Source organism: Somniosus microcephalus, chromosome 19 (genome assembly GCF_052327205.1).
Source record: "Somniosus microcephalus isolate GS21.2 chromosome 19, FLI_Smic_1.0, whole genome shotgun sequence".
NCBI classification, from domain to species: Eukaryota; Metazoa; Chordata; class Chondrichthyes; order Squaliformes; family Somniosidae; genus Somniosus; species Somniosus microcephalus.
Window position 1 is genome coordinate 61,314,138 of NC_141005.1, and position 144,179 is coordinate 61,458,316.

Below are 144,179 nucleotides of genomic sequence, written 5' to 3' on the forward strand. Positions count from 1 at the left end.
ATAATAAACAGGGAGGAGTACTCAAAATTGTGGAACCGTGCAAAAGTTCCAGAGTTAAAGTCTTGCTCTATGCAGCTTAAAACATATACCGGTGAGCGAGTGGCGACATTGGGTACAGCTACTGTAACTGTGCAACACAGGGACACCGTGGAACAGCTACCTGTAGTTGTAGTATTGGGTTCTGGACCAAACTTGTTAGGTCGGGGCTGGATACAAGAACTTAAATTAGATTGGGGAGCAATAAATCAAATAGAGGGAGGCAAACAGTTTTCTTTGCAAGAAGTGTTGATTGAACATGAGAACGTGTTCAAGGAAGAACTTGGCACATTTAATGGCCCCCCAGCTAAGATTTATGTAGACAAGGAGGCACTGCCAAGGTTTTTTAAACAACGACCTGTGCCGTATGCCATGAAACCGAAGGTAGAGGCTGAGCTTGACCGTCTTTTGAGAGAGAACGTTCTGGAACCCGTGAAATGTTCAGAATGGGCAGCTCCCATTGTACCTGTTTTAAAACCGGACAATTCGGTAAGACTCTGTGGAGATTATAAATTGACTGTAAATAGGGTGTCTAAACTAGAACAGTATCCTATTCCTAAAACAGAGGATCTCTTTGCGAACCTGGCTGGAGGGAAGAAATTCACGAAGCTGGATATGAGTCATGCATATTTGCAGATTACACTAGATGAGGAATCCAAGAAGTATGTAACCATAAATACACACAAGGGTTTGTTTACCTATAACCGCTTGCCATTCGGTGTCTCATCTAGTCCTGCTATTTTCCAGAGGACTATCGAGGGTGTACTGCAAGGGATCCCACATGTTTCAATCTATCTGGATGACATTCTGGTGACGGGAAGAACCGACCAGGAGCATCTGAGCACTCTGAGAGAGGTACTACAAAGATTGGATAAGGCTGGGTTACGGCTCAAGAGGAGTAAGTGCACTTTCCTGGGGAATGAGGCCGTGTTCCTGGATGCCACCGGGCTCCATCCAATCAAGGAGAAGGTACAAGCACTGCAGGAGGCCCCAGCTCCTACCAATGTGACTGAGTTAAAAGCTTACCTGGGACTGCTAAACTATTGTAACAGATTTTTACCAAACTTGGCAACAGTGTTAGCACCTCTTCACAAACTTCTGCGTAAGGAGACACAGTGGCAGTGGGAAGAGGAACAGAGGGTTTCATTTGAACAGTCCAAGAAACTGATGCTGTCCTCGGATGTGCTGGTTCACTACAATGCAGAGAAAGACATCATTCTCTCTTGTGATGCTTACGGGGTGGGGGTGGTTCTTTCACACAGCTTGGAAAATGGCACAGAAAGACTAATAGGGTTTATGTCTCGAACTCTGACGCCAGCGGAAAAAAACTATTCCCAGTTAGGTAAAGAGGGGTTAGCAGTAATGTTTGGGTTACAGAGGTTTCACAAGTACATATATGGCAGGAAATTCACCATATGCACCGATCATAAACCTCTTCTATCTCTTTTTAATGAGATGAAAGCAGTACCACAGATGGCGTCACCCCGGATCCAGAGGTGGGCAGTGACGTTGAGGGCATATGAGTATGTCATCGTTTACAAGGCGGGCAAGTACCATGGGAACGCAGATGCCTTGAGCCGTCTTCCACTGTCAGGTACACCTACCCGTGCAGCTCCAGAGGACAGAGTTTTGATGTTGGAGGACACGGACACGGCAATTGTGACCGCGGAACAAGAGTACTGTCTAGAGTCCGAGAATATGTGATGAGAGGTTGGCCACAGCATCCGGAAGGGACTGATTTCACACCTTACAGTGTCAGGAAGACAGAGCTGAGTGTGCAGGATGGTTGCGTGTTGTGGGGAGCACGAGTGATTATTCCACAGCCAGCACAACAGTCTATCCTAGGGCAACTACATCAGTGTCATCCTGGAGTTTCGCGCATGAAAGCCTTGGCAAGGAGTTACTTGTGGTGGCCAAAGCTAGATGAGGAGATAGAAACTCTAGTCAAGACATGCAGCACTTGTCAAGTATACAGGAAGGCACCAGCAGCGGCTCCTCTCCACCCCTGGGAGTGGCCAGATAAACCATGGAGAAGATTACATGTAGATTATGCGGGTCCATTCATGGGAAAGATGTTCCTCATAATCATTGATGCACATTACAAATGGATGGATGTGTATCCTGTAAAGTCTGCTTCATCTACTGTTACTGTAGACTGCCTGCGTAGGAGTTTTAGTAATCAAGGGCTACCGGAGATCGTAGTAAGTGACAATGCCACATGTTTTGTGAGTACAGAAACAAAAGAGTTCATGAGAAACAATGGCATAGTGCACGTGACCTCAGCTCCATATCATCCGTCTTCAAATGGACATGCGGAGAGAGCCGTACAAACATTTAAGGAGATGATGAAAAAAAGTGCGGAAGGGAGTTTGGCAACCAAGGTGTCACGAGTTCTGTTCAGCTACAGAATAACACCTCAATCTACCACAGGACTCTCTCCTGCTGAGCTGTTGTTAGGACGTCAACTACGCTTCACTCTTGACCTGGTTCACTCAGATCTAAAGAGGAAGGTGGAAAACCGACAAATCAAACAAAAGGAGAACCATGACAGAAGGACAAAGAGCCGCAGTTTTGGAGAAGGAGATGCGGTCCTTACCAGAAATTTCAGTTATGGTCCAAAATGGATTCCTGGTGTCATAGACTCAATGACCGGTCCAGTATCATATACGGTCATGGTGGGAACTGGTCAGGTGGTATGCAGACATGTAGATCAGATACTGACCAGACAAGGGGGAATCGAACTGGAGGTTCCAGAGGAGATGTCGGAGGACAAGTTGGCCCCCAGTTATCCAAATGCATCGGTGGTACCACCACCACGAACAGAGACAGTTCCACCTGGACCCCTTTGTCAAGAGGAAACCATCATAGCAGAGTCAGATACTCTGAGTACTGCTCAGGAGCAGCAGGTGGCTCTACCACAACCAAGCAGGGACTTGACTGTAAGGCGTTCACCAAGGACTCGCAAGCCACCAGAGAGATTGATAACCACCTGCTAGATTCATTCAGGATGGACTATCGTTAAAGGAGTTTCCTTATGGGACTTTTTAAGAATGTTGTTAAGAAATTAATGTTCAACTTAAGAGGGGGGGGATATAGTAATCTGGGCTGTAATGTTTAAGTTATCCACCAGATGGAGCCAAAGATTAAGGGATCATATTCACCAGTGTTTAAGGTAATGTCCTGGTACACCAGTTAGTATGGTAATGTGGCATTGCATTATGGGTATGACTCAGGGGTGAATCCTCCATCTTGGCTCGTGCAGTTAGAAATACTGTGTTTTGCTTGCAGCCTGTAAGAGATGTTTCTCTGCTACACCGTGTAATAAACAGTTGGGTTTTGTTCCTTAAGCTCTCGCTTATCTCAGTTTCGGACCTTACCACTCTGATATCACACCCACCCTTTTTCTTTGTGGGAACATATTTGCTCTGAACCCTATCTCCTCCTTGAATGCCTCCCACTGCTCTGACACAGATTTACCTTCAAGTAGCTGTTTCCAGTCCACCTTTGCTAAATCACATCTCAGCTTAGTAAAATTGGCCTTTCCCCAATCAAGAACTTTTATTCCTGATCGATCTTTGTCCTTTTCCATAACTACGCCAAATTTAACTGAATTATGACCACTACCACCAATATGCTCTTCCACTGATACCCCTTCCACCTGCCTAGCTTCAATCCCTAAAACTAAGTCCAGAACCGCCCCCTCTCATGTGGCCTTGCTACGTACTGGCTAAAAATGTTCACCTGAATGCATTTTAAGAATTTTGCGCCCTCTATACCTTTTACACTGATTCTATCCCAGTTAATATTAGGGTAGTTGAAATTCCCTACTATTACTGCCCTATTGTTTTTGCCTACATATTTGCTCTTCTATCTCCCTCTGACTATTTTGGGGTCTATAGTACACTCCCAGCAGTGTAATTGCCCTTTTTTGTTCTTCAGCTCAACCCATATGGCCTCATTTGATAATCCTTCTAACATATCATCCCTCCTCACAGCTGTAATTGTTTCTTTAGCCAATATTACGCCCCCCCCCATCTCGTCTGAAAACCCTGTAACCAGGAATGTTGATCTGCCAGTCCTGCCCTTCTTTCAGCCATGTTTCAGTAATAGCTATGATATCATACTTCCACGTGCCTATTTGTGCCCTCAGCTCATCTGCCTTATTCACTAGACTCCTTGCATTGAAGTATATATACCATAAAGCACTGCCGAACCCCTTTGTTGTCTATTTTCTAGCCTTTGTTTCCTATGCCTTCCAAACTCACTTACTAATTTACTGCTTTCCATTTCTACCTTTGCTTCTCTCCCTCCTGAATCTACGCTCAGGTTCCCATTCCCCTGGCAAGCTAGTTTAAATCCTCGCAAGGATATTGGTTCCGGTCCAGTTGAGGTGCAACCCGTCCAGCTTGTACAGGTCCCACCTCCCCCAGAACCGGTCCCAATGCCTCAGGAATCTGAAGCCCTCCCTCCTGCACCATCTCTCCAGCCACGCACTCACCTGCTCTATCCTCCTATTTCTGTACTCACTAGCGCATGGCACTGTGTGTAATCTGGAGATTACTACCTTTGAGGTCCTGCTTATTTATCCCTTTCCTAGCTCCCTAAAATCTGCCTGCAGGACCTCATCCCTCTTTCTACCTATGTGATTGGTACCGATATGCACCACGACCTCTGGCTGTTCAACCTCCCTCCTCAGAATGTCCTGCAGCCACTCAGTGACATCCTTGACCCTGGCACCAGGGAGGCAACATACCATGTTTCCCATTCAAGTATTTATCCAATTCCCTTTTGAAAGTTATTGTTAAATCTGCTTCCAACACCCTTTCAGGCAGTGCATTCCAGATCAAAACAACTTGTTGCGTAATTTTTTTCCCCTCATGTCACCTCTGGTTCTTTCCTCAATTACCTTAAATCCGTGTCCTCTGGTTACTGACCATTCTGCTAAATAATCCATCTATATGAATACAGTCTAGTACCTTCATTATTTAAAACGCCTCACTCAAATCCCCCTTTTTTCTAAAGTAACTAGACCCAGCTTTTAAAGCCTATCGAGGCAACAAAGGTGTTTTAAACTGGACATCCTTCTTATGGCCTTCTTCTGAACCTGCTCCATAGCCTCTATAACAACCACCACATGAGGGGATCAAAACTGGATACAATATAGAAACATAGTAACATAGAAGATAGGAGCAGGAGTAGGCTATTCGGCCCCTCGAGCCTGCTCCGCCATTTAATGAGGTCATGGCTGATCATCCAAATTCAGTACCCTGTCCCTGCTTTCTCCCCATATCCCTTGATTCCTTTAGCCTTAAGAAATATATCTAACTCCTTCTTGAATATATTTAATGAATTGGCCTCAACTGTGTCTTGTGGTAGAGAATTCCACAGGTTCACCACTCTCTGGGTGAAGAAATTCCTCCTCATCTCAGTCCTAAATGGCTTACCCCTTATCCTTAGACTGTGACCCCTGGTTCTGGACTCCCCCGCCATCGGGAACATCCTTCCTGCATCTAGCCTGTCTAGTCCTGTTAGAATTTTATAAGTTTCAATGCGATCCCCTCTCATTCTTCTAAACTCTAGCAAATATAAGCCTAATCGACCCAATCTCTCTTCATACGTCATTCCTGCCATCCCAGGTATCAGTCTGGTGAATCTTCGCTGCACTCTCTCCATGGCAAGAACATCCTTCCTCAGATAAGGCGACCAAAACTGCACACAATACTCAAGGTGTGGTCTCACCAAGGCCCTGTACAACTGCAGCAAGACATCCTTGCTGCTGTACTCGAATCCTCTCGCTATGAAGGCCAACATACCATTTGCCTTCTTAACCGCCTGCTGCACCTGCATGCTTACCTTCAGCGACTGGTGCACAAGGACACCCAGGTCTCATTGCACTTCCCCTTTTCCCAATCTATTGCTGTTCAGATAATAATCTGCCTTCCTGTTTTTGCCACCAAAGTGGATAACCTCGCATTTATCCACATTATACTGCATCTGCCATGCATCTGCCCAATCACCCAACCTGTCCAAATCATACTGGAGTTTCTCTGCATCCTCCTCACAGCACGCACGCCCACCCAGCTTTGTGTCGTCTGCAAACTTGGGGATATTACATCTAGTTCCCTCGTCTAGATCATTAATATACATTGTGAATAGCTGGGGTCCTAGCACTGATCCCTGCGGTACCCCACTAGTCACTGCGTGACACTCGGAAAAAGACCCGTTTATTCCAACTCTTTGCTTCCTGTCTGCCAACCAGTTCTCTATCCAAGTCAGTACCTTACCCCCAATCCCATGTGCCTTAACTTTGCACGCTAATCTCTTATGCGGGACTTTATCGAAAGCCTTCTGAAAGTCCAAATACACCACATCCACTGGTTCTCCCTTATCTATTCTACCAGTTACATCCTCAAAAAATTCCAATAGATTATTTTAAGTAAAGTCTAATTGAGATCTTGTACAATATGGTGTTTTTGTTTTACAGTATTTTGAATCATCCTAACAATACAACATAAGACTTTATTTGCTTTGGCTATCATGGCACGGTACTGGCCATGAACTTTTTGAGAATTATGTGGCAACAACATGGTATTTTTCTTTTCCAACAAACTTTAGTTCAATACCCAGCAGAGTATAAGCATAATACGATAGCAAAATACTGCAGATGTTGGAAATCCGAAATAACAACAGAAAATGCTGGAAAAACTCAGCAAGTCAGGCAACATCCGTGGAGAGAAATTTGAGTTGACGTTTCGGGTTTGACCCTTCTTCAAAAGAGAGTATAAGCATACGTGGCTATAGTCCTGCCCAAGTGTATAACGCTACAGTTATCTATCTTAAATGGCACTTACTATCGGACTATTGTTTTTGGGGCTTTGAAAAGCAAAATTATTGTTCTGAGTAACAATAAAAAAATTGATTAAAAAAAAAATCTGCAATAAAAATGCAATACAAAAACAATACACAGTAACCAAAAAAATCCAATCCAAAGCCTGTTCTACTTTAGTCTGCATCTGAGGAGGTGGCAGCAGAAAATGAAGAGCGCGGGAGGCCGAGGCAGTGGACCTGGAAGGAGTCGGCAGCAGAGGGGGCAGACACAAATCCACCAAATTCCAAAAGAACAGCAAAATCAAGAAGTGACGTCACAGGACTGCAGGTAGGTGATTGGTGGGTGAGTATTAGCATTTTATTCTCTCTAACTTAACTAGATAAACTAATTCATATAACTATAAATAATCGTGTGAATAAAGCCTTTAATTAAGAGAGCGAGCGAAGTGGCCGGAGATAAAGGTGGGCCCAACTTAAGACTCTTAGAGGTGGAATTGAGTATCGCCCCATTTGGGGTGCTAACTTTTGAAATGTTTGATTCTGAACTTCTACTAAATTGGGTGTTAGCGCCCCAGGAAGGAAGTGGGGCGCTAAATCAAGCGCTAATGACCTCAGTGGGGCGTTACACGGGCACTACCAGCAGAGCGCTAATGAATTTCAGTTGCAATGCATTCAGCAATGATCCTTCACACTGGCCCCTTCCAGCTCTTAAAGGGGAGGTTGCATCATTCTGCAGATGCTCATTTTTATCATTGCTGGCTTTGAGGTGACCTGCGAGCAAGTGAATCCCCTGATGGCTATGGCTGTTCCCACTCCCAGGGAGAGAGCTCGTCAGTTCACAGACGTGGCATTGGAGGGATTGGTGGCTGGAGTGGAGGGAAGGAGGGCAATGCTGTTCCTGGCCACTGGAAGGAGGCCATCGCCTCAGGTGTTCAGGGCATTGTGGAGGGAAGTGGCCCAGGAGGTCTCGGCCAGCAGTGTGGTGGGACGCAGCCTGACACAGTGCTGCAAGAAATTCAACGACCTCAGTTGGGTGGTCAAGGTGAGTACAAGCTTCAACAGCTCCTACATACCAGCATCTGAACCTCAGTCTGTGCACACTGCGCAAACAACCACACCTCCATCACTCACCCACCAAACATCTTCACCTACTCAAACTCACATCCACATCTCACGCCTTGCCTACATTCACAGCTATTCAATGACGGCAGGCATATCTCCCAAACACATAGCTGGACTCTGACTCAAACAAGATGGCCCACAATAGGAGGGAGCAGCAGAGAACAGGCGGGGGTGATGCGCCGCTCCAGCAGCTCTCAGACTTTGAGGAGCGAGTGCTGCGACTCATTGGGCAGCAGGTGGTAGGCACCATGGCCATCGGTGACGTCGACAGCATTGGGGGCAAAAACTGTATCTTCAGCCCCTCTCCGTCTCTCATCCCACTTCCCCCTCACACCACAAACCTTTCTCACTTTCCACCTCCTGAGAATGTCTGCATTCCTTGCTCCATTCCTGCCCCCCCCTGCCCTCACCTTAACGCGAGTCTTGTGCCTTTATGCTTTCAGATAATCAGCAACCAGATGACCAGCCTGTCCCTGAGCCCCCCACTGATAGTGAGGAAAGAGAAGAGGGGGAGGAGCAAAGCATCACTGCATCTCTTACCCGCAGGCACCACCTCAGATACTGGCACTACACGATCTTTAGAGGCAAGTTTAGTAAAGGGGTCTGCACTGAGTGATACACCAGGGATGAGCGGGCTGCAGCAAGGCCAGGGGGAAAGGGTAGCTCGGGGGCCAGCTCCCCGGAGGGCAAATTCACGCGCGAGTTCTGCTGCACAGGACTCAGGTGAAGGCCTCGATGGGAAGGCATTCACAAGAAGGGTGATGACCATGCACGCCGAGATGATAGGTGCAATGGCAAGGGTGCCCGAGAGCCTCTCAGCAATGGTGAGGAGCGTGGAGGAGTCCACCTCCAACATTGCACAGAGCTCTGCGCACACCATGGAGCCCATCATTTCCACTGTGCAGAGGATAGTGGACTCCCAGAGAGATCGTGCGAATCCAGACCTCATGACGCATGTCATGGGCAATGTGGCAGCTTCCATTGCAGCACAGGCGGAAGCCACACAACATCTTAATGCTGTAATGCAGTCAATGGTTGCTGCCATCGGGTCTCGGACAGCTCTCACGCAGTCTCAGCTTGATGCCACGAAAGCTCTGACTGCTGCTGTCGTCGCTGGGTCCACCACAGTCCACCGGGGATCTCAGGGTGTCGCAGCAGCCCAGCAATCTCTGCTCCAGCAGATTGCTAGGGATGCTGAGGTGCTGCCCTGGGGGAGTGGCAGTGGGTCAGTGGAGCAGGAACCTGCTGTCCTCTCTCAGGATGACAGCATTCCTGATCCCACCACTGCCACACCGCCATTGCACTTGTCGCTGCCTGTCATCCAAACAGCCCAGACTGCCACCGCCCAGCCTGAGGTGGTGCAGTGTACAACCGGGCCTTCCAGGCCATCTGTAGTCTCTGGCACCGACACTCAGCAGCCTTTCACCAGCCCTGCTGCAGTCACTGGGGAGACACTACGTAGGAGCACTAGATTAGGAAAGAGGACGGTAAAGAGGGGAGGCAAGGGTTTGCACGAGGGGGATTAGTCAATATTGTTGTTGTGGTTAATGGATTTTGTTAAATTTATTACTGGAATGTTGCAGATTTGGTGCTGTGTCTCATTTCAGTTTTGGGGTGTGGTGTGGAATCACAAAGTGATGGAATGACGGCGATGTGCTCAGCAACCGGAACGAGGACGCGAAGCCACTGGAAACGAAGTCTGATGAGGTGATCACGGACCGACCTTGCAGAACGCCGATTGAGTGGCTGCCTCCTCCGTCGCTGCTGTTCGTCCTCCTGCTCCTCTTCCTCGTCCTCCGCCTCCTCCTGAGGTAGTGTGGCTATGCCTGGTGGCAATGGCTGCGCCCTCATAATGGCCAAGTTGTGCAGCATGCAGCAGACAATGACGAAAAGTGACACCTGCTCAACCGAGTACTGGAGGGCTCCTCCCGAGCGGTCAAGGCAGCGGAATCGTTGTTTGAGCAGTATGATGGTCTGCTTGATGATGTTCCTGGTGGCAGCATGGCTCTTATATGAGTGCTGGGCAGCAGTGTTGGGGTTGCGGAGGGGAGTCCTGAGCCAGGTGATGAGCGGATAGCTCTTGTCTCTCAGCAGTCAGTCACAAGCTTCATGTGGTGGCTGGAACAGAACTAGCACACCGGTCTGGCGCAGGATGAAGGCATCGTGGCTGCTGCCAGGATAGCGGGCATTGACGGTGAGGCTTCGCCGTGTGTGGTCGCACACCAACTGCACATTAAGTGAGTGGTAGCCTTTGCAGTTACGGAATACCTCAGGATTGTTATGAGGTGCTCGCAAAGCGATGTGGGTGCAGTCATTGGCGCCCTTCACCATGGGGAAGCCCGCTATCCTGGCAAAGCCACATGCATGCTCGTGCTGCTTCTCTCTGGTCATGGGGAAGGAAATGTAGTCCCTTCTCCTTCTGTGCAGAGCATCTTTGACCCGGCGGATGGAGCGATGAACGGCAACTGGGAGATGTTGGAGATCACAGAATCACAGAATCACAGAAACCCCACAGTGCAGATAGAGGCCATTTCGGCCCATCGAGCCTGCACCGACACATATCCCACCCGATCCCCGTAACCCCTACACCAACACATATCCCACCCTATCCTGTAACCCCACGTATTTAATCCCCCTAACACTAAGGGTCAATTTATCATAGCCAATCAACCTAACCTGCACATCTTTGGACTGTGGGAGGAAACCGGAGCACCCGGAGGAAACCCACGCAAACACGGGGAGAATGTGCAAACTCCACACAGACAGTCGCCCGAGGCCGGATTCGAACCCGGGTCCCTGGCGCTGTGAGGCAACAGTGCTAACCACTATGCCACCGTGCTGCCCGATGTCGCCTGTCGCACACTGGAATGATCACTGGTGTAGAAATTGAAGGTGACGGTGACCTTGACTGACACTGAGAGAGCCGTGGTGGTCCTGATCTGAGGCTTGAGGTCTGGCTGCAGGAGGTGGCAGAGCTCTGTGAACACGTCCTTGCTGAAGCAGAAACTTCTAACACACTGGTCCTCAGTGAAATTCATGTAGGAGAACTGCTGCCGGAATACCCTGGGTGGGTAAGGCCTCCTGTTGAGAGCCCTGTTGGCCCTCTTACCTCTGGCCACATTTTGCACTCTTTCTCTGTGCCTCAGTTGCCTCTGACGTTGATGCTGGAGGACGAGGTCCAGTGCCAGTACAGCCCCCATGAAAGGATCCAAATATTGCACTTTCAAATCTCTCCTCAATGAAACTGAAGAATCTTTATGTGCCAGAACGCTCATTAAATTGCAAAACGCTCAAATCGGTCAAAAGGCCTCTCTGTCTATGTGAAACTAATAACACAGCCGACGAAAACTAAACCGGGTGTGGACGCCTTTAAATAGCGCTCCTCCAGCAGATTTCCGAATGAAAGCCGCCTCCTCTACCTGTCATTGTTAACAGCAGGCGCACAAGCAGGGGGGGCGAGAGGGAATGTTTCAACCGGGGCGCTGCGCATGGCAATGACCTCACGATCTTCGGGCGCAAGAGATCGGGGCGCAATGTCTTCCCGCCGCCGCAAAACTCCCGGCAAATTTAGCGGGAGGCATTGATATCGCTGCGCCTGGTCGCAAACCTATTTGTACCCAGTCAGTGCCCCCGGAGGTGCTAACGGGAAGTACAATGGAGCCCAATTTCTAGCCCTTAGTCTTAAGTTTATTTCTGTACGTTAGTTAATAGTCAAATAAATAGAGGCATGGCAGGGCACCCCAGTCCCGTGGAATGTGCATCTTGTGCCATGTGGGAAAGCCAGGACTCTTCCCGTGTTCTGGACAACCACATGTGCAGGAAGTGTCGTCAGCTGGAGGAGCTCGAGCTCCGGGTTTCAGAGCTTGAGCAGCAGCTGGCGTCACTGCGGTGCGTCCGTGAGGCTGAGAGCTTCGTGGATAGCACGTTTCAGGAGGTGGCCACCCCGCCGCGTAAGAGTTTGCAGGCAGAAAGGGAATAGGTGACAGTCAGACACACAAGGAGGACCAGGCAGGTAGTGTAGGAGTCCCCTGAGTGCATCTCACTTTTCACCTGACTGGTGAGGGCGATGGTTCCTCTGGGAGTACAGCCAGAGCCAAGTTCATGGCACCACGGATGGATCAGCTGTACAGGGAGGGAGGAGGAAGATTGGAAAGGCAATAGTCATAGGGGATTCAATAGTTAGGGGAACAGACAGGCGTTTCTGCGGCCGCAGACGTGATTCCAGGATGGTATGTTGCCTCCCTGGTGTCAGGGTTGAGGATGTCACTGAGCGGCTGCCGAACATTCTGAGGGGGGAGGGTGAACAGCCAGAGGTCATGGTCCATGGTCATGGACATAGGTAGAAAGAGGGATGAGGTCCTGCAGGCAGATTTTAAGGAGCTAGGAAAGAGATTAAAAAGCAGGACCTGAAAGATAGTAATCTCCGGATTACTCCCTATGCCTCGAGTGAGTGAGTATAGACATAGGAGGATAGAGCAGTTGAATGTGTGGCTGGAGAGATGGTGCAGGAGGGAGGGCTTCAGATTCCTGGGGCATTGGGGGCGGTTCTGGGGAAGGTGGGACCTGTACAGGCCAGACGGGTTGCACCTCAACAGAGCCGGAACCAATATCCTTGCAGGGTGTGGGGGGTTTGCTAGTGCTGTTGGGGAGGGTTTAAACTAATTTGGCAGGGGGATGGACACCAGGATGTAGCATTAGAAAGGAGAAACAAAGTGCACAAAAGATGGCGAGGGACAGATAGCACTAGAGTAAGAAATAGTACGGTATTAGGTGGGGTCAGACTAAGAGAGAATACAAGAAGGTCTAAGACAGTTTACAGTGCATGTGTGTAAACGCACAAAGTGTGATAAATGAGGTTGGTGAGCTGCAGGCGCAAATAGCCACATGGGAATATGAGGTCGTGGCGATAACGGAGACCTGGTTCAAAAAAGGGCAGGATTGGGTTTTAAATATTCCTGGATAGAAGGTGTTCAGGAAAGAAAGGAGGTGCGTGGCAGTATTGGTTAAGGAGAATGTTACAGTGCTGGAGAGAGGGGATGGCCTGGAGAGGTCAATCTATTTGGTTAGAGTTAAGAAGCAATAGAGGTGCCATTACACTACTAGGTGTATTCTATAGGCCACCAACTAGTGGGAAAGATATAGAGGAACAAATTTGCAGGGAAATTACAGAGAGGTGTAAGAACTATAGAGTAGTAATAATGGGGAACTTCAATTATCCTAATATAGGCTGGGATAGTAATAGTGTAAAGGGTAGAGATGGGGAAGAATTTCTGGAGTGTGTTCAGGAGAACTTTCTTGATCAGTACGTTGCCAGCCCAACGAGGGAGGAGGCATTGCTGGATCTAGTTCTGGGGAATGAGGTGGGCCAAGTGGAGCAAGTGTCAGTAGGGGAACATTTAGGGAGCAGTGATCATAGTATTACAAGGTTTAGATTAGCTATGGAAAAGAACAGGGAGCAATCTAGAGTAAAAATACTTAATTGGAGGAAGGCCAATTTCAGTGGGTTTAGAACAGATTTGGCCCAGGTAAATTGGAATCAAAGATTGGCAGGCAAAACTGTAACTGAACAATGGCTGCCTTTAAAGAGGAGATGGTTCGAGTACAGTCGAGGTACATTCCCACGAGGGGAAAGGTAAGGCAATTAAAGCCAGAGCTCCCTGGATAACGAAAGAGAAAGAGAGAAAGATGAAGCAGAAAAAGAACGTGTATGACAGATGTCAGGTTGAGAATACAAGTGAGAATTCGGCTGAATATAGAAAGTTCAGAGGGGAAGTGAAAAAGAAAATAAGAGGGGCAAAGAGAGAGTATGAGAATAGGTTGGCAGCTAACATAAAATGGAATCCAAAAGTCTTCTATAGGCATATAAATAATAAATGGGTAGTGAGAGGAGGGGTGGGGCTGATTAGGAACCAAAAAGGCGACCTACGCATGGAGGCAGAGGGCATGGCTGAGGTACTAAATGAGTATTTTGCGTCTGTCTTCACCAAGGAAGAAGATGCTGCCAAAGTCATAGTGAAAGAGGAGATAGTGGAGATACTGGATGAGATAAGAATTGATAAAGAGGAGGTACTAGAAAGTCAGTCTGAACTTAAAGTAGATAAGTCACCAGGACCGGATGGGATGCATCCTAGGATGTTGAGGGAGATTAAGGTGGAAATTGCAGAGGTGCTCACCATAATCTTCCAATCCTCCTTAGGTTTTGCCAGAGGACTGGAGAATTGTAAATGTTATACCCTTGTTCAAAAAAGGGTATAAGGATAAATCCAGCAACTACAGGCCAGTCAGTTTAACCTCGGTAGTGGGGAAGCTTTTGGAAACAATAATCAGGGACAAAGTTAACAGTTACTTGGACAAGTGTGGATTAATTAAGGAAAGCCAGCATGAATTTATTAAAGGCAAATCATGTTTAACTAACTTGATTGAGTTTTTTGATGAGGTAACAGAGAGGGTTAATGAGGGCAATGCGGTTGACATGGTGTATATGGACTTCCAAAATGCGTTTGATAAAGTGCCACATAATAGGCTTGCCAGCAAAGTTGAAGCCTATGAAATAAAAGGAACAGTGGAAGCATGGATATGAAATTGGCTAAGTGACAGGAAACAGAGAGTAGTGGTGAACGGTTGTTTTTTGGACTGGAGGAGGATATACAATGGTATTCCCCAGGGGTTGGTACTAGGACCACTGCTTTTCTTGATGTATATTAATGACTTGGACTTGGGAGTACAAGGCACAATTTCAAAATTTGCAGATGACACAAAATTTGGAAGTATAGTGAACAGTGAGGAGGATAGTGATAGACTTCAAGAAGACATAGACAGGCTGGTGAAATGGGCGAACACGTGGCAGATGAAATTTAACGCAGAAAAGTGTGAAGTGATACAGTTTGGTAGGAAGAACGGGGAGAGGCACTATAAACTAAAGGGTATAATCCTAAAGGGGTTGCAGGAATAGAGAGATCTGGGGATATATGTGCACAAATCATTGAAAGTGGCAGGGCAGGTTGAAAAAGCAGTTAAAAAAGCATATGGGATCCTGGGTTTCATAAATAGAGGCATGGGGTCAATTTTCTGGCCGCCGTTGGGCGGCTTTTCATGTGGCCGGGGGCCGAAAATCGGCGAAAAAGTGGGTCGGGACCCCCCCACCCCCCGCCTGATTCCCCGCCCCGTCCGACTTTCGGACCGCCGTTTCCCCACGATCCGCTTCAGTCCTGGCCGCTGCTGATGGGACTGGCCGTCGGAGCACTAATTACCAATTATCAGCTTGTTGAGGTAGTTATTCCGGGGCTGTTGCAACTTTGGGGCTTTCCCCACATCAAACCCGCCTGCGGGGAACCCCGCTGCTGAGACCTGGCGTGAAGCTTGCCGGCTTGCTTGCTGTCAGCTGCAGGTCAATCGGAGAAGCTGCGATTTAAAGGGACAGCACTTGTATGTTGAAGGACCTTGTTGTTGCAGGCTTGGGGCTACTTCTTCAAGGCTTAGGCACAGCTGTGGAAGGTTGGAGCCTCACACACTTCTCCAATGCGATCTCCTGGGAAGCCCCTCTCGCCACCCTCACTCAGCGCTTCCTCAGCGGAGGCATCTACGAGAAGCATGGGACGCCTTTTTTTCCTTCCCTTCTTGCCATTAGAGGATCCCCAGCAGCAGAGGCGGCAGCAGCAGAACCAGGAACAGCAGGATCAGCAACAGGAGCACCAGGCTGCTGCTCACTCACCTGAAGCTGCACAGGCCAGAAGGGGCCAGCACTTGGAAGTGGCTTGAGAGCACCTTGCTGCGCTTTAGGGGGCCATGGGGACCCGTTTCTGCAATGGCAGTCCTACTCAGAAGGACTTCCATGAAGATCTGGTTTCTCTGTTCAACAGATGGCCAACGCTCCTCAAGAGATGTCATTCTCTTATGAGCACTCACCATGTTTTCCGTACCCTGGCGAGTTATCTCTTCCATGGAGGTTGCCAACCTTTCCATGGTGATGCGTTCATGCGCCAATGAGTCCACAAAGGCTCTGCTCATGGTCGCTATGAACTCCTCCATTCGCTCCACACTTGCAGCGACCCTGGAGACAAAACCTGCCAGAGACTCCTGCATCTGTGCATGGAGATCCATCACCTCTTCTCTTGCGGATGGACCCAGAGGCAGAGGGTCGACATGCAGCGCAGCTGAGCTGAGCTGGCAGAGACCTGCGCCCTCCGACGAGGACTCTCCACCGCTGTCCCTGTCTGCAGAATCTGCTGAGGCTCACTTGTGAGCTGTGAAACACCAGGTGACAACACTACTCTATGTCCCGAAGGTCCCCCCGAGGTGTGAGTGTCTGCGCTGGTGCTGGGTGTGCTTACTTCTGCTGACGCTGCGCCCTCAGAGGCTGGAGCTTCCTCTGAGGAGTCTGGCTGCACAGCCTCTTCCTCCTCCACAGTGAGGACGAGGGCTCTGGATGGAACTGTAGGGGAGTTAAGGAAGGAATTAGAGATGTAATGCCAAGGTTCTTCTGGTGACTCCCAGCGAGTTGGCATCTGCTGACACTTGCATCCATGCAGCATTGGTCTCAGTGGGAGGCCTCTTCCTCCCTGACCTAGGGAAGAGGACCTCACTGTGGGCCCTAACCCCATCCAATAATGCCTGCAGTGCAGCCTCGTCGAATTTGAAGGCAGCTCGGCCTCTGCCGCTGGCAGCAGCTGGTGCAGGCTCCTCTGCCATTGTGCAAGAGTGGCTGAGAAGCTTGCAGAGGTGGAGAAGCTTGCTGGACACTTTGAAAGTACCACGAATGATGACATCATACTGTGGGGATTTCTGACTCGAATTGGACAATTAGCAAGGCTTCCCACATGCTGGGAATTAATTGGCCACTTGAGGGAAAATTGCGTGGAGCTGGCTGACACTTTTTATGTGTGTCAGAAACCCCACATTCGGGGAAACCCGACCATTTCCCACACAAGCCGAAAATCGGGGCCATAGAGTACAAAAGCAAGGAAGTTATGATAAACCTTTATAAAACACTGGTTCAGCCTCAACTGGAGTATTGTGTCCAATTCTGGGCACCGCACTTTTGGAAGGATGTGAAGACCTTAGAGAGGGTGCAGAAAAGATTTACTAGAATGATTCCAGGGATGAGGGACTTCAGTTACGTGAATAGACTGGAGAAGCTGAGGTTGTTCTCCTTAAAGCAGAGAAGGTTGAGAGGAGATTTGATAGAGGTATTCAAAATCATGAGGGGTCTAGTCAAAGTAGATAGAGAGAAACTGTTCCCATTGGCGGAAGGGTCGAGAACCAGAGGACACAGATTTAAGGTGATTGGCAAAAGAACGAAAGGCGACATGAGGGAAAACCTTTTTACGCAACGAGTGGTTATGATCTGGAATGCATTGCCTGAAAGGGTGGTGGAGGCAGACACAATCGTGGTTTTCAAAAGGGAATTGGATAAGTACCTGAAGGAAAAAAATTTGCAGGGCCACGGGGAAAGAGCGGGGAGTGGGACTAACTGAAGTGCTTTTGCAGAGAGCCGGCACGGGCTCGACTGGCCGAATGGCCTCCTTCTGTGCTGTAACCATTCTATGATTTTAGGAGCTCCATTGCACAAGGAGCCCGATTAACCCCTCGGAACTTCCTGTCAAAATTGGTTCTGAAGGCAAAAAGCGCAATCCCAGCACATACGCATGGGAAATTGCATTCGCTTCCCATTTAAATGTTACTGCACGCATTCTGGCACACTCAGTAATGCCGACTCTCGCGAATCTATCGCAAGAGACGTGAATTCTGAGGGAAATGAGGCCTCAAGATTTTGCGATTCAACTCCGAAATCTCGCGTTTTTTTGTAAACTTGCAGTAACACATTTCTCATTGGTTCCAGCGGCCAGCAGCAGACCGACCCAATTGCCCATCACAGCAGCATGACGCTGGGTGTGAGTAGAACAACATGGCAGTACTCTGATTGGTCAGTGTGTGGCAGCTGTCTGTCAGTGTCCGCGGGACACTTTAATTCTCCGCTCCATTCCCACTCAGACCTCACCGTCCTCGGCCTCTTGCACTGTTCCAATGAAGCTCAACGTAAGCTCGAGGAACAGCACCTCATCTTTCGATTAGGCACTTTACGGCCTTCTGGACTCAACATAGAGTTCAACAATTTCAGACCATAACCTCTGCCCCTATCTTTTCTTTTTCATTTATTTTATTTATTTATTTAAAAAAAAAATTTCTCTCTCCCACATGGCAGCTGTCTTTCATTCTGCCATCGCCATTTACACTTCATCTAGAGCCATCTTTTGTTTCTTAACTTGTCCCATTACCATCTCCTTTTGCCTTGCACCATCATCCCTTTTGTCTCTTAATCTCACCTGCCTTCCATCCTATCACAGACCTTCCCTTTTGTTCTTTCCTCCCCTCCCCCCGCCTCTGCACTTGCTTTAAAACCTGTTCCATCTCCAGCTTTTTGCAGTTCTGATGAAGGGTCATCGACCTGAAACGTTAACTCTGTTTCTCTCTCCACAGATGCTACCTGACCTGCTGAGTATTTCCAGCATTTTCTGTTTTTATTTCAGTGTCCGTGGGATGCGGGAGCTGAGCGGATCAAAGGCGCGGTATGACTGGTCGGAGCTTTTAGTGTCGGCCTCATTGGTCCATCACCTTCCAGGTGGGCGGATCCCAAACGGCAGCGCTGCAATTGGTTGGGGCAGCTGTCGCTCACATAGTGGGAAGCTCCAATTGGTTAGGGCAGCTGTGCGTCACAGACCGGCCGCTCCGATTGGCCGCAATGCCTCCTCAGAGGGCGACACGCTGAAGGGCGAGCCGATCCTCTGGGTCGGCGAGCCCTGCTACCTGTGGGTCATCATGGAGATCTTGAACGGCAGCGACTTGAACCAGTATGTTCTCTCCAGGAGGCCGGACTCGGCCGTCAACACTCGGTCAAATCTATAAAACTCTCATTTTGATGAACGGCAATATACAGGAAACTCTTTTTTATCCGGCACCAACGGGACCGGCGTGGTGCCGGTTTATCAAAAAGTCTGGATTACAGAGAAGTATAGTAAAAGGTACGAGAGCCCCGTACACGGCCACAGATCCAGGCATCCCTGTTGCATGGCAACAAGTGCAGGAACCCCGGCCACAGATCCAGGCGTCCCTGTTGCATAGCAACAGGTGCAGGAACCGTGGTTACACAGCCACAGATCCAGGAACAGCCACTAATATGAAGTAAAACTTACCTGAACCTACTCCTGAAATTTGCCGGTTAACAGAGATTTCCGGTTATTTAGGTGTCGGTAAATCGAGAGTTTCCTGTAATGTAAATGTCAATCATTTCAGGAAAATCAAAAGTTTTTCACTCCAACAGTGTCACATGAAGAACTGTTAAATGAATGGAGTATTTGGCAATTACAAAACAAAGTGTTCAGTTGCTCATACATTATCAATTATTGGAAATAGAAGCGGGAAATGCAAAAGAAAAATGCAGAGTTATTCTGTATTAAAAAATAAATTGTCGGCATTCTACAAAAATGGTGCAGTGGTTATTTAATATACAGGTAGTTATTTGTATAGTTTATTATTCAGTCACTTCTTTTCCATTATATGATTTGAAAACCATGACCCGCGCCAATGCTTTTTTGCACAAGAACCACATCATCCACCGGGGACCTGAACCCGACAACATCTTGATTTCGAAGTGGCTGATTTCAGCCTTAGTAAAGTTCTAGAACTAGGGGTCACAGTCTCAGGATAAGGGGTCGGCCATTTACAACTGAGATGAGGAGAAATTTCTTCACTCAGAGGGTGGTGAATCTTTGGAATTCTGTACCCCAGAGGGCTGTGGAGGCTCAGTCATTGAGTATATTCAAGACAGAGATCGATAGATTTTTGGAATCGAGGGATATGGGGATCGGGCAGGGAAGTGGAGTTGAGGTCGAAGATTAGCCATGAAGCTGGGTGGGAATGTAAGTTGTGAGGAGGATGCAAGGAAGCTTCAAGGGAATATAGACAGGCTAAGTGAGTGGGCAAGAACATGGCAAATGGAATATAATGTGGAGAAATGTGAAGTTATCCACTTTGGTAGGAAAAATAGAAAAGCAGAATATTTTTTAAATGGTGAGAGATTGGGAAATGTTGGTGATCAGAGGGACCCGGGTGTCCTTGTACACGAATCACTGAAAGTTAACATGCAGGTACAGCAAGCAATTAGGAAAGCAACTGGTATGTTGGCCTTTTTTACAAGAAGATTTGAGTATAAGAGTAAAGACATCTTACTGCAATTATATAGGGCCCTGGTGAGACCACACCTGGAGTATTGTGTACAGTTTTGGTCTCCTTACCTAAGGAAGGATATACTTGCCATAGAGGGAGTGCAACGAAGGTTCACCAGACTGGTTCCTGGAGTGGGGGGATTGTCCTATGAGGAGAGATTGAGTAGACTAGGCCTATATTCCCTAGAGTTTAGAAGAATGAGAGGTGATCGCATTGAAACATACAAAATTCTCACAGGGCTTGACAGGGTAGATGCAGGGAGGATGTTTCCCCTGGCTGGGGAGCCTAGAACCAGGGGTCACAGTCTCAGAATAAGGGGTCAGCCATTTAGGACTGAGATGAGGAGAAATCTACCCAGAGGGCTGTGAAGGCTCAGTCGTTGAGTATATTCAAGACAGCGATCGATAGATTTTTGAATATTAAGGAAATCAAGGGATATGGGGATAGTGCAGGAAAGTGGAGATGAGGTAAAAGATCAGCCATGATCTTATTGAATGGCGGAACAGGCTGGAAGGGTCAAATAGCCGACTCCTGCTCCTATTTCTTATGTTCTTATGTCAGCAGTGTCAGCTCGCCTCTGAGTCAGAAGGTTGTCTCACTCATGGGACTTGAGCATATGAAGCTAGGCTGACACTCCAGTGCAGTACTGAGGGAGTGCTGCACTGTCGGCGGTGCCGTCTTTTGGATGAGACGTTAAACTGAGGCCCCGTCTGCTCTCTCAGGTGGATGTAAAAGATCCCATGGCACTATTTCGAAGAAGAGCAGGGGAGTTGTCCCCGGTGCCCTGGCTAATATTTATTCCTCAACCAACATAACGAAAACAAACAGATTATCTGGTCATTATCACATTGCTGTTTGTGGGAGCTTGCTGAGCACAAATTGGCTGCCCCGTTTCCCACATTACAACAGTGACTACACTTCAAAAGTACTTTATTGGCTGTAAAGCGCTTTTGAGACGTCCGGTGGTCGTGAAAGGCGCTATATAAATGCAAGTCTTTTTCTTATTGAATGGCAGAGCAGGCTCGAGGGGCCATATGGCCTATTGCTGCTCCTAATTCTAATGCTCTTGTGTCAGTAATTGGTTAGTGATGACCAAATGCGCTTCCTGTCTGAGAGCAAAGGTCGGTGAAGGGTCGGGGGGGAAAAATAGCAACTTCAATGGGATGAGAGGGGATCTAGCCAGGGTAAAATGGAACCAATGATTGACAGGAAAAACTGTAATGGAACATTGGGTGATCTTTAAGGAGATGTTTCAGGTACAGGCTACGTGCATTCCAACAAGAGGGAAAGGTAGGGGAACCAAAGCCAGGGCTCCTTGGATGACGTGGGAGATAGAGAATATGAATCAAAAAAGAGGGTGTATGATGCATGTCAGATGAATTCTTCAAGTGAGAACCAGGCCAAATACAATAAGTTGAGAGGGGAAGTGAAGAGGAAAATATGGCTGGCAAAGAGAGAATATGAGAATAGAATGGTAGTTAACATAAAAGGGAACCCAAAAATATTCTACCAGCTTGTAAATAGTTAGCGGATAGTAAGAGGCAGGGTGGGGCCTATTAGAGACAAAGAAGGTGATATATGCATAGAGGCGCAGGGCAAGGCTAGAATACTTAATGAGTACTTTGTATTGGTGTTTACCAAGGAAGAGGATGCTGACAAAATATCGGTAGAAGCGGAGATGGTAGAGGTAATGGATGGGGTGAAAATTGATAGGCAGAGTGTACTGGAAAGGCTGGATATGCTTAGCGTGGATAAGTCACCTGGTCCGGATGGCTTGCATCCCAGGTTGCTAAGGGAAGTGGGGGTGGAGATAGCGGAAGGGCTTACCATAATCTTCCAATCTTCCCTAGATATGGGGAAAGAGAGCAAAGGATGGCAATGGATTGTCAAGGATGGCAAGGGAGCTGCCAGCACAGGAGCCATCTTGTATCTTGTATAAGCCATCTTCAAGAAAGGTGACAAGTCTGATTGCGGTAATTACAGAGGAGTTTCCCTGCTATCTGCCACAGGGAAAGTCAACGCAAGAATCCTCCTCAATCGCCTTCTCCCAGTGGCCGAAGAGCTCCTCCCAGAGTCGCAATGCGGATTCCGCCCACTAAGAGGCACAATGGACAAGATCTTCACCGCACGTCAATTACAAGAGAAATGCAGGGAATAGCACCAACCACTGTACATGGCCTTCTTTGATCTCACGAAGGCCTTCGACACTGTCAACCATGAGGGATTATGGAGTGTCCTCCTCAAATTCGGCTGCCCTCAAAAGTTTGTCACTATCCTCCGCCTGCTTCATGACAACATGCAAGCCGTGATCCTGACCAACGGTTCCACCACAGGCCCAATTCATGTACGAACCGGGGTCAAGCAAGGCTGTGTCATCGCACCAACGCTCTTCTCAATCTTCCTTGCTGCAATGCTCCATCTCACCCTCAGTAAGCTCCCCATTGGAGTGGAGCTAATTTACAGAACAAACGGGAAACTGTTCAACCTCCGTCGCCTCCAGTCCAGATCCAAGGTCGTCCCATCCTCTGTCGTCGAATTACAGTATGCAGACGATGCTTGCGTCTGCGCTCACTCGGAGGTCGAACTCCAAACCATCGTAAACACCTTCACCGAAGCATACGAGAGCATAGGCCTTACACTAAACATCCGTAAGACAAATGTCCTCTACCAGCCTGCCCCCGCCACACAGTGCTGCCCCCCGATTATCAAAATCCACGACAAGGCCTTGGACAACGTGGACCACTTTCCATGCCTTGGGAGCCTACTGTCAACAAGTCAGACGTCGACGACGAAGTCCAACACCGCCTTCAGTGTGCCAGTGCAGCCTTCGGTCGCCTGAGCAAGAGAGTGTTTGAAGACCGGGACCTCAAATCCGGCACTAAGCTCATGGTCTACAGGACAGCAGTGATACCTGCCCTGCTGTATGCCTCAGAGACATGGACCATGTACAGCAGGCACCTCAAAGCACTGGAGAGGTGCCACCAACGCTGCCTCCGCAAGATCCTGCAAATCCATTGGCAGGATAGGTGCGCCAACGTCAGTGTTCTTGCTCAGGCCAACATCCCCAGCATCGAAGCTCTGACCACGCTCAATCAGCTCCGATGGACGGGTCACATTGTCCGCATGCCCGATACGAGACTCCCAAAAACAAGCACTCTACTCGGAGCTCCGGCACGGCAAGAGAGCCCCAGGTGGGCAGAGGAAACGCTTCAAGGACACCCTCAAAGCCTCCTTGAAAAAGTGCAACATCCCCACCGACACCTGGGAATCCCTGGCCCAAGACCGCACAAAGTGGAGGAGAAGCATCCGGGAAGGCGCCGAACACCTCGAGTTTCTTTGCCGGGAGCAAGCGGAAGTCCAGCGCAAGGAGCGCACGGCAATCCAAGCACCCCACCCACCCGCCCCTTCAACCACAGCCTGCCCCACCTGTGACAGAGACTGTAGGTCCCGCATTGGACTCATCAGTCACCTGCGAGCTCATTTTTAATGTGGAAGCAAGTCATCCTCAGTTCCGAGGGACTGCCTAAGAAGAAGAAGAGAAGATATGGGGGAGGTGCCAGAGGATTGGAAAGTGACAAATGTGACACCATTGTTCAAGAAAGGGTGTAAGGACAATCCTAGTAACTACAGTTTAACATCAGTGGTGGGTAAGGTTTTAGAAACAATAATCAGGGAAAAAATTAACAGGCACTTGGAGAGGTTTACATTAATTAAGGAGAGCCAGCATGGATTTGTAAAAGGCAGATCATGTTTGACTAATCTAATTGAATTTTTTGATGAAGTAACAGAGAAGGTTGATGAAGGGAATGCAGTGGATGTTGTCTACATGGATTTTAAGAAAGTGTTTGACAAAGTACCACATAAAAGGCTGGTTAACAAAATTGAGGCTCATGGAATAGGAGGGTCAGTGTCAGCTTGGATAAGAAATTGGCTTAAGGGCAGAAAACAGCGAGCCGTAGTAAATGGTTGTTTTTCAGACTGGAGGATGGTAGACAGTGGTGTTCCCCAAGGGTTAGTACTAGGACCACTGCTTTTTTTGATATATATAAATGATTTGGATATTGGAATACAGAGTAAAATTTCAAAATTTGCTGATGATACCAAACTTGGAGGTGTGGCAAACAGTGAGGAGGATACCAATCGACTGCAACAGGACATAGAAAGGCTAGCAGAATGGGCAAACAAGTGGCAGATGGAATTTAATACAGAGAACTGTGAGGTGATGTATTTTGGCAGAAGGGATAGGGAGAGGCAATATAGACTTAATGGCACAGTTCTAAAGAGTGTGCAGGGACAGAGGGACCTGGGGGTTCATGTGCATAGATCTTTGAAGGTGGCAGGACATATTGAGAGAGTAGTTAGCAAAACATATAGGATCTTGGGCTTCATAAATAGATGTATTGAGTACAAAAGCAGGGAAGTTGTGCTGATCCTTTATAAAGCTCTGGTTAGGCCACAACTAGAGTATTGTGTCCAGTTCTGGTCACCACACTTTAGGAAGGATCTGAAGGTCCTCGAGAGGGTGCAGAGGAGATTTACCAGAATGGTTCCAGGGATGAGGGATTTTAGCTACAAGGACAGGTTGGAGAAGCTGGGGTTGTTCTCCTTGGAGCAAAGGAGGTTAGGGGGAGATTTGATAGAGGTGTACAAGATTATGATGGGTTTGGATAAGGTAGTCAGAGAAAGGCTGTTCCCATTAGCTGATGGTACAAGGACTAGGGAACATAGATTTAAGGTTTTGGGCAAGAGATACAGGAGGGATGTAAGGAAGAACTATTTTACACAGCGAGTGGTAATGACCTGGAACTCGCTGCCGACGAGGGTGGTGGAAACGGAGACACTCAGGCCTAGAAATTCAGTATAGCCACGTTCGGGGCGCTACAGTCGGGCGGCCGCTAAAGTTTGCACCCGGCGCAAGTTCGCGCCACCTTCGCCGATATTCAGTCGCATCGCCCCAAGAGGTTGCTGCTGCGCTAAAACAGGCGATGCACGACTATCTTTAGGCGCTAAACCGGTGGTGCTGAGCGATACCCCCGAGGCCGGGCGCAGCGCAGGTGCGGCGAGTTGCTGATTGACGGCAGACACTCTGACGCCGGTCAGCTCTTAAAGGGGGAGGGTGGATTTGTTTGCCTGCCACGCCCTGCACACTGCAGCCCTCAAGCTAGGCCTGACCACTTCTGCTTCATCTGCACAACGCCCAGGGCTATGGAGAAGGCCAGGGAGAGAGCGCAGCACTTCAGCGACGGTGACCTGAGGGTGCTGGTTGGCGGAGCGGAGCGCAGGCGCCATGTTCTGTTCCCAGAAGGTGGCCGGAGGCCGCTGCCCAGCGCCTACCGGAAAGCCTGGAGGGAGGTCTCAAACAGGGTGACTTCCAGCAGCGTGTTTGCCAGGACTCCTGTGCAATGCCGGAAAAAGTTCAACGACCTCACTCGAGTTGTCAGGGTGAGTACCCTTTCCAGTGTCCTCCTCATCCCTGCATGTGCACCTCAGTTTATGGGCAAAGGGACCTGAAAGCCCTAATGGCCAGCCCTCATCCAGCAGCTATGGGACTGTCATGAAAATCACTTGCATATTCAGCACTTTACACACTGTACAAGATATTCGACCATGGGAGGCAGTGCAGACAAGATCAGGGCTTCACACTGTCAGGGCCAGTCCACCATGGGAGGCAGTGCAGACAAGATCAGGGCTTCACACTGTCAGGGCCAGTCCACCATGGGAGGCAGTGCAGACAAGATCAGGGCTTCACACTGTCAGGGCCAGTCCACCATGGGAGGCAGTGCAGACAAGATCAGGGCTTCACACTGTCAGGGCCAGTCCACCATGGGAGGCAGTGCAGACAAGATCAGGGCTTCACACTGTACTTAGAGGCCGTCCTTTCTCTTGCAGGCCAAGGTGGCGCACAACCGGAGGAAGCTACGTGAGACCGGGGGAGGCCATCCTGACGTCAAAGAGCTCTCCGACCTCGACCAGCGTGTGGAGCGCATTATGGCAGGGCGTCTGATTGGCCCCGTCGCCAGTGGAGATGCCGACCCTGTTCTGGGCACCAATGGTAAGGGCATCACCTTTTTGACCTCTCTCTTTCCACTTGCGCCTCAGATCAGCATCCTTTGCCACTGTCCGACCAATGCAGTGCATGGCAGCACTCATGCCTCCCTCGCTGCCGCCCTGTCCTCACTCTAAAGCTACTCTTGTGCCTCCCTGCTTTCAGATGGTGAATCGCCAGGTGAGGAGGCGGGCCCTCAAGCTGCCACTGTCAGCGATTCCGAATTCGAAGAGGAGGAAGAGGAAGCCGGCCCATCAGTGCCACCCTCAGCCGCGCCAGCCCATGGCGATGAAGGGACACGTCTTCCCTGGAGGGGAGCCGGGGGGAAGGGTTGGAGGAGAGTGAAGCTCCGGGGCCCAGCGGCCTGCAGCAACGCGGGAGGGGTGGTGAAGCTCGGCGGACTTCTCCCCAGAGGGTGAGTGCGGCCTCCAGTCCTGCGACGGTGAGCGCAGAGGAGGTGCGGCTCCTGGAGGAAATGGCCGTCCAGGCTGAGCGCAGGCACACTGAGCTCATGGCTGCAGTGGCAAGGATGCCTGACTCCATTGAGTCTCTGTCAAGGAGTGTGCAGGAATTCGGGGCAGCACAGGCCAGGAGTCTGCAACAATTCAGTGCAGCACAGGCCAGGAGTCCGCAACAATTCAGTGCAGCACAGGCCAGGAGTCTGCAGGACTTTGCGGCAGCACAGGCGGCTTCGAGCCAAGTGCTCAGTCGTGCCGTTCATTCACTGGCTGGTGTCATGCGGACACAGACCAGGGCCACACGGGCACTAACTGCTGCCACCCTCGCTGGATCGGCCAGGCATCGCCAGGGCACTCGCCGTGCAGCAGCAGCCCAGCAGTCTGTTCTTCAGCTGTTTGCTGCGCATGCTGCAGTGCTGGCCCGTGCGAGTGCCAATGTATCAGGCGACCAGGGAGTACCTGCGATCTGTCAGGTTGGCACCATTCCTGCAGCCGACACTGCCACTCCGCCATTGCAGCTGCCACGAGCCGCTGGACAGACTGCTGCCGCCCAAGCAGAGTTGGAGCAGTCAGCAGCCGGACCCTCCAGGGCCAGAGCTGGTGCAGGCCGACCCCCAAGGGCATCTGCCGTCTCGCCATCTGACCCTCAGCAGCCTTCCCCCAGCCTTGCTGCAGCCACTGGGGTCCCATTGAGGAGGAGCTGCAGGGCGGGCAGGGGCCAGTCACGGATGCGAAAGGCATCGCCCTCGCAGGGCAAAAAGTAGAAGGTCTGCACAAATGCTTTGTGTTTTTGTAAGGCCGAGACTGGTGTCTTTCTTTGTTTTTGTAAGGCCGAGACTGGTGTCTTTCTTTGTTTTTGTAAGGCCGAGACTGGTGTCTTTCTTTGTTTTGTAAGGCCGAGACTGTTAGTTTTGTGTTTCTGGAGGGGGCTTCTCTCCATGAGGTTGTAATGTGGGAAGGGCAGAGGTTTGCAATAAATTAATGTTCTTAAATCGCACTGTGCATGCTTTTTTTTTGCAAGTCCTGGTTGCCCTGCTCGGCTGAGGGCTTGTGGAGCGGCTACATTCATCTGGTGACATTGGCACAAGCCATTCCCTGAGAGGGGGCCTAGAACCGACGTTCAATAAGCCGGCGACGGGCGGCCCTTGCACTTTCTGCCTCCCTCCTGTGCTGGTCCTCCTCCTCCTCCTCCTCCTCCTCCTCCTCCTCCTCAGGTGGTCCTCCAATCTCTGGTGGCAGTGGCTGAGTCCTGCGGATAGCCAGGTTGTGCAGCATGCAGCACACGACCACGAAATGGGAGACTCGCTCCGGGGAATATTGTAGGGCTCCACCGGAACGATTCAGACAGCGGAACCGTTGCTTCAGGACGCCGATTGTTTGCTCAATGGTGTTCCTGGTCGCTTGATGGCTGTCGTTGTATCCCTCTTCAGCAGGGGTGCTGGGCGCACGGAGCGGGGTCATCAGCCAGGTACACAAAGGATAGCCTTTGTCCCCGAGAAGCCATCCTCAAGGGTGAGGCTGGGCCTGGAACATGTCTGCCACAGAAGTCTGGCGCAGGATGAAGGCATCGTGGCTGCTGCCTGGAAAGCGGGCATTGACAGCTAGGATGAGCTGCCTGTGGTCACACACCAGTTGGACGTTGAGCGAATGGTAGCCCTTCCGGTTGCGGTAATCCTCGGCATTCTCCAGAGGTGCCCGCAAAGCCACATGCGTGCAGTCAATGGTGCCCTGCACCATGGGGAAGCCCGCGAATGCTGCAAAGCCCATTGCACGCTGTTGCTGTTTGACAAGGGCCATGGAGAAGGAGATGAACTGACGTCTCCTTTTGAAAAGGGCATTGGTCACCTGGCGGATGCAGCAATGCACGGCGAACTGGGAGATGTTGGAAATGTCCCCAGTAGCGGATTGGAAGGAGCCGGTGGCATAGAAGTTGAGAGCCACCGTCACCTTCACTGCCACCGACAGAGACATCCTGCTCCTCAGATGTGGCTGCAGATCACCGCCAAGCAGGTGGCAGATCTCAGTGACCACCTCCCTTCGGAATCGCAGCCTCCGAACACACTGCTCGTCAGACATGTTCAGATAGGAGAACTGCTGGCGGTATACCCTGGGTGGGTAAGGCCTCCTTTCCCGACGCCTGTTGCCCCCTCTCCGTCTAGCCAGGACTGCCACTCTCTCACGGCGTCTGTGAGCCCTTTGGATGCAATGGAGAAAGCCAGCGTTTGCACCCATTGCAGCCCCCATTATATGTTGGCAAACAATGCTATGTCACTGAAGGCAAAGACAAGTGGAAAGCTGTGGCCTGAAGCCACAAGTACCTGTCCGAGTGTTGAGCCAAAGCAGAAAGCTCTCTACCTTGGTCTCTCTGCAAAGATCCGTCTCTCAAAAAGAAGGAGTGCTGCCAAATGGCAGCCTTTTCTACTGCAGGAGGTGTGCCCTTTAATTTGCGCCCCCCCGCGCCCCGCTTCGACTGAGAACCGTTCTCCTCTACCAGTCGCTAGGGGCGCCAGGCGCACAATAGGGCGTCACGACTGAATTTCCGGTTTGGGGCGCACAAAGGGCGTTGCACGAGAAAATGACGTCAGGATCTGCGCGCGCAGCTGAGCGCGTGCAAAGACTTTGCGCCGCCGCTAAATCGTGAGTGAAGTTGGGGAGAGGCGCAGATCGCGCTGCGCCCGGCCGCTAGCCGCCTAGCGCCCAACATCTCCTCCTCCTAAGGCGCTACCAGCTGGCGCAAGCAACTGAATTTCTAGGCCTCAATGTTTTCAAGGGGAGTTTGGATAGGCACTTGAGGGAAATAAACTTGCAGGGCTACGGGGATAGAGCGGGGGACTGAACTGACTGGATTGCTCTACAGAGAGCTGGCGTGGACTCAATGGGCTGAATGGCCTCCTGTGCTGTAAGGACTCTATGGGCTGGATTTTGTCATTGGGGGTGGGCTGGGGACGTGTCAGGTGGTCGTCGTGTCAGGACCCCGCCTCCGATGTGAGGCGGGACAAAAGTGCGACTTTGCCCTAATTGGGCAATTGATTTCCAGCGTGTGGGAACCCCTGGCCGAATGAGTCTTTTGATACTGAAACTCGCCTCCGATGATGTCATCAATGCAGCTGGATTTAAGGCCTGCAAGCAGCCTTGGTTCTTGTTCAGCCTTACAACTTTATGACCATATACTTCTGAGGGATTCCTACTGCTACTATGTCCAGCACCAGACCAAAGTGTGCACCCCGATTTGATGAAGCTCTGGTGGAGGGAGCAAGAGCAAGCAAGGAAGTGTGCCTCCGGGTCCATCTAGAAGGAGAGCGGTTCTGGAACTCCAGAAACAGGTTCAGGAGTCTCTGGCAGGTTTTGTCTCCAGGGTCGCTGCGAGTGTGGAACGAATGGATGAGTCCATCACTAACATGAGCAGAACCTTTGTGGAGGCGTTGGCGCATGAATGCATCATCACAGAAAGGATGGCAACCTCCGTGGAAAGGATGGCTACCTCTGTGCTGAGGCTGGCTACCATAGAGGAGAGGATGGCTGCAGCCATGGAGGAGCTTAGTCGCCAGGGTCTTGAAAACATGGTCATTGTTCAGAATAGACTGACACCTCTTGAGGAGCGATGGTCAGCTATTGAGCAGAGAAACCGGACCTTCATGGAAGTCCTCTGGAGTAGGACTTCCAGTGCAGAAATGGGTCCTCATGGCCACCCTGAAGTGCAGCAAGGTGCTGTCAAGCCACTTGCTAGCTCTGAAGTGGGGCTGACCCATGAGAGGGATGTTGGTGGCAGAGAACAAGGAAGTGGGGGCTCCTCTCCAAGCAGTCACATGACCATGCCACTGCAGAGCCCTCAGTCAGAGCCCCACCAGAGTCCCCACCCAACTGAGATCGGCATCTCAGCCCCTGCACAGCCACAGGAGCAGCAGACTGTTGCCAAGCCCTCACAGGCTCGCAACCCTAGAGGATGCCCACCAAAGGTGTCGAGGCAGGAGCAGCAAGAAAGTGAGCAAGGGGCCTCCACATCTGCTGAAGCCACAGGGGAAGTACCACGTAGGAGCATGCGAAAGAGGAAGATAAAGCACAAGTAGTCACAAGGATAGTCACTTGGGTTTTATGTTGTGTTTATTTTTGAAATGCCATCAATTGCTTGTCGTGATAAAAAATTCTGATGGCAAACTGTTGAAGTTGTGGCGTGTGTCATTTCACAAATGGGACTTCCACATTGAGGGCTTAGGGTGACTTGCAATTGTCAGTATGGTGGTCAGAGTGATAGGAATCCGCAGGTTCTTGGCCATTGTCGATGCTCTGTAAGAAGGTGCGAGGCAAAAGTGTTTGATTGGCTAGGCTAAGCAAACCTGGCCAAGATGAGTGCGTCCCTTGCATCCCGGGCAGCAATGTGCTTGCGTGCTGCTGCTGCTGGTTAATGCGCTTCCGCAAGCTGTTCGCTGTCACTCTCTTCCTCCTCCTCCTCCTCATCTGAAGAGGCTATGCGATGAGCCACATGTTCCTCAGGCATCTGCAAGCCACGATGCTGTGCCATGTTGTGAAGTGCACAGCAGACCACGACGATTCTGGAGACCCTGGCTGCTGAGTACTGCAGGGCTCCACCTGATCTATCAAGGCATCTGAAGTGCATCTTCAGCAAGCCGATGGTTTGCTCAATTATGGATCTGGTGGAAATGTGGCTGGAGTTGTAACGCTCCTCAGCTTCATTGGATGGGCTTCTCAGCGGCGTCATTAGCCACATCTTCAGGGGATAGCTCTAGTCTCCAAGTAGCCATCCGAAAATTTGGTCTGGCGGACTGAAGTGTGGAGGCACACTAGACTGGTGCAGGATGAAGGAGTCATGGCAACTTCCAGGATACTTGGCGCAAACATGCAAAATTTCCTTCTTGTGGTCACACACCAGCTGAACGTTGAGGGAGTGGAAGCCCTTGCGGTTGACAAAAATACCTGGATTGTGATGGGGTGCCTTAAGGGCCATATGTGTGCAGTCAATGACGTCCTGCACCCTTGGAAAGCCTGCCAGATTAGCTAATCCAACAGCACGCGCCGTGACACTTGCTCGATCCTTGGAGAAGTTGATGTAATTATGCGCGATGGCAAAGAGGGGATCGGTTACCTGCATGATGCAAGTGTGTGCGGCCGCCTGGGAGATGCCGCTGATGTTTGCTGCTGATCCCTGGAATGAGCCTGAAGCAAAAAAGTTGAGTGCGGTGGTGACTTTGATGGCCACTGGTAAGAGGTGTCCACCTGCTCCTCTGGCCTGCAGGTCTTGTTGCAGCATTGCGCAGATGTCACCCACTACCTCTCCCCAAAGTCTGAGCCTCCTTTGGCACTGCTGCTCAGTCATGTTGAGGGAGCGCATCCTCTGTCTGTAAACCCTGTTTTGGGGGTATCTCCTGCGGCGACGTGCTTCCATGCGCCCAAAGATGTGCGGGTTAGGTTGATTGGCTATGATAAATTGACCCTTAGTGTTAGGGGGATTAAATACGTGGGGTTACGGGGATAGGGTGGGATATGTGTTGGTGTAGGGGTTACGGGGATCGGGTGGGATATGTGTCGGTGCAGGCTTGATGGGCCGAAATGGCCTCTATCTGCACTGTCGGGTTTCTGTGGTTTCTGTGGTCTGTGGCACTGTCTTGCCTGTGCAGCTTCAGGTGGGTGAGCCGCAGCTTGGAGCTCCTATTGTTGCTGCTGCTGTTGGTGCTGCTGTTGTTCATGGTTCTGCTGCTGCCGCAGCTGGTCTTCGTCCGAATCTGATGTCCAGGAGGAAAGGAAATAAATAGTTCCCATTCTGCTGGTATATGCCTCAGTTGAGGAAGCGCTCAGTCAAGGTGGGGAGAGGGGTTTCCCAGGAGGTCACACTGGAGATGGGTGTCAGGCTCCAAACTTCCACAACAATGAGTAGGCCGCTAAAAGTTCCCCCAGACCCGAGACAACAAAGTTCTGCCACCTGCAAATGATGATTGCTGAAAACTCCTTTTCAATGGTGGAGCTGCAGCTGTTAGTAAGCAATCCACTTGTGAGGCCGCCAGGATTAACTGGCATGTTCCAGAGGAGACGTGCAGCATGGGGGAAATGTGTTAAATTCAGAAAGGCCTCTCAAAATGGGATTATAGAGGCACTTAACTGGTTGTTAAGGGTCTTAAGGGCCTATCCCACCTCTTGGAGGCGGGATGGAAATGGGGTCTGAAACCCTGATTCTGGGAAAATTGCTCGGAGGTGGGCTGGAGGTGGGATCGGATTTTAACACCTCATATGCCTCCAATCCCGCCTCCTCGGGCCTGGCAAAATCGAGCCCTATGACTCTATGGGCTGGATTTTGCCAGCCCTGGGGAAGTGGGTTTGGAGGCGGGACTGCCGGGAAAATGGCAGAATTTGGGGGCGGGTGCCCAACCTGCCTCCATGCCATCTTGCCAGGAGGCGGGTAGCCGACCCGCGCCGGGTCCCGCCTCCTCGAGGCAGGAAGGGGATTAATGCCAATTAACTGGTAGTTAACAGGCAGTTTTTTGGCTAATCCCTATTTTGAGCCCTGAAGTGTGGGCTTCCCGACGGCTCCGAACCTCGCCAGGGTCAGCGTGGCGGGCCGTCGGTCTGCGGGGCCGAGTGTGCAGGTGAGTAATGGGTGCAGAGGTAAGTGTGTGAGGTGTGTGTAAAGTGTTTTAATAAGTTTTACTTACCTTTACTTCTTCCTGCAGGCTTCCTCCCTTCAGGTCTCGGGAGTCCCTCAGCTCATCGGCACAGAAAGCAGAATGGCCACTGAACTGTCAAAAGCTGCAGCATTCTGCTTTCTGGCCAGGAAGGCTTTCTAATTGAGTCTTGAGTAAAGACACAACTTAGAAGACAGATTGTCAGGCCTAGAAATTCGGTGGGCTGCGCCACCAGTTAGCGCCTAAAGAGGGCACTCAGTGGCTTTAGCGCCACTGGCCGCGCCTCCCGCGATATTTAGCTGGGGTGCTAATGGCGGCATTAGCCTGTTGCGCTGCGCCGCCACCGATGATGTCATCGGTCTGCGCAGCGCCCCGCTACCGCCCTGATCGCGATATTTGGTTGCGCCCGCCTCTGTAGCGCCGTTCGCAAATCACGCCCGGTTCATGGGGCCTACCTGTGGCGGGAGTGGCGCAAATTAAGGTGGAGGTGCGGGGCGGCCGTTTTTTTCGGCGGCCGCCTGCCAGCACCTCCGTCCCTGGCCTCCTGATCTCCCCCCGTGGCAGTGCCGGCTGTTTTCCGAGAGCCCGGCACTTCTCCTCGGTGCCGGGCTCTTTTGTCGGCACTCGCGATCTCTGATCGCGCTGGTGCAGGCCCCTCCCCCTTAAGAATGGGAGGAAGGCCTGCAGTACCGCAGCGCGCCACGCTGCGGCACGTTGCACTGCAATATTCAGTTTCAATGCCCTAAGAGGGTCACGGAGCGCCTCGAGCCTCGCCCCATGTCCCTCTTGGGGCGCACAAGCTGAATTTCCGGCGGTCGCAACTGCTCCGATCGCAGCGGTAATTCCGGCGCCCAGGCGAGCTGGGCGCCCCGTTTGTGGCTCCACCGAATTTCTCCCCCTCAGTGTTTGACACCTTCACAGAGCTGTCAAATGATGACATTTCATCTGTCAAAAGCTCTTGACAGATGAAACGGCACTCGCTGACATCACCTGTAACTGGCTTTCCCTTAATTGGCCTGCTAAGCCCGCTGGGCGGGCTTAACGAGGTCAATCAAGGGAAAATAGCTTGGGTTGTCCACAAGTCGATGGAGGCGGAACTAAAACCCAACAAGTGGGAGTCCCGCCTCCAAAAGCTCCCCATTGACAAAATCCAGCCCTATGACTCATGATTTTTATACCAATTATCTTGATTTTTAAGAGTTTGTCTCTTGATTTATCAGACAGTGGGGTTGGCATTACTGTGTGCTTAATGGAGATATTCATGAAAGGTGTGCGTACACTTTAGCACTCAATGTAGTCGACTGGAAAAGAGACGAGGGAAGATTTGGGAGCAAAATGTGCCTAAGGCTTGCGAGCGTTGAACTGGCATCACTGAATGCAGAATCAGCCGCAGAGTCCAAGGCTCTTCCAGCTTATTTTGACAACTTTTTAAAAGGACGATCACTGGTGGGTGGCCCCAGGATTCTTTTGTGAATGAACAGGCTTCTTCACCACGATCATGGATAACAGTTTTATGGAGTTGGTTTGTTGTATAAAGAAACTAAAATTTGACCTTAATTACAACTTGCCTCAAGGGCCATTTTGTGGAAATAAGTGTGGATTCCAATAGAAGTATATTTTTGTTTAACTTGCTGCTCAGTGAAGCTGGCTAAACTTGAATGAGAATCGGATTATTTTAATCTCCCTTGATTATGTTCTATGATTTATGCACTAATAATACAACAAATCTCATTGGAATTTTAGCCTCTGCAGAATTTAAATTAAACATTTCTGGCAGGCTCGTGGGTTGGGAGCCTTTAAAAGTACTCAGAATCTGCGGCACTGATGCCAATAAAAAGGTGACAGAGGGATTTGGAGAGAGATAATTAAATTTGAAATCCTCTTGGAAATTATGGAAAAGCTTGTCAGCCTCATTCTGACTGAGGAAATTCTGGACACTTTACCAGGTACGTGTTGAGAAAAATTATCTGCTTTAATTTTTGTCTTGCAGCTTCCATCTGTTGCCCTCCTCCTGGCAGTATTTTCCGCAGGGATCGGAGGAACATTTCAGTACGGATACAATGTTTCTATCATTAATGCTCCCACCATGGTGAGTCCCAGCTTTCATATATTTTGCCTTGTACATGTACAGATGTTAAATCTGGTCTCCGTGTGGAGCTGCTCCTGCTCGGACTGTCGCTGGCACTTGATCAACATAGCAGGAGCTGGCACAAGGTGGATCAAGTGTTCAGTAACAGCTACTTGCCAATTTTACAGGCAGTGTCGAGTGTGACCAGCACCAGGTTTAGCACACCTATGAAAGCTGGTTTGAATTCAGATTTTGAAATGCTGACAATCTGAAAGGAGCAGGCAGATTATCAGTGGTGAATTAGTGATACTCTGTAGCTTGGTGCTGTCTGAGGATAGCTCGCTCTGCTTTCCCCTCTGTCCCATTTGCTTTGAAAGCTGTTGTAACTGGCAAACTCACCATGTGGGGAAATTGCTTCATCCCATCACATGCAATGCCAACATTCTCTGTCTGTCCTCACTCTACTGGGGAGTTGTTGTGCTGCTGCTGGTTGCTCTCTAGTACCTCGTCAAGTGGCCTTTCCTCCTCTGAGTCTAAACAATGAGTGTTGGTAAGCTATTCGACCACCATAGGTGTGTCTCACAGCTGACCCTGATCCTGTCCTTGTATAATGTCTGGGCAAGCTTTTCAGCAGAAGTTATTGAATGATAGTCAGGAGCAGGAACCCTGGCTGAACATTTGCTCTCTCCCTGCCCAAGGACATTGATATAGTGTCTTTGCTGATTGTCCTAGCTGAGATCAGCTATCTCAGTGCAGGTCAGGGATCGAAACTGGGGCCATCTTGGTGTCTCTCAGTATTACACTGGGGTAGTGCAGTTACCCACTGATCCTTCGGGAACCAGCAGGGCCATTTTTGAACAGGTCAGTGTCCTGAGCTCAAGAGCACTGTTGACAGAAGGCTGGGAACATCTGACCTGCTCGGACCCATCAGTCGGAGAATAGTCCAGCAGAGGACGGCTGGAAAAGAAAATGAAACACATTAAAATGAGAACAATAAAAGAGCAATTGTGCCATTTTAGAACTGAATTACCTTCTTCACACTGCTTTGACTTGAGTCAGAAGGTTGTTGGTTCAAGTCCCACTTCGGTGATTTGAGCACAAGATCTAGACTGATGCTCCAATGCAGTACTGCAGGAGCACTGCACTGTCAGAGGTGCCGTTTTACAGATGAAACGTTAAGCTGAGGCCCCGTCTTCCTTCTCAGGTGGATATAAAAGAGGAATTTCCCAAATTCCCCCCCCCCCCCCCCCCCCCCGCAAATCAGCTTGGGTTTTTTTTTCTTTGCCCCTCCCAGAAGATCACATGGTGTTGGGTGGAGTGCAGAGTGTATGTTGTGATACACACGGTATCACAATGTGTGGGACAGGCTGAATGGACCAGAGGGTCTTTTCCTGTTCAGCATTATTCGTAATGCATTATTTTGATGAAGAGCAGGATCATGGAGTAGTTCCTGTTAGACTAAAGCTATTTATCAGTTTACAAGAAGGGCCTTTTGTATTGCTATTGCAGTGTAATAGTGCAAAAGACTTCCGATTTATTAAGTTTTTGACAGAACTAAGTTCTTTTAATGGCAGACTGAGGACAAAGTATATAAAGAGCTAAAAGTTAGCAGTAATGTTGGGCCAAATCATTTTATAGGCTTTTTCCTCTGCATTGTAGTTATTGACCTCTGGTGATGATCTTGTTCTCAATGGCTGTATTGTGTCAAATCTCCAGCATGTACAGAAATTCATTAATGAGACGTGGGACATTCGTTACAGCAGTAATCTGGACAGAAGTCTGCTGAGACTTCTATGGTCTATAATCGTTTCAACTTTCACCCTGGGTGGGTTTCTGGGGGCATGGCTAGGAGGACCCCTGGCCATCAGATTTGGTCGGTAAGTCTCTGCATGTTTGTTGTGACTCTTGGCGCTGTAGCGTGCATTATGTGGGGAGTTCCTGGTCTTAACTTGCAGATTACTTCAGAATAACATGTGGTAATGGTTATTTCTATTGTGTGGATCACCACGTACCAAGTACACTCTGTGCACTGGGAGGTGGCAGCAACACTGCCAGGCGCTGGCAGCACAGACACAGAACCAAAACAGATTAAACCTCGCCTTAAAATTAAAACAGCTTACCCAGCGATCATGAAAGTTGGTGTTTACTTCGAGGTAGAATTTCCATGGAGGTTCATTGTAACTTTGATGGGGGGTGGGGGGAGGAGGAGATTGATGGAAACCCTTGAGATAGAAGTAAACATCTGCTTATGCCATTTTTCTGACATTTGCTGCGATGATCCGCCAAAGCTATGGCTGACAATTGGGAACCTGCCCCCGCACCTCCCCCCCCCCCCCCCCGCCCCACAAAAACTAGTGCCGTGTTTCATAATTTCCACCCCTATTTCAAGATCTTGAGTTCTGTATTGGCTCCTCTGTATTCCAGTGCTGCCGCCTGTTTATTCATTAGTGTCAGCTATGGCTCAGTGGGTAGCACCCTCGCCTCTGAGTCATGAAGGTTCAAGTCCCACTCCAGGGACTGGAGCACAAACAGCTAGGCTGACACTCCAATGCAGTGCTTAGGGAGTGCTGCACTGTCAGAGGTGCCGCCTTTCAGATGGGACGTTAAACCGAGGTCCCATCTGCTCTCTCAAGTGGATGTAAAAGATCCCATGGCACTATTTTGAAGAACAGATTATCTGGTCATTATCACATTACTGTTTGTGGGAGCTTGCTGTGCGCATATTGGCTATCGCGCTTCTTACATTACAACAGTGACTCCACTTCAAAAGCACTTCATTGGCTGTAAAGCGCTTTAGGACGTCTAGTGGTCATGAAAGGCGCTATATAAATGCAAGTCTTTCTTTTCTTTCTTTCATGTCCTAAAGCTTGGAAATTCAGTTTGTAATCCTAATCTGCCCATTTGAAATGCATTCATCAGTTCGAAATGTTTGCACAAATAATGTTGCCTCTGCACAGTGACATGTGAGGAAAAGCTCACACAGCACAAACGTGTACACAAAACTCTACTCAAACCTGTTGGAAAATATACTGGAGAGATTGACTGAACTTTTGACTGTTTAGCCCAATCAAAGACACCATATACCAGGCCATTGACCAATCCTTGCCTTCAGCAATAGAGTTCTCCTGCACTTGGTGGTAGGGATTTTTCAAAGAAACATTTAAAAAAAACATGGTTCAACCACAGAACATGTGATCAAACTGGAATGGTGACTTGTGCTTGCAACGCTTAGGGGTGTTGAAGAATGCGCTTTCTTCATTGTCCGCCGCAGGCCTCCTTTCCATTCTTCCATCCAGCTGCTCCACCTGCAGTGATGTAGTCCTCATTTTCTTGGTCATACACTTTAGAATGTCCTCCTTAAATCCTACTAACTTGCTACCTTTCTTACCCTAATTCAAAAGTCCCCTGAATGCCCACCTCACTGATCTTGCCTCTGGTCACCTCCTTTTAACTCTTCTCCCAGTGTCTGTTTTTTCCTCTGTGAAGGGCTTCGGGACACTTTGATATGTTAAATACAAGTGTTATTGTCCTGTCTGCACTCAAGTACAGTATAGCCAATCCATTACTATTTAATTAACGTTCATGTAGCACAATTTATCCCTGGGACCTGTAGCTACAGATTGGAGCCAAGTTATGTCTAGATTTGATGGAGTCAGTAGTGTATTGGACCCCAGCACCATGCTCACACTTACACTACATCATCCCCAACTTGCAACACCACAGGCGGTTTTATTTCCTTTTTCTTTTAATAGTCCAGCCTCTCTCTTACACAGCATCTTCAAGGACTCTGATTTATTGTTTTCCAATAAAAAAAAGGAACCGCTCAAGGAAAAGACCCGCCACCATCTTCTCGGGGCAACTAGGGATGGGGAACAAGTGTGGCCCTACCAGCATCGCCCACATCCTGTGAACAAAATTTTTAAAAATTAAGAATTACAGAATTCGGTCCCCAAAGCATCAATAAAAATCGTGGAATCCCATGTAGTGAATACAGAATCTGACTTATTTAGTCACCATCAATCAGCAGCCCTGAATAAGATCCACATGTATACATTCTCTGTAGTGTTCTGGGGCCTAATGTGGTGTGGAGCAAGTGGGCTCGTAGTTGAGTGAAGGCCAGTAGCTATATACAGAGCACTGTCTCTTCGCACTGTGTAGGGATTGAATGTCGTCCAGTGACCTGTATTCTGTCCAATGCAGTTTGCTTCTGTGTTTCAGGAAAGGGACACTTTTACTCGTCAACATCTTTGTTTTGGCTGGATCTGCTTTGATGGGAGCGAGTCATCCTGCTGGCATGTTGGAACTTTTAATAGTTGGCAGGTTTCTTGTGGGACTACACTCAGGTATGGGGACGTCGCGGCAATCCTTCCATAGATACAGGAGAATTCAGCTGCACGTGGCAGTAGCAGACTGCAGGGCTGTGAGTGAGAGGCCAGCACTGTCCCTTTGCAAAGCACAAAGTCATCCGCTGTTGGCAAATTCATGCATTTCACATGCTTACAGGTTTTAAGCTTTTCTACTTGTTGGTTAATGCTGCTAATGGACTAAAGTAGAAGGACTTGTTGAAAACAAACTGCTGCTTTGTTCTTGAGCTCTAACTATTTGGTATTGTGTAAGAAATCCTTGTTTTGACTGGACTTGAGCAAGATATTCTGGGAACTTTCTTTTTAAGAATTAAGTCCCAATATAAAACCCCAGCAGTAACAACAGAAACCGTTAGAAATACAGGTGGCCAGTCAGCATTAGTAATGAGAAAAGGCAGAGATAGCCGTTCTAGGTGTGCACTCTTCTTCACCATTTAGTCTTCTTCAGGGGGTCCACAGCAGAAATATTAACGTGCCTTTTCTCTTGGTTCTGATGGATGGGCTGTGTATTTCTTGCAGTTTCTGCATCAATTTCACATTTCCTGCATTTTCAGTTTTCCTTTTTATGAAAACCTCAGCAATCTGGTTTTTAAAATTGGTCCAAACTATGCTGAGGGCCCACATTTCACCAAATGTTTCCTTCTGGCTTTACCTTCCCGTTTGGAACTGCACGTTAATGAGAAGAAATGATTTTCATGTCAGAAGAACAAGGAGGGCTACAATAAGGGTTTTGTGGGCTAATGTACAGTACAATGTAGCACTGAGTTATACAGACCGAGACGGTACCTGTATTCAATCGCTGGACTGTGACATATTAGCTGATCATAGCCAGGGTGGGATTGCAACAGTTAACCTTGGTTCCCTGGGTTAGGTTCCCTGATTTTTGTTATATATTCTAGTTTACTCCCATTTAAAAAAAATTAAAAATTTACCACGTTTACATCAACCCCCAATCTCCTCCAATACATTTGAGAGGGTGGGCAAATGCCCTGCTCTTGACATAGTCTGCACTGGAAACAATGTGTGAATGGCCTATGTGAATTCATCATCTGATTCTTGCTCCATTCCTCTACTACATGACTGACCTCTGCTCCTGACAATCTGACTGAGATTAGAAATTTGGCAAGTGAAACATTCTTCCACAATCGTAAATTCTACCTATCAACATTACCAGATCAAGTCACTGTGCCACTGGGCTGTGGTAGTCTGCAGTTTAATGTAAACTCTGCCCTGGACACCAGTGCCAGACGTGAACCCTGGCAGGTTTGTTCAGCAGAGTACTGTTTGAAGAGCGGACAGTGTAAAATGAGAGACACTCATTGGACAAATTCTAATCGTTTCTTTTTCATTCAACTCTTTTCTTTGCAGGAGTCAGCCTGTGTGTGCAACCCATGTACCTGGGAGAAATTGCACCCAAGGCTCTAAGAGGGGCAATGTCTATGGGCACCTCAGTGTTCATAACTGCAGGAATTCTAATCGGACAGGTGATGGGACAGAGGTAAGGCAGAGTGAACATCTGGAGTTTGTCACCATTCATTTTAATGGGTAGAAAATTTGGGTTAGTACACCCATGACTATATCCCAACATATGTAGCTGGCAGGCGAGGCTGCCGCCGGTAGCACACATTCATAGAACCCTGAATGGTTTGTTCACAATGATCAGTTTACCCTATTACTGCAGTATCCCATATAATGCATACTGTGCCTATTATACAACATATACCACAATCCATAATAATATACTGTGAAGGAGAAATCACTGAGCCTGACAGCCCGAGGGAGGAGGGGCTGAGCCCAGCTGAGACTTCAGCCGAGATTTTGCTCACCTCGGTGGGCCTGGTGCGGCCGGTGTTGGTGGTGGGTCGCAGCTCCGCTGCTGGTTCCATCCCGCTGCCTAAAATGAACTTTCCTCAATGGGGCTTGTTAATCCCGCCCAGCGCGTTTCCCGGCCCAATTAGCTGGAGCGGGTCTGGTGACGTCATTCATGACGTATCTTGAGCCGGTTACCTTACTTTTGACGTTTGTGCTGTCCATGTTCTACAGCATTGCAGTGCTGAAAACACTGACAATCAGAGGTGCAGGGCTGCACCCAGGTCCTCCCATGACTCCCTTCATACGCTTATAGAGGGAGTCAGAGCATGAAGGGAGGTCCTCTTCCCTTCCCATGGGCGGAAGAGATCTCCCCAGGAGACCAAGACAGCCTGGTTGTACATTGCAGAGGAGGCCACAAACGGGGATGTGGTCAGGAAGACCTGGGTGCAGTGGTGCAAACCTTTCAATGATCTCAGTAGATCAGGAAACGTGACTACAAAGCCACACTCACCTTCAGCCTGCTGTGCCTCTCATCACATCCCCATCACTCTGCCTTCCCTACCCTACTCCTGCACATCCTTACTCACACCAACTTACCTTGCACCCCCCACCCATCCCTCTCACTCTCTCTACATCATCACATCCCCATCTCACTAGCCACCCCTCACACTAGCCCTCATCCTAGTGCAATCATACCAACTAACAACACAAAAGGGTAGCCGCTTGGGTGTTTTACCCAATGTTCATGTAAAGTTTCTGTTAATGTTGTGTCAAACACTGAAATCTTTATTTTCAACACTTTGTGTTCTTGGACAGATTTGTGTGTAGCTATGGAAGTGGCTTAGTGAGTTGTAGTGAATGGTGAGACATAACGTTACCCCCCGCAATGATAATGAGTGTGAAAGGAATGGCTTGGACATTGTCGGGATGAATTATAGTGTTGGTGTGGGGTGGTGCCAACCTGGCGCATCATGTGGCAGCCAGGGTGTACAGCATCAAGGGAAGTAAATCTGGCCAGGGTGAGGCCATCCCTGGCCTCCCAGGCAGCAATGTGCTTGGGCGCTGATGCCCTCTCTCTTGTGCATCAGCGCCCAAGAGAAGGTTGGTGTTGTTGTTGGTGCTGCTGGTGTGCCTGGTGCTGCTGGTGTTGGGGCTGATTGTGGTCAAATTCTGAGGACCAAGGTGGAACAGTATAAATGGTACCCATGCTGATGGAATAGATGGCAGGTGAAGTTGAGATGACAGAAGTAATCTGTCAGAGGTGAGAGAGGTTGTTCCAATGAGGTGACACTGGATGGAGAGTTTGCTCCAAACACTTGCAGCCTGCTCGGTGTTCCAAATAGTGTAAGCAACAGCTTCTGCGCTTGGAAAGTGAACAGCTGTGAGGTGGGAGCTTGTATAGTACATTTCAAGCTGTCAACGAATCAGCTGATTCAATGGCCATTCAACTCCTGCCTCAGTTTAACAGACGTGGTCCACGAGCAGCAGGTGGCTTAAACTTAAAATTAGAGCAGGCCATTCAGGGTTGATGTCAGGAAGCACTTCTTCACACAAATCGTAGTGCAAATCTGAAACTCTGTCCTCCCAAAAAGCTGTTGAGGCTAGGTCAGTTGAAAATTTCAAAACTGAGATTGATAGATTTTTGTTAGGCAAGGGTATTATGGGTTACGGAATTAAGGCGGGTAGATGGAATTAAGATACAGATCAACCATGTTCTAATTGAATGGCGGAACACCCGATGGGCTGAATGGCCTACTCCTGTTCCTATGTGTGTCGCAAAGTTTATTTTAAAAACGAAGGCATTAACACTCCAGGCAATTGCCTTGCATGCCTGCTGCATCCTCCAGTTATTTTTTTGGAGCGCCCTTCACACCCATGGAGGGCATCTGATGTTCCCTCACACCATCCCCAGTAACCATGATGTTTTATTTCTGATATACAGGTGATTCAGGTGCACTTTTAGAATTGGCTACTAATTTCCTGTACAATTTCATGTTCGTATTATCATAGAATCACAGAATAGTACAGCACAGGAGGAGGCCATTCGGCTCATCGAGTCTGTGCCGGCTCTTTAGAAGACAATCCAGTTGGTCCACCCCCAATCTCCTGCTCTTTCCCCACTGCAATTTTTTCCCCTTCAAGTATTTCTCCAATTCCCTTTTGAAAGCTACTATTGAATCTGTTTCCATTGCCCTATCGGGCAGTGCATTCCAAATCCTGAACCCTCATTGCGTAACGTTTTTCCTCTTGTCGCCTCTGAATCTTTTGCCAATCACCTTAAATCTGTGCCCTCTGGTTATCGACCCATCAGCCATTGGAAACAGTTTCTCTTTATTTACTCTATCTAAACCCTTCATTATTTTAAACACCTCTATCGAATCTACTTAACCTGTACAAATCACAGCATGTAAAGAGGGCCATTACTATACATGCACTAAAACAAAGAGCTAAACTTAGCTCCCAAATAATATTCAGATCACAAAGAATATTGGCTATGACAAAAATGAGGCATGTTTATGATTAGTTTACCAATTACAGTACACAAAGGGTTCATACTGGTTCCTGTGTGATGTTTCTACAAAGTATCGAAATATGCATTTCAGCCTGGCAGGCTGAAGTCCATTATCATACATTTGGGTTTTGGCCTGTCAAACAATGTTAATTATTTAAATGGGCCAAGCTATTCATTTCAAATCTACTGACCCATAACCACCCCATACCCAAGCCAGCCCGAGTAGTAGTTTTAATTGACGGCTGTGTCTCAGAGCTGTGAGAAGGGGCAGGGTTAATGATTGGTTGTAAACCTATGATGGTCAGCTCTATGACCAGAAGTTTCTAGTGTGGCTTTAATTAGGGCCGTGAGCACCCAAATCACCAATCATAGAATTGCATAGAATTACATGGAATAAACAGCAAAGAAACAGGCCATTTGGCCCAACCAGTCCATGCTGGCGTTTATGCTCCACTCGAGCCTCCCCCCGTCTTTCTTCATCTAACTCTGACAGCATAACCCTCTATTCTCTTCTCCCTCATATGCTTATCTAGCTTTCCCTTGAATGCATCTATAATATTCACTTCAACCACTCCCTGTGGTAGCGAGTTCCACATTCTCACCACTCTCTGGGTAAAGAAGTTTCTTCTGAATTTCCTATGTGATTTCTTGAGCGGTTATTGTTGTGTAGGTACCTTTAAGAGAAGAACTGATTTTATACTGCAGTACCGGCAGTGATCACACCTGTATAAAAAGCCCTAGCAGGCTTCTGTACCTCAGTCTGACATTACCCTCTGTTCAGTAAATACCTGTTATTATTGTTCTCCTGCAGTCCGTGTATTATTGATACTCGGACACTACACTGGCGACGGGCAGGTTCGAACTCACCTGCAGTACTGCATCACCTCACGGGGATCTTTCCCTGAGAAGAAGCTTCTTGGAGGTCGAAGTCAGAGCAACGGGCCTCGATCGCGGGCAACCGCCCAAGGATCCATCGGTGTTCGGAGAATTGCGGGAGAGGCTGTGGAGAGCTGGGCTTGGCTCCCCAGTCAAGGTGTTCCAGCAAATCGTGCTGGTAGCAGGTAGTGCGCTGACCCTTCCGGACTGCGGCGGGCTCGAGCTCGATCGAGCGGCTCTGCAAAGGGGCCACGCAGTGTCGTCGGGAGGAAAGAGAGAGAGAGAGAGAGAGAGAGAGGGTGGAGCGCACAGGGCGCGGTCGGTGCTCAAGAACCGGGCAGCGTAGAGAAAATAAACGAGGGGAAGGAAAAGTGAGATGTGCCGAAGCTGCGGGTCGCCGCCATTACCCTGTAGAACGCTAGGAGCAGCGTGGCAGCAAGGGGAAGAAGGAAAAGCGCGGGAGGCGCCATTTTATTCCATTGGGGAAGAACAAAAAGCGCGGGAGGCGCCATTTTAAATCACCCAAGATGCCGAAGAGTGGCAGTATCACTGCTTTCGACAACGAGGTAGAAGACTGGACCACGTATGTGGAAAGAATTGAAGTGTACTGCAATGCCAATGAGGTGGCCAATGGAAAGAAGGCGTTGGTATTATTAAATTTGATGGGCGCGAGAATGTACGGCCTATTGCGGAATTTGATTACCCCAGCTAAACCAATGGAGAAAAGTTTTGAAGAGATTGTTAATATCTTACAGGAACACCTAAACCCTACACCGCTGCTGAAAGCAGAAAGATTCAAGTTCCATAAAAGAAACCAGCACAAAGATGAGAACAATGCTGACTATCTTACGGAACTACGCAAGTTATCGAAGCACTGCCAGTTCGGAGCAGGACTGGCAGACACCTTGCGGGATAAGTTTGTTTGCGGGCTCCAGAGTGAAGGAACCCAGAAACGACTACTTTCGGAAAAGGACCTGACGCTAGAACAGGCTTTCAGCGTGGCAGTATCCTACGAAGCAGCAGCACGGGGAGCTGCGGAAATACAACAGAAACCACAAGAATACAGCGCTAACGAAATGGCGTATGGAGCAGAAAAGTGCTATCGCTGCGGCAGAACAACCCATGATCAGAAGGACTGCTGGTTTAAGGACAAAGTATGCAGGCAATGCGGGAAAATGGGACATATAGCAAGAGTCTGCAGGTCGGGAAAGAAAACCAACACTACAAGAACTACTAAGGAAAAGTACAAGAAAGAAAAAAAAATGACAGACAGTAGTTCGGAAGATCAGGAGAGTGATAATGACTCCGGGAGCAGGAGACTGTGTTGTCTAAAGTTACACAACGTGACTGCAAAGGAGGATCACCGAACCATTTGGGTCACCCTCATGATAGCAGGGTCCCAAGTAAAGATGGAATTGGATACAGGATCAGCCCTAACTGTCATGAATCGACGAGACTATGAGCGGCTATTCTCACACATACCCTTAAAGGACATGTCCATTGTATTGAAGACATACACGGGGCAAAAAGTCTACCCCAGAGGAAAAATAAGGGTGCCAGTTAAATACAACGGCAAGGAAACACAGAAACTGTATCTATATACACTACAAGATGGGGGACCACCATTATTGGGACGTGAATGGATCCGAAAAATACAATTGGATTGGCATTCCATTCAGGCGCCAACTGTGACTGACAAAAAGGATGATGACGTCACACCTGGACGACTGTCAAAAATTCTAACTGACGCGAAAGAGGTGTTCCAACAAGGACTTGGGACTCTAAAAGGAGTAAAGGCAACGATAAAAATCGAAGATAACGCAAACCCAAAATTTTTTAAGGCCAGACTGATACCGTACGCGATCCACTCAGCCATTGAAGCAGAACTGGAGAGTCTGGAGCATTTGGGTGTGCTGTCCAAGGTGGACTGGAGTGAGTGGGCCACACCCATCGTTCCTGTAATGAAGAAATCATTGAGCAGCATGCCTGGGGAGCTGAAGAAGGTTCGCATCTGTGGGGACTTCAAGGTAACTGTGAACCCAGTCCTGCACACAGTACAATATCCACTTCCACGGATAGAAGATACTTTCGCCTCACTATCTGGAGGGAAACGCTTTACGAAGATTGATCTGGCCCAAGCGTATCTACAAATGGAGGTGGAAAAAGCATCTAGGAAATACCTCACGATAAACACTCACAAAGGCCTTTACCAGTACAATTGACTGGTATTCGGGGTAGCATCAGCCCCGGCTATTTGGCAGAGGGCGATGGAACAAGTCCTGCAAGGGATCCCGGGGACCCAGTGTTATTTGGACGACATCCTAGTTACGGGCGAAAATGACAGTGAACACCTTGCCAACCTGGAGCAGGTGCTCACTAGATTGCAGGAATATGGGCTACGAGCCAACCGCCCCAAATGTGAGTTCTTCAGGAGACAAATCTCGTATTGTGGCCACATGATTGATGAGGAAGGGTTGCATAAGTTGCCAGACAAGATTGAGGCTGTAGTCAAGGCTCCAGCACCGGAAAATGTGTCGCAACTGAGGTCGTTTCTCGGGTTGGTGAACTACTACCATAAGTTCTTGCCGAATTTATCTACAATTCTGCACCCACTGAACGCCTTGCTGCAAACTGGAGTAACATGGAAATGGAGTGATGAGTGTAAGCGTGCCTTTCAGAAATGTAAATGCCTAATCACTTCAAAAGAAGTATTGGCCCACTACAACCCAACACTACCGATTCGGTTGGCATGTGATGCATCTCCCTACGGCATTGGAGCGGTGCTGTCACACAAATTCCTTGATGGTTCAGAGAGGCCAATAGCCTTTGCGTCGTGCTCGTTAACCTCAGCCGAGCGTAACTACGCCCAGATTGACAGGGAGGCCCTCAGCCTGGTGTGGGGGGTGATAAAGTTCAATCACTATCTGCACGGGCAGAAATTCACCCTACTGACTGATCATCAGCCCCTGGTCTCCATTTTTAACCCAAAGAAGGGCGTTCCAGTGATGACGGCGCAACGGCTGCAAAGATGGTCACTTTTTCTAGGGGCACATCAGTACGACATAGAGTACAAGGGTTCGAAACAGCATGGAAACGCTGATGGGCTGTCGCACCTACCGTTGCCTACGGTAGAGGAAGCACCTGCAGTGGACCCTGTTGAGATATTCCATGCGACCATAGTCGAATGTCTGCCTGTTACAAACTCGAGTATAGAGAAGGAAACCCGAAATGACCTGACACACTCTCGGGTCTATGATTTGACGGTGAAGGGATGGCCAGCACATGGCGACTCACTGTTGCCAGCATTCTCGCCAAGGAGAGAACAGCTGTCAGTGTGCCGGGGGACCTTGATGTGTGGATCCCGAGTGGCAATTCCACCCAAGTTGAGAGACAGAGTGCTCAATGAGCTGCATGAGGGTCATCTGGGAGGGGTAAAAATGAAAAGCCTAGCCAGGGCTTATGTGTGGTGGCCGGGAATCGATAAACAAATCGAGGACCTGACCAAGAGCTGCTCAGGATGCCAGAAAGTCCAAAATGCACCACCACAGGCCCCTCTACACCCATGGGAGTGGCCCTCATCTCCATGGCAATGGGTATACATTGATTTTGCTGGTCCATTTATGGACTCAATGTTTCTAATCGCCGTGGATGCCCATTCGAAATGGCCAGAGGTCATCAAAATGTCCTCCACCACCACGGAGAAAACTATTGCAGTCCTACGGACCATCTTCGCCAGGAATGGCTTGCCAGAACAGATTTGCTCCGACAATGGGCCACAGTTTGTGTCCGAGGATTTCCGGAGGTTTCTGAGGAATAATGGGGTGAAACATTACACATCTGCCCCATATCATCCAGCCACAAATGGATTGGCTGAGAGGTTTGTTCAGACCTTTAAAAAGGCAATAAAGGCGATGTATAATGACGACATACCACTACAACACAAGGTAGATAATTTCTTGTTTGCTTACCGGAATGCGACACATGCAGTCACCAACCAAGCTCCAGCCATAATGTTCTTCAACCGAAGGCTAAGATGTCGCCTGGATTTGCTCAAACCAAACATAAGACGAGATGTTCAGGATAAGCAGTTCCAGCACATCAATGAGAAGCCAACCCGGAGCTTCAAGATAGGGCAACCAGTCTTGGCCCGCGACTACCGAACAGAAAAATGGCAGCCAGGAACGATATGCACACAGCAGGGACCACTAATTGTAGTGTCCGTGTGTAGATAAAGACACTGAAGACAGGAGTTGGTTCATAGGTATTTACTAAGCAAGTCTGGGGGGTGTTCTAAAGGATATACACAATACACAGGCTTATATAGCCCAAGTGGCAATTACCGGCATTACGCACACCTGGGGCTCTTAAAGGCACATACACCACAATTCCTCCCCTTCTAGCTAACTAGTACATCATATTTTAAGTAATTATTAATTACATGTTATATGCAAAATAATATACATTGCTGTATTAATTAATTATAAGTTAGTCTCTCAGGAGGCTTCCTGACTCGGTCCGGATAACGCCTCGGGGGTGTAGTAGTTTCTGGTGGTGTAGTAGGTTCTTCTGGCAAGGCTGATTCGGCTTGAAGGCCAGAGTCGGGTTCATCGGGTTCCAGTATCACCGGATCGGAGGTAGATATGGGTATCTCTACTTCATCGTTAGATGTATAGCGTGGTGGTGTAGGTTGTCCCTTTTCGGAAGACTTGATGATTTGGTCAGCATGGCGCCTTATTATGCTTTCTCCGATGTCCACGGTATACATCAGTGGTCCTAGTCGTGTGCAGATAGTTCCAGGCTGCCATTTCTCGGTACGGTAGTCCCGGGCCAAAACCGGTTGGCCTATCTGGAAGGCCCTAGTTGGCCTTTCATTCATGCCCTGAAACTGCCGGTTCTCCACGTCCCTTCGGATGTTGGGCTTGACCAAATCCAGCCGGCATCTTAGGTTTCTATTGTAGAACATCATGGCGGGAGTTTGGTTTGTAACCATATGTGTTGCATTCCTATATGCAAATAAGAAGTTATCCACCTTGTGCTGAAGTTTTATGTCTTCATTACCCATGGCCTTTATGGCCTTCTTAAAGGTCTGGACAAACCTTTCAGCCAATCCATTGGTGGCGGGATGGTATGGGGCGGACGTGTAATGCTTTACCCCATTGTTCTTTAAGAACTTTCTGAATTCTTCGGACACAAATTGCGGTCCATTATCAGAACATATCTGTTCCGGCAGCCCATTCCTGGCAAATATGGTCCTTAATACTATGATGGTTTGTTCCGTGGTGGTGGAGGACATCTTTATTACCTCCGGCCACTTGGAGTGTGCATCAACTGTGATTAAGAACATTGAGTCCATAAATGGACCAGCAAAGTCGATGTGCACCCTTTGCCAGGGAGATGAGGGCCACTCCCATGGATGTAGAGGGGCCTGTGGCGGAGCATTTTGGACCTTCTGGCATCCTAGGCAGCTCTTGGTCATGTCTTCGATGTCTCCATCGATACCTGGCCACCATACAAACGCCCTAGCTAGGTTCTTCATTTTCACTCCACCCAGATGCCCCTCGTGAAGCTCCTTTAGCACTTTATCCTGGAGTTTGGGTGGAATCACCACTCTGGATCCACACATCAAGGTTCCTCGGCACACTGACAGCTGTTCTCTTCTTTGCGAGAATGCTGGCAACAGTGGTTCGCCATGTGCTGGCCATCCCTTCATTGTTAAATCGTAGACCCGTGAGAGAGTAGGGTCATTTCTGGTCTCCCTTTCAATGGCAGAATTTGTCACCGGTAGACATTCCACTATGGTAGAGTGGAATATCTCTACTGGGTCTACTGTAGGTGCCTCTTCTATCGTTGGCAACGGCAGGCGCGATAAACCGTCAGCATTCCCATGCTGTTTTGACCCTTTGTATTCAATGTTGTATTGGTGTGCCCCTAGAAAAAGGGACCACCTCTGTAGTCTTTGTGCCGTCATAATGGGGACACCTTTCTTAGGGTTGAATATGGAGATGAGGGGTTGATGGTCAGTCAGCAAGGTAAATTTTTGTCCGTGTAGGTAATGGTTGAATTTCTTCACTCCCCATACCAGGCTGAGTGCTTCCCTGTCTATCTGGGAATAGTTACGCTCAGCTGAGTTCAATGAGCGTGACGCAAAAGCTATCGGCCGTTCCGAGCCATCAGGGAATCTATGGGACAATACCGCTCCTATGCCGTAAGGGGATGCATCGCACGCCAGTCTGATTGGTAGTGATGGGTTGTAATGAGCCAAAACTTTCTCGGATGTGATTAAGTCTTTACATTTATGGAAGGCACGTTTACAGTCTTCGTTCCATTTCCAAATCACTCCTGTGTGTAGAAGATCATTAAGAGGGTGTAGAATAGTTGATAAGTTCGGTAAAAATTTATGATAGTAATTTATTAATCCCAGGAATGACCTCAATTGTGAAACATTTTCAGGTGCTGGGGCTTTTATAACTGCTTCAATTTTTTCAGGTGACTTATGCAACCCTTCCTTATTAATTATGTGGCCACAATATGATATCTGATTTTGGAAAAATTCGCACTTGGGGCGATTTGCTCGTAGGCCCCGTTCTTTCAGCCTAGTGAGCACCTGCTCCAAATTGGCAAGGTGCTCGTTGTCGTTTTCTCCTGTTATAAGGATGTCGTCTAGGTAACACTGAGTCCCCGGAATCCCTTGCAGGACTTGCTCCATAGCTCTTTGCCAGATAGCTGGAGCTGATGCTACTCCAAAAACCAGTCGATTGTACTGGTACAGGCCTTTGTGTGTGTTTATTGTGAGATACTTTTTAGAGGTCTCCTCAACCTCCATCTGTAGATATGCCTGTGCCAAGTCAATTTTTGTGAAACGTTTTCCTCCGGATAGTGAGGCGAAAATATCTTCTATCCTCGGAAGAGGATACTGTACCGTGTGAAGGACCGGGTTTACAGTCACCTTAAAGTCCCCACAGATGCGAATTTTTCTCTGTTCCTCAGAGTTATTTTTCAATGCTTTTTTCATGACTGGAACGATGGGTGTTGCCCATTCGCTCCAATCTATTTTGGATAATACGCCTGCCTTTTCCAAATTCTCCAGCTCTGCCTCGACTGCCGGACGTATTGCATATGGCACCGGTCTTGCCTTAAAAAATTTTGGAATTGCTGCATCTTCCACTTTTATTGAGGTGGTGATGCCTTTCAAGGTTCCTAGTTTCTCTTGAAACACTTCTTTGGCGTTGGCCAAGATGTCTTTTAATCGTTCAGGTATGATGTCATCATTGTTTTTTTCCTTACTGGTCACCGTCAGTGCCTGAATGGAGTGCCAGTCTAAACGTATCTTCCTTATCCATTCACGTCCCAATAACGGTGGACCACCATCTTGTAGAATGTATAAATACAACTTTTGTATTTCTTTGCCGTTGTATACCACAGGCACCTTTATTTTTCCTTTGGGGTATACTTTCTGCCCCGTATATGTTTTTAAGATAATGGATGTGTCTTTTAGAGGTATATGCGAAAATAGCCTCTCGTAATCTCGTCGATTTATTACGGTTAGAGCTGATCCTGTATCTAGCTCCATTTTAACTGGGGACCCTGCTATTATGAGGGTAACCCAAATGGTCTGGTAATCTTCATTGGCAATTACATTATGTAATTTGAGAGAGCTTAGTCTCTTGTTCCCGGAGTCGCTATTGCTCTTCTGGTCTTTGGAGCTACTGTCCGTCATCATTTGTACCTTTCTGTGCTTTTCCTTATTGATTCTTTTCCCGTTAGTGGATTTTTTATTTTCAGATCGGCATACACGTGGAATGTGTCCCATCTTTCCGCATCGCCTGCATGCTTTTTCTTTGAACCAGCAATCCCTCTGGTCATGGTTGGATCTGCCGCAGCGATAACATCTCTCGAAACCTCGTGTCATTTCATGGGTGCCGAAGTCCTGTGGCCTTTGCTGTATCTTTGCCGCTCCTATTGCACTGAAAGCCTTGTCCAGTGTTAAATCTTTTCCAGAAGATACCTTTTTTTGTGTTTCTACACTTAGGGGAATCGCAGATGAATTTGTCTTGCAGAGAATCTGCCAGTCCTGCCTCGAATTGGCAGTGTAGGGTATCAACAATCTCCTCAAAATTCTTGTCCATCGGTTCGGCTGGAGTGATTAAGTTGCGTAACAGCTTGTATGTTTCTGCGCCCATTAGATGCAGAAGCACTGAAGCTTTTTTTTCATCTTCTATTCCATTTGCGGTGCAAAACACCTCCACTCTTTCTACATATGTGGTCCAATCCTCTATCTTGTTATCAAAAACATCAATATTGCCAAAGTTAGGCTCTGTTTCGTTATCAAAAGCATCAATATTGCCAGACTTAGGCATTTCAAAAAAGATATGGCGCTTCCCGCGCTTTTTTAATTTTTTAATTTTTTTCTCTCTGTAGCAACGATATGCGCTTTCCCGCCACTGCTACCGATAACAACGCTGTTTTACTGTGGTTTCCGTTTATTCACTGTTGGAGACTCGTTCCCGACGGAGGTCTAAACGCTGACCTGCTTGCCGCGCCGGCCGTCTCCCGAGTGCACCCTCCCAGTCCGTTATTGCTTGCCTCCGATTTCGCTGCCTGTCTCGGCTGTAGAGCCCGACGCTGGAGCCCCAGCCTGACGCCCAGGAAGGATTAGCGCAGTACCTGCCACCAGCTTGGCCAGCTGGTGAAACCACAGTTTCTATTACTTCCTTGAGTCTTCTGGACGCTGGAGGAATCGATGTCCTTGAGGTGCTGCCGAATTGCAGGTAAGTCCGTTTCCACTTCGTCGCCACTGTAGTGTCCGTGTGTAGATAAAGACACTGAAGACAGGAGTTGGTTCATAGGTATTTACTAAGCAAGTCTGGGGGGGGGTTCTAAAGGATATACACAATACACAGGCTTATATAGCCCAAGTGGCAATTACCGGCATTACGCACACCTGGGGCTCTTAAAGGCACATACACCACACTAATGTACACAGTGGACGTTGGAGAAAGCATCGTGAGACGCCATGCTGACCAGATTCTAGAGTCACAGGAACAAGCCAAACCCATACCACGAGCATGTGCACCTGGTAATGAACCTGAAGTACAGATTGCATCTACCTCAGAAGCAGTGGTATTGGAAGCTGACGAACCAACCAATGACAATGAGCCAGAATCGACTCCGCCGCAAGAACAGAATACTCGAGAAAGGCGCTATCCAGTCAGGATCAGGAAGCCTCCTCAAAGACTGAACTTATAAATAATTATTTCAGTTGATGTATATAGTACAAAGAAAATTGTAATTGTAATGAGTTATTATTTAGTTGTTAAATGAATGTTATGTACTGTTTATCTAAAAGGGGAGGAATTGTTGTGTATGTACCTTTAAGAGAAGAACTGATTTTATACTGCAGTACCGGCAGTGACCACACCTGTATAAAAAGCCCTAGCAGGCTTCTGTACTTCAGTCTGACGTTACCCTCTGTTCAGTAAATACCTGTTTCATCGTTCTCCTGCAGTCCGTGTATTATTGATACTCGGACACTACAGCTATCTTATATTGATGGCCTCTAGTTTTGCTCTTCCCCACGAGTGGAAACATTCTCTCTCTCTCTGTCTACTCTATCAAAACCTTTCATAATTTTAAGTCCTCTATTAGGTCACCCCTCCGACTTCTCTTGTCAACTTATTTTAACTTATTTAGGAGAATACAGGAAACTCTTTTTTATCCGGCACCGACGGGACTGGCGTGGTGCCGGTTGATCAAAAAGTCCGGATTACAGAGAGGTATATTTACCAAGGTACAAGAGCCCCGTACATGGCCACAGGTGCAGGAGCCCCGGTTACACGGCCAGAGATCCAGGAACCCCAGTTACACGGTGAAATAAAGAATAGATTTGCCTTTCTAATCTAGGCTTTATTAACTTAAAAATCCTGTAGCACATCTTTCAACACCCAGTCCCAACTAAAGGCTGGAAAGAACTGAATTTAAGATGGCCACCACAAATCACATGACATCAACTACCAATGAGATTACAGCATATATCCCAAGGCAGGAAACAAACAACCAATCACAATACTTCTTACTAAACATAAAGAATAATCACCACATTCACCCCTCCTTTTAAAATATACTCCAACCTAAATAACCTTTACAATTTATAATTAATTATTTACAACTAAAACTATGCACAGACAAAATAAAACTATTCAACATGACACAATACTAAGTGAGCAACAACAAATAGTAACATTGCACATAAGTATTAAGTATCTCTCAACTAAAACAATATAATATAATATTTCAACAATTTTAAAACATTACTATCAATTTAAAAGTCCATTTTCAATCGGTCGACCGGATATCTTGTTCGTGTCGACCTTCTTAACCTTGGTGAAATTCCTTGCCCTCCCACACCAGGAGACACAGAAGTATCTTCTACAGGAAGGCTATCCATATCCCGATTTTCAACGGTTTCCGGATTAGAAATCCCATCAGGAGGTAAACTGGGACGGTCATGAACATCCATCGAGGGCTGACTAATAGAAGTATAATTATCTGCAGTCGGATTGGAAATATTCGTAGTATCTGTAACAGCATCCACATTATCTGAATCATGACTATTGTTAATATCCTCAGAAGAGGGCTGGCCACCACAAGGAGCCAAGTCTTTAATTGAAACGGTACTTTCTTTCCCATCTTGGAATCGAATATGAGCATATTGGGAATTTGCCTCCAACAGCTCCACCTCCTCCACTAAAGGATCATATTTTGACAATCTAACATGGCGTCGAAGCAGCACAGGTCCCTGCATAGTAAGCCATGAAGGTACCGAATATCCCGTAGTAGATCTCCGCGGATAGTTAAAGAGCCTTTCATGGGGGGTCACATTAGTAGCCGTTGAAAGCAATGATCTAATGGAATGCAGGGCATCAGGCAGTACCATTTCCCACTGTGTATCCTTAAGGTTCCGGGATGTCAAAGCCAACATAACTGCCTTCCAGATCACCCCATTGTATCGTTCGCACTGTCCATTACCCTGGGGATTATACGGGGTAGTTCTGCTAGTAGAAATTCCCCGACTCTGAAGGTATTCCTTCAACTGGGAAGACATAAAAGAACTTCTCTGATCCGAATGGATATACGCAGGCATCCCAAAGATGACAAAAAGTTGAGTCAGACATTTGATAACTGTAGCAGCTGATACATCTGCGCAAGGAAAAGCAAAATGGAACCTTGAAAACTCATCCACAACAGTAAATATATATCGGTTTTGAGTAGTTGAAGGAAGAGGCCCCTTAAAATCGGCGCTCAAACGTTCAAAAGGAGAAGTAGCCTTTATAAGATGAGCTCGTTGAGGCTTAAAGAAATTCGGTTTACACCGAGCACAGATAGAACATGATGAAGTCATCCGCTTGATGTCTTCAACTGAAAAGGGCAAATTCTTACTGCGTACGAAGTGTATCATCCTCGTAACCCCAGGATGGCATAAGGCATTGTGAAGATTAATAAGCGTATCTCCGTGAATCACAGAACAATAAGCCCTCGACAGCGCATCAGCAGCAACATTATCCTTCCCCGGACGATAAACTATATCAAAATGGTAACATGCCAACTCAATCCTCCACCTCATTATTTTATCATTCTTAATCTTTCCAAAATGTTTGACATCAAACATAAAGGACACAGACTTTTGATCAGTTACCAACGTAAAATGTCGCCCCGATAAATAATGTCTCCATTTACGCAGTGCTTCTACTATTGCATACGCCTCTTTCTCTATTGAAGAATGCCTTTTTTCACTATTATTCAAGGTACGTGAGAAAAAGGCCACAGGTCTTCCATTTTGGTTCAGAGTAACCCCAATTGCAAAATCAGAAGCGTCCGTCTCAATCACAAAAGGAACCTGCTCATCAATAGAATGCACAACTGCTCCAAGGATATCCTTTTTAAAATGATCAAAACACGTCCTGGCCTCCCATGATAGAGGATATGTCGTAACCCGAATAAGAGGCTGGATCTTCTGTGAAAAATTTGCAATCCAATTAGAATAGTAAGAAAACAGTCCAACAACTCGTTGCAAAGCCTTAGAATTAGTAGGACAAGGTAAATCAATCAATGGTCGCAGATGTTCTGGGTCTGGTTTAATCTTGTTTCCCGAGATAATGTACCCCAGTAGGTTTACCTCAGTGGTCGAAAAGGTACACTTCTCTTTATTGAAAGTTAAACCAACTTTTTCCGCAGCTTGAAGGAATCTTTCTAAATTAGAATCATGCTCCACCCTTGATTTGCCACACACCGTGATGTCATCTAAGTATGAAAAGGTGTCAGAGAGAGAGTTATCACTTATAAAAGCATCCATTGCCCGTTGAAAACAAGCAACACCATTAGTAACACCAAATGGTATTCGGCAAAACTGATACAGCTTTCCACCAGCCTCAAAGGCCGTATATGGTTGATCCTTCTTAACAATAGGAATCTGATGATAAGCACTCTTTAGGTCAATAGTGCTAAAAACCTTATACTGAGATACTTTATTGATAAGCTCATCAATCTTAGGCAAAGGGTACGCATCTAATTGAGTATACCTATTAATAGTTTGGGAATAGTCTATCACCATTCGTTTCTTATGTCTCTCGTTAGTCGTGACAACTACCTGTGCCCGCCAAGGCGAACAACTAGGTTCAATGATTCCTTCCAATAAGAGACGTTGAACTTCAGAATTAATAAATTCTCTATCCTGACTGCTATACCTTCTTGACTTGGTAGCAATTGGCTTACAATCCGGCATCAAATTGGAAAAAAGTGATAATGGAGAAATGGATAAAGAGGTTAATCCACAAATAGATAAAGGTGGCTTAGTCCCTCCAAATGAAAGACTGAGAGACTCGTGTAACTGAAGCACATCATGACCAATCAAAATATCCACACAGAGATTAGGCAAAACAGATAGGCGTATATCAGTATACATATTACCTAGAAGAATCAATTTCACAAGGCAACAACCAGCTACTTGTGAAGTGAGAGTCGTCTGAGCCATACACACTTGATAGGAAACAGGCAAAATTTTCAAATGCTTCTCCTTTGCAAACTGAAGACTTATAAAACTCTCGGTACTGCCCGTATCTATAAGGGCCTTCACTTCCAACCCATTAACTTGGGCCGTAACTATAGCTTTGTTTAGGCCATGAGCAAATGCAGCAGAAATTGATGCAATAAACGCCCTATCTAAAGGCTGAATAGTCACAGAGGAGGTAATTGAACCTGATGATTTACACACACGTGCGTAATGACCTCTCTTGCCACATTTACTACACACAGCCTCCCGAGCAGGACACTTCAGACGAGGGTGCCGGACGTTCCCACAAAAATAACACTTCTGAATCCTAGAGGCAACAGCCGCTGAAGTAGAAACTGTTTCAGAATCTAGTAAACCACTCCTATTAAGTCCACATAATTCCTTTTCATCTGGAACTGCCGAAACCACAGTCACAGGCCGATTAAAAAGAGCATAAGAATCCGAACTTCTCTGAGCCACATCCAATGTAGAAGCTTGCTCAAAAGCACTCTTAAGATCCAAAGTCTTATTTTCTAACAACCGCTGACGAATTGATCTAGACAGTAATCCATTAATAAAAGCATCCCGTACCGATTCTTCCTTATATTCTTCAGCCGTCACGGCCTTATAATTACAGTTAACACTAAGGCACCGAAGTGCTTGTAAATAAGTATCCAAAGATTCTCCCACCTGCTGCCTACGGGCAGATAGAAGGTGACGTGCAAATACCTCATTCTTTGGTTTAACAAAAATCTTTTCCAATGTAGAAATAGCCACTTCGTAAGTTTTACAGTCCAAAATATACTTATACACATCCGGAGCAATGTAGTTGATCAGTATATTCAGCTTATTTAGAGACTCTTGATCCAACACGCCCAAAAAGTTTTTAAATGTACAATACCAGTGTTTCCATTTATCATCCACTCCTGCAGAATTAGGGTCAGCATTGAATCGTTCTGGTTGAAGGTATCGCTCCATTCTGACATAAAGTTAATAAATTGAAATAAAGAATAGATTTGCCTTTCTAATCTAGGCTTTATTAACTTAAAAATCCTGTAGCACATCTTTCAACACCCAGTCCCAACTAAAGGCTGGAAAGAACTGAATTTAAGATGGCCACCACAAATCACATGACATCAACTACCAATGAGATTACAGCATATATCCCAAGGCAGGAAACAAACAACCAATCACAATACTTCTTACTAAACATAAAGAATAATCACCACACACGGCCACTAATATATAGTAAAACTTACCTGAACCTACTCCTGAATTTTGCCGGTTAAGAGAGATTTCTGGATATTTAGGTGCCGGTTAAAAGAGAGTTTCCTGTAGTATAGTTTGTGATTACTGTAACATATACCATTTTGTAATGAATATTGTTCATTTACCTGTTCTGTTAAAATAATTTATAATCTGAGCCTCAGTCTGATGATGCATATTCAATTAGCCTACCGAAGGCAAGGAGAATCACATGGTGACACATTCCAGTAAGCTGAGTCAAGACTTGTATGTTTAACCCTCCCAGATACTGGCTAGGTAAGGGCACACTCCAGTTCCTAGGGAAATCGAGGTCCGTTTTATGAGAGTGCCTGATGATGCTGAACCTGAATAAAATATCTAGTGTAAAAACCCAAAACTTTAATGGATACTATTGAGCCTCAGTGAGGCACCCTGCTTAAACATCTTCAAATATGAAATGAATAAAGCAATTTGGCTGTAAATCACTTAATTTTACACAAGTGAATGATGCTCCTGTACTATAACAGCTTTTTTTGGTTGTCACCTTTGCTGATTTATAGGGAGTTGCTGGGGGGTAAGGAGTACTGGCATATCCTGCTCTCCACCTGCTGCATTCCTGCTATACTCCAGCTTCTACTGTTACCATGGTTCCCCGAGAGTCCCAGGTACCTCCTCATCGATAAAAGAGAGGAAATGAAAGCCCTCTGTGGTAAGTATTGCTCGTTTGAAGAATTCTTTGAAAGTTTGGCCCAATTTTTAACATCACAGTCTAACCCTATGATGCAACTTCACTTAGTACAATTCCACTCCATTCAACAAAATCAAACCTCCTTCAGTATATTACAGCTCCCACTAGATACAGTCTAGCCTCCTTCATACAATCCAACGCCAATCAACACCATGTAACCTCCTTCAGTACAGTACAGCTCCCGCTGGATACAGTCTAACTTCCTTCAGAACAATCAAACTTCACTCGATACAGTCTAACCTCCTTCAGCACTTGACACTGCCCTACACCACGCAACACAGCCTAAGCTCAATCTTTACAATTCAGACTCATTCAGCACCATGCTGCCCCAATCAATGCTGTGCTGCTTCACTCGGTAGTCTAGCTTTCTTCAGCATAATCCAGTCTCGCTCAAACATCTAACTTTAACTAATGCAATCCAGCCCCACTGTACAGTTTAACCTCCTTTGTACAGTCTGATGTAATTCAACCTCAGGATGCAATTTAATATTCAATACAGTCTACCTTTGTTCAATGATTATGGTTTATTTAGGCATCAGCCTTGGCTCAGTGGTAGCACTCGTCCCTCTGCGTCAGAAGGTTGTAGATTCAAGCCCTGCTCCAGAGACTTAAGCACATAATCTAGGCTGATACCATGGGCGCGATCTTGCCAGCCCTGGGAGGTGGGACTGCCGGGAAAATGGCAGAATCTGGGGGCGGGTGCCCATCCCGTCCCCAACCCGTCTCCGTGCCATCTTCCCAGGAGGCGGGTAGCCGTCCCGCGCCGGGTCCCGTCTCCTGGAGGCGGGAAGGGGATTACAGCCACATAACTGCCTGTTAGTTAACAGGCCGATAAGAGGATTATCCCCATTTTACCCACACAAGTGCAGGCTTCCCGAAGGCTGCGAACCCCGCCAGGGTCACCGAGGCGAGCAGTGGGTCTGTGGGGGTCGGAGGGGTGTAAAAGTGCGCTGTGAAGGTAAGTGATGGGTGCAAGTGTGGAGAGGTAAGTATGTAAGGTGAGTGGAAAGTGTTAGAAAAAGTTTACTTACCTTTGTTTCTTCCTGCAGGCTTCAAGAGTTGGGGATGTGGAGAGTCTCGCATCTCCGTGGCAGAGATGGCAGATGGCTGCTGCGTTCTCCAATGCAACATCCATCTAATTTCTGCTAAAGAAAGAGGTTTGAGGAGTCTTGAATTCAAGAACTCATCAAACTACAGAGAATGTCAGTGTTTGACAGCTTCACAGCGCTGTCAAACGATGACAATTCATCTGTCAAAGACAGATGAAACGTCATACGTTGACATTCTCTGTAACCGGCTTTCCCTTAATTGGCCTGCTAAGCCTGCTGGGCGGGCTTAACAAGGTCAATCAAGGGAAAATAGCGTGGGTTCGCCAGAAGTCGATGGAGGCGGGACTAAAACCCGACAAGTGGGAGTCCCGCCTCCAAAAGCTTCCCATTGGCAAATTCCAGCCCTTCAGTGCAGAACTGAGGGAGTGCTGAACTGTCAGAGGCGCCGTCTTTTAGATGAGACATAAAAGGTCCCTGGCACTATTTCGAAGAAGAGCAGGGGAGTTCTCCTGGTGTACTAGTCAACATTTATTCCTCAACCAATATCACTAAAAAGAGACTATCTGATCATTATTGCATTGCTAATTGTGGGACCTTGGCAAATTGGCTGGTGCGTTTTCATTGGCTGTAAAGTGCTTTAGGACATCCTGAGATCATGAAAGGCACTATTTCAATGCAATTTATTTATTTACTTCCTTCCTCCCTTCCCTCCCTCCATCCTTCTCTCCATCCATCCCATCCCATCCCATCCCATCTCTGTTTGCAAAATGAAAACTGAGTCTTTCTCTCTCCCAGCTCTCAAGAGATTCCATGGTGCTAACTTCTACTTGAGTGAATTGGAGGATATAGAGAAGGAGCGTGCGGTAATACGAGGGCAGCACTCAAAGCGACTGTGGGAAATTTTCACAGATCGCTCAACTCGATGGCAGCTGATCACCGTCATCTTAATTAACATGGGTCAGCAACTTAGTGGAATCAATGCTGTAAGTGTGAGAGTCCGATTATCGCAGGGTAATTTACTACACCTTATAAGTGTTAATAACTCTTCGAGTATCAAACATTTAAGGGTTGCATGGATGCATTCGATCGTTTAAATTTAATGGAAGTGATCTTCAGTGATTGCTTCATGTTGCAAATGATTGAGTAGAACTGGAGAAATATGCTGAATGCGTCACATGTCTTGATGCATCATTCAATTGAATTGGTCTGTAACTAGGCAGCCTTTGGCATGGGCTTTATTGATTGGTCGTTTCAGGTTCAGGTTGGGATTAGTTCACTTGTAGTGGGGTGGCATTGATTGTTCACTATAACAAACATGAACAAAAACTGCATGTGTGCAAGTACTGTATATATGCATCAGAGGGGCAACTTGTGTGTGCAATACATGTGCTCAGGGGAATTGGGGCATGTGGTGAAGATTGTGCTTGGGAGAATTCTGCAGGCTCTCAGGATATTATGGGCCAGAACTTTGGGTCCCCACGGGTGAGTACGCGCTGGGTACTCACGCGTAGGCCCAACGAAAGTGCCGGTTTCGTGCATGCACTGTGCATGCGCGGGAAACCGGAACTTCCGTTCCCTTAACGGAAGGGGTTCACAGGTCGAACGCGTGCATAGGAGAGGCAGCGCGTACACCTGGAACTTCTGTTTTCTTTGCAGGTTTCTCCGGGAGGGTAAGTCTCCAGGAGCTAAGCTTGTAAAAAGCAGTCGCAAGGCCTGCTTTTAACAAGGTAAGTGGTGAATTAAGTGAAATGAAAACATTTTTTCCACAGGTTTATTATTTTTAAATACTTTAAAGAAAGGTAAGTTTATTTTTAGCCCCGTTAGAAACTGTAATTAATTTTTTCAAAAATTTAAATTATTGTTTAAAATAGTTATTTTATGTAAGTTATAGTTATTTTAAAAATGTGATTAAAAAAAAATTATTTGAAGTTTTAGTGATGTTTTGGGGCTGAATTGTATTCATAGATTTGACAGCTCTTCCTGTCAAATCTATGAATACAGATTCCCTGCTACCATTGGCTCTCCATGGCCCATGTGATCCCAGGGGATGCTTCGAACTAACTGCGCCCCTGGGATACGCGAGCACTGCGCGCCGGCAGTTGGAGCAGGCCCAGGCCCAGGATCGGAATCCCACGCGGGCCCACAGCACAACGGCCGACGCGCTAGGTAAGTGCAGGTCGGAGGCTTGCAGCCGCGGGAAGCCTCCGACCTGAATTTCTGGGCCATTATGTTTGCACACAGGGTATTAGCGTGTGTGACTCAGGACATCATGCATGCGCTCTGTGCATTATCGTGCGTGCTCCAGCAACTAGCACACTGCCTGCACCCTGGAAGGTTACGCACTCACACTATTGCAAGTGTTTTTAGGCTTTTTTCTTTGCTTGTGTTCAGTCAGCTTTCATATAGCAGTCACGATAGCTTCGAGGAAAAGCACTGCATGGGAGTAGCACCTGGCCTTGGGGAAAGCAGGTGTGGTTCAGGTTACAGCAAGAACATTTCAAGCCACTTGGAATTCAGGAGTGGGGTTTACACTGAAAGGGGGTAAAATGAGTGATAGTGAATTGGCAGCCCATTTTACAACTATCCCGATTTTAAATATTTTTTAAATTTCCATTGTCTTCAATCGGGAGAGATGTAAACCGGGCTGCCGACTCGTTATCGTTAATTTTACACTGTCGCACAAATTCAAGATCTACCCCCAAAGACTTTGAACTGGTCTGGGTCGCAGACAAGCTCTGAAGTGGGACGAGAGGACTCCACTCAGGAGCTCAATAAATTTCGGAGCATGCAATATTCCAAAGCAATATCGAATGCAACAAAATTGGCACGCAACCCGATGTCATTTGCCACGTTAAGCGCTGGGGTAGACATTTGTCTTCACCGCCTGGACGTCGAGCATCGCTTGGGCGATGGGAAGAAAGGAAAATCTGGTGATGAGGCTCGCACACCGGCCAGTAACCGACCCTGCCAGATTTTCTTCCATTTAAAATGAATGGAGGAAGAAGTGGGTTCAGTATAGGAGTGAGATTCTCCGGCCAGATTTTCCTCCCTCTGTTCAGGCACCCAGACGCTGAAGAAAAAAATCTACCCTGCTGTCTTTCAATCTCTCACTAAGAACCCCACACCCACAGCTGCTACTCCAACTTCGCATTCCGTATCATGGTGCAAACATTCATTACTCGCATCACACTGCAACACAGATTAAAAGTAAATGTATAACCATAGATTAAGATCGATTTCTGTAAGAAAACATGGGCTAGGCTATCCAACTGAGCACTAGTCACTCCGTGTTAGTAACCTGGCTGACCCCACTTGAACTTGTGCACTCCGCACCATTGACATAATTTGGATGAACTTCCAGACCTGGCATTTGGAGTTCACTGGAGGGGCAATGGGAAATTGCATGCAAATCATCTTTTTAAAGTGCTGCTTAGAAAGGATGATGGATATGTTTAAAGGAGAAATTGCCGCATCTGGGAATAAATAATATTGATAGTAATTATAAAGGCTGCTAATATCTCTAATTTTAGCCTTTTCAAAGGCTGTTTGGGTAACAAAATTGCTTGTGAAAGCCAGTGGCTGGCACAATAAATGCAGAGCCAAGACACAGAGGCCTAGAAATTCAGTTGCGTTCGCCAGCCGTTAGCGCCATAAGAGGAGTAGATTTCGAGCGCTAGGCACTTAGCGCCCGGGCGCAGACCGATCTGCGCCTACGCCCAACTTCAGTTGACATTTAGCGCCGGCGCAAAGTGTTTGCACGCGCTCAGCTGCGCGCGCAGCTTATGACGTCATTTCGTCGTGCAACGCCGTTTGTGCGCCCCAAACCGGAACTTCAGTGGCGCCCGCCCAATGTGGGCGTGGCGCTGTTAAGAACTGTGAAGTGGAACGCAGCAGAGGCCCTGCGGGCCTCGGGGAGCGCTAATTAAAGGGCACTTAGACTGAACTATAAAGGCCAGCCATTTTGCTGCAATGACTTTAGTGCTATGGATTTCTGGACAGAGACCAAGGAAGAGACCTTACTGATTTGGGCCAACGTAGGAGAGGTATTTTTGGCTTCTGGCCAGAGCTTGGAAATTTGACTCATTGTGATTTCACTGTTTGCAAGTATATTATGGGGGCTGCATGGGGTTCCAACCCTCAGTTCCAGCATTATGTGCGAAGGGCTCACAGACGCTGTGTGAGAGGGGCAGCCATGCCTAGACGCAGAGGGGCCATCAGGCGTCGGCAACGTAGGCCTTACCCACTCAGGGAATACCGCCAGCAGGTGTCCTATCTCACCATGACTGCCGCGCATTGTGTTAAGAGGCTGCGCTTCAGAAGGGAGGTGGTTGCAGAGATCTGCCAGCTGCTTCACAGAGATCTGCGTCCACAGCTGATGTGCAGGACGTCTCTGTCGGTGGAAGTGAAGGTCACGGTGGCTCTGAACTTTTATGCAAGCGGCTCCTTCCAAGCCGCTGCTGGGGACATAGCGAACATCTCCCAGTTCGCCGTGCATCGCTGCATCCGGCAGGTCACCGATGCCCTTTTCGCAAGGAGACACCAATTCATCTCCTTCCCCATGACCCTAGAGAGGCAGGAGCAGCGTGCAGTTGGATTTGCGAGGATCGCCGACTTCCCCATGGTGCAGGGCGCCGTTGACTGCACGCATGTGGCTATGCGGGCACCTATCGACAATGCCGAGGATTACCGCAACCGGAAGGGCTACCATTCCCTCAATGTACAGCTGGTGTGTGACCACAGGCAGCGCATCCTAGCTGTCAATGCCCGCTTTCCAGGCAGCAGCCACGATGCATTTATCCTGCGCCAGACTACTGTGGCTGACATGTTCCAGGCACAGCCTCCCCCAAGAGGATGGCTTATCGGGGACAAAGGCTATCCTTTGTGTACATGGCTCATGACCCCGCTCCGCGCGCCCAGGACCCCTGCTGAGGAGGCATACAACGAAAGCCATCAAGCCACAAGGAACATCATAGAGCAAACGATTGGCGTCCTCAAGCAACGGTTCCGCTGCCTGGATCGTTCCGGCGGATCTCTACAGTATTCGCCGGATAGAGTCTCCCAGTTCGTCGTCATTTGCTGCATGCTGCACAACCTGGCTATCCGCAGGACTCAGGCACTGCCACCTCACGTTGGACCACCACCTCAGGAGGACGAGCAGGAGGACCATGAGGAGGAGGAGGAGGAGGAGGAGGAGTACCAGCCCAGGAGGGAGCCACAAGGTCCAAGGGCCGTCCGTCGGCGGCTTATTGAACGACACTTCTAGGCCCCCTGTCAGGGAATGGCTTGTGGCAATGAAGGCACATGAATGCAGCCGCTCCGCAAGCCCTCAGCCGGTTAACGCAACAACCACTTGAAACATCACACATGGACAAGCTGAATAAATAAAAAGCTTTATTGAACAAACTCAGGGCCCTTCCCACATGAAACCCAAAAACAGACAAGACCCCCAAAAAACAGTCAAAAACATATCTCACTCCCACAACCTGGGGAGGAATAACAAAACTTGTCCATCCAAATGGCCTTCATCCTTGGCCTTACCAAGACAAACCCCCCCATACAGAACACAAACACCCCCATATAAAAAAACAGTTGCCTTCATCTTCGGCCTTACCAAAATAAACCCCCCCCATACAGAACACAAACACCCCCATATAAAAAAACATTTGGCAACACACTCTACTTTGTGTGCCGAGAGGGCGAGTCCTTGTCCAGGCTTTTCCGGCCCCTGGCCGACCTGCTGCTCCGCCTCAACCTGGACCCTGTGGGTGTTGCAAGGCTGGGGGAAGGCTCCTGAGGGGCACAATGCGTGACGGCCGATGCCCTTGGGGGTCGGCCTAGACGAGCTCCGGCCCTGGAGGGGCCGGCTGCTGACTGCTGCAGCTGTGGCTGGGCAGCATCAGTCTCTCCAGCAGCTTGTTGCAGCTTTGCTGGGGGAGTGGCAGTGGCGGCTGCAGCAATGGGGGCAAGCTGGCTGATGCCAGGCGCTCGCTGGTCGCCAGAGACACTGGCAGTCGGCCGGGCTGGCACTGCAGCAAGCGCAGCAATCTGGTGAAGCCCAGACCGCTGTGCTGCAGCAGCGCGGCGGGTGCCCTGGCGATGCGTGCGTGACACAGCGAGTGTGGCAGCAGTGAGTGCCCGTACTACCCTGGTCTGTGCCCGCATCAGACCAGCCAGTGACTGCACGGCACCACTCGTCAACTCTCCACTCGCTGCCTGTGCTGCCCTGAATTTGGACCGACTCGCGTCCTGTGATGCCCTGAATTCTGCCCGACTCGCGTCCTGTGATGCCCCGAATTGTTCGAGACCCCTGGCCTGTGCTGCCGCGAGTTGGTCGAAACCCCTGGCCTGTGAGGCCCCGAAATCGGCCACACTATGAGCCAGGGACTCAATGGCCTCAGGCAACCGTGCCACAACCCCCATGAACTCGGTGTGGCGACGATCCGAGTCCGCGGACATTTGATCAAGGAGGCGCACCTCCTGGGCGAGGACCGTCTCCGGACTGGAGGCTGGACTCTCCCTCTGGGGAGAAGGCCGCCGAGCTGTCCGACCCTTCCCGCGTGGCAGGATGCCACTGGGCACAGGAGCTACACTCCCCTGCAACACTTCCCCCCTCTGGGGAGAAGGCCGCCGTGCTGCCCGACCCTTCCCACGTGGCTGGACGCCACTGGGCACAGGAGCTACACCCCCCTGCAACACTTCCCCCTGGCTCTCCTCCAGGCAAGACGTGTCCCCTCCATTGCCATCCCCTGGCGCGGATGAGGGTTCCCCCGATGTGCCGCCTTCCTCTTGCTCCTCGTCGTCCTCCTCTTCCGAGGGACTGACACTCGCAACTTCAGGGACCTCCTCCTCACCAGCTGAAAGCAGGAAGGCACAAGAGTAGCTTTAGAGTGAGGACAGGGCATCAGCGAGGGAGGCATGAGTGGTGGCATTATGCGCATTGGTCGGACAGTGGCAAAGGATGTAGATCTGAAGCGCAAGGGGAACGAGAGAGGTCCAAACGGTCATGTCCTTACCATTGGGGCCCAGCACAGGGTCGGCATCTCCAATTGCAACGGGGCCAATCACCCGGGCACCCATGAGTCGACCCACGCGCTCCTCCAGGTCACTGAGCTCCTGGAACTGGGCACGGCCTCCCCCGGTGACAGTCCGGCTCTTCAGATTCTCGGCCAGCTTGGCCTGCAAGAGAAAGGGCGGCTTCTAAGTACAGTGTGGTGCCCTGTTGTTGTGTGCACTGCCTCCCATGGTGGAATAGCTTGGCCAGTGTGGTGCGCTGTTGTTGTGTGCACTGCCTCCCATGGTTGAATAGCTTGGCCAGTGTGTAAAGTGCAGAAAGTGCTATTGATGTTCATGCCAGTGCCGTAGCTGCTGGAGGAGGGCTGGCCATTAGGCCTTTGAGGTCCCTTTGCCCATAATGTGAGGTGCACATGCAAGGATGAGGAGGACACTGGAAAGGGTACTCACCCTGACCAACCGAGTGAGGTCGTTAAACTTTTTCCGGCATTGGTCACCAGTCCTGGGGACATCGCTGTTGGCTGTGACCCTCTGGCCGATTTCCCTCCAGGCTCTCCTGTACAGCCTCTTGGGAGCCTTCTTGCCACTGTCCGGGAACAAGATATCTCTTCTCCTCGCCAAAGCCCTAACCAGCACCTTTAAATCATGGGTAGAGAAGCGCTGCGCTCGCTCACGGGCCCTCTGCATCCTTGCTGGCGCTATTTCTCTCCAGCAGCAGTGTTTAGGCCTAGCTGGAGGGCTGCAGTATCCAGGGCGTGGCAGCAGACCAAGTCGACCCTTCCCCCTTTAAGAGCTGGCCGGCGCCAGGGTGTCTGCTGTCAATCAAAACATGACCGCACCTGCGCTGCGCCCGGCCTCGGCGGTATCAGTCTGCACCGCCGGCTTAGCGCCTAAAGATAGGGGTGCAACGCCAGTTTTAGCGCTCGAGCAAACTCCTTGGCCAAAGCTACTGAATATCGGCGAAGTGGCCTCCACTTTCCGGCGGGCACAAACTTTAGCACCCGCCCGACTTTACCGCCCCAAAAGTGGCTATACTGAATTTCTAGGCCAGAGTCTGTGGCCAAGTGACACAACGGTTTGGCATTCCTATCCCCTGTTTGATGGCAAAGTGGGGATGGTGTGGAATGATACGGCAGTGAACTGTTTGCTACCCCAGGACACACCCCCCCACCCCCCCCAATCGGACAGCACTGCCTGGAAGGAGGAGGCCTGAGAGCAGAGCCAGCAGACCTGGGCGGAACCGGAGCGGCAACAGGAGCGGAATAAAGAGCACGGCGAGAGGAGGCCCGAGATCAGAGCCAGCGGGGAAGGAGCAGCGAGGCTCCGATTCAATAACAAAAAATCAAAGTGTGACGTCACAGGCAAGCAGGTAGGTGATTGTTGGTGAGTATTTCTTTTCTCTTAGGACTGAGGGCTAAGTTACAGTAAATATAACGATCAATAACATGTCATTCCATAGTGGACACTAGGTGGAGCCGTAGAGCTGTGTAGAGCTGTATTAAGACTACACTACCCAGCTGTATGTAGATTAAGACTACATTACCCATGAGGCACTAGGCTACCCACAAGGCAACAGTCAAGATGGCAGCCTGCACACAGGAGCACACATGCTGCATCTCTACAGATACTGTACCTAGAGAACATGTACTGAATAAATGACTAGCTAGAAGCTAGCTGTGTTCATAATAAGAATGTCTAGTTATTAATGAACATAACAGTAAAGACATGTAGCATATAACTAAATTTATAACTAACTAAACTTATTTTAATAAGTTTAATAAATTAAACAAGGTTATTACCTAGTTTACCTAGATCAAAAATTATAAATAGACAATTGATTGATATTGATGTAATTTATTAAATAAAATACAGGGCAGGAGATGTGTTACAGCTGTAGCATGTGGGAGCTGGTGGACATCAGTGTGATCCATGACGACCACGTCTACAGTAAGGGCTGGATTTTATCAATGGAGGCGAGTAGGAGGCGGGACTCCCACTTTTGGAGTTGTAGTTCCGCCTCCAACGAGTTGTGGCCAACCCACTCGATTTTCCCTTGATTGACCTTGTTGAGCCCGCCCAGCGGGCTCAGCAGGCCAATTAAGGGCCACCCAGCAACAGGTGACGTCACAGATTGACATTTCATCTGTCAAGAGCTTTTGACAGATGAAATATCAGCATTTGACAGCTCTTTGAAGCTGTCAAACACTGCCAATCTGTACTCTGTTAATTCCTTCCTCTCAGGCTGATTTAGAGATCTCTCCAGATCAGCAAGCAGAGGCTGCAACTTTTGACAGCTCGCGGCCATTCTGCTTTCTGTGCCGGTGAGATGAGGGACTCCCGAGATCTGAAGGAAGGAAGCCTGCATTAGTAAGTAAAGGTAAGTAAAACTTATTTAAACACTTTACACACACCAAACACACTTACCTCTGTACTCATGCACCCATCACTCACCTGAACACCGGACATCTCGAACCCTCCAAGTCCTTCAGCCCGACGGTCCGCCTCGCTAACTTGGCGTGGTTTGGAGCCGTCGGGCAGCCCACACTTCAGGGATAAAAATAGGGATTAGGCTAAAAATTGCCTGTTAACTACCTGTTAACAGGCAGTTAATTGGCACTAATCCCCTTCCCGCCTCGGGGAGGTGGCTCCCAGCACAGGTCGGGTACCCGCTTCCTGGGAAACGGGCATGGAGGCAGGTTGGGGGCGGGATGGGTTCGTGCCCCCCAATTTCGCGATTTTAACACCCCACATGCCTCCATTCCCGCCTCCATGGCCCTGGGAAATTCTAGCCCTAAGTGTCTGCAGCTCGAGGAACTTTGGCTGAGAATTGATGAGCTGGAATCCGAGCTGCAGACATTGTTATACATCAGGGAGGCAGAAAGTTACCTGAACACTTTGTTTCAGAGGCAGTCAAACCCTTTAGGTTAAATACTTCAGATTTGGCCCATGGTCAGGGACAGGAGTGTGTGACTGCGAGTGAGGCAGGTATGGGGATCCAGGAGGTAGCATTGGAGGAGGAGCCTCAGCCCATGCACTTGTCCAACAGTTACGAGGTTGTTGCAACCTGTGTGGATGAGAGCAGGGACTGCAGGGAGGATGAGCAAACTGAACACGGCACCGTGATATAGAGGGCCATTCAAGTGGGGGGTGTAAAAAGGAATGTCGTAGTGGTAGGAGACAGTACCGTTAGGGGAATAGATACTGTTCTCTGCAGCTGAGTGTATGAGTCCCGAAGGCTGTGTTGCCTGCCCGGTGCCAGGATTAAAGACATCTCCTCAGGGCTGGAGAGGAACTTGGAGTGGGAGGGGAAGGATCCAGTTGTCGTGGTCCATGTAGGAACCAACGACATAGGTAAGACTAAGAAGAGGTTCTGCTGAGGGAGTATGAGCAGCTAGGCTCTAAATTAAAAAGCAGAACCACAAAGGTAATAATCTCTGGATTACTACCTGATCCACGAGCAAATTGGCATAGGGTCAATAAGATCAGAGAGTTGAAGGTGTGGATCAAGGATTGGTGTGGGAGAAATGGGTTTCAATTCATGGGGCACTGGCACCAGTACTGGGGGAAAAGGGAGCTGTTCCGTTGGGACGGCCTTCACTTGAACCATGCTGGGACCGGTGTCCTATCGAATAACTAGGGCTGGAGATAGGGCTTTAAACTAAATAGTGGGGGGGAGGGTTCAAGCGAAAGGAAACTTAGAAAGTGAAAGAGAAAGGACAGGGCAATAGTGCAGGGTAGCGATATGGGCAATGAAAACCAGAGTGCGACAGGAAGGGACAGAGCGTACAAACATAAGAGTGCACCAGCCAATAAGGTCAGAGGAGGGAAAAATGATAAAAAAGACAAAATTAAAGACTCTTTATCTGAATGCACACAGCATTCGTAACAAGATAGATGAATTGAAGGCACAAATAGAAATAAATGGGTATGATCTAATAGCCATCACAAAGACATGGTTGCAATGTGACCAAGGCTGGGAACTGAGTATTCAGGGGTATTTGACATTTCGAAAGGATAGACAGAAAGGAAAAGGAGGTGGGGTAGCTCTGTTAATAAAGGATGAGATCAGTACAATAGTGAGAAATGATCTTGGCTTGGAAGTTCCAGATGTAGAATCAATTTGGGAGGAGGTAAGAAATAGTAAGGGAAAGAAGGCACTGGTGGGAGTAGTCTATAGGGCCCCGAACAGTAGCTACACTATAGGACAGAGTATAAATCAAAAAATAATGGGGGCTTGTAAGAAAGTTACTGCAATAATCGTGGGTGATTTTAATCTTCATATAGATTTGACAAATCAAATTGGCAAAAGCAGCCTTGAGGATGAATTCATAGAGCGTATTCGGGACAGTTTCTTAGAACAATATGTTGTGGAGCCGACCAGGAAACAGGCTATTTTAGATCTGGTAATGTGTAATGAAACAGGATTAATTAATGATCTCATAGTAAAGGATCCTCTAGGGAAGAGTGATCATAACATGGCTGAATTCCACATTCAGTTTGAAGGTGAGAAACTTGGGTCTGAAACTAGAGTATTAAACTTAAATAAAGGCAATTACAAAGGTATGAGGAGAGAGTTGGCTAAAGTGGAGTGGGAAAATAGATTAGAAGGTAAGACGGTAGAAAAACAGTGGCAGACATTTAAAGAGATATTTCATGACTCAACAAAGATATATTTCAGTGAGAAAGAAAAGACTCAAAGAGAAAGATGAACCAACCATGGCTAACCAAGGAAGTTCAGGATGGTAACAAATTGAAAGAAAAGGCATACAACGTTACAAAGATTAGTGGTAGGCCAGAAAATTTTAGAAACCAGCAAAGGATGACTAAGAAAATAATAAAGAGGGAGAAAATAGCTTATGAGAGTAAACCAGCAAGAAATATAAAAACTGACAGTAAGAGCTTCTACAAGTATATAAAAAGGAAGAGAGTAGCTAAAGTAAAAGTTGGTCCCTTAGAGGACGAGCCTGGGGAAATAATAATAGGAAACAAGGAAATGGCAGAGGCATTGAACAAATATTTTGTATCTGTCTTCACAGTAGAGGGCACTAAAAACATCCCAGTAATAGTAGAAAATCAAGGGGCAAAAGGGAAGGAGGAACTTAAAACAGTCACTATCACTAGAGAAAAAGTGCTAGGCAAACTTATGTGTCTAAAGGCTGACAAGTCCCCTGGACCTGTTGGTCTGCATCCTAGGGCCTTAAAAGAAGTGCCTACAGAGATAATGGATGCATTGGTTGTTATCTTCCAAAATTCCCTTGACTCTAGAAAAGTCTCAGCGGATTGGAAAACCGCAAATGTAACACCCTTATTCAAAAAAGGAGGGAGACAGAAAGCAGGAAACTATAGGCCAGTTAGCCTAACATCTGTCATTGGCAAAATGCTTGATCCATTATTAAGGAAGTAGTAGCAGGGCATTTAGAAAATCATAATACACTCAAACAGAGTCAACATGGTTTTATGAAAGGGAAATCGTGTTTGACAAATCTATTAGAGTTCTTTGAGGAGGTAATGAGCAGGGTGGATAAAGGGGAACCAGTAGATGTAGTGTATTTGGATTTCCAAAAGGCATTTGACAAGGTGCCACATAAAAGGTTACCGCATAAGATAAGAGCTCATGGTGTTGGGGGTAATATATTAGATTGGATAGAGGATTGGTTATCTAACAGAAAACAGAGAGTCGGGATAAATGGGTCATTTTCAGGATGGCAATCTGTAACTAGTGGGGTGCCACAGGGATCAGTGCTGGGGCCTCAACTATTTTCAAACTATATTAATGACTTGGATGAAGGAAGCGAGTAGCCAAATTTGCAAGCGATACAAAGATAGGTGGGAAAGCAAGTTGTGAGGAGGACATAAAGGGCTGGATTCTCTTAATGGAGACGTGTTGGAGGCGGCACTGCTGCTTGTTGTGTCAATGTCCCGCCTCCATCATTGTCTGACCAACCAGAGGGATTTTCCCCTGATTGACCTAGCTAAGCCCACCCTGTGGGCTCAGCAGGCCAATTAGGGAGGCAGTCACTGACAGAGCACGTCAATGTCTGGCACGTCAATGTCTGACGTGCTATCTATCAAGACTTCTTGAAAGAAGGATTGTCAGTGTTTGACAGCTCTGTGAAGCTGTCAAACACTGACATTCTTTGTAGTTTGATGAAGCCTTGTGTTCAGGACTCATCAAACCATTCAACTTTGTCGATTTCAGATGGCTGTTGGTTCGGAGGATCCAACAGCCAGTCTGTGAAATCGACAAGGAAGATGTCGGGTCTCCCGATCCAGGGTGGATGAAGGCTGTAGGAAGAAAACAAGGTAACTGAACATTTTAAAACACTTATCACTCACCTTACATACTTACCACTCCACACTTGCACCCATCACTCACCCCAACATCTTACTTCCAGGTGCCTCCAACCCCCACTGACCTCCTTCACGTCTCCTCCAACCCAGCGGGGTTCTCCGAGGTTGGGAAGCCTTCACCTGAGAAGGTAAATGGCACTAATCTTTTTTTGTGCCTGTTAACTACCTGTTAACAGGCAGGTAAAAGGATTTAATGCCTTTCCGGCCTCCACGAGACGGGACCCGAATCAGTACATCTTCCTGGCTCATGACAAAAGGGCACGGAGGCGGGATATGGTGGGTTTGCCATCCGCCCCCACGTTCTGCTACTTTACCGACAATCCCGCCTCCATGCTCGCCTCCTCAGGGCTGAGAAAATCCAGTCCAAAGAGTCTGTAAAGGGTTATAAATAGGCTAAGTGAGTGGGCAAGAATTTGGCAAATGGAGTATAATGTGGGAAAATGTGAAGTTATCCACTTTGGTAGGAAGAATAGAAAAGAAAAATATGATTTAAAAGGAGAAAGACTACAGAATGCGGTGGTACAGAGGGATTTGGGTGTCCTCGTACATGAAACACAAAAAGTTAACATGCAGGTGCAGCAAGTAATTAGGAAGGCCTTTATTTCAAGGGGGATAGAGTATAAAAGTAGGGAAGTCTTGCTACAACTGTACAGGGTGTTGGTGAGACCACATCTAGAATACTGCGTACAGTTTTGGTCCCTTTATTTAAGGAGGGATATACTTGCATTGGAGGCAGTTCAAAGAAGGTTCACCAGGTTGATTCCTGGGATGGAAGGGTTGTCTTATGAGGAAAGGTTGAGCAGGTTGGGCCTATACTCATTGGAGTTTAGAAGAATGAGAGGTGATCTTATTGAAACATATAAGGTATAAAAGGTGAGCTCGAGGCGCAGGTAGGTTTACCAATCTCAGAGAGGGAGAGAAGTAAAAAGTAATCGAAGTGTGACATCACCAGAAAGCAGGTAAGTGATTGGTTGGTGAGTATTTCTCTCTTTTTTTAAACTTTAACTCTGTGGTTTATAGTTTTTAACGTCTCTGTGTTGTAGCGGGGACTGTTTGTAAACCAGGGCCCTTAAATATATCATTTAACTGTAGTGAAATTGGTGGAATTGATTTATTTAATTTAATTTGAATTAATTAAAGGGTAAGTCATGGCAGGACAGCCCGGTGCCGTGGTATGCTCCTCCTGCGCTATGTGGGAACTCAGGGACACTTCCTCTGTCCCTGACAACCATGTGTGCAGGAAGTGTGTCCAGCTGCAGCTACTGACAGACCGCATTGCGGCGCTGGAGCTGCGATTGGATACATACTGGACCATTCGCAATGCTGAGGACGTCGTGAATAGCACGTTTAATCAGTTGGTCACACCGCAGGTAAAGGTGGCACAGGCAGAAAGGGAAAGGGTGACCAACAGGCAGAGTACTAGGCACAGGAAGGTAGTGCAGGGGTCCCCTGTGGCCATCCCCCTCTCAAACAGATATACCGCTTTGGATACTGATGGGGGGATGGCTTACCAGGGGAAGGCAGCAGCAGCCAACTTCCTGGCACCAGGGGTGGTTCTGCTGCACAGGACAGGAGGAAAAAGAGGGGGAGAGCTATAGTAATAGGGGATTCTATTGTAAGGGGAATAGATGGGCGTTTCTGCGGCCGCAAACAAGACTCCAGGATGGTGTGTTGCCTCCCTGGTGCAAGGGTCAAGGATGTCTCAGAGCGGCTGCAGAACATTTTGGAAGGGGAGGGTGAACAGCCAGTTGTCGTGGTGCATATAGGTACCAACGATATAGGTAAAAACCGGGATGAGGTCCTAAAAGCTGAATATAGGGAGTTAGGAGGTAAATTAAAAAATAGGACCTTAAAGGTAGTAATCTCAGGATTGCTACTAGTGCCACGTGCTAGTCAGAGTAGAAATAGAAGGATATTTCAGATGAATACGTGGCTAGAGGACTGGTGCAACGGGGAGGGATTCAAATTCCTGGGACATTGGAACCGGTTCTGGGGGAGGTGGGACCAGTACAAAATGGACAGTTTGCACCTGGGCAGGGCCGGGATCGATGTCCTAGGGGGAGTGTTTGCTAATGCTCTGGGGGAGGGTTTAAACTAAAATGGCAGGGGGTTGGGAACCTGAGCGGGGAGACAGAGGAAAGGGAAACAAGGATAAAAGCAAAAGACAGGAAGGAGAAAAACAAAAGTGGCAGGCAAAGAAATCAAGGGTTTAAATCAAACATGGCCGCAGTAAATAATAATTCTAAAAGATCTAAGAGCGTTAAAAAAACAAGTCTGAAGGCTTTGTGTCTTAATGCGAGGAGCATTTGTAATAAGGTGGATGAATTAGCTGCGCAAATAGAGGTAAACGAATATATGATTGGGATTACGGAAACATGGCTGCAGGGTGGCCAAGGCTGGGAATTCAACATCCAGGGGTATTCAATATTCAGGAAAGATAAGCAAAAAGGAAAAGGAGGTGGGGTAGCATTGCTGGTTAAAGAGGGGATTAACACAATTGTAAGGAAGGATATTAGCTCTGATGATGTGGAATCTGTATGGGTAGAACTGAGAAATACCAAGAGGCAGAACACGTTAGTGGGAGTGGTATATAGACCTCCAAACAGTAATGCGGAGGTCAGGATGGCATTATATGGGAAATTAGAGAAGCGTGCAATAAGGGCACAGCAGTTATCATGGGTGACTTTAATCTACATATAGATTGGGCTAACCAAATTAGTAACAATACTGTGGAGGAGGAATTCCTGGAGTGTATACGGGATGGTTTCCTGGACCAATATGTCGAGGAACCAACTGGAGATCAGGCCATCTTAGACTGGGTATTATGTAATGAGAAAGGATTAATTAGCAATCTTGTTGTGCGAGGCCCCTTGGGTCAGAGCGACCATAATATGATAGAATTCTTCATTAAGATGGAGAGTGAAATAGTTGACTCAGAGACTAGGGTCCTGAATTTAAATAAAGGAAACTACGATGGTATGAGGTGCGAGTTGGGTAGGATTGATTGGGGAATGTCACTCAAAGGGTTGACAGTGGATGGGCAATGGCAAACATTCAAAGATCGCATGGATGAACTACAGAATTTGTTCATCCCAGTTTGGCATAAAAGTAAAACAAAAAAGGTGACTCAACCGTGGCTAACAAGGGAAATTAGGGATAGCATAAGATCCAAGGAGAGGACACATAAATTGGCCAGAAAAAGCAGTAAACCTGAGGATTGGGAGCAGTTTAGGATTCAACAAAGGAGGACAAAGGGATTAATTAAGAGGGGGAAAATAGAGTATGAGAGTAAGCTTTCAGGGAACATAAAAACTGACTGTAAAAGCTTCTATAGATATGTGAAGAGAAAAAGATTGGTGAAGTCAAGCGTAGGTCCCTTGCAGTCAGAATCAGGGGAATTTATAATGGGGAACAAAGAAATGGCAGACCAATTAAATACATACTTTGATTCTGTCTTCACAAAGGAGGACACAAATAACCTTCCAAAGATGTCGGGGAACATAGGGTCTAATGAAAGGGAGGAACTGAAAGAAATCAGTATTTGTAGGGAAATGGTGTTAGGGAAATTGATGGGATTGAGAGCCGATAAATCCACAGGGCCTGATAATCTACATCCTAGAGTACTTAAGGAAGTGGCCCTAGAAATAGTAGATGCATTGCTGGTCATCTTCCAAAATTCGATAGACTCTGGAACAGTACCCATGGATTGGCGGGTAGCTAATGTTACCCCACTGTTTAAAAAGGGTGGTAGAGAGAAAACGAGGAATTACAGACCGGTAAGCCTGACATCGGTAGTGGGGAAAATGCTAAGAGTCCATTATAAAGGATGTAATGGCAGAGCACTTGGAAAAAAGTGACCAGATCGGACAAAGTCAACATGGATTTACAAAAGGTAAATCATGCTTGACTAATCTACTGGAATTTTTTGAGGATGTAACTGGTAAAATAGATAAGGGAGAACCAGTGGATGTGGTGTATTTGGATTTTCAAAAGGCTTTCGATAAGGTCCCGCATAAGAGATTAGCGTGTAACATTAAGGCACATGGGATTGGGGGCAAGGTATTGACTTGGATAGAGAACTGGTTGGCAGACAGAAAGCAAAGAGTTGGAATAAACGGCTCTTTTTCCGAGTGGCAGGCAGTGACTAGTGGGGTACCGCAGGGATCGGTCTTGGACCCCAGCTATTCACAATATATATTCATGATCTGGACAAGGGACCTAGATGCAGCACGGTGGCATAGTGGTTAGCACTGTTACCTCACAGCGCCAGGGACCCGGGTTCGAATCCGGCCTCGGGCGACTGTCTGTGTGGAGTTTGCACATTCTCCCCGTGTTTGCGTGGGTTTCCTCCGGGTGCTCCGGTTTCCTCCCACAGTCCAAAGATGTGCGGGTTAGGTTGATTGGCTATGATAAAATTGACCCTTAGTGTTAGGGGGATTAAATACGTGGGGTTACGGGGATAGGGTGGGATATGTGTTGGAGTAGGGGTTACGGGGATCGGGTGGGATATGTGTCGGTGCAGGCTCGATGGGCCGAAATAGCCTCTATCTGCACTGTGGGGTTTCTGTGATTCTGTGTGATTCTGTAATATCTCCAAGTTTGCAGACGACACAAAGCTGGGTGGGCGTGAGTGCTGTGAGGAGAATGCCGAGAAACTCCAGGATGATTTGGACAGGTTGGGTGATTGGGCAGAAGCATGTCAGATGCAATATAATGTGGATAAATGCGAGGTTATCCACTTTGGTGTCAAAAACAGGAAGGCAGATTATTATCTGAATGGCAATAGATTGGGAGAAGGGGAAGTGCAATGAGGCCTGGGCGTCCTTGTGCACCAGTCGCTGAAAGTAAGCATGCAGGTGCAGCAGGCGGTTAAGAAGGCAAATGGTATGTTGGCCTTTGTAGTGAGAGGGTTTGAGTACAGGAACAAGGATGTCTTGCTGCAGTTGTACAGGGCCTTGGTGAGACCACATCTTGAGTATTGTGTGCAATTTTGGTCGCCTTATCTGAGGAAGGATGTTCTTGCCATGGAAGGAGTGCAGCGAAGATTCACCAGGCTGATACCTGGGATGGCAGGAATGACGTATGAGGAGAGATTGGGTCGATTGGGCTTGTACTCACTGGAGTTTAGAAGAATGAGAGGGGATCTCATTGAAACTTATAAAATTCTAACAGGACTAGACAGACTAGATGCTGGAAGGATGTTCCCGATGGTCGGGGAGTCCAGAACCAGGGGTCACAGTCTAAGGATAAGGGGTAGGCCATTTAGGACAGAAATGAGGAGGAATTTCTTCACCCAGAGAGTGGTGAACCTGTGGAATTCTCTACCAAAGAAGGCAGTAGAGGCCAATTCATTAAATATATTCAAGAAGGAGTTGGATATATTTCTTAAGGCTAAAGGGATCAAGGGATATGGAGAGAAGGCAGGGACAGGGTACTGAGTTTGGATGATCAGCCATGATCTCATTGAATGGCGGAGCAGGCTCGAGGGGCCGAATGGCCTACTCCTGCTCCTACCTTCTATGTTTCTATGTTCTGAGGGGATGGACAGGGTAGATGCTGGGAGGATGTTTCTTCTCGTCAGGGAATCTAGAACGAGGGGGCATAGTCTCAGACTAAGGGGTCGCCCATTTAAGATGGAGATGAGGAGGAATTTCTTCTCAGAGGGTCGTGAATCTTTGGAGTTCTTTACCCCAGAGAGCTGTGGAAGTTGAGTCATTGAATATATTCAAGGCTGAGATAAGCAAAATTTTTGAGCAACAGGGGAGTCGAGCGTTATGGGGAGCGGGCAGGAAAGTGGAGTTGAGGCCAAAATCGGATCAGCCATGATCTCATTAAATGGCGGAGCAGGATTGAGGGGCCGAATGGCAGAGCAGGCTTGAGGGGCCGAATGGCCTGCTCCTGCTCCTATTTCCTATGATCTTATGTTCGAGAGTTGTAGGAGCAAAAAGGCGCAAAGTGATTTGCACTTCAATTTGGGGAATTGCCTTTTGATCTCCTAGGTTTATATTTAATTTAATGGGCTAATTTTCCTAAAGAAACTTAAGGCACAATTCATGGCTTTTCTAAATAAGTTAGAAAAATTGGCATTAGAATTAAACAACATCTTGGGTTTATGCACGATTTAGAATAATTTTAACAATAAAACACCTTCTGAATTTCCAAAATGCATTGTGGGAGTACCTTCACCTCACGGACTGCAGCGTTTGAAGAAGGCAGCTCACCACCACCTTCTCGAGGGCAACTAGGGACGGCCAATAACTACTGGCCTTGTCAGTGATGCCACATCACATGAATGAATAAAAAAAACACACAACCATTTGGAAATCAAATGTCAACCATAGACTAACTCCTTAACGAAAGTTATATACTCATGATTGACTCAAGCTTATCGAGAAGATTCCAAGTTGTGGTGTAGGTGGCTTTCTCTTGCACCCAGGTCACCTGCTTCACAGGCAGTCTGTATGTCAGCATCGAGGCATGAAGCCATGAGGTAGAGAGCAGTTGGGAGAATTCCAGGTGAGGTTACAGCCCCAGGAGGCAAAAGGCAAGGTTGGAGCAGCCTCTTCTAACTTCTGCTTGGCTTTAAATACTTTTTAACTTTGAACAACACCTCTGGGGCGGTTGCTTGTCAACAATAGGCTCCTCGATTTACAACCCACCGATTGACACTTCACTTCTCTGTGTTCACGGCATAAACAGGTTAAGTAGACAGCTGCTTAAACGATTTCCAGCGGACCGGGAGCACGTTCTTGTTGCTATAGTGATCCAGTCTTTCAAGGTGTAAATTAGCAATCCTTTTAACGGTCCTTCAGCCTTTTTAAGAGTCCTTTTTCTTCAGCATGCTGGAGCCGATTTTAACATCTAGCTTTCGTTTATCAGATGTATTTTTATTACAGGGTGTAGCTGACCATTCGTTACTGCAAGCCCTATAGCACGTGGTAGCTGCGGGCAGCGTTCCCGCTAAGCTGCGTGGTCACGTGGCCGCACAGCTGTCTGGAGGTCACGTGGCCGCACAGCTGTCTGGAGGTCACGTGGCCGCACAGCTGTCTGGAGGTCACGTGGCCGCACAGCTGTCTGGAGGTCACGTGGCCGCACAGCTGTCTGGAGGTCCCGCACAGGCCGCTTACCGGCTTTTGAGTGGGAGATTTTGCGCATGTGCCAAATTTGGAATTGGCCACGCAGCACATTAAAGGGACCATGCACCCAAAAATAAAATTAGGGGGAACATTGGCTGCAGGTATCCTTGCGGTTGATGGCACAGCTCTGCCTCTGCCTGTGTGCTGACCCGGAACCACATGTGCAGCTCCACATAGACATTGCCAGGTAGGGGCATCACTGCCTGTAAATGTGGGTGGAAGGGTATGAGAAGGTGGGTGCAGCCTGACCTGCCTGGCATCCCTCCACTGCTCCTCCTCCTCTTCCTCCTTATAAAAACAAATGTAAGTAAAGGGGGGTTCCCATTTTTCCAACATTTGTGGGCTACCAAAACAGCTGGCACAAAGCTTTCTGATCAACTGAGTAGAAAAACAGGGCAAGCTCAGAAATCATTTTAAAATGCTGCTACAAATCATACTATGCGGCTCTTTAAATGCACCTCCATAAATTGCACACGCTCGGAGCCCTGGACAGCCATTTTTGGGGGGGTGGGGGGGGGGATAATGAGCGGTATAAAGACTGGGCTGTTGTGGGGCCATCCTGAGTACAGGAGTAAAGAAGTCTTACTCCAATTATATAGGGCCTTGGTGAGACCACACCTGGAGTACTGTGTACAATTTTGGTCTCCTTACCTAAGGAAGGATATACTTGCCATAGAGGGAGTGCAACAAAGGTTCACGAGATTGATTCCTGGGATGGCGGGACTGTCGTATGAGAAGAGATTGAGAAAACTAGGCCTGTATTCTCTTGAATTCAGAAGGATGAGGGGATCTCATTGAAGCATACAAAATTATTACAGGGCTTGATAGGGTGGAGGCTGGGAGAATGTTTCCCTTGGCTGGGGAGTCTCGAACTAGGGGCCACAGCCTCAGGATAAAGGGTAGGCCATTCAGGACTGAGATGAGAAGAAAAATCTTTGGAATTCTCTACCCCAGAGGGCTGTGGAGGCTCAGTCATTGGGTATATTCAAAACAGAAGTCGATAGATTTCTGACTAGTAAGGGCATCAAGGGATATGGCGATAGGGCCGGTGAATGGAGTTGAGGCAGAAGATCAGCCATGATCTCACTGAATGGCGGAGCAGGCTCGAAGGGCCGAATGGCCTACTCCTGCTCCTATTTCTTATGTTCTTATCTGAATGATATCATTAGGCCATCATTTGTAATATAATTAACCACAAGCCGGTGAGCACTTTTGGTGCCAGTACAAAACCTGGAAAACAGTGACAGGATTGGACAAAGTCAACATAGATTTACAAAAGGTAAATCATGCTTGACTAATCTACTGGAATTTTTTGAGGATGTAACTGGTAGAATAGATAAGGGAGAACCAGTGGATGTGGTGTATTTGGACTTTCAGAAGGCTTTCGATAAGGTCCCGCATAAGAGACTAGCGTGCAAAGTTAAAGCACATGGGATTGGGGGTAAGGTACTGACTTGGATAGAGAACTGGTTGGCAGACAGGAAGCAAAGAGTTGGAATAAACGGGTCTTTTTCCAAGTGGCAGGCAGTGACTAGTGGGGTACCGCAGGGATCGGTCCTAGGACCCCAGCTATTCACAACATATATTAATGATCTAGATGAGGGAACTAGATGTAATATCTCCAAGTTTGCAGATGACACAAAGCTGGGTGGGCGTGTGTGCTGTGAGGAGGATGCCGAGAAACTCCAGTATGATTTGGACAGGTTGGGTGATTGGGCAGATGCAGTATAATGTGGATAAATGCGAGGTTATCCACTTTGGTGGCAAAAACAGGAAGACAGATTATTATCTGAACGGCAATAGATTGGGAGAAGGGGAAGTGCAACGAGACCTGGGTGTCCTTGTGCACCAGTCGCTGAAGGTAAGCATGCAGGTGCAGCAGACGGTTAAGAAGGCAAATGGTATGTTGGCCTTCGTAGCAAGAGGGTTCGAGTACAGGAACAAGGATGTCTTGCTGCAGTTGTACAGGGCCTTGGTGAAACCACACCTTGAGCATTGTATGCAGTTTTGGTCGCCTTATCTGAGGAAGGATGTTGCCATGGAGGGAGTGCAGCGAAGATTCACCAGACTGATCCCTGGGATGGCAGGAATGACATATGAGGAGAGATTGGGTCGATTGGGCTTATACTCGCTGGAGTTTAGAAGAATGAGAGGGGATCTCATTGAAACTTATAAAATTCTAACAGGACTAGACAGACTAGATGCAGGAAGGATGTTCCCGATGGCGGGGGAGCCCAGAACCAGGGGTCACAGTCTAAGGATAAGGGGTAAGCCATTTAGGACAGAGATGAGGAGGAATTTCTTCACCCAGAGAGTGGTGAACCTGTGGAATTCTCTACCACAGAAGGCAGTTGAGGCCAATTCATTAAATATATTCAAGAAGGAGTTAGATATATTTCTTAAGGCTAAAGGGATCAAGGGATATGGGGAGAAGGCAGGGACAGGGTACCGAGTTTGGATGATCAGCCATGATCTCATTGAATGGCAGAGCAGGCTCAAGGGGCCGAATGGCCTACTCCTGCTCCTATCTTCTATGTTTCTGTTTGTAATATAATTAACCACAAGCCGGTGGGCACTTTTGGTACCAGTACAAAACCTGGCTAGAAAATTGAATAGGTGCTAAAATGGGCGGAAACCAGGTATAACAGTCTCTGCCCATTTTCCAATCAGTTACCAATCAGAAAATTACGTGCCTGTACTGTTCTGTGATGTTGCCTATGCACTTGTGATTTAACTGAAGCTGTTTTCTATGTTTCAGATTTACTTCTATGCCACCTATATATTTAATGAAGCTGGAATCGCACAAGCATATATCCCATATGTTACTATGGGCACTGGGGCCTGCGAGTGTCTCTCAGCCTTATGCTGTGTAAGTAGAATGGACAGTTGCAAACCCATCAAAAGCCAATGGTTTTAGTAACAACCAATGAGCCTTTTTTCATGGTTCGATTCACCAGGGATCGGTACCCGGGCTACTACTGAAGGATTGGGCCGTGCAGTGAACTTGAACTCTGTCCTTTCACCTTGGGGCCTGGGTTCAAATCCAGCCCAGACTAAGATGTTTAAAATTATGAGAGGATGGAGCATAGCTGATAGTTTCTAGTGATTTAAGGGGTTTAGAACAGAGGGATCTGGATATTAGATTAAATTTAAGAGATTTAGGAGAAACCTTTTACAGAGGGCTGTGAGTTACTGATTGAAGTAGAGACTATGCCAACATTTAAGAATAGGTTAGAAAGGTGGTTAAAGGAAAAGGGGATTAAAGAGATATGGGAACAGAGCAAGCACATGAGATGAGGAGTACTGCTCTACTTTAACAGGATGCTACCAGCCGATCTATAACATTGATTATCTGATGCCACCTTACAGACATCCCTTACGCACTAGTCTTCACCTCATGCGACCAATCTTATTGCTGAAGAAACTTGTGCACAAGTAAAAGACAGGTGACTGGAGGAGGCATCATGGGCAAGAGCTGACCTCCTACAAGGAGTAGGTGGATATCCTGTTCTCAACGTGGGACACTTTAGGAAGGATGTTGAGATGTTAGAGAGAACACAGGAGATTTACCAGAATGGGACCAGAGATGAGAGACTGAAGAAGCTGGGATTGTTCTCCTTAGAGCAGAGAAGGTTAAGGGGAGATTTAATAGAGGTGTTCAAACGTATGAGGGGTTTTGATAGAGTAGATAGGGAGAAACTGTCTCCACTGTCAGGAGGGACAGTAACCAGAGAACGCAGATTTAAGATCATTGTCAAAAGAACCAGAAAGGAGATGATGAGAATTTTTTTTTTTTTACAGAGTTATGATCTGAAATGACCCGAAAGGGTGAAGGGTGGTGGAAGCAGATTCAATAATACCTTTTCAAACGGGAAATTGGATAAATATGTGAGTGGCGGTGGGGGGGGAATTGAAGGGCTATGGGGAAAGAGCAGGAGCGTGGGACTTATTTCACAGAGCCAGCACAGGCACAATTGGCCGAATGGCCCCCTTCTGTGCTGTATGATTGTATGTATTGTATATAGTGAGATCTGTACAGGTTGCAGGTTAGTGGGTGTAGACCTAGATATTCACCATGGCATCCCCGTAAAGCTGCAGCGACTAAGTAGGCTCCTCATTCTTCACTGCCTCCTTAATCTCTAGAGGTCCTGCTCACTCATTCTTAGTTTAGGCCCTCCTTCCCCGCAGATCCATCAGGGCAATGGAAGCGGATTTTTTCCATTCATGGGATGTGAGCGTCACTGGTAACGCCAGCATTTATTGCCCATCCCTAATTATCCTTGAGAAGGTGGTGGTGAGCCGTCGCCTTGCAGTCCATGTGGTGAAGGTACTCCCACAGTGCTTTTAGGGAAGGAGTTCCAGGATTTTGACCCAGCGACGATGAAGAAACGGCGATCTATTTCAAAGTCAGGATGGTGTGTGACTTGGAAGGGAACTTGCAGGTGGTGTTCCCATGTGCTTGCTGCCCTTGTCTTTCTAGGTGGCAGAAGTCGCGGGTTTGGGCAGTGCTGTCAAAGAATCCTTGGCGAGAGGTGTTGTCAAAGAAGCCTTGGCGAGTTGCTGCAGTGCATCTTGTAGATGGTACACACTGCAGCCATGGTACGCCGGTGGTGGAGGGAGTGAATGTTTAAGGTGGCGGATGGGGTGCCAGTCAAGCGGGCTGCTTTGTCCTGGATGGTGTCGAGCTTCTTGAGTGTTGTTGGAGTTGCACTCATCCAGGCAAGTGGAGAGTATTCAATCACACTCCTTACTTGTGCCTGTAGATGGTGGAAAGGCTTTGGGAACTCAGCAGATGAGTCACTCGCCGCAGAATATCCAGCCTCTGACCTGTTCTTGTAGCCACAGTATTTATGTGACTGGTCCAGTTAAGTTTCTGGTCAATGGTGACCCCCAGATTGTTGATGTTGGGGGATTCGGTGATAGTAATCCCATTGAATGTTATGGGGAGGTTGTTAGACCCTCTCTTGTTGGAGATGGCATTGTCCGGCACTTGTGTGATGCGAATGTTACTTGCAACATACCAGCCCAAGTCTGAATGTCATCCAGGTCTTGCTGCATGTGGGCATGGAGTGCTTCATTATCTGAGGAGTTGCGAATGAAACTGAACACTGTGCAATCATTAGCATGCATCCCCACTTCTGACCTTATGTTGGAAGGAAGGTCATTGAAGCAGCTGAAGATGGTTGGGCCTAGGACACTGCCCTGAGGAACTCCTGCAGCGATGTCCTAGGGCTGAGATGATTGGCTCCAACAACCACAACCATCTTCCTTTGTGCTAGGTATGACTCCAGTCAGTGGAAAGTTTCTCCCGATTCCCATTGACTGCAATTTTATTAGGGATCCTTGATGCCACACTCGGTCAAATACTGCCTTGATGTCAAGGGCAGTCACTCTCACCTCTCCTCTAGAATTCAGCTCTTTTGTCCATGTTTGGACCAAGGCTGTAATGAGGTCGGGAGTTGAGTGGTTCTGGCAGAATCCAAAATGAGCATTGGTGAGCAGGTTATTGGTGAGTAAGTGCTGCTTGATAGCACTGTCGACGACACCTTCTATCATGTTGCTGATGATTGAGAGTAGGCTGATGGGGTGGTAATTGGCTGGATTAGATTTGTCCTGCTTTTTGTGGACAGGACATACCTGGGCATTGTTTGGTAAATACCAGTGTAGTAGCTGTACCGGAACAGCTTGGCTAGATGTGCGGCTAGTTCTGGAGCACAAGTCTTCACAACTACAGCCAGGATGTTGTCGGGACCTACAGCCTTTGCTGTATCCAGTGCGCTCAGCCATTTCTTGATATCATGTGGAGTGGAGTGAATTGAATTGGCTGAAGACAGGCTTCTGTGATGGTGGGGATGTCAGTAGGAGGCTGATATGGATCATCCAGCTTTCAGACACTTGCGGCCAGTAAACCGGTCACTTTCTCTCCAGGGTATCCAGTATCTGGCAGCTACCAGTAGACTAGCCATCCTACTGATCAATGAATACACAGATCCTGGGCTCAGTAGAATGATAATGGGTGGAATCGACTTTTATGAGGCTGCTGTTTCTGACGACAGCAACGCATGTCGGGTGTGTGACCTATCCTCTCAGGACACCACTCAAGTGGCTCGTGGAAGATGAGGCTGCCCAGACAAATGCTCGAGGTGCAGTCTGCAGTGGGTGATTCCCAGGATTAATCTGGCATAAGAGGAAAGCCACTTCAGTCCCATGAGCAGCCAACCACCTCTTAGGATACTGACCTTCGGGTTACATGTACTAGGAGAAAGAATGTAAATTCAAATACCCAGGGGATGCAAATGTGAAGAAAGAGTAGGATGGCTAAAGTTCACTTACAAAATTATTGTAATAAAAGAAAAAGTGCATTTATTTTATGCTAATTTATTAATTGATCTTGCAAAGTCTGGCAGGAGCAGAGGTGCGATGTTCTGTGAGGTAGGACATTTGTACTACATTAGTATATAAGCTTCAAGTGGCATTGATGCGCACATCACAAGAAGGCCTGAGACCCCCTCCCCCCACTCCCTCGAGAACAGTGTCACAGGCAACACTGAAAACCTGGTATAGAACGAGATGTGCATCAATTTTTAGACTTCAAAATAGAAATGCCATTCTGGCACCAATGATGAGCTAGAAAAGGCGAGTAAGTTCAAGGCGTCAGTAACGCAGGGTGCTGGCTGGGTTAAGTTATTAAGAGCCACAGTGTGTAGGAGCTGGATTAACATCAGAGATAGTCCGTAATACAGAATGCTTTAGTGATCGCGCAATTTCAATTGCATGAGATAATTCAGTATGATTTCTTTTTCAGTGGATGCTGAAGTCAGTCACTATGTGAAGCGCCATAACATTGAGAGTGTGTAAGTCTTTTTGCTATATCTGAGACAGGGCTGATGGTGTCATTGCTTCCTCAGGGCCTTATGATTGAATGTCTCGGAAGGCGAGTGCTCATCCTTGGTGGTTATTCTCTCATGGCTCTGTGGTGCGCTGTAATGACCATTACACTAACCTATCAGGTAAGATGGCTCGTTTGTCATTTATAAGCATGACCTAATATCAAGAGAAAAAGTGAAATCAGTTTGAGACTCTTAACTATTCAAGTTGATTTGGGTTCAAAACTTGGGGATACAAATTCCGCTGTGCCACACCGGGAGAGCATATCAGGAAATCACACACCCCCAGCCTGTGATTTTTGCATCCATTAAAGTCAATGGGTGGAAGTACAAAGGCCAGGAGTGCAGAGTTTTCCGATTATCTACTCTAGGAGCGAGGCAGAGGAATTTTTACCCCTCACTTGGCAGTGTCACTTCAAATGTGGCTATAGTTTTGGAAATGAAAATGTCACAATGGTATACATGCCAGCCATCAGCATTTTCAGTGACGGTCAGTGGTTCAACCCATGCGTCAGCTTGCTTCGCAAGAATAATCGGTTCGCTGGGACTGGAGGCTGCCGGTATCAACTGTACCATCCTCCCTACGTGTATGTGTTTGTACACAGTTAGACAGCCAGCCAAACTCCTTTCAATAACGATGAGTCAGGATGTAGCGTCCAAGCTCCGGTGTTTAATGATGCCACACTTGCATGAGGTCAATGAAACAATACAAATCAGTTGTATTGGGTTGGAGTAAAACTGAGAAAGAAAAAAGAAAGAAATGCACCTTGTTACATATGTGAGATATAACTAACATCTAAACGTGAATATGTAATGAAACCATTCAACTCACAGGCAATGCTTTCGAAGGCGTAACAATGTAAGATTACAGCAGATTAACTTGCAGCACACTTCATGCTGATGTGACCTCTTTGTTTGCTTATCACTGTACTACTTCCTGTTCCTGTTGAGTGACCCTACTGGCCATTACCATCTACTGCCACCTACTGGTGGCAACAAAACGTAACACCTGCAATTATAAGGCAGAACACTCCCCGCCTGGTGTCTATTGGATGCCACTGCTTATAAAACATAGAGAACTGTGGAATCAATAACACTTAGTCCTCCTTAGGTAAGAGGAGTACGACCTCTGAGATGGGTCTGAAGAACTTTTTGACCGTCCCTTGAACAGTGGCCTTCACCTCTATCTTTCGCACCCTGTCGTCTTTGCTGGGGAAGACAGAGGTGACAAGACCCATAGGCCACTCATTGCGGGATACTTGGCTTTCTTTCAGTAAGACGATGTCACCTTCTCGGAGACTCCGACGAGCCTCGTTCCACTTCCGCCGGCTTTGCAAAGTGGGAAGGTACTCGGTGTGCCAGCGGCTCCAGAACTTACTGGCCAAGGCTTGTACTCTTCTCCACTGGCTCTTCAGGAGGTCTTTGTCAGTGAAGTCTCCAGGAGGAGTGGGTACACTGCCCTTCTGTGTGAATAACATGTTTGGAGTCAAAAGGAATGGTGAATCTGGATCGGAAGAAACAGGAACACGGGGCCTCGCATTAATGATTGCTGACACTTCAGCCATGAAGGTGCACAGCACTTTGTGTGTCAGCTGAGGTGGTCTGTTCTGTCGCAACATGGAGTCCAGAATGCGCCGCGACACTCCAATCATGCGCTCCCATGCACCACCCATGTGTGAAGCATGTGGAGGATTAAATTCCCATGTGCAACCTTGCTGGCTTAGGTATGTCAGGATGCTTGGCCTTTGGTTGTGTTCATTCCCTAACTCTAGCTCTCGACAGGCTCCAATGAAATTTGTTCCACAGTCGGATCTTAACTGCTTTGCTGGCCCGCGGATGGCGAAGAATCTTCGTAATGCATTAATGCAGCTGGACGTGTCCATGGACTCGATCACTTCTATATGCACAGCTCTTGTGCTCATACAAGTGAATAGCATAGCCCAGCGTTTGCTATGAGCGGCGCCTCCTCTGGTGCGGCGAGTAGTGATAGTCCAAGGGCCAAAAACATCCAGGCCGACGTATGAAAATGGTGGCGATGAACTAAGTCATTCCGGAGGCAGATCAGCCATCTTCTGCTCCTCCGTTCTCCATCTGAGCTTTCTGCATGTGATGCATTGGTGTAAGACAGATCCAATCAACAGTTTGCCGCTGACAATCCACAAGCCGGCTGCTCGAATGGCTCCCTCAGTGAACTGGTGGCCCTGGTGTTCTATCAGTTCATGGTGGTGTCTTGTGAGCAATGTTATGATGTGGCTTTGATGTGGCAGGACAACAGGACTCCTTTCTTGCAAGCTCAATTCTGCATGCGTCAGCCGTCCTCCAATTCTGATGAGGCCGTCATTCAAAACTGGATTCAGTTTCCACAGTGAACTGGTCTTGGTAATGGTTCTTTTTTCAGCAAGTGCTCTGTACTCCTCAGAGTACGCCTGAACTTGAACTGACCTGATGATAATGTTCTCAGCTGCAGCCAACTCGTCTGGGGAACGAGGCTTCCTGCACCAGTGCCAACCTCTGCATTTGTTTGACGAGCTGCCAGGATCGGGCTTGTGAGAGCGAGCCACATGGATTAAGAAAGCTATGGCTCTAACGAGTGATCGCCAGGTTGAAAAGCGCTCAAAGCGCTCACAGGTAAGTAGGCTCTCTTGGGTGTGAGTCATTAAGCTGATCACATGAGGACGGACCTCCACATCTAGATCTGGGCTGACGAGCTTGAATGATTCTTGTGCCGTATAGTCAGCTTGGTCAGGTTTGTGTAAGAAAGCTGGCCCGGTAAACCACATTGTATTGGAGAGCTGGAAGGCAGGCACTGACCTGGTGGCGAGGTCAGCTGGATTCAGCTCTGTGGGCACATAGTGCCACTGGTCGGGGCATGTTGATTGTCTTATTCGCTGAACTCTGTTGTGTACATATATGAAGAACCTCTTTGACTCATTGGAGATGTAACCGAGCACAACTTTGCTGTCACAGTAGAATTTCACTGCATCAAGCTTGAAATCTATCTCATCCAGGATGAGATCCGCCATCTCCATCGCTAATACTGCAGCGCATAACTCCAGGCGTGGTATGGTGGGCTCTGGCTGGGGTGTCAACTTCGCCTTTCCCAGGACAAATCCCACGTTGCTTTGGCCCTCATCATCCAGGGATCTCAGGTAGGCTACCGCGCCAGTAGCTTTCTCGGACGCATCTGAGAATACACACAACTCGGTGCGTTTGGATTTGGAGTGTGTGTCTGGTGAGTAGGTGCGTGGGATATGAAGATTTTTTAGATTTTTGAGAGAATTTCTCCATGTCTCCCATTCTGTTAACCTGCCTTCGGGGAGCGGAGAGTCCCAGTCGCTCATGTCTGTGCAGAGTTCTTGTAGTAGGGCTCTTCCCTGAATAGTCACGGGCGCCACCATGCCGAGAGGGTCAAAGAGTGAGTTGACCGTTGACAGCACTCCACAGCGTGTAAATGGCTTGTCACCTGCAGACACTGCAAAGGTGAAGGTGTCAGATTCAATTTCCCAACGTAAACCAAGGCTTAGCTGGGCTGGCATGGTTTCGTCACTGAGGTCTAAGTCTTTAATGCCCTTGGCGAGATCCTCAGCTGGGAAGGCCTTCATCACTGCTACACTGTTTGAGGCAATTTTGTGCAGCCTCAGGTTGGACTGTGCTAATGAAGCTTGAGTTCGCTTCAGCAGGTTGATGGCTTCTGCTTCTGAAGGTAAGGATATGAGGCAGTCATCAACATAAAAATGTCTCTTCACAAACTGTCTTGTGTCTGTTCCATGCTCGTGTTCTCCCTCTTTGGCTGCACTTCTGAGCCCATAGATGGAGACTGCAGGGGAGGGGCTGTTACCAAAAACGTGGACCCGCATCCTGTATTCAGTGATGTCCTTTGACATGTTGTTGTCGCGATACCAGAAGAACCTCAGATAGTTCCTATGGTCCTCTCTCACCACAAAGCAATAGAACATCTGTTGGGTGTCTGCGGTTACTGCTACGAGCTCTTTCCTAAAGCGAATCAGCATGCCAAGGAGGGTGTTGTTTAGGTCTGGACCCGTGAGCAGAACGTTGTTGAGTGAGATGCCACAGTGCTGAGCGCTGGAGTCGAAAACTACTCTTATTTGACTAGGCTTCTGGGGGTGATAAACTCCAAAAATCGGGAGATACCAGCAGTCTTCTCCTTCTTTGAGTGGAGGTGCTAATTCAGCATGGTTACTCTCGAAAACCTTTTCCATGAAGGCAATGAACTGTTCCTTCATTTCGGGCTTTCTATCTAATATGCGCCGCAGTGACAGTGCCTGATCACGATTGTTAGGCAGAAGAAGTCCAAAGATGTGCGGGTTAGGTTGATTGGCCATGATCAAAATTGGCCCTTAGTGTTAGGGGGGATTAAATACGTGGGGTTACGGGGATAGGGTTTGGGTGGGATGGCTGTCGGTGTAGGGACCGGGTGCTAGGGTTTGGATGATCAGCCATGATCTCGTTGAATGGCGGAGCAGGCTCGAAGGGCCGAATGGCCTACTCCTGCTCCTATCTTCTATGTTTCTATGTTTCTATGTAAGCCGGGGTACCTTGAAGGGGAGAGACGCAACCCAGCTGTTCGCCTCATCTTTGTGAAATTCTTTCTCCATAATATTCATGAAAGCTTCGTCTTCGAAGGAGAGAGCACCTTTGTTGTCATCTTTTGTCTTTTCAAACACGGTGTGCCCCAGTTTGTCGACAGCTCTGGTGTCAGCCGAGCACCCCCATGCTGTGTGAGAGAAATCACCTTGTTGCTCCCCGCCGTAGCTCGCTCTCTCTTTCAGGTGGATGTGACTTGGGCAGGGAGTGAGGAAAGAGGGTCGTCTGCTTTCTAGCACGTTGGTCTTAAAGGTGCTTACGTTGGGCTTGTGAGCTTGGCCTAGGCACACTTCTCCCACGAGCACCCAGCCTAAGTCGAGTCTTTGGGCAAAGGGGGCATCGTGTGGTCCGTTAACTTGCTCTCTCACCTTATGCACCCTCACCACATCTCTCCCGAGCAGGAGGAGAATCTGGGCCTTTGGATCCAATGCTGGGATGCGTGATGCTATGGGCTTTAGGTGGGCATGGTGAAGTGCTGTCTCAGGCATTGGTATCTCCGATCGGTTGTTCATGATTTCACTGCACTCTATCAGTGGCGGTAAGTCTATGCTCACCCCTTCACTCACTGCCTCGGCACAGAACCCATCTGCTTTCCTTCCTGCCATCTCCAAGAGTCCGGCACAGGTTCTCAGTGAGTAAGGGGCTGGGCTACTCTCGACGCCAAATATGTCAAAAAAGTCTGACCGTGCGAGTGACCGGTTACTTTGGTCATCGAGTATTGCGTACATGTTAACTGAGTGGTCGCGCTGTCCTTGTGGGTAGACTCTTACAAGGCATATTTTGGAACACGATCGTCCTGTGAGGCCTTGGCCACACACCTCAGTGCATATGGAGCTCACCGTTGGTGCAGTGGTAAGGGTTCCCTTTCTCTCGTCTCCGGGCTCAGAGTCTTTGATGGTTGGCTTTTCCATTGTGGGGGTAGGACCTGGGTGCATAGCTGTGCTGTGGCGGTCACTCTCACACTCCCTGCATCTCAACGCTATCCTACAGTCTCTTGCAGTGTGGGAAACGGAGGCGCAACACCTAAAACATATCCCATTATTATCTTTGAGGTAGGCTCTGCGTTCATCTATGGTCTTGTTTCTGAAGCCTCTACATTTTGCGAGCGGATGAGGCTTATGATGGACGGGGCAGTGTTTTCCGGGATCGTCTTCATTCTTTGCTGCATCTATGCTGATGTCGGTCTTTGCAGTGACATCCGTCTTATGCACAGATATAGGCATTCTTGTGCCTACGTACTTTGACATGGGCTTCTCATACTTTGAGGGTCCACTACAGTAGCTGGACAGGGCAAAGCTTGGATCATTTCTAATTCTGGCCTCTCTGCAGATAAAGTTCACAAAGAAGGAAAATGGGGGAAACCACATGTGGTTGTCTTCTTTGAATTTTGAGCCTACGTTGATCCATTTTTCTTGGAGAGGGTGGGGCAACTTCTCCACTATTGGGTTGATGCCGCGAGCAGTATCTAAATAGGAGAGCCCAGGTAAGTATCCGTCTGTTTTGGCTGCCAGTAACTCCATTAAAAGGTCTCCGAGTTCTCTAAGCTTAAGGTAGTCTCTGTTACCGATTTTAGGAAAGTTTTCCAGCTTACTGAAGAGGGCTTTCTCTATCACCTCAGGAGCACAGTAACACTCCCTGAGTCTTGCCCAGACCATTCTAAGGGCTGTGCTTGGGTCATTTGTGTACACAAACCGGATCCTACGGGCATGTTCTGACGATTCTTTGCCCAGCCATGATGACAATAAATCCAACTCCTCACTAGCACTCAGGCTCAAGCCGCCAGTGGCATTAAGGAAGGATGACTACCATGCTCTAAAACTCTCTGGCTTGTCGTCAAATTTTGTGAGACCTGTGATTACAAGTTCTCTACGTGCCAAATATTGGGCAATCCCTGTCATATTAGGGGTTTGTGCATGGGTTGCCAGAGTATGATCGCATCGGAAGGGCTGCGATTGGATGGGAGACTGCCATGCTGGGTGACCTGTTCTAGCCTTTGAAAAGGGTTCTTTTTTGATGTGTGGAATTTTGGCATGAGTACCTTCCAAGTGGTTGGGAGCGGCGGATTGAGGCGCAGGTTTCTTCGGGAGCGCTGCAAACTCTCCTTCGTGTGACCAGTCATCAATAACAAGGAAGGGGTCGTCATCAGTGTAGCGTGAATGATTCACCTGAGTGACCTCATGTTGGGCTGGTGATGGCGATTCCGTGTTCTCGTGCAATGGTTCAAAGTTTGGGAAGGAGGAGATGTCTGTGCGTATCCTAGCCTGCTCCTGGACATAGTCGCTTGTCCGCCTCTCAGTGCTTTGAGGTGATGCAGGACGAGCAATGCTGCGGTGCTCTCCCACCTCTGCTTCTAGTGCCGCTTCCCATATCTCTGCCTCAGCAGTAGCGGCAGCTGCTTCTTTCTCAATGTGTAGTGCCTCCAGCATGGCGTCCAATGTAGCAACCTTCTCTTTCTTCACAGCCAGTTCCTTTTTAGCAAAGGTCACGCGAGCCCAGGCTCTAGCTGCTGCTACACTGGCTGTTGATGATCTAGATGAGCGTGTACTTCTTGAGCTGGTCACAGATCTCTGCTCGTCTTGGTAGCTCTTGCCGTCCATGGCTGCACCGTGCTGCACTGCGAATGTTGCTTGTTGTGCCAGCTGATGACGTGCCTTTTTACTGTACCGTCCTCCCTACGTGTATGTGTCTGTACGCAGTTAGACAGCCAGCCAAACTCCTTTCAATAACGACATGGGAGTCAGGATGTAGCGTCCAAGCTCCGGTGTTTAATGATGCCACACTTGCATGAGGTCAATGAAACAATACAAATCAGTTGTATTGGGTTGGAGTAAAACTGAGAAAGAAAAAAGAAAGAAATGCACCTTGTTACATATGTGAGATATAACTAACATCTAAACGTGAATATGTAATGAAACCATTCAACTCACAGGCAATGCTTTCGAAGGCGTAACAATATAAGATTACAGCAGATTAACTTGCAGCACACTTCATGCTGATGTGACCTCTTTGTTTGCTTATCACTATACTACTTCCTGTTCCTGTTGAGTGACCCTACTGGCCATTACCATCTACTTCCACCTACTGGTGGCAACAAAACATAACACCTGCAATTATAAGGCAGAACATCAACCAATCAGCTAATTTGGAAGTTGGGACTGGAGGCTTTAAGAGCCAATCAATCTGATACTCTTCCACTGTGGGTTACACATCAATTTATGGCAGAAGCGTTTTAAGACAAGCTGATGGTTTCTGAGAGCCACAGTTCCAGGTGTATTTATTTCGCGTTTTCTTCAAAGAAGTCGGCTCTGAATTTCCGCCGGAGTTTTCCATTCCCTGCCATAACTTTGGCGGGAGATCGGTGGAACCCCTGGTGCAATGGCATAAGCAGCTGGAAATAGTGATTTCAGATGAGCCGTTAAACTGACGCCCTGTCTGCCTGTTCAGGTGGACGAGAAAGATCCCATTGCAATATTCACAGAAGAGCAGGAGAGTTCTCCTGGTGTTCTGGCCAACCTTTATCCCTCAACCAAGACCACCGAAACAAAATAACTGCTCATTTACTTTGCTGTTTGTGGGGCCGCCTTGTGTGCAAACTGGCTGCTGCATTTGCCCACACAATAACGACTTGCATTTATATAGCATCTTTAATGTAGTAAAGTGTCCCAAGGTGCTTCACAACCGTGACTATGGGGGGGGGGCAGGGGGTGTGGGTGAGGGTGGAGTGCTGATGAGTTTTTGTTGCGTTTGCAAAGATAATCCAGAGGCCGTTTGCAGAGCTCAGTTCATGTTGCTTTTAATGGCTGATCCAAACACACTCTCCCAGGCAAAAGCAATCGAATACCTATATCCAATGTCAGACACAATACAACGATAATAGCACTATCAAACTCCATGTGCTCAGGCCAAGTCAATCGAGTACCTATCACCAATGTCAGATATAACATTTCCTCCCCCCTCACAGAATTTCAAACATGAAATGTAGCGACAAAGTCCTGTAGGCGGCCAGGGCGAGAATGTGTACGAACAGGCCAAGGTGCGGACTGATGAAGAGCAGGCCGAGGTGGGGACTGGTGAGGAGCAGGCTGAGGCACAATATCTGCTTGAGGGTTGGCTGGCTGAGCCACATGTGCATCCCGCCACTCTGGGGGTACGGCTTGGGGATTAGATCCATATAATCCCGCATCAGGGGGTGCTGGCACCGTCCGAAGGCGGCTGGCATGCCACCGAGAGCCGTCAGTGAGGCAGAAAGTGGCTGGTCCAAGTTGGCGGCTGATTTGGAGAGGGGAGGACCAGAATGAGGCCATCTTATTGTTTCGGTGAGGCCTGCAGACTCTGACCCAATCGGAGACTGAGATGTTGGGCGCCTTGGCCCTCTTCGACTGTTCGAAGCGGAGTTTCATCTTCTCCTGCTGTCTAGCGACTGTGGCTTGAGCCCGTGGAGCAGGGCTCTGAGCTAGCGAGGGGCGGAGCCTGCCAAGGGGCAGCATGAGCTCATGGCCTAGCATGAGGGATGCAGGTGAGACCCCTGTAGTGGAATGCTGGGAGGCTCTGTAATGCAGCAGTGTGTGCAGGAGGGCCTTGTCAAACGCACACCCCTGGGATAGGTGTGCTCTGAGGCCATTTTTCAGTGTCTGGTTAAAACGCTCCACCCCCCCCATTTGACTCGGGGTGGTAGTACGTATGTGATGGATGCCCTTGCTCTCAAGGTAAGAGGAGAGTTCCGAAGAGACCATTTGGGGCCCATTGTCTGTGGTGATGGCCTTTGGATGCCCCCAGCGGGAGAAGAGGGATTCAAGGATATTGATGATGACCCGATAGGTGACGGAGCCCACGGCAGTGACCTCTGGCCATTTTGAGTGCAGGTCATAGGTCACCACTAGGAACCGTTGATGGTGGGGGACACCATGGATCTCCCCGCAGACGTCCAACTGCAGGTGCTCCCAAGGCTGAGAGGGCCAGGCAAGAGGTTGCAGGGGTGGAGGAGCTTGGTTGCCAGTCTTGCCACTTACAAGGCAGGCTGCACAGTCCTTGACCAGGGCCTCGATTTCCCTGTCGATACCCGGCCACCACACTAGGTCTCGGCATCGTTGTTTGAGCTTCACTATGCCCAAGTGGCCCTCGTGTGCCATAGATAAAACACGTGCACGAAGGGCACTTGGGACCACAGTGCAGAGCCCATGTGCAACACAGGAGTCATTCCAGCAGGAGAGCTCCTCTTTAACTCTGGAGTAGGCAGACAGTTCCTCAGGCACCTTGTGAGGCCAGCCATCTCTGATGAAGGTGCACAGCTGGGAGAGGGCTGGATCCTGTTCAGAGGCCTCTTTGAGCTCCTAGAGAGAGACTGTGGTTTGGAGAGGCGTGTGCAGCATCTGGACGATATCCTGTTCCACATGTTCAGACCCGACGAGTGGGGCTGGGGCAGAGACAGTGCGGGAGAGCAGATCTGCAACAACATTGTCACGTCCTGGTGTGAACTGGAGACTGAAATTGTATTGGCGGAGGTGGTCAGACCAGCGGTGTAGACGCAGTGGTCTGTGGCCCGTGCCGGATGTCGACAGCAGGGCAGTGAGAGCCTGGTGATCGGTTCGCAGGGTGAAGGCACGGCCATACGTGTACAGGTACCACTGCTCACATGCCCAGATGCACGTCAGCGCCTCACGCTCACCTACTGAGTACTTCTGTTCAGTGGGGCTAAGGGCTCGGGAGGCAAAGGCGATTGGTTTCTCCACTCCATTTTGTATCTGCGATAACACTGCCCCCACAGCTGCAGCGGACGCATCGCAGGTGACGAGGGTGGGGCTGGCGACATCAAAGTGAGCCAACACTGGAGGCGACGTGAGCTGCGATTTGAGGAGGCGAACAGCTTCCTTACAGGCTTGTGACCACACCCAGGGCTCATCCTTTCGCAGGAGCTGGCGCAGTGGGGCTGTGGTGGCTGAGTACTGGGGCAAAAACTTCAGGTAGTACCCAGTCATGCCAAGGAAGGAGGCAACCTGTGCTGCAGAGCTGGGTTCTGGGATGCTGTGAATGGCATCCACGTTTGCCTGGAGTGGGGGTATACCATCAGCCAACAACCGAAACCCCACAAATTCGATCTCTAAAACAGCAAAGACACACTTTTCGCCATTCAGTGTGAGCTTGTGTTTTGCTAGAGCTGTGAAAACTCTGTGAAGGCGTACGTCGTGAGTGGAGGTCGAGGGCCCATGCACGACGATGTCATCCAGGTAGATGGCCACCCCAGGAATGCCCGCGAACACAGAGGACATCACCTTTTGGAAGCAGCTGGGTGCAGAGCTAAGTCCAAATGGCATCCTGGTGTACCGAAAGACGCCAGCATGTGTCACAAAAGCAGTGAGGTCCCTGCTGCTGGGGTGGAGGGGAACCTGGAGATAGCCCTGTCGAAGGTCCAGTTTCGAGAACAGGATGGAACCATAGAACTGCGCTGTGAGTTCCTCTGACGTGGGCAGTGGATATTTGTCAGGGATTACAGCCTTATTCACTGCTCGAAGATCGATACAGATGCGTAGACTACCTGACTTTTTCGTTGCGACCACCAGGTTGGAGACCCATGGGGAGGCATCAACTGGTTCGATGATGCCAGCTTCCAGTAGCTGCTTTAGTTCAGCTGTGACCCCGTCACGGAGAGCAAGCGGGATGCAGCGTAGTGGCTGAATGACAGGGGTAATGGTGGAGTCAACCATGGGCTGGTGGGTGAAGGCAGTCAGGCAGCCCAGACCCTCGAAGAGTGCTGGCCATGTTTGGCACCACGGGTGAGGCGACGTGCAGAATCGCAGACCCGCTGGTGTCCAAGAGAGAAAAACCCAGGTCAGTGAAAAGATCCAGTCCCATCAGGTTAGCTCCTTGGCGTGCCACATGAAAACAAAAATCTGGCAAAACTTTTGTTCCATAGCGTACAGTGAGGTTGACTGAGCCCACTAGTCCAATTTTCGCATTACCATACCCGCAAAGGGCAGTGGAGGGCGCAGAGAGTGGCAGAGAGCTGAAAAAACGCTTGAATGTGTCCACATTCAGCAGTGAGACGCTGGCGCCGGTATCCAACAACAGAGGGATGCACACATCATTCAGGTTAATTGTGCATGACTTGAAAGCCACTACTGGCCCAGAGCTCACGTTGTGAATTATAGTGCTTGAGGACTGAGAGTGTTCATTTGTAGCAACCGGGGCAGAGCGGCAGACATTGGCAAAGTGATTTTGTTTTCCACAATTGCGACAGGCTTGGCCACGCGCGGGGCAATTCTGTGCTCTGGTAGCATGTGAACGAGATCCAGTTTCCACACTGTTGCCGCGGTAGCGCGCATTGTTGCCATCGCGTGAGCATTACCGTGTCAGGGCTGTCGGGGCCGAGGGCGCCGTCACTGGGCGTGTGTGCTAGTTTCGCTGCACATTCGGCTGCAGACTCCACTTGAAAAGCAATGTTAACTGCCTGTGATAACAACAGATCGTCGGACTCGAGTAACAGTCTTTCATGCACTCTCACGTTGTTGGTGTGCTCTATTAGTTGGTCACGCACCATCTCGTCTTGTAGTGCACCGAACTTGCACGAGCTAGCTAACCCCCTCAAATCCGCCACGTATTGATGCACAGACTCGCCGGGAAGTTGGTGATGCTGTCGAAAAATGACTCGCCACAGGAGGGCACTTTGTGGGGCAGAGAAGTGTGTGCTTAACAGAGCCACAGCCACATCATATGTTTGAATTGAGTCTGCTGTGCCTAATGTCCCAAGAACACGCTGGCCCTCCGCTCCCAAGCAATGGGATAACAGTGCCTTTTTCCGTGCTTTACTCACATTTTCTAGTCCGAGAGCGGTGAGGTAGGTTTCAAAGGACTGTAACCAGCGAACCCATGGGATTGGGGGCTCACCGGGTAGTGCGAGGAAGGGAGGAGATGGTGGAAGAGAGATTTCAGCCATCCTCGTCGCCAAGTGTTGCATTTGCAAAGATAATCCAGAGGCCGTATGCAGAGCTCAGTTCATGTTGCTTTTAATGGCTGATCCAAACACATTCTCCCAGGCAAAAGCAATCGAATACCTATATCCAATGTCAGACACAATACAACGATAACAGCACTATCAAACTCCATGTGCTCAGGCCAAGGCAATCGAGTACCTATCACCAATGTCAGACATAACAGTTTTATTTATTTAAAAAGTTACACTAGCTTTTATGACAGTGGGAGAAGGCAGAGAAGGCCCAAAGCTTCCTTGCAGGGCCCCGGGGAAGCACTCCTGCACACAAGGATTCCGTATAAAAAAATAATTTTCCAAACTTGCCTTGGCCTCTTCCTATTCTGCAGACTTCTGCCATGGTGGGGGGTGCATGACTAGAATTTGTGCTTATTCCTGCCCCCTACCCATGACTGTCTATCGATTCAGATAATGAGTCGCATTCATAAAATTTACCCTAGGGGAAAAATTCCCTAGCTTATTGCTGCCCGTTAGTGTGGCGCAATGTGAAGAAAGCGGCAGCAGCTAGTGGCAGGTCCCGCGGCGTCCTCCATTTTCATGGTCCCAGTAGTGCTGCCGGTAATTAGCAGTGCCCGGAAAAGAAAAATGGCACTGTGGTGATGGCATGCCGACTTAACATCACCACGGTGAACTTCGACCCTAGCGTTGAGTTCAGCGCTGGGTCCTTAGCACGCCAGATAAACCCAGCATGCAAACAGATTGACAGAGGTGCTGTCAGCACCTCTTAAAGGGACACACACATCTTTCAGGTAAGTTTGCATTTAAGCTTTTGGACTGGGGTTTTTTAAATTTTATTGAAGTAGTGGCTTGCTGCAATACATGTTAAAAATGTTTTGTGTGTGTAGGGAGTGCTGCTGGATGCTTGCAAGGCCTCGGGTGGTAAAGGAAGGCCTTTGAGAAGACAGAAATAGCTGCAACTATTCAGCAGGTCAGGCAATATCAGTGGAGAGAGAAACAGGATTCACGTCTCTGGTCGAGATGCTGCCTGACCTGCTGAGTTTTTCCAGCATTGTATGCTGTCAGTTCAGGTTTACAGCATCCACTCGCAGAGGGAAGAGGAGGAAGCCAAAGGAAGGATACAACCCAGACAGCCCCTTTCTGGCCGGGATATCCGGGATGGAATCATCCGCCTATGGTCCCAGTGAACACAACCCCAATTCTTCTTTCAACATTAGCCCCACACCTTGCCTTCCCTCTGTTACTGACCATCCTAGCGTCCTCTTGGCCACAATGCTGAATTAAAAGCCACCACAAAGCAAACTTTCCAATTCAACTTTATATATCTGTCCATCCAATATGACATCAAGGAAACAACTCATCACCCTTGTGCATTCCCTTAGTGACTGTCTTGTGTGTGCCTTTGCCTATCCTAGTGATGTCATGCAGTGCTATCCCAGTGGCTGCAGCATGGCTGGTGGAAGGCTGCTGACTTTCAGTAGGGGACACTGCAGATGGCCTTGCTGGTTGATCTTGAGGAGCTGGGAGTGTAAAATCGAGTGACTGTGTTTCTTCTTCACTTTCCTCTCCCTCTTCTTGGCATCACGTTTAAACCAAACAACTTGTACAATGGCATCTGCTACCAGACCCTTTAAATTCTTTTCAACAGGTAGATTGATGATGCAGGTAATTCACTTCCTGTGGAGAATGGGAGAGGAGAATGGAAACATGGTGCATGGGCATCAGAGAATGTGCATAATGGGAGCAGAGAAATACTCCCAGCTGATTGAACGTTATCGACCAGTATTCTGATTAACTGCGTGCGCACAATGAAAGAGTGACTACATTGATGTCCACTTTCAATCTAATTTAAGTTATGTCCTTGGCTTTTGAAGATGCATTCATAATAATAATAATAATAATTCAACTTTATTGTCATTGCACAAGTACATGAACAACGAAATGTGATCTTGCAAGCTCCCATAACTGGGAGAAGCAAAGCCGCTGCGTGCCGCCATTCCATTTCCACCATTCCTCCTGTCCGACAATCTTCAGCCCAACGCCCGGGCCTGCTCACCAGCCGCTCCTCCTTCCGTGACCTTCTCACCAACCGCCCCTCCTCGGGGCTCCTTCCGTGACCTTCTGCACCTGGTCTTCCCTGATGGTCACCCCTCCAGGTACTAACCAGGCCTGGCTCTGTTTAGCTTCCAAGCCTTGCCAGTGACCCTGTCCCTAGTCCCTTGACCTTGACCAGCAGTCTGAGGTCATGAAGCTTCTTTGGGCACTGGAGCCAGGTGGTGGGGGGCGACACTGCTGGCAGTGATGGCCTCGGTGATGTGGTCCCACATCATTCTTTCTGTAGGGCCTCCTGGCCCCTGTGGGTAGAGGACAGCAGTATTGACCCCCTGCACAAAGCTGGAGTGCTGCGTGCGGGACTCTGGGTGCTCCTTCCCTGGCTTGCTGAGTCATTTGTGTTAGTGCTGAAGCACTTTTCCCATTTTTTTAGGTTTGGAAGGGAATTCTGCTTTAAGTGCTGTGGACTCCTATTTGGGACTTTTTAATGTTAATTTTTTTTTTGAAAGGCAGTTAGGGCTGATAAATGCATATTTTCACTTGATTTTAATTATTAGTTCTGAACACATTGCCCGTTTAATTCGTAGCCCCTTTAATTGCCCACAATTCATTGCGAGCTCCACAGCCTCGCTCCCAGAGGCTGTAAGAAGCTGCAACGCCGCTCCTGGATGAGAACTTATGGTCGGATGCCCGCACTAATTCCACCAGGAGGTTGTTTTAGTTTTTTTATTCATTTATGGGATGTGGGCGTCGCTGGCAAGGCCAGCATTTATTGCCCCATCCCTAACTGCCCTTGAGAAGGTGGTGGTGAGCTGCCTTCTTGAACCACTGCAGTCCGTGATGGTGAAGGTACTCCCACAGTGCTGTTAGGGAGGGAGTTCCAGGATTTTGACCCAGCGACGATGAAGGATCGGCGATATACTTCCAGGTCACTGTAAGTTAGTGTTGGGCTAAAAATCTGTAGCCCCCCAGCACGAATTTTTGCCCAGTAGTGCTGCGGCTATTTTCAGAGGCCGTAAACCCGAGGCACAGGCAGGGTTTTGTCAATGTCCAATTTCTAGGCCCCTGTGTGTTATCTCAAAGTGGTGAGAAAAAATATTTGGACAGCGGCCACTTTGTTTTTTTTCTCTCTGTCTCTCTCGTGGTAAAATGTCACACATTGGCTGCTATACCAGTTACAATGGAGGTGGGGAAAACACGGAATTAAGGAGAGTAGGGAGAGGAAACACTGACAATAAATAGCCTCCAGCAGCAGGTATACTGCCTTATCAATTAAAAACAATACTGATCTTTGCCTAATAAAGAAATTGGCCTAGAAATTGAGTGGGGTTAGCGCCCAATTAGCGGCGCTGGAGGGCATTGCGCTGGAATTATAGCCGTTTCTGAAATTGACTTGGGCCTTACCATCGGCGTTAGCCGGTAGCGCTGCGCTGGCACCGATGACGTCATCGGTGTGCGCAGCGTCCCGGTTGCCGTGGTAACCCGGCCCCAAGCCCAAATTCAGTTGCGCCCGCCTCGCCCATGGCAGGCGCAACCAACGATTGTGGAAAGGGTTCTTACACGCCTTTGCGCCGGCGCATAAAGGTGGAGCGGCGGCCGGCCGCGTTCCCGGCGGCCGCCTGCCCGCACCTCCCTTCCCGGACTCCTGCATCACCCCCCCCGCGGCCCTGATGTGTGTGTGCTGCGAGTCCGGCACTTCCCCGAGGTGCCGGGCTCAGATGTCGGGGGAATCCGCCGGTCAGTTGTCGGCTGCAGGCAGCTCCTCCTTAACAGAAGGAGGAGGCCTGCAGTTCCCCAGCCTGCCACACCGCATCGGGTGCCACAGCGGGGGATTAGCGCCGGAAAACCCAATTGAACGCCCGTTTTGAGGCGTTAAAACCCTCCTTTAGCGCCCGCCGCCGTCTGGGCCCGGCGCAACCGAATTTTCGTCGGGCGCTGCCGCATTAACGCTGGCGCAAAATTTCTGGCGCTACAGCCCTGGCGAACCCACAACCCAATTTCTAGGCCATTATCTTTCACACTTTAGAAACTTTAAGGTGGATAACGATCTTGCCATTTTTTATAAAGGTAATTATATCACTTGTCATAATTTAGCAATACAATTTCAGTCTTTTCACAGCTGAAATCACCACATTCTAAACGATCATTCGCGAAGGACACTGTATAAAGCGCATTTACTTAACTTGCAATCTGTACTCTGACATCTTGTGGGGAAAAATAAAAATTCCTCTTCAATTGTGAGATGTAATGAATGATGATAAAATATTGTGCAGGGTTTGATTTCAGGTTGCTTCACTGTCATCGATGAGCTTATTCCTTGACTGTTGCTCTCCAGGGTTGAGTTACATCCAGTATTCATCGAGCAAATAACAGCAACTGTAAAGGTCACGTTGCCCGGCCCTCTACAACATGATCAGACATTTCCTGTACTGTGCGCATTATTGCTGCATTGCTCCCATTATATTTTTTGCTCTTTTTCATTTTTTGCTCTTTTTCCTCTGCTCTTACAAAGGGCCATTGTCCTCCAGTAGCACGTCCATAAATTGGTGAGCTCAAAAATTAATGCCCATATATACTTACCCTTAAATGTGTGGAAATGCAGTGACTCCCCAGTGACACATTCTGTAACCTGCTGTCCTTTGGCTTTTATGTTTGCAGGCTTCCTATTTCTGGGTGCCCTACATCACCATGAGCTGTTTGTTTGCTTTTATTCTGAGCTTCGGGCTGGGACCAGGTGGGTATATTTATAATAACCCGCAGATTAATAAGTGTTCACAAACACAGCTCCAGCAGTCCTGATGACACCTTCCTTTTGCTCCAAGGCTGCTGGATCGACAAACTCATATTCTGAATCAATTCACTCTCCATATCTGGCACCCAGAAGGAGCACTGTCCCGCAGGTAACTCTGCAGTCTGTTGGATGTTGTGTTCGGTTGTTGCAGTGATGTATTCGGAGACACAGGGACATCTCTAAAATTTGTTTTAATTTAAGGTACGGTGAAAACATTTTTTTAAACCGCACTTCAAATGGCCCACGCCGCATTTTCAGGCCAAGCGGTTCCAGAAAGGTAAGGGCTCCTCAAGCAGCAGAGCCCATGACCCACAGTCAGCAGGGTAATGCACTCGGCGCTGAACTCCCAATCCTGCAGGAGCAGAAGTTTAGGGTTAGAAGCAGCATCAGGAATTATTGAATTGAATGTAAATTGGTCCCACTCCGGATTCCCCATGCAGCTCTTGGCTCACTGAGCACCTGTCTATAATGGGCACTGGAACCTGTTCATTGAACAACTCCACCATTTAAAGCTAAGTTGCCATATCTGTGAGACTTGGAGGTAATTTTAACAACTCGCCTGGCCAGAAACCCACTGGATCGGGTGGAACATCGATTTTTACACCCCGACTCCATCCTGACTTCAGCCAAGTGCAAAACTGGATGGGGTGTAAAACCAGCATTGCACCCGATCCCGTGAGTTTGCCAATGGGCGGGTTAGGCTAAAATCGCCCACTTGCAGTCTGACGGCTCTTTTTGACTTGACAAATAGAATTGTTCTTTATATTACTAACACATTTATTTTTCCTGCTGCTCGCTGCTGTTTTCCTTCAATTATGCATTCCTAATTGGTGCACACCTCCCACAGCTACCTTCCTGCTGCCACCATTTTCTCTACGGAGCTGCAAGCATAGTGCTCAGCATAGGCATTCCACCGGGCATGCCAATGGATCTGGAGGAAAGAGAAGTGACCGAGGCTGGCGGACGATTCAGAGAAGATTCACCAGGATGTTACCTGGGATGGAGCGCCTCAGCTATGAAGAAAGACTAAACAGGCTGGGGTTGTTTTCCTTGGAGCAAAGAAGGCTGAGGGGGGACCTGATAGAGGTGTACAAAATGATGAGGGGTATAGATAGGGTAGATAAAGAGGAACTTTTCCCCTTAGTAAGGGGGTCAATAACAAGGGGGCATAGATTCAAGGTAAGGGGCAGGAGGTTTAGAGGGGATTTGAGGAGGAACTTTTTCACCCAGAGGGTGGTTGGAATCTGGAACTCACTGCCTGAAAGGGTGGTAGAGGCAGGAACCCTCATAACATTCAAGAAGCATTTGGATGAGCACTTGAAATGCCATTGCATACAAGGCTATGGACCAAATGCTGGAAAATGGGATTAGACTGGACAGGGATTGATGGACGGCACAGACACGATGGGCCGAAGGGCCTCTTTCTGTGCTGTATAACTCTATGACTCTAAGCCGCCTTTAAGACCCTACAAAGAACAGTCCTGTGGGGCTCTCTGTACTCCATTTCACCCATAACAACATATTCTGACGAATCTCCCTGCATTTACCACCATCCCTACATGTCTGTCCCAGCACCAACAGCCATAGGTTTCTTCCAGCCAACAAATCATCAGTCAGTCCGAGGAAGGCACAATCAATGGATTCCTGTACATCCACCTTTGTATCAATGTTGCTTCCCTGGTGGTTGTCTTTAGTGAAAGTGTAAGGTATGTGTTGTCCACTTGCTAATCCCCTGTTCATTTCTAAGTGCTACCTCAGTGGAAGAAGCAAATGTGATGGCAAACTACGGCTCCTCAATGGAAACCCTGTGACTTGCCCTTGGGTCATGAGATAGCCTTACCACTACTGTGGAAAAACCTTGGCATCTGCATGGGTTGACTACCACTGTCCCTTGCCTGACTCTTTTACACTCCTTTGAGGAGGATGGGCCCCAGCCTGAGAAGTGAAATCCTTATTGGTCCCTCCTTCTGCCAAACCCCAGCAGTTGGCTTTCCTTTGCATATGACCAGGGATCTGTGTGTGGACAGACCATTGGCTGGCACTAAAGAGCATGAAGCCTGCTGGCAATGTGTTCTCAAGCTGATCCCCTAGCCTCTGTACATCAGAAGTAATAGCCTTCTATAAGTTGGAGCTCAAGCTTTCAATAGCTGCAGACAGTGTTGGTGACAGAACTGCATCAGCACTTGGGCCCTCTATCCTTTGAGGCTCCCCCACAGAATATCATGGAGTTGCCATTTGCTCCATGGTGATCTCTAGGTTCCTGAAAACCTCTTCTATATCTGGACAGATGTTGGTGAAGCACTATTGTATTTTCTCCATCATTCCATGCAGAGAGCTTTAAAGAGCGTCTGCTAAGTAATGTATGCACTACTCAGAAGATACAAATCAATGGGGTCCTTCATCCTGTAGCTGTTCTTCTGCTGCTACCTCATCAGTATTTCCCTTCTGACCCCCCTAACTCCCCCATCCCCCTATTGTCTAAAACAATATGTCAAGGAATCAACACAGGACCAGGCTATTTTAGATCTAGTATTGTGTAATGAGACAGGGTTAATTAGTAATCTTATAGTAAAGGATCCTCTCGGGAAAGTGATCATAATATGAGAGAATTTCATATTAAGTTTGAGAGTGATAGGGTTAAGTCTGAAACTAATGTCTTAAATTTAAACAAAGCCAATTACGGAGGTATGAGGGGTGAGTTGGCTGAGGTAGATTGGGAAATTAGATTGAAAGATGTGACGGTAGATATGCAATGGCAAACATTTAAAGAAATAATTCATAATTCTCAACGAATGTACATTCCCTTAAGGAATAAAAACTCCACTGGAAAAGTGGTACAGCCATGGCTAACTAGAAAAGTATTAGATTAAAAGAAGAAGCTTACGACGTTGTCAAAAAGAGTAGTGAGCCGGAGGATTGGGAGGGTTTTAAAAATCAGCAACGGATGACTAAGAAATAGATAGAGGGAGAAAATAGAATGAGAATAAACTAGCAAGAAATATAAAAACAGATTGTAAGAACTTTTACAAGTATGCAAAAAGGAAGAGATTAGTGAAAGTAAATGTGGGTCCCTTAGAGGCAAAGACAGGAGAAGTTATAATGGGGAATAAGGAAATGGCAGAGACATTAAACAAATATTTTGTCTGTCTTCACAGTGGAGGACACAAAAAGAACATACTGGAAATTTTGGGGAACCAAGGGTCTAATGAGAGTGAAGAAATTAAAATAATTAATATCAGTAGAGAAAAATTAATGGGACTAAAAGCTGACAAATCCCCTAGACCTGATGGTCTATATCCCAGGGTTTTAAAAGAGTTGGCTGCAGAGATAGTGGATGCATTGGTTTTGATCTTCCAGAATTCCCTAGATCTAGAACGGTCCCCATGGATTGGAAGGTAGCAAATGTAACCCCACTGTTCAAGAAAGGAATGAGAAAATGGGGAACTATAGGCCAGATAGCCTGACATCAGTAATAAGGAAATGCTAAAATCTATTATTAAGGACATGGTAACAGGGCACTTGGAAAAATCACAATATGATCAGGCAGAGTCAACACGGTTTTATGAAAGGAAAATCATGTTTGACAAATCTGTTTTTTTTTGAGTGTGTAACTAGCAGGGTGGATAAGGGGGAACCAGTGGATTTGGATTTTCAGAAGGCATTCATGGGATTAGGTGTAATATATTAGCATGGATTGAAATCATAATGGACAGAAAACAGAGAGCAGGAATAAATGGGACAATTTCGGGTTGGCTAGTGGAATGCCGCAAGGATCAATGCTTGGACCTCAGCTATTTACAATCGACATCAGTGAAATAGATGAGGGAACTGAGTGTAATTTTTTTTATTCGTTCCTGGGATGTGGGCGTCGCATTTATTGCCCATCCCTAATTACCCTTGAGAAGGTGGTGGTGAGCCGCCGCCTTGAACTGCTGCAGTCTGCGTGGGGAAGTTACTCCCATAGTGCGGTTAGGGAGGGAGTTCCAGCGTTTAAGAGAATGCAGAAACATGTTAAAAAGGTGATTAAAGACAGACCTGCAGTTAAGCATAACAGTCAAAAAATCTTTCAGTGTCACAACAAGAGGACAATCAGAAAAGAGGTGAAAATCATAAAAGATGAAAACTGACCCGAAACTAGGGATGAGCACAAAATACTAACTCTTTTGAATGACTATTTCCTCCCAGTATTCACAAAGGAAGACTTGAGCAACATGCCCTCTCCAAACAAAGATATCCCAAGTAAAACCGATGACTATTATAAATATAGTCAGAGAGGCCAATCAGGCTCCAAACAAATAAACTCCCCGGGGTCAATTGTATTTATCCCGGAGTGCTGAAAGAGACTAGGGAGGAGATTTATGAAGCACTGATCATCATTATGAGCGAGTCATTGGACACTGGGGAGCTACCAGAAGATTGGAAGGCGGCTAATGTGGTGCACATATTCAAAAAGCTTTACAAAACAGACACGCTACTACAGACTCTTACTTCCATTCTATGTAAAATAATGGAATTGATTATCAGGAGTACATTTGAGGACCATCTATACATTAACAATCTAGTAAACAGCAGTCAACATGGATTCAGAAGGGGAAGATCCTGCCTGACCAATCTCCTCGACTTTTTTGAGGAAGTGACAACCTAAGTGGACTGCAGTAATCCCTATGGCATGGATTACGTTAATTCTTAAAGGACTTTTGATAAAGTTCAACACAAAAGGGTATTAAACTCAAAGTTGTAGGGATTCAGGGTAAACCCTGGGAATGGATAAGAAACTGGTCGATGGGTAGGAAACAGCGAGTATTCATTAGGAGAGTTATGTGGGAGTAGGGGAAGTACTGAGTGGGATGTCTCAGTACTGTGACCACTACTGTTTCTAATTTACACAAATGGCTTGGAATCAGAAACTCGATGCAAAATAGTCAAATATGCAGATAACACCAAACTAGGAGAGGCATTGGAATTGAAAGAGGCAGCTCAGAAATTACAGAATGAGTTGGACAAGATATGTAAGTGGGCAAAATAATGGCAGATAAAATTTAATACAGACAAATATTGCACTTAGTAAGATGACATGTGTACTCCGTGAATGGTGCTGAGATAGCTAAGGATGAAGCTGAAAGAGACCTACAAGTCTCAGTAGACTCGTTGGTTGGACATGTTTAACAATCAACAAAGCCAATAGGATACATACCCAATACAGTAGAATATAAGTCAGAGGAGGTAATGACCACATTTATAGTTCTCTTGTCAGACCGCACTGATGGGCTCCCGGCTGTCTGCCCACCAAGGTGCCCTGACCCGGGGAAATGGGTCAGGGTTGGAGCGGATTTGGAGGGGTGGGCGGAAGTCCTGTCCTGTCAAAGCTCTGTCCTGGACTATGTTTCTCCTTCCTTTAAAATAATTCACCTGGTCTGTGGTCGGTGCCTCCTCACAGTGACACACCTGAGATCAGTAACTCAGCAGTGTGGGTAGTTGTCAGTCCAAACTCATATATTCTTGTACATAGTGCCTGTGTTGGGTGTTCGCAAGTCGGCACCCCTGTAGCACAAATAGATTATAAAGCATGCATTATCGAGTCTCAATCTTACACAGGCTGGACATTCTCACTTGTAAATGGCAACAAGCTGTCTAAGGTGGTGTCACAAACTCACACTTTCATTTCCTGACGCTCCTTATCCAATCAGAGCTTATCCAATGGATTGATACCAGTTGCCTCAAGCAGTCCAGTTTCCTTACGTAACCCATTTGCTGCTGAATGTTTTCAATGCGTTGTGTTTTATATTTCACCCAGGGGGTGTGACCACCACGGTGACGGGAGAGCTGTTCACACAGTCCACACGCCCCGCTGCCTACATGGTCGGCAGCTCCGTGAATTGGATTAGCTTCTTCTTTATCGGTATAATATTCCCCGTTATTGTGGTAAGTACCTTCAGACAGACTTGGTAAGCCCATCAAGGTTTTTATCCATTGAAACTTTTCCACTGCACTTCCCACACCTAAACCACTGCACTCCCAATAGGTGGGTTGGGGGGAGTGCGGCGGAATAGGTGTGCGGAGCTCTCTGCCCCCTCCCCTCTGTTGTTCTTTAATATGTGAAGTTTTGTTTTACATGCGCTCAGTGCTGTGTGGGTTTGCTCGGCAGGAAGGACTGCAGCAATTTTGTTTCCTCATCTTCCTGTTCGAGTGCCTCCTGGTGGCGCTGTTCGTGTACAGCATCTTACCCGAAACTAAAAACAAGTCCTTTCTGGAGATCGAGAAGGAATTTCGAGCGCGGAATTTCAAGGGTGGAATCCCGAGAGAAATGTCGGAGGGTTTCAACGGAGCCACGCTGATGTCAAGTTGTTGAAAACCATTAAATCGGCGTCTAAGAAGTCAGTCCAGTTGGCAGCTCCTCTCGCACTGTGCTGTGCAGCGTGTCAAACCCGCCCCTCTCCAAGCGCCTCTCCTACACGCGTGCGTTGTTTCAGCGTGTCTGCAGAAGAGGCGACCGGCAGTGCCTTATTGTAGCGTTCAGCCAGCTGTTGCCACCTCCCGGGAACAGCCTGGCCGGTTTCATGGACAGTGTGCTGATTTTGATTTTGACGGCACTGCATAGCACATGCAGTCGAAATGTGAAGAGCTTTTGTCAGCCACTGATTACTAGATGATTATAAAAGACCTGTACTTCTGTTTTTTTAAGTTAAAACGTTTTCACCATTTAAAAAAGTTTTAACCAGCACAGAGGACTGTAACTAAACGTGCTGTTACGAGTATTTAAAATAAAAGTCCGTGTCTTTTCCTGGCATCTCCTACGCAGAACGGGTTGCTTTGCGCGCACACACACACCCCGAGTCCCGGCTCTGAACCGCTTTCAGCCGCGACACGCGTCCTGGCTCCACTCAGTTACACATCTCCCGCTGAAACACGACATCAAACTCTGGAAATGTTCCGAGTGAGTTGGTCCTTAGTTAAAGGGCAATGAAATGCTTTCGAACTTTGTGATGAAATATTTCCATTCATCACTGCCTGTGACTGAGATCCGTTTCAGTGTCATTTCCCTTCCCCCAGACCTCATTGTATTGTGTACTGGAATGTGCTGTATTGTATACTGGAATGTGCTGTGTGTAGGGCTCTGCCCATACCTGGCCCCGTTTGTAAGCTAGCTTCAGTCTAGCCACAGTCTCCAGAAGGACGACATCTCTCTCGCTTACGTGTTTCGTTCTAAGTTAATAAAAGCCTTGTTTTGTTCTGCTACCTTCGAGTCTCGGAATTATTGAGGCACATCAAACTTCGCACTGCGGAGCAAATGGTGGTTCCTTCCCCCCTCCCCTGAATCTCAGCTGCATGGATTATTGCTATACCGACTGAATCCCGAATCCTTGTTGATGTTCTGTAGAATCATAGAATGACACAGCACAGAAGGAGGCCATTCGGCCCATCGTGCCTCGGGTAGAGTTATCCAATCAGTCTTACTCCCTTGCTCTTTCCCATAGCCCTGCAACATTTCCCCCTTCAAGTATTTATACAATTCCCTTTTGAAAGTTATTATTGAATCTGCTTTCACCACCCTTTCAGGCAGTGCATTCTCGATAATCATAACTCACTGAGCATTTTTTTTCCCTCATGTGGCCTCTGGTTCTTTTGCCAATTAACTTAAATCTGTGTCCTCTGGTTACCGACACTTCTGCCATTGGAAATGTTTCTCCTTGTTTACTCTACCAAAACCCTTCAAGATTTTTGAACACCCCTATCAAATCTCCCCATAACTTTCTCTGCTCTAAGGAGACCAACCCCAATTTCTCCAAGCTCTTCACATAACTGAAGTCTCTCTCATCCCTGGCACCATTCTAGTAAATCTCCTCTGCACCCTTGACATCCTTCTTAAAGTGTGGTGGCCACAATACTCCAGCTGGGGCCTAACCAGTGTTTTATAAAGGTTTACCATAACTTCCTTGCTTTTGCACTCCATGCCTCTATTTATAAAGCCAAGGATCCCGTCTGCCTTTTTAACAGCCTTCTCAACTTGTCCTGCCACCTTCAAAGACTTGTGTACGTGCACCCCCAGGTCTCTCTCTTTCCTTCACACTCTAAGCAGCTCAAACTCAGAAAACTTTTTTATTATTCATTCATGGGCAGTGCTGGCAAGGCTGGCATTTATTGTCCTTGAGAAGGGGTGGGGGGCCTATTTCTGGAACCATGTAGGGGTTTGATACAACTGAGTGGCTTGCTAGGGCAGAGAGCGGTTAAGAGTCAAAATATTGGTATGGGACTGGGATCACATATAGGCCAGACTGGGTAAAGGCATTAGGTTTCCTTCCTTAAAGGACATTAGTGAACCAGTTGGATTGCTAACATCAATCTGACAGCTTCATGGTCACTTTTACTAATACAAGCTGTTTATTCCAGATTTTTTTTAAACTGCGCTGTCGTACCCTCTTTGAAATAAAGAACAGTCAATGTTTTAAATTTGACTGTGTGTGTCACTAAGGAGCCCTAGTAAAGCTGAAGTCAGTGGGGATCAGAGGAAAGCTCTCCATTGGCTGGAGTTAGACCTAGCACAAAGTAAGATGGTTGTAGTTATTGGAAGCTAAACATCGCAGCCCCAGGACATTGATGCAGGAGTATCTCAGGGCAGCATTCTAGGCCTAACTATCTTCAGCTGCTTCAACAATGTCCTTCCCTCCACCATAAGGTCAGAGGTGGGGCTCTTCATTAATGATTGCACAGTGTTCAGCTCCATTTTCCTCAGATAATGAAGTAGTCCATGTCTGCATGCAGCAAGACCTGGACAACATCCCGGCAAGGGCTGATAAGGGGCAAGTAACATCCACACCAAACAACACAATCAAGTGCCAGAGAACCTAACCGCCTCCCCTTGCCATTTGGTGGCATTGCTATCGCTGAGCCCCCTCCACCAACATGACCTCAGTCACTGGAGAGTGATGCCCCTGATCCCCATTGACCAGTTTTAGTAGGGCTCCTTGATGCCACACTCGGTCGAATGTTGCCTTGATGTCAAGGGCAATCACTGTCATCTCACTTCTGAAATTCAGCACGTGTCCATGTTTGGATCAAGACTGTAATGATGTCTGAAGCTGAGTGGTCTTGGCAGAACCCAAATTGAGCAGGTTATTGGTGAATAAGTGCATGATAGCATCAACACCTCGGGGGTCACCATTGACCAGAAATTGAACTTGACAAGCCACATACATGCCATAGCTACTAACACAAGTCAGAGGCTGAGTATTCTGCAGTGAGTGGCTCACCTCTCAACTCCCCAAAGCTTCTCTACCACCTACATGGCAACTACAGGAGTGTGATGAAACACTCTCCATTTGCTTGGCTGGGTGCAGCTGCAACAACACTCAAGAAGCTCGACACCATCCAGGAAAAAGTAGTCCGCTTGATGGGCACCCCATCCACCAGCTTAAACATTCACTTCCTCCACCACCAGCGTATCGTGGCTGCAGTGTGTACTATTCACAGGATGCATTGCGGCATGTCGCATCTTTGGCAGCACCTCCCAAACCCGCGACCTCTGCCACCTGGAAGAACAAGGGCAGCTGGTGCAAGGGAAAACCACCACCTCCAAGTCACACACCATTCCGACTTGGACATAGATCGCTGTCGCTTCATTGTCGCCGGGTCAAAAGCCTAGAATTCCCTACCTAACAGCACTGTAAGAGTACCTTCAAAACATGGACTGCAGCGGTTCAAGAAGCCAAACCACCTTCTTCTCAAGGGTCACTATGGAAGGGCAATAAATGCTGGCCTTGCCATTGATGCCCCCATCCTGAGAATGAATTTTAAAAATACTTTAGGGAAAAATAAAAATGAATGTAACAGAAACGTGCACCAATCCCTCCTGCTGTCATTTAATGCTTGAATAAGATCGCACTGATGTTACCTTAAAAGAGAGTTTTAGATGCCCTGACACAAGCACATGTGATACCACGGCCTACTGCAAATGACTGTCCCCATTGGATGAACAATGCGATACTTGAGACAAGGCAGGCCAATAGTAACACTGCAAGTAAGTCTTACAACTTGGGCAGTTTCCAAAAGCCACATGTCTTAATGGCTTGGCCCCAAACAGATAAATGTCTAAATCAACATTGGCATACAATTTCAGAAGTGTATAGATGTCATGTGTCTTGCTTTTTTTGACCATTTTTCCACCGAAAGGATTTGGAAAAAAACAAATTACTTTCTTTTAATTTTTAAATGTTGGCCAAAAGGTTGTTAGTATGCTAAATGAAAGTTGTTATCCCCCAGAGACTAAACAATAGGCAATTATTTGTCTGGGCAATGGATGAACAGCTCACGCCCATTGTGTTGGAAAGTCCTTTGTCCCTGTCCGACTGTGAAGAGGGAGATTAAAAAGAGAGACTGGGAGGGAAGCTTCTTAGGAAAGCTGCAATGGAAGTCAGATTTATTAAAGGGAAAGCTGTGAGAGGCTTCATTGATGCAGAAAGGTTAGAATTGCTGGAGGATAATTAGAAAACATTGGCCGTGAAATTCTGTGGGGGTACTCCCACCGTAACTTTGAATGGAGTCAATGTCCTTTTCTGTTGTTCATGGCATTTCTCTGGGGTTTCCACTGGTCTCCAGCTGAAGCTACGGTGGGGTCCAGGAGGGCACTCACAGAATTTCAGGGCTATCTTGTTTAAGTCAAATAAAACCACCACCGATGTTCTTTGTTTTGTATAATTTGCAAAGATACATTGTACGGATTGAATTAAGTGAGTCTGAACATAAGGGCTGTTCATCTTACTGGAGAGTAAAGGAGTTTATTGTTTCGTAGCGGGCCTTGTCACACCAATTGTAGGTCATGGGTTTAAGCCCCACTCCAGAGGCTTGAGCACGTACTTTAGGCTGACACTTTAATGCAGTACTGAGGGAATGCTGCACTGTCAGAGGTGCCATCCTTTGGATGAGATGTTAATCCAAAGCCTCGTCTGCCCTCTCAGGTGGAGGTAGAAGATCCCACGGCACTTTTTAAAGAAGAGCAGGGACATTTTTCTGGTGTCCTGGCCAATATTTATTTCTCAACAATTACTAAAAAAATGACCTCACGAATGATTTCATTGCTGGTTGTGGGACCTTGCTGTGTATGTTTCTCCACAAACAACAGTGACTACACTTCAAAAATAATTTCTTCAGCTATCAAGTGCTTTGGGATGCTCTAAGGTTCTAAAAGGTGCCATATAAATGCAAATTCTTTCTTTAGAGGTGGACGGAGCGAAAAATCTGCAAAGGGCCAAACCACAGGTGATTCTAAAATCCTTTGATTTATTTGTGTCTTTCTGGGGTTTTTTGTATATTTTTGTTTAAATGATAATAGCCAATGACATCCTCATGGAAACTCGTTGGGATTATTGAACCTGAAAGTGGAAGGAATGTGCATTATCAGAATTCACAGACTCTTTTGTGTCCAAAATGAAGGCTGACTGTATTACGACTCCCACCTCCTAAGACTGTCCCCAACACCACCCAGCTTCCCTCCACTTCACTGTGCCCTACCCATTCTCTGCAATTTCTCCCCCGTTTTCCCTCAACTCACTTATCTCCTCAATAAAGCCTAACACCTGCTCACTTGACTCCTCCTATCCCAGCTCTTGACCACCCAACTTCACTTTCTTATCCCTGTGCTTGCCAACTTAATCAACTTGTTTCTCCCATCTGGCACTGTGCCCCCTCCTTCAAAACCACTGTCATTACTATGTTCCACAAAAAACCCACCCTCAATGCTCCTCTCTTACCAACTACTGCCCTAACCCCAACCTCCCGGATTGTTGCCTTGGAACTATACTCCCGCCTTTTTCACCACTCCTTATTCGAGTCCTTTCAATCTGGCTTCTGGCTCAGCCACAGTACAGAGCCCACGCTGGTCAACACCACAAATCATATTCTGCTTGGCTGTGACCATGGTTGCCTATCTCTCCTCATCCCCCTCGAGCTTTCTGCTGCCTTTGATACAGTTGACCAATTCATTCTTCTCCAATGCCTCTCCACTGCAGTCCTTTGTGGTAAAGCCCACTGCTCCAGTGGTGCATCCGTGGCCCCTTTTTCTTCACCATCTACATGTCGACTTTTTCAAAGCAGAGTTAGCTTCCACAAGTATGCTGATGATCACCAGAGCTACCTCGCTGCATTCAGACAAATTGCATGGCTGATATCAGGCCTGGGTGAGCTACAAAGCTTAGATCATAAGAAATAGGAGCAGGGGTAGGCCATAAAGCCCCTCGAGCCTGCTCCACCATTCAATAAGATCATGGCTGATCTTCTATCTCAACTCTATCTTCCCGCACTATCCCCATATCCCTTGATTCCCTCAGTATCCAAAAATCTATTGATCTCTGTCTTGAATATACTCAACGACTGAACATCCACAGCCCTCTGGGGTAGAGAATTCCAAAGATTCACAGATTCACAATGAGTGAAGAAATTTCTCATCTCAGTCCTAAATGGCTGACCCCTTATTCGGAGACTGTGACCTCTGGTTCTAGACTCCCCAGCCAGGGGAAACATCCTCCCTGCATTTACCCTGTCAAGCCCTGTAAGAATTTTAAGTTTCAATGAGATCACCTCTCATTTTTCTAAATTCTCGGGTATTTGGCCTAGTCTTCTCAATCTCTCCTTGTAGGACAATCCCTTCATCCCAGGAATCAGTCTAGTAAACCTATGTTGCACTCCCTCGAAGGCAAGTATATCCTTCCTTAGGGAAGGAGACCAAAACTGTACACAGTACTCCGGGTGTGGTCTCACCAAGGCCCTATATAATTGTAGCAAGACTCCTTTACTCATTTGCTTTCCTAATTGCTTGCTGTACCTGCATGCTAACTTTCTGTGATTCGTGTACAAGGACACCTAGGTCCCTCCGAATACCAACATTTCCCAGGCTCTCACTATTTAAAAAAATATTCTGCTTTTCTATTTTTCCCATCAAAGTGGATAACTTCACATTTCTCCACATTATATTCCATCTGCCACATTTTTGCCCACTCACTTAACCTATCAATAGCCCTTTGCAGCCTCTTTGCATCCTCCTCACATTACTTTCCCACCTAGCTTTGTATCATCAGCAAACTTGGATACATTACACTCAGTCCCATCATCTAAGTAATTAATATAGATTGTACATGAGGCCCAAGCACTAATCTTTGAGGTAGCCCACTAGTTACAGCCTGCCAACCTGAAAATGACCTGTTTATCCCTATTCTCAGTTTTCTGTCTGTTAACCAATCCTCTATCCATTCTAATAATATATTACTCCCAATTCCATGAGCCCTAATTTTATGTAATTTTGTTCAGCTCCTATCAGGATCTCTGAGCCTCTAACTTCAAGTTCATCCGCTTCCCTTGAAGCCCTTTCAAGCTGTCAGGAAGTATGGAATCTTAGCATCCAGCTCGGCACCCTCCTCCGTACATCCACTTCAGGCCGGCTACATTCAGTAAAACATAATCTACATGTGGCCTAATCAGCGGTCCTTAAAAGGACCAAAATGGTAAATTGTGTAAAATATACTTACCTGAATGTGGAGTTGGAAGGAGCAGGAGTGCCCATCCCAGCTCTACTGTAATGCGGAAGACCATTTTCGGCTCTTGCTTGGTTCCCTTCCAATCACCCCCAGCCTCTTCCAATTGCTGCTCATCTTCCAATCGCCTCGCTCCCTCTCCTGATCACTCTCCCCTCTCATGGTCATTGCCTCTCTCTGATCACTGCCCACTCCCTCTCCCGATCACTGCCCCATCCCTCTCTTGATCACTGCTCCCTCTCTGCTGATTACTGCCCCCTCGCTCTCCCGATCATTGCCCCCCTCCCTTTCCTGATCATTGCCCCCTCACTTTCCTGATCATTGCCCCCTCCCTCACCTGATCATTGCCCCCTCCCTCACCTGATCATTGCCCCCTCCCTCACCTGATCATTGCCCCCTCCCTCACCTGATCGCTGCCCCCTCCCTCTCCCGATCGCTGCCCCCTCCCTCTCCCGATCGCTGCCCCCTCCCTCTCCCGGTCGCTGCCCGCTCCCTCTCCCGATCGCTGCCCCCTCCCTCTCCTAATCACTGCCCCCTAACTCGATTGACCTTCCCTTCTCCCGGTTGCCCCCGCCGTCCCGATCGCTGCCCCCTTACTCAGGACCTACATGGGGGCAACCCAAAAATTAACTCCTCTTCAACTGTGAGCTGCCTGGGGACACCCAGCAGGTGTCTGAAGCTCCCTGGTCTTGTGTAAATGGGGCCCAAGACCCAATATCGGGTGTGCCTCGGGCCTACCCGTTCTGGCGCAGGAATCATTCCCTGCACCCAATTTGTGCTGGCAGGCCATTGGGTGTGGCAGTGCGGGGGAGCTGTATTAACAACAGTAGAGATCAGAATTGTGGGACATAAGCTGCCTCTGTACTCTCTCCAAACACAACTAACGGTCCTACAAATCCCATTGGCAGGAATGCTGTCAAATTTACACGTCCCGTCTTCAGTCCTGCGAATTTATCCTCTTTTATCAGTGATTCAAGATGTAGAGAAAGGTGCTTTGCTGCAGGGTTCGATCAAGAGACAAGATAACCTTAGAATTGTTGGCTCTTTTTGGCTCGACTCCCTCCAGTCAGGTCTTGTCAATATGGTGACAGTCAGGGAGGGAACGGGGCCCTCTAGTCGTAATGCCATCATGTCATGTGATAAATGTGGGTCACACTGGATTGGAGAGTTTTTTTATTTAACGTTTTTGATGAAGACAGTTGTAAAAGTGTTTTTTACACTGACATTTTATTTGTAATACTGAACAGGACAGAGGGTAACCCCTGACGGGAAACATAAAACAAGCTGTAAAAGACTTCCTGGCGAAAAGTGTGGTGGATTGGCCTGTGTGACAGCAGAGTGTTGGGCAATTGTAGAAACAGCCCTAGGCTGGCATTGTTCAGAAGTTGCCTCTCGTTTGGTCACAGTCTGCTGGATAGAACCACCGTCTGATTTGGGGCGGCTGGCTTCTTACTGAAGACAGAGCACATTCCCCTCCTCGCATTGCGCAGATTGTTAAAGTCTTCATTGATTTGAAGAAGTGTTTTCCCCTTTGTTTCTGGGAGGATGTAAAACACGAACAGTGCAGCCAAAAAGCAGCTTCCAAAAAACAGAAAGAAGGAGAATGGACCCAATACATCCTGTAAGGAACAAAGTGAGTTAGCGAGAAGTTAGTGCACGTTTTAAATACATTCCTGTTGCTGACTCCCATCCTTATGCATTAGAGTGAGATTAAAGAGGCACTGTTCAAAATAAGTGCCTGTATTTAAGAACCAGCTGGTTGTTGTGATGGGGATGGGACTGTAGGCTCGCTCTGGATGGGTGAGCTAGGATGTGGTGAATGGCCTTTACCATTCACATCTGTATTGTATTCTTAAGGAGCAGCAGATACCAGCAACTTAATCACCATCATGGCCTGAAATGCACCTACTCGGGGATTGTTCATTATTCCACATATTTCTGAAAATTTCACACATTTATTTAAATGTAATAAATCAAGGCTGAGCACGTTCACAAGTACACACAACAGTAGACTGAACTGACTGTGCCTTTTCCCCCTCCCTGTGGATCTGTCACATTTGAGCTGGAGAAAATATCTTGTAGGTTGGCGTGGCCTGTCCCTATTTTCCGTTTCTGGACTGAGTGAAATATAAATGTTGTGCTTTCTTATTGTGCACATTCTTGGGGCAGCCTGGCTGAGATTGGAAACTCGTCACATGCAAATCCTGGACTTGAATCTGTGTCCCAGCACTGTATGGCGCAGAATATTGGTGCAACATAAACTATAACACCCACCCACCCAACAAGTCATAATCTTTTTTGACGTTCCTGTTACTGAGTAACATTAACCAATACTACAAGTTAATTTTACAAACAGCTTGTACTCGGAGATTTCTCCTCCTGGAGCCAATCTGCCAGAGACTATGGTTAATATGCTGGTAACAAGAAGGACACCTTTAATAGTTCAGCCACAGACAATAGGTCCTGATGGCTGGAGCCTATGTGAATGAACCCTGGTACCATGTTAAACTGTACCATTCACCTGTGCTATGGAGAATGCAGGCAGTGTGTCCATATTATGAAGGGAATGGTTTGACCCCCAGACCTAATATTATAGTTGTAGCCATTGCTTAGATGGGGAGTGGGAGAAGGTCAGGTGACAGTGGGACACAGGTAGCTGAGCTGTTCTGGTTACATTAGCCCCTAAGCTTCTTCAGTAAAAATGAAAGATGGTAAGAGAATTAATTAGTTGGGTTTAAGGTGACAGACAAGGCTGTTGTATGGATAGCAGCAATGCCAAGTATAAGGCTAATTAGAAGAACAAGCATTTACTACCAGTTTGGCAGGTAAGGGAATGAGAAGCTATTAGATCCACCACTGTGGCCAGGCTCCTTGTTCGCCATTAATGTTTGTGACTGGTTTTGAAGGGGCACTGGATGGTCTAGGTTAGTCGAGGTGAAGCATTGGAGTGTGTTAATCCTCGATTAGCAAATCCACTTGCAGGCGTAAATGTGAAGAGGTTTGCCAGATGGAGTCACTGAGCTTATCTCTCCAGCCCCCCACCTACCCACACTGCAGTGCTGTCCACATCATCTCATTCTCTAGTAAGACAACCATCCTCTCAACCAAATGACTGTATCCATTTTCCTATTTATAAAGAAACAAACCCCCGGATTAGATTCTACCCTATAACTCACTCCCGGGTATCTGTTATTCTATAGATAAACCACCCAAACCTCTCGACCAGATCCTAGACTATAACTCACTTGCAGATTCCACTATTCTACGTGTGAACTACCTGAACTCCTTGATGCTGGTATTTGGTACAGAACATATCATTCTCTAATGTATTTCAGGAAAATTCAACCTCTAGTTTTAATGAGTAGAAATGACCCTGTGACAGTGCTTGTTGCACACCGCGTGAATGACTGAAGTTTCTGCTCCCTCCGGTGTGTCAGACTACAAACACTCTTGCTTCTGCTATGTTTGGTGCTGTCATGAGTAATAGAAAGTTGTGGCCCACAACTTTCTCCAGTACAATCAGACTTTCACACTCCAGCACAGTCACTGCCCACCTGCCAGATGATTATGTGGTTGTTTTAAAAGATTCAAACTATACTTACAACAACAAAGGGGAAAACCAGTCCCAGGACAAAGAGAGACAGCCACTGCAGGGAGTTCGCTGCCACTAAAGCAATAGGTCGGTTAGATTGAGTGAATATTTCCAAAGGCAAGACTCCACTGACACTACCTGGGTGAAGAACAAAGCACCATTAATCATCTCATTGCACATATTGTAACTCAGGACATGTGGCCAACCTTGGGAAAAGCTAACAGAAGCCGACACCGTTAAATGAGGCGGTACTACTGTCTCTGGAGCTCTAAAGGAAGATCATCAACCTGAAACGTTAACCGTGTTCCTCTCTCCACAGATTCTGTCTGACGCACTGAGTTAGTGTTTTCCAGTGGTTTCTGTTTTTGTTTCAGATTTTCAGCACCTGCAGTAGTTTGCGTTCATCTCCAGAGGCACTTGGTACTCTCTTGGAGAGGCGGCTTTATTTTGCCAGCACCCCGTGTCAAATATAAACACTGCTCCTAAAGCAAGAGACCGCCTTTGATCACAAAGGAGGCTGGGAGGCTCACTGACAGTGGGGAAAGTCTAGCGGCCATAAATAAAGCTGCAAATTTCAACTTTCAAGTAAATGTGGACACACAAGTTCACCCAAAGCTGCTAAATAGACAGTATAAGTGAGTATAGATAAGTGAACAGTAGCAATGACACACTGTAGATTTTGCTGTCATTCTAGGTTTAACTATTTCTCTTCCAATTGGTAGCAAATAACAAGCAGCCATATCTGCTGCCCTCAGCTGTAAAGTATATATTAACCTTACATGACAATTCTTTATGCTGAGCATTGATGGAATCTCTCTGGCCTATTCATCTCTCTCTGATGACTTAATTCAGACTACTCAATTTTATAAGATAGGATAAGAAGTATATTTCAAAAATCATAAGAACATAAACAGGAGCAGGAGTAGGCTATTTGGCACCTCAAGTCTACTCCGCCATTCAATAAGATCATGGCTGAGCTGATCTTGGCCTCAACTACACTTTCCCGCCCGCTCCCCATAACCCTTGACTCCCCATAACCCTTGACTCCCCTGTAGCTCAAATATCTGTCTGTCTCCGCCTTGAATATATTCAATGACCCAGCCTCCACAGCTCTCTCGGGTAGGGAATTCCAAATATTCACGACCCTCTGAGAGAAGAAATTTGTCCTCATCTCCATTTTAAATGGGCGGCCCCTTATCCTAAAACTATGCCCCCTGGTTCTAGATTCCCCATGAGGGGAAACATCCTCTCAGCATCCACCCTGTCAACCACTCTCAGAATCTTATGTTTCAATAAGATCACCTCTCATTCTTCTAAACTCCAATGAGTATAGGCCCAACCTGCTCAACCTTTCTTCATAAGGCAACCCCTTCACTAACCGAGTGAACCTTCTGTGAACTGTTTCCAATGCAAGTACATCCCTCCTTCAATAAAGAGACCAAAACTGCACGGGGCAAAGTCAATTTAACTCGGTGTCCCAAACTCAAAAGAATTGCCAGCCATATATGGAAACACAACCCACAAGGTGCTTGTGTTTGAGCTCAGTGGTTTGGCCCCTCCCTCGGGTACCAGAATCAGGCCATAACATCTGGTTCTCTATCAAAATAAGATGGTCCATTTTCAGTGAACGATCCTTGGTTTTAACCCTTTCATAGACAAAAATTGCTTAATTATTTGTCAGGTATTTTATAGTGACTGTTTTTAGGGAATGGTTTTATTCTGTACTAATAGGCAGCTGCTTGTACTGTATGTGGGAATGGAACAGTGGCAAGACTGAAGGATGAGCTGGGTGATTCAGATGCTTTACATACTGAATAATGAATACTCAGGCCTCCGCAGCGCAGTAAGTTGGCCGTCACTACTTTCTGATTAGCTTCAACCATTGTATCCTCGCGAGGGAGAATTCGAATTTTATGACAAGAACAAAATGAATTGCTGAATAAAAATTATAATTACAAACGGAACAGAAACGTGAAGCGGCAACTGTGCCTTGCAGTTGAATCAAGGGGGACCAACAGCGTGAGAACCCAACTGACTGCACAGAGTTTGGCCTGAGCGGGCCTGAGGGATAGGTTGTGAAAGCAAGAGGCAGGCAAGTTCCAAGAGACCAGACAGCACCAAAGGTGGCTGAGTGAATAGAGTAGTGTGAACAGGTGAGTACTAAATTATAATTTTTGACTAGTTAGCTGTTAACTGGGTGTTTTTTGCAAGTAATGACTGAGCTGCTGTGACTGACCAGGAAGTTATTAATTTTGAGTGTTTGACTGTTCCACCTTGTTATTTAAATGTGTGTAATTTGTGGAGAAGGAGGAGCTTTATCTGCTTATTTTAAATAAATCAAATGAGGCTGACACTGGATTGCCCCAGTGTCGTTATCAGGAAAACAAATGTATAAGTGCCCACATGTAAGGAGGCACAAGTAGTAAAGCAATTTAAACATAAAGATTAATTTTTTAAAAAGCAAAAGAAAACTTATAGTCTAAATCATTATATTATTATGTGTGTCGATCAGACGCTCGAATCGAAGTGTCATTGGCTTGTAACTATTTTCAGTTATGAGTTTCCAACTCCATTTAGATGGTAGGACACTGGAAGCCAGTGTGGTGTGGGAGTTTCTGGAAACCACGAGAATCCAGGACAACCAGACATGGCCCCAGGTGGACTTGCTCAAGCTCGAAGTTACTGGGGCTTGAGAAGCAGTTGGAGCCACCTCTGATGACACAGGAGGTGGAAGAGTTCCGAGAACACACGTTGCAAGAGTTGCTCAAGTGGGTATATTAAAGGCAGGGGTTCCTATTGGTGAATAGAGAGGTTAGAGCAAAAATTTGAAAAAGTGAAATATAGTAAATACAGGGGGATAATACAGAAGAAAACTACAAAGAAATAATAAAAAGTATAGAAAGGAGGAAGGAACACAGATGAAGAAGGAGTATGAAAAGACTGGTGGTTAATGTAAAGGGAAAGAGCAGGGTTTTCAAAGTACATAAGGGATAAAAGAACATTCAAGGGAGTGGAACCACTTAGAAATAAAGGGGGGCATCTTAGCCTTGAGAACGAGGGACTGGTGAAGATGATTAATAAATATTTTTCATCTGTTTTTACCCAGGAAGGTGAAAAGTGGGAGCGCTGGAATACTTGAGGAGGATGTGAAAGAATCACTACTGAGATAAATATTCAGAATCACAAAATATTTAAAAAAAGGGATTAAATAGAGAAAAATCACCAGGTCCAATTGTTACGCATCCCCGGAATATTGAAGGAGATTTGGGTGATCGAGGCATTAACCAGAATTTTCCAAAACTCATTGGAAACAGGGATTGTGCCAAAGTACTGAAAGGTGGCAACACATACCCTGGTCAATGATTGGTGCCTGAGGCAATGGTTCTTTTGGTCAGTCACTTCATGGGCTCAAGTCATTTTTGTTCATTTGACTGAAGTCTGAACAAACGCAGGCCCTGCTTCCCCCGGGGGCTGATTGGAAAACCCCGCTAACATTGAAAGAGACGATGTGAGATGTTGTTGTCATAATGGCCCGGATTTTGTGGTCAGCGGCACTCGCCATTCATTACGCTGACAGCAGTCCACAGAGTTTTTGCAGGCTTTTCAGCGGAGACTTGCTGTCATTGGGCATCTGATCCAGTGCAGCGCCCTCTATAGGGGATCTGCAGTGTGTTTGAGTAGGACAAGAAACAGCGAGGCTCTTCAACCAATCAGATTGAAGAATCCTCACTGAGACACGCAGGGGTAGATTTTCCCGAACCTGTCGGGAAGAAGGCGAGACTTCAACTTTCGGGTTTTTGACCCGCCTACATCGACGTCCGGCCAATCCGCAAGATTTTCCCTTGATTGACCTTGTTAAGCCCGCCCAGCGGGCTCAGCAGGCCAATTAAGGGCCACCCAGCAACAGGTGACATCACAGACTGCAATTTCATCTGTCAAGATTTCTTGACAGATGAAATAGCAGTGCTTCACAGCTGTTTGAAGCTGTGAAACACTGACAGTTTGAGTTCTAACATGAGTCATTCTGCACAGACTCAGTTAGAACTGTCACCGGCACTCAAAGCTGAAGGCTGTCACTTCTCTCAGATCGCAGCCATTCAGCTTTAAGTTCCGGCTGAGTGATGGGCTCCCGACGGCTACAGGAAGAAAGGCTGTGAAGGTAAGTACAGGTAAGTAAAAGTTCTTTACACACTTTAGACACACCAAACACGCTTACCTTTGCACTCATGCACCCATCACTCACCTGAGCACCAACATCGTGACTCCTTCAACCCGACGGCCCGCCTGCTCAACCTGGTGTGGTTTGGAGCCATCGGGAATCCCACACGATACCCCTCAAAATAGGGATTAGGCTAAAAACTTCCTGTTAACTACCTGTTAACAGGCAGTTAATTGGCACTAATCCCTTCCCGCCTGGTTTCGGCGGGTCCCAGTGTGGGGCAGGTACCCGCCGCCCCTGAAAGTTGCGTGGGCGGGGTTTTGGGCGGGATGGTGTCGGGACCCCCAAATTCGGGATTTACCACCCCCCCCCCCCCCCACACGCCTGAAACCTCGCCCGACGGCTCAGGGAAAATCGGGGCCGCAAAGTCTAAACCAGGAAGTATAAATTAGATTTAAATCATGTACAGAAAGTGGAATAAAGATTGGGAAAGACAGATGGGATTATGAGAGAGTGAGAGATAAAAGAGACAGAGAGAAAAAGTTTTTTTTTTTTAAAAAGAAAAAAAAAGTCTCCAACACTAATTAACTTCTGAAGGAATGAAACTCCACACTTGTAAAATTAAATTTTATAGGCCAGAGAGGTTGTTTTGGCAGTAATTATCAATTATCATGCTGTTAAAAGTTCACTTACTCTCGAATGCACCAGCCTTGGCTTTTTATGGTGTATTTAGTGGGGAACTAGTGAACAAGTACCCCAAGTTCACGCCATTGCATGTCTTTCAATGCAAAGTCCATCAGCGAGGACTGCCTCAGTGCACCATGTGGAGGAGTAGGGTATCTCTGACAGCAACTTCCGGATATCTGCGTTTAAATGTGCATGTGCGGATGCCAGAAGTTGCTTTCCAATTTACTGCATAATAATGGTGAACGCTGTTAGCCTCACCGTTATTATTAACATAAAATCCGGGCCCTTATGTTTCCACTCTGTTTGCTGGCACTTGATCATTCGTGAGTTAACAACACTCGCGGAGATGGTGGGGCAGATTTTCCTGGATGTATTGGATTACCTGGACCCAGCGCATAGCGGAAAATGAGGTGGACAATTACCAATGCGCAATCCTCCCTGCCCAATTTTCCTCTCTCTCCTGCGCCCAGGTGATCCAATAAACCCAGGTACAATGTCAGGAAAAGCTGCTCTAGTATATCATGGGGAAAATTTACCTTGCGGTCCTCATTAAGTGAAAAAGTTGGTGTAAGTACAAAATGGGTTTCACATCTCACCACCACATATCTCAATGATACCTATGTCAAACCTCGGCCAGGCACAACAGTTTAATAGTGATCGGCAGAGCTTGTACCCACCTGGGCCCATTCCAAAAGTGAAGATGTAAGCAAAGATGAAGGCCAGGCTACAATATGGAATCCAGAAGAGATGTTCCTGAAAGGAATGACACATCAGAGGCATGAACATTGTGAGATTGTCAGTCAGGTACTACATGTCTGAGGCATTGACTTGAGCCGAAGTTGCTTTCCAATTTACTCCATAATAATGGTGAATGCTGTTAGCCTCACTGTTACATGAGGGATGGCCTGTCCATGTTTTATTGTGAGGTTATTTTCCTGTTACTGCTGTTGTGGCCATCAGTGTCACTGATTTACTTTAGTTACTGTTAAAGCGACCAAATCTCTTTTCCAGGCAAGAAGCACTTTCAACCAATCAGAAATCTGGGGTTTTAGTCACTGACTTACACTGGTGGTGTGATATCCTCCAGGGCTGTGGGGAACAGGCAGGGGACTGGGACTAATTGGATAGCATTTTAAAAGAGCCAGCACAGACTCAGTGGGCCAAATGGTCTCATTCTGTGCTGTGTGATTCTGTGCTGTGTGATTCTGTGCTGTGTGATGCTGTATGATCCTGTGCTGTATAATCCTGTGCTGTACGATTTTGTGCTGTACGATTCTGTGCTGTATGATTCTGTGCTGTATGATTGATTCTGTGCTGTATGATTCTGTGAGAGAAAACAAGATGAACAAGCACTGATTGAGTCTTGTGTGAAACCTGAGTCTTGGTTCTAGTGGGGGTTCAGGACAAGACTATTTTTATATTTTAATATTAGACACAGAGAGATGGAGCATCAGGGAACCCTTGTGATGTGTGTAGAGTGCCATATACAGGCCATTGTGCATCTTCAATGTATCCAGGGCAACACATTTGTACTAAGGGCTGGATAACTAAGTATCTAGATCTCTGCACTCGAGCAGCAATTGGCCGTGCTCCACCGCATTAGAGAGGATGAGGGGGTTTCTGGGTTGTACTCTCTAAAATGTGGCCACCTAAAAGGCAGCGCTGGACACTGGGATAGTGCAGACAGAGAGACATGGGTGACCATCTGCATGGGGCAGCAGATGGAGACAGGACCCACAGCTGCAGGGAACCTCTGAGTTACTGGAACCAACAACAAAGAAATGCATATACACAGAAATTACAACACAGAAACAGTCATTCAGCCCAACCAGTCCATGTCGGCACTTTTCCCTCCACGTGAGCAAATGGTCCTAATCCTGTTCCCACATCCCTTGAACCTATTTTCCTTCATCCACCTAACCAATCTGATCTTGAAAGTTGACATAGTTTCGGCCTCAACCACTAACCCTGGAGGTGAATTTCACAGCCTCTCAATTCTCCATGTGAAGACGTTTCTCCTGCCCTCTGTTCTAAATCTCTGACATTTAATTTTGTATCTATGGCCCCTTGTTCTAGACCCCTCAACTACTGGTAACAGTCTGCTGCTATCTACTCTTTTATACACTTCTATTATAGTGCCCTGTAATCTGTATTGTTCCAATGAAAGAAGACCCGATTTTCCAAGTCTTTCTTTGTATTTGTGTTTCTTCGTACCAGGCAGAATCCTAGTGGATTTAAAGCCTCACTATCCTTACTATAACGGAGAGCCCAATATTGCACGCAGTACCCTAAATGAGGTCTTATTAAGGTACTGTAACTGAGGCCTTTAAAAGCATGCTCCTGGAATTTCTGCAGGACTTCTCCAGATCTCCTGCTGTAGCGTTGGTGAAAAGTCAACAGAACTCCTGCAGAAATGGCCATTTGCACTGAGGTTTCCACTGATCTCCTGGAGTTGCGGCGGAAGATTGGGAGAACCCAACACAAATCCGCCCCCCCCCCAAGAATATTAGAGAAATATGAGATGGGGTGTGACAGTGACTTGAAGAATTGTGTTTTTGAGCAACAGTGTGACCCCATGGAGCAAGGAGGGGGAGGGAGGGGCGAGAGGCGGGTATACCACAGGAATAGTCAGGGGAATAGACAGCCTTTTACGCAGCTGCGATTGGGAGTCCAAAATGGTACATTGACAACCCTGGTGTTGGGGTGAAGGACATCTCAGAACGAGTGGAAAGACTTCTGAGAAGGGAGGTAGTGCAGCCAAAATTCGTGGTCCATGTTGGAACCAATGATGTAGCTGGAAGTACAATTGAGGGCTTGCAGAGAGAGTTTGAGGAGTTAGGCAGTAGATTGAAAAACAAGACCTTGAGGGGAATGATCTCCAGATGCTGGACAGGTTAAGGAGAGGAAGATTAGTGAAGTCAAAGTGTGGCTGCAAGCTGGTGCAGGAGGGAAGAGCTCATATTCATAGAAACAGCCGTAGGCCATTCAGCCCCTCGAGCCTGTTGCACCATTCAATTAGATCATGGCTGATCTGTATCTTAATTCCATTTACCCGCCTTGGTCCATAACCCTTGCCTAACAAAAATCTATTCATCTCAGTTCTGAAATTTTAAATTGACCCAGCCATTCTTAGGGCGCTGGTGTGGATTCTGGAACAAGGGACTGCTGTATACAAGGGACAACCTTCACCTGAACCAAAACGGCACCAATGTCCTTGCATAGAATAGAATATAGAATCATAGAAATTTACGGCACAGAAGGAGGCCATTCGGCCCATTGTGTCTGTGCCGGCCAAAAAATTGCTAGCCAGCCTAATCCCACTTTCCAGCTCTTGGGCCGTAGCCTTGCAGGTTACGGTACTTCAAGTGTATATCCAAGTACTTCTTAAATGCAGAAAAGGTAAACCTGTGTCTTCTGGTTACCAACGCTGCTGCCAGTTGAAACAGTTTCTCCCTATCTACTCTATCAAAGCCCCCCATAATTTTGAACACCTCTATATTAAATCTTCCCTTATCTTTCTCTGCTCTAATGAGAACAATCCTAGCTTCTGCAGTCCCTCCAGATAATTCAAACCCCTCATCCCTGGTACCATTCTAATAAATTTACCTGGACCCTGCCCAAGGCCTTGACGTCCTTTCTGAAGTGTGGTGTCCAGAATTGGACACAATACTCCAGCTGAGGTCCATTTATAAAGGTTTAGCATAATTTTGTAAGAATTACTGCGCGAGGGGTAAAGATTCAACTGCAACTCCTACTAGGCTGGGAGCACGGACCAGAATATTGGCCACTCCCAGCCCAAGGTTTTGCACCCATTAAAGTTAATCATTTCCTGATATGGGCTCCCCACACCCACCAGGAATAGGACAGTGGAATTTTTACCTCTAAGTGATCATATTTACAGATGTTGCACCCACACTCTATAGAACTTACCTTCAGAGAGAGTGTAATGATCAGTAGTAGCATCCACAATGCCATGAAGGAGTACCCTCTCCAGAGCAGAGCCTTCCTTCCAGCTCGTTCAATAATAAATCCCTGTTCAATGGAATTTTTCAAGAGATTAAGCTTCAATCCAAGATCCTCTAAACCAGAGCAATTGATTCGGATTCTCTTTAAAATGTGTACAAAGCTCCAATTAATCTCTCCTGGTGTGTGAATTCTAAGTATTTCAAGAGGTTCTCATCATAGAATCTCACAGCACAGAAGGAGGCCATTCGACCTGCCATGCCAGTGCCGGCTCTTTGAAAGAGCAGTCCAATTTTGTCCCACACTCCAGATTTTTCCCCATAGCCCTGCAAATTAGCCCTCTTCAAATACACGTCCAGTTGCCTTTTGAAAGATTCTATGGAATCCGATTCCAGCACCATTTCAGGTAGTGCGTTCCAAATCATTTCTCCTCATTTCCCCTCTAGTGCTTTTGCCAATTATTTTATGTCTATGACCTCTGGTTACCGACCCACTTGCCAGAGAAAACAGTTTCTCCCTACTTTCTCTATCAAAACCCCTCATAATTGTGAATAGCTCTATTAGGTCTCCTCTTAACCTTCTCTGCGCTAAGGAGCACAATACCAGCTTCTCAAATCTCTCCACAGAACTGATATCATCCGGGTATTATCCTGTTAAACCTCCTCTGCACCCTCTCCAAGGCCTTGACATCCTTCCTAAAGTGTGGTGCCTAGAATTGTACACAATACTCCAGCGGAGGCCTAACCAGTGATTTGTTAAGGTTTAGCAGGACTTCCTTGTTTTTGTATTCAATGCCCCTATATAAAAAGCCAAGTATCCCATACTATTTCTTAACTGCGTTATCAACTTGCCCTGCCACCTTCAAGGATTTCTGAATCTGCACCTCCAGGTCCCTCTGCTCTTGCACCCCCCTCAAAATAGTACCATTTAGATGTTGTTCCTCCCAAAGTGGATCACTTCACATTTATCTGCATTAAATTGTATCTGCCATGCGTCTGTCCATTTAACCAATCTATCTATGAACACCCAATTTCCTTTTCTGGCTTCATGTTAGCTGACATTGTTAACTGTTCTCTCTCCTCCGGTACTGACCCCCTCTCCTTCAAATCTGCTGTCATCACCCTTCGCCTCAAAAAAACAACCCTTGACCCCTCCATCCTTGCAAACTACTGCCCCATCTCCAACCTCACCTTCCTCTCAAGTCCTTGAATGTGCTGTCACCTCCCAAATCCATCTTTCCCGCAACTCCACATTTGAATCCCTCCAATCAGGTTTCCGCCCCGCCACCGTACCGAAACAACTCTCATCAAAATCACAAATGACATCCTTTCTGACTGTGACAAAGGTAAACTATCCCTCCTCATCCTTCTTGACTTGTCTGCAACCTTTGACATGGTTGACCACTCCATCCTCCCCCAACACCTCTCCACCGTCGTCCAGCTGGGTGGGACTGCACTCGCCTGGTTCCATTCTTATCTATCTAATCGTAGCCAGAGAATCACCTGCAACGGCTTCTCTTCCTGCTCCCGCATCATTACCTCTGGTGTCCCCCAAGGATCTATCCTTGGCCCCCTCCTATTTCTCATCTACCTGCTGCCCCTTGGGGACATCATCCGAAAACACAGCATCAGTTTCCACATGTACGCTAATGACACCCAGCTCTACCTCACCATCACTTCTCTTGACCCCTCCACGGTCTCTAAATTGTCAGACTGCTTGTCTGACATCCAGTTCTGGATGAGCAGAAATTTTCTCCAATTAAATATTGGGAAGACTGAAGCCATTGTTTTCGGCCCCCGCCACAAACTCCGTTCCTAGCCACTGACTCCATCCCTCTCCCTAACATCTGTCTGAGGCTGAACCACACTGTTCGTAGCCTTGGTTTCATATTTGACCCTGAAATGAGCTTCCGACCACATATCCGCGGCATAACTAAGACCGCCTATTTCCATCTCTGTAACATTGCCCGTCTCTGCCCTTGCCTCAGCTCATCCGCTGCTGAAACCCTCATCCATGCCTTTGTTACCTCTAGACTTGACTATTCCAATGCACTCCTGGCTGGCCTCCCACATCCTACCCTACGTAAACTTGAGGTCATCCAAAACTCGGCTGCCTGTGTCCTAACTCGCACCAAGGTCCCGTTCGCCCATCACCCCTGTGCTCACTGACCTACATTGGCTCCCGGTTAAGCAATGCCTCAATTTCAAAATTCTCATCCTTGTTTTCAAATCCCTCCATGGCCTCTCCCCTCTCTATCTCTGTAATCTCCTCCAGCCCCACAACTGCCCCCACCCCCCCGAGATATCTGTGTTTCTCTAATTCTGCCCTCTTGAGCATCCCTGATTATAATCACTCAACCATTGGTGGCCATGCCTTCTGTTGCCTAGGCTCTAAGCTCTGGAATTTCCTGCCTAAACCTCTCCGCCTCTCTTTCCTCCTTTTAAGACGCTCCTTAAAACCTACCTCTAACCAAGCTTTTGGGCACCTGCCCTAATTTCTCCTTATGTGGCTCGGTGTCAAATTTTTGTCTTATAATACTCCTGTGAAGCACCTTGGGACATTTTACTACATTAAAGGCATGACATAAATACAAGTTGTTGTTGTTGTTATGTCCTCCTGAAGTCTACTATAATCCTGCTCACTATTTACTACATTGGCAATTTTCTATCTTCCGCAACTTCAAAGTTGTACTTCCTATACCCAAGCCCAGGTCATTTATATATAACAAGAAAAGCAATGGTCCTAATACCAACCCCGGAAGACCCCACTGCATACTTTCCTACAGTCTGAAAACCATCCATTCACCACAAGAGGGTTCGAGTACAGGAACAAGGATGTCTTGCTGCAGTTGTACAGGGCCTTGGTGAGACCACACCTTGAGTATTGTGTGCAGTTTTGGTCGCCTTACCTGAGGAAGGACGTTCTTGCCATGGAAGGAGTGCAGCGAAGATTCACCAGGCTGATACCTGGGATGGCAGGAATGACGTATGAGGAGAGATTGTGTCGATTGGGCTTATACTCACTGGAGTTTAGAAGATTGAGAGGGGATCTCATCGAAACCTATAAAATTCTGTCAGGCCTGGACAGACTAGATGCAGGAAGGATGTTTCTGATGGCCGGGGAGTCCAGAACCAGGGGTCATAGTCTAAGGATAAGGGGTAAGCCATTTAGGACTGAAATGAGGAGGAATTTCTTCACCCAGAGAGCGGTGAACCTGTGGAATTCTCTGCCACAGAGGGCGGTGGAGGCCAGTTCATTAAATATATTCAAGAAAGAGTTGGATATATTTCTTAAGGCTAAAGGGATCAAGGGATATGAGGAGAAGGCAGGGACAAGGTACTGAGTTTGGATGATCAGCCATGATCTCATTGAATGGCGGAGCAGGCTCAAGGGGCCGAATGGCCTACTCCTGCTCCTATCTTCTATGTCTATGTTAACTCTCTGCCTCCTATCCCTTAGCCAATTATGTAACCAAGTTACCACTGTCCCTTGAATACCATATGCTTGTATTTTCCAAATAAGTCTGTTATGTGGTACTTTATCAAATGCCCCTTGAAAGTCCATATATATAACATCTACTGTATTACCTTCATCAGCCCTCCCTGTTACTTCATCAAAGAACTCAATCAGGTTCATCAGGCATAATTTGCCTTTAACTAACCCATGCTTCTCCAAGTGAGAATTAATTTGGTCCTTGACAATGGTCTCTAGTAGTTTTCCCAGTTTATCCCCCTCCCTTTTTTTGAACAGGGGTGTAAGATTTGCAATCCTCCAGTCCTCTGGCACCACTCCCATATCCAAGGAGGATTGAAAGATTGTGGTCAGAGCTTCTGCTAATTCCACCCTAGCTTCCCTCAGAAAACTAGGATGTATCCCATCTGGACCGGGTGACTTGTTAGCTTTGAGTGCTGACAACCCATTTACCACCTCCTTTCTATCTATTTTTACCCGATCCAATATCTCTACTTCTCCTTTACTGCAACATCAACTTCATCTTGTTCTTTTGTGAAGACAGATACATATTACTCATTCAGTACCACAGTCATACCCTCGGCCTCCACAAGAAGATTACCTTTATTGTTCTTGGCCCCACTATTCCTTTAACTATCTTTTTACTTTTTATGTGTTAATAAAATATTTTTGGGTTCTCTTTTATTTTGCCCATTAATTTTTTCTCGTACTCTCTTTGCCTTTCATATATCCTTTTTTCAATTTCCCCAGCACTCTTTGTATTCTGCCTGGTTTTCTACTGTATTCTGTACCTGACATTTTTTAAAACCTTCCTTTTCAGTTTTATTTTAACCTCTATTTTCTTTGTCATCCAGGGAGCTCTAGCTAGGAGAATATGCTTGGTTTGTACCCAAAGTATTTCCAATGTGAAGGCCTGCTATTTCTCATTTACTGTTTTCCTGGCCAATCTTTGATTCCAGTCCACCTGTGCCAGTGTGGCATTTCTTCAGTTATCGGTATTACTGGATTAGTGCGTGTCTCTCTGTTAAACAGAAGGATTAGTGCAAAAGCAAAATACTGCGGATGCTGGAAATCTGAAATAAAAACAGAAAATGCTGGAAATACTCAGCAGGTCAGGCAGCATCTGTTGAGAGAGAAACAGAGTTAACGGTTCAGGTTGATGACCCTTAGTGCCGTGTGTCTCCCTTTTTAAGAGGAGGATTAGTGCAGTGTGTCTCCCTATTAAACAGGAGGATTAGTGCAGTGTGTCTCCCTATGTGTTAACAGGATCATTGTATAATGAACAGTCTTATTCGACAGCAGTGGTATTGCTAATACTGATGAAACCTGTTTGATATGCTTTTGTTGATGAAACTTATTATTTGTCTTTTTATAATAAGTATTAACATCTACTTCCGTACACATTACTGTATTTTTAATCAGACACTAAGATCCTGCTTTTGCATATTTGGTCCAATTTTCCAAATTGCGTATCGCACAATGACAAAGCAGAGGAAAATCAGCCCCAGATACGCTACAGCAGGTTACGCTGCCCCTGTCCCTCTCTCCATTGCTCTTATCCGAGGAGTGGAGTCGCAAAGCTTCAGCCTTAAACAGGCAAAAGCGTTCAGATGCCATTCTAATAAGGTGGGACTGATGTTGACATGCTTCCCACCTCACCTTGCTGCGACTCCACCTGGCTAAGGCCCAAACTCAGCAGTTTGTGGAATGTGGGCACTTGAGGTTACACAAGCCTCTCGGATTGCAGGATCCAGCGATCACCTCCTGCCTCGATCAAGGTAAATTATATATTTTTTCCCCTAGGTCCAGCCAGGGGGGATTCATTGGGACTTGAGGCATTCTGGCTGCTGTATTCAGACCGTAGCCAGAGGGCCCCAAAACCTGCTGCCATGACCCCTGCTGCAGGCCTGGTCTCCATTCCTTTCGAGCTATTGGGCGCATGCCCTTTCCAAGGGGCTTTCCCGCATCAGCGGAACTAGAGGTAATGACCTCAACCCGCAAATGCGGATGGGTACAGGTACCTTTTTGGGTGGAGCCCATTTTGGGTGCTCTCTGCCCAACTTGTACTCAGGCAGAGGAGATGGAGAAAAATCTTCCCCCATAGTGAACATTGCATTTGGAGTTCCCTCTTATTGTGGAGTCCAGGGATATAAAAGGTTTCTCTTTGGCCTTCGTTCCTCAGTGAGCCGTGATCTGCTCCACGCTGTACTTACGCACATCGCTGAAGTTAACATTTCAATTCCACTTGCTCCTATTCCCACATATGGGATCCTATCCTTGGCAATTCCCAACTGCTGATAGACATCAGATGCATAAAAATAGATCTGCAAAACAATGAGCACATTTTGTTCAGAAATCTTATCTTTTAAATAAAATTTAGCTTTAGTAGTTCTTTATAATCCTCTCTTTGTACAAAAAATATACATATTGGTTAGTTTTTCAACTTGCTGCCTGGGTGTAAAACTGGTGATGTGGATCGATTGCCCGTTACTGAAACTGCCCAATTTTCACCTCCATTGAAATCCGTATGGCCAATATTATGCCTGGCAGCAAGCTGAAAATCTACAAAGGTCCTGTGGATTAACAGTGGCTGCTTTCAATGTCTGATTTTCTGATGGTCTTGTGGTGGATCTAAGATGACCGCTTCCTTGGTGAGCTACCCAAAAGTCTGGTCCTGATTCTCTGGGGGATCAAATGGTGAAAAAAGAAAGACTTGCATTTATATAGCACCTTTCATGACCACGTGACGTCCCAAAGCTCTTTACAGCCAATGAAGTACTTTTTTTTTTTGCAGTGTAGTCACTGTTGTAATGCAGGAAACGCGGCAGCCAATTTGCGCACAGCAAGCTCCCACAAACAGCAATGTGATAATGACCAGATAATCTGATTTAGATGTTGATTGAGGGATAAATGTTGGCTAGGGATAACTCCCCTGCTCTTCTTCGAAATAGTGCCATAGGATCTTTTACGTCCACCTGAGCGAGCAGACGGGGCCTCGGTTTAACGTCTCATCCGAAAGACTGCACCTCCAACAGTACAACACTCCCTCAGCACTGCACTGGAGTGTCAGCCTAGATTTATTTTTGTGAGGTCAGTATCCAATTCACTGGAGACCCAGAGATTGTTCTCATCCAGTGTAAGTGGGATAACTGGCCCAGGATTACACCTGATCTCTGGTGGGGGTTTAGTGTCCGCATCCAACCCCATCTGCTGTGGAGGCTGGGGTGTGCCCATATTTCCTGGCAGTTGGGTGCATGCACCAGCCTTGGCACTCCATGCTGCCCCATGGTAATAAGAACCTCACAAACACTAAATATTTCAGTCCTGATCCGTGTTTCCCTCTGGTTCTGGTCCCAACAGAATCGACAATCATAGCGAACTATCTTGTCTCCTGGATCGATAACTAAACATGGAGTTCCATATCAATGGAAAGAAGTTTTCTTTAAGCGTCATCAGTGTAATTTTACATTGTCTTTAGGAGAATGGGTATTTTATCAGTCACACAGAGTAGGGCTTTCTTTTCCAATTGATATGGCAAATAATAATAGACGGGGTCGGGGAGGGGGAGCTGCTCCAGCAGCTGTGAATTGACTGCTATGTGCGCATGGCCCTTTGTTCCATGATCGATAAGCCAATGGCGTTCCATTGTTAAGCGTGGTTTAGGATTAGTGTCACTGTCATGGGGTAAAACGTCATTGTTGCTTTAATGCTTAATGCAATCAAAGCTGGTGGGCACCACATCTCCAAGGAACATGCTTGAACCAGAAAGGAAAATGTCCTTATAATCCACGGACCTTCCTCTGGTTTCACCATGAGGGTGGGGGTGGGGGTGGGGGTCGAGGTGCGAATTCCACCTGCTGCCCCACTGTGAGCCCAACACATTTTCTTAGGTCAGGTCTAATTATAGAAGTAAAGTGCTGCACAAAGGGAGCCCCTCACTCCTGGGCAAGAGCTACAGTAGGGTACCCAATGCAGCAGTGTAAGGAGGGGGAGGCACAATTAAGTTGAACAGAAGGCTCTGAATGATTCATGGCCACAGTTGAAGCAGATATGGGGGCAGAAGAGAGGGAGAGGTGGCCACTCCCAGGCCCTCTCCTCCCATCAGTGGTTTCTTGCACCGGCCACAGCAGGTACTGCCTCCTCTCTGGCGAAGGAAATCGGTGGGTTTCTCCAGCTTTGCCATCATTTAAATGCAATTCAAGGGACAGGTGACCAATTTCCCTGCTGGGGGAGGGGGAGGAATATTTCCAGCACTGGTTTCAGGGGTGGAGATTTGGCTGTAGTCCTCTCCATCCCATTTTTCCTCCTCCTTTGTCTCTACACCCCACTCCCTTGCATACTTCATTCTTTTGTATATTATTTGTTCTATAAATAAATGTAAGCAGTAGTTTTAGCCTGTACACAGAAGTCTAATGGTATGGTATTTTCTACCTTTTGAAAATGTGGTAAGCATCTCATGTATTCTGCAGTGAACGACTTGCCACATTTGGGGTTAATTGTTAGACCTGGGCTACAATAATCTACACTTGGAAGAAAATAACAACACAGGTTTCAGTTCGCATTCTGCTTATGGAAGCTGCCGTCAAGCTGTAAACACCAGAAAAGATAGCAGAAAAAAGCATGAACTGTAACAGTCCTGTTTAGGAGGTGCTGCCAAAGAAGCCTTGGTGAGTTGCTGCAGGGCATCTTGTAGATGGTACACACTGCAGCCACAGTACGCCAGTGGTGGAGGGTGTGAATATTTAAGGTGGTGGATGGGGCGCCAATCAAGTGGGCTGCTTTGGTGTGAGACCGGAACTGTTGCATAGAGAAAGTACTTGACATGATACTTACAATATTGATGCCACTTAGCTGCATGCCCGAACTGATGGCCACAGCTGTTAAGAGCTGACATCGTACTGTTTTGTCTCTGAACAGCTGTAAAAGGTTTTTTTTTGTTTCTCCGTGCATCTGAGCCCGTTCTGCCATCATGTCCTCAACCTCCTCCGTGAAATCGCCCGGACCCCGCAGTCTTTGTAGAGCTTTGAGGAAGAGAAACCATGAAGGCAATGAATTGGAATGAATGCTTATCAACAAGGCGGTTGCACATTGAATAATGAGCTGGTTAAGTAATTGGAAGAAAAGTAGGAATACAACCAGGGAGTAGCATCCGCATGCACTGTCCTTCAGTGTTTACTATAGTTATTAATGGCCTAGGTGTTTATGCAATTTGGGCAGACACATGGCAAATGCAGTTTAACACTGGTAAATGTAAAGTAATACAGGTTAAAAAAAATTGGGAAATAACAATACAATGAATGGAATTGAATTAGTACAGAGAGACTCGCAAAGGCACTGGGAGTACTCGGAGACACATCACTTTCAATGTCTGGACAAAGCATCAAAGCAAGTAAAAAATGATACAATGTTGGGGTTATATAGACAGAACAGTCACCTACAGCATCCTGTGTTAGTCTATGCTGAGGTTTTACAATACCCACAAGTCAGATTACATCTAGAATACTGCATTCACTTTTGGTCACCATGCCACAAAGAAAAAAATATTCCAGTGGGATATAAGGGCCCATTAATCAAAAAGTGATGGTAAAGGTTCGGAATAATTCCCCACGGTTCAGTGGAGAGTTCAAGGGCTGGATATTTCTCCGGGGTGGATTCACGGCTTGTGGTGGGTCAGGGTAGGACTTCAGACAGAGGATAATCCAGTCTCAGATCTACAAATCCTCCCACACAAATCCACCAATGATTTTAAAGCCTAGAAATAGGCATGAGGAGCTGTACTCTGTAGGAAATGTATTTTAGGTGGGAGGTTTTACTCATATAGGGCCATCTTTACCACTGTTTACAAAGTCTGATGAAAAGGTAGGTGAGAGTGAACAATGGAGCAACAGAAGTCAAATGGAGTAATCGACTGTTCTTCTGTTTTACCTCTACATGACAACTTGTTCCAAGCTAAAACATGTTAGTGGAAGATCATAGAATCATACAGCACAGGAGAAGGCCAATTGGCTCATTGTGCCTGTGCCGACTCTTTAAAAGAGCTATCCAATTAGTCCCACTCCCCCACTCTTTATAGCTCTGCAAATGTTTTCTTCAAGTATTTATCCAATTCCTTTTTGAAAGTCACTACTGAATCTCCTTCCACCACCCTTATCAAGGGATATAGAACCAAGTGTAGCCCCAAGGACCTGGATGCAGTGCCGCAAGAAGTTTAATGACCTCACACGAGTGGTCAAGGTCAGTGAATTCATCTTCAACTGCCATATTTTTACAACTGAACCATTAGGCTTAGACTCTGCTCAATTCACCACCACTCTTCACTCACCTACCAACAATCTCTATCAATCATGACTCATACTACACATTCATAGCTTCACCTCACCCTCACACATTTAGCACTGCTGCAAGTCTCGCATCCACAGCTCACAGCTTGCACACACTGCCAGGTATTCAACCATGACAGGGACATCACCCCAACACATTGGACCACACTCACTGACAGACATTCCTCTCCTTTGCAGGACAAGTTGGCTCATAACCAGCGGCAGCAGGGATTACACGCAGGGAGACGGGAGCACCTGCATGACCTAACCCTCATAGAGGAGATGGTGTTGGAGATTATTGGAGCGGCCAACGCTAAGACCGTGGCCAGTGGCGGGGCTGAAATAATCCAAGATGACGGTATCCGCATAACTAATCCTCCTTCTCACATCGCTCTTCCCCCTCATCTCACAATCTCTTCTGATTTTCAAGCTGCAGATGGTGTAAGCATGCACCTTTTGCTTTCCCCCCTCCCCTCACTGCACCCTACCCTTGTGCCTTTCTCCTTTCTGATAGCCAAGAACTGCAACCTGGCCGGACAGTGGTGGAGGAACGGGAAGTGCGAGAGGAAGAAGGCAGTGATGCAGCAGATGCACTGTCACTCGATTTCACACTCGTAGCCACCAGCTCAGATACTGACACTCCGCGAACTTTAGAGGATAGGTTAGACGCGGGATCTGCTTGTGGTGGGCCACCAGGCACGAGTGGCCTGCAGCCAGGGCAGGGGGAAAGGATAGCACAGGTGCCAGCTCACCAGAGGGTGAAGTTGCACACGTGTTCTGTGTATTGATTTCTTTGTGGGTTCAATGACGAGACATTTATGAAAGAGAATGTCTTTTAATCTAAAGTCTGTTCAACTCTTTATACAGCATTACAGGAGACACCATGCTAGTGATCCATCTAAAGCGAAACCAAAACTCCACTGCTTGTTTCTGTCACATGCCCTCTGCTGGTCAGACATAAGTAATCAATACATGCAAATATGCTGGTAAGGCATCATAATCAAACAGGCAAATACCATCACTATTTGCTGATATCATTACATCTCCCTTTCTTAAAACAAAAGTATTTTACTTTTAACTAACAACATGTTTTCTTTGTATTAATCTGCATTTTAACTGTAACACTTAATGAACTTACATTAACATTATCATTATCAAGGTTTTTTAACCTTGCTTTGTGTGTTCACATGAAATATGTAAATACACTAGAACTTGAAGAAAGAATAAGATAACATTACTTCCTTCTATAACAATAGTCCTTAAACTTGCTCAATGAGTCTCTCAGGAGGCTTCACATGTCTTGAGGATTTTCTGATTGATTGTCCTTGAATCTGAGTTGTTGCCTCAGATGATGTGTTCTCAGCTGTGTGATCAGGTTGTTCAACAGTATCAGTCTTTTGACTTGCAGTGTGATCAGGTTGTTCAACAGTATCAGTCTTTTGACTTGCTGTGGCTGGTCCCATGAGAAGATCTCGACGATTTCTTCTCAGAACAGCACCCTCATCTGTCTGAATGGTGTATGATCTTGGTTGAACTTCACTCAGGACAGTTCCCTTCTGAGTCCATGTGTTTGTTTTGTCTTTGAACCTTACTTGGTCACCAGTGTGGAGTTCAGGTAGGTTTTGTGTTCCTCTGTCATAGTAGTACTTTTGCTTTTCTTTCTGTTGTTCTTTGAACTTCCTCACTTTCTCCCCCTCTTTTGTTTTCAGGAGGTTCTCCGGGATGGGTAGGTTTGACCTTAGCATACGTCCCATAAGGAGTTGGGCTGGTGACATACCACACTCGAGCGGCATTGTGCGGTATACAAGCATGCTCTGGTAGAAGTCAGTTCCACTGTCTTTTGCCTTGTACATCAGTCTTTTCACTGTCTGGACCGATTTTTCCACTAGTCCATGGGACTGTGGAAAGTGAGGACTTGACGTTGTGTGGACAAAGTCCCACTCTTTGGCAAAGTGTCGGAAACTTGCATTGTAAAACTGGGTTCCGTTGTCTGTGATGACCTCGCTTGCCATGCCATGTCTGGAGAATATGGCTTTCATACATGTTATCACTGCATCTGCAGTGGTGGTGTGCAGTCTACAAACCTCTGGATACAGGGAGTAATAGTCTGTGACTACAAGATAGTCCTTCCCTTGACATACGAATAGGTCAGTGCCTACCTTCTGGTAAGGTCTGTCTGGTGCTGGGTGTGGCTTTAGTGGTTCTACCGAATTGCTTGCTCGATATTTCAGGCATATTGTGCAGTTTGACACCTCATTTGTCACATCTTGGTTGATTCGTGGCCAGTACATCACCTCTCGTGCTCTTTTCTTACACTTTTCGATTCCCAGATGTCCTCCATGGATCCTTTTTAGCATCTCTTTTCTCAGACTCTTTGGGATAACTATTTTACCTCCTTTGTAGACGATGTCTTCGACCACTGATAGTTCCGCCCTGCAGTTCCAGTACTCTGCCATGTCAGGTGAGCAGTCTTGCTTCATGTTGGGCCATCCATCCAAGATGCTTTTCCTCAGTCATCTCATTGTTTCATCTTTGTTTGTCTCAGTCTTTATGAGCTCCATTTTTGCATCTGCTATGGGCAGTGCACTTGTAATCATGTCCACGTAGGCGTTCACTTTTTCATCCATTG

General features: G+C 47.4%; 2 protein-coding genes across 5 annotated transcripts in view; one reads left to right on the forward strand and one right to left on the reverse strand.

Annotated features, from left to right (window-relative positions):
- Positions 1–35,324: 35,324 nt before the first annotated feature.
- On the forward strand, positions 35,325–113,071 carry slc2a11b (solute carrier family 2 member 11b). The gene is made up of 11 exons (XM_085961883.1): positions 35,325–35,433; positions 37,129–37,289; positions 39,631–39,755; positions 41,145–41,274; positions 59,827–59,975; positions 61,859–62,046; positions 84,320–84,430; positions 88,470–88,571; positions 105,706–105,781; positions 111,633–111,760; positions 111,984–113,071. The coding sequence occupies exons 1-11, from the start codon at positions 35,431–35,433 to the stop codon at positions 112,185–112,187; spliced, it is 1,377 nt and encodes a 458-aa protein (XP_085818009.1). The 5' UTR covers positions 35,325–35,430; the 3' UTR covers positions 112,188–113,071.
- A 7,430-nt stretch (positions 113,072–120,501) lies between these two features.
- The window catches only part of LOC147104521 (solute carrier family 2, facilitated glucose transporter member 11-like), a 164,110-nt gene continuing 140,432 nt past the window's right edge, over positions 120,502–144,179 (reverse strand). The window contains exons 7-12 of one of the 4 annotated variants that reach the window (XM_085961884.1): positions 140,064–140,251; positions 137,444–137,554; positions 131,727–131,828; positions 128,474–128,549; positions 122,961–123,088; positions 120,502–120,977 (exon numbers count right to left, since the gene is read on the reverse strand). In XM_085961884.1, the coding sequence (XP_085818010.1) occupies positions 120,759–120,977; positions 122,961–123,088; positions 128,474–128,549; positions 131,727–131,828; positions 137,444–137,554; positions 140,064–140,251 (824 nt within the window). In that variant the 3' untranslated portion in view covers positions 120,502–120,758. The remainder of the gene's footprint in view (positions 120,978–122,960; positions 123,089–128,473; positions 128,550–131,726; positions 131,829–137,443; positions 137,555–140,063; positions 140,252–144,179) is intronic. The other 3 variants (XR_015072355.1, XM_085961885.1, XM_085961886.1) reach the window with 3 other exon arrangements.

Bases quoted from the DNA above. Each gene is read 5' to 3' on its own strand.
- slc2a11b (XM_085961883.1), top strand. The intron at 37,290-39,630 runs GTAAGTCTCTGC...TCTGTGTTTCAG, and splicing joins CTGGCCATCAGATTTGGTCG to GAAAGGGACACTTTTACTCG. The intron at 84,431-88,469 runs GTAAGTAGAATG...TTGCTTCCTCAG, and splicing joins GTCTCTCAGCCTTATGCTGT to GGCCTTATGATTGAATGTCT.